The 142807-nt window shown below is 39.6% G+C and overlaps 10 protein-coding genes and 1 long non-coding RNA gene across 13 annotated transcripts; 7 read left to right on the forward strand and 4 right to left on the reverse strand.

Moving 5' to 3' along the window:
• Positions 1 to 12745: 12745 nt before the first annotated feature.
• kbtbd2 (kelch repeat and BTB (POZ) domain containing 2) lies at positions 12746 to 25208 on the forward strand. Its single transcript, XM_026292343.2, has 4 exons — positions 12746 to 12885; positions 16163 to 16621; positions 21346 to 21511; positions 21886 to 25208. Exons 2-4 carry the CDS (start codon positions 16431 to 16433, stop codon positions 23422 to 23424), a joined length of 1896 nt encoding a protein of 631 aa, XP_026148128.1. The 5' UTR covers positions 12746 to 12885; positions 16163 to 16430; the 3' UTR covers positions 23425 to 25208.
• A 676-nt stretch (positions 25209 to 25884) lies between these two features.
• Positions 25885 to 47329, reverse strand: avl9 (AVL9 homolog (S. cerevisiase)). Its single transcript, XM_026292265.1, has 16 exons — positions 47118 to 47329; positions 43783 to 43903; positions 43176 to 43261; positions 42174 to 42245; positions 41018 to 41107; positions 40859 to 40925; positions 40642 to 40682; positions 38015 to 38053; positions 37843 to 37912; positions 36671 to 37161; positions 36296 to 36430; positions 35924 to 36143; positions 35343 to 35460; positions 34346 to 34399; positions 29738 to 29826; positions 25885 to 28858 (listed from the first exon to the last, which is right to left on the reverse strand). Exons 1-16 carry the CDS (start codon positions 47199 to 47201, stop codon positions 28731 to 28733), a joined length of 1905 nt encoding a protein of 634 aa, XP_026148050.1. The 5' UTR covers positions 47202 to 47329; the 3' UTR covers positions 25885 to 28730.
• LOC113121611 (uncharacterized) lies at positions 47247 to 48778 on the forward strand. Its single transcript, XR_003294761.1, has 3 exons — positions 47247 to 47395; positions 47660 to 47760; positions 48712 to 48778. It is a non-coding gene; the product is annotated as an uncharacterized LOC113121611 (long non-coding RNA).
• Positions 48779 to 49875: 1097 nt separating this feature from the next.
• lsm5 (LSM5 homolog, U6 small nuclear RNA and mRNA degradation associated) lies at positions 49876 to 52697 on the forward strand. Its single transcript, XM_026292669.1, has 5 exons — positions 49876 to 49968; positions 51993 to 52088; positions 52201 to 52228; positions 52327 to 52399; positions 52533 to 52697. The coding sequence occupies exons 1-5, from the start codon at positions 49923 to 49925 to the stop codon at positions 52563 to 52565; spliced, it is 276 nt and encodes a 91-aa protein (XP_026148454.1). The 5' UTR covers positions 49876 to 49922; the 3' UTR covers positions 52566 to 52697.
• Positions 52698 to 52747: 50 nt separating this feature from the next.
• On the reverse strand, positions 52748 to 55995 carry psme2 (proteasome activator subunit 2). Of its 2 annotated transcripts, none has more exons than XM_026292667.1 (11): positions 55800 to 55995; positions 55447 to 55479; positions 55298 to 55360; positions 55101 to 55187; positions 54796 to 54844; positions 54600 to 54700; positions 54420 to 54488; positions 54273 to 54340; positions 53980 to 54034; positions 53222 to 53308; positions 52748 to 53136 (listed from the first exon to the last, which is right to left on the reverse strand). In XM_026292667.1, exons 1-11 carry the CDS (start codon positions 55845 to 55847, stop codon positions 53056 to 53058), a joined length of 741 nt encoding a protein of 246 aa, XP_026148452.1. In that variant the 5' UTR covers positions 55848 to 55995; the 3' UTR covers positions 52748 to 53055. The 2 variants fall into 2 exon arrangements, with proteins under 2 accessions (XP_026148452.1, XP_026148453.1); XM_026292668.2 differs by having other exon boundaries at positions 54600 to 54697; positions 55800 to 55994.
• A 636-nt stretch (positions 55996 to 56631) lies between these two features.
• On the forward strand, positions 56632 to 74168 carry LOC113121726 (E3 ubiquitin-protein ligase RNF31). The gene is made up of 24 exons (XM_026292459.1): positions 56632 to 56830; positions 59240 to 59445; positions 59802 to 59948; positions 60226 to 60381; positions 60684 to 60740; positions 61174 to 61306; positions 62061 to 62222; positions 62351 to 62501; positions 62855 to 63006; positions 63182 to 63324; positions 63911 to 64153; positions 64946 to 65263; positions 65594 to 65779; positions 65890 to 66096; positions 67004 to 67177; positions 67478 to 67576; positions 68222 to 68311; positions 68442 to 68556; positions 69320 to 69432; positions 69647 to 69760; positions 70685 to 70733; positions 71087 to 71183; positions 72836 to 73001; positions 73366 to 74168. The coding sequence occupies exons 2-24, from the start codon at positions 59242 to 59244 to the stop codon at positions 73411 to 73413; spliced, it is 3324 nt and encodes a 1107-aa protein (XP_026148244.1). The 5' UTR covers positions 56632 to 56830; positions 59240 to 59241; the 3' UTR covers positions 73414 to 74168.
• A 1885-nt stretch (positions 74169 to 76053) lies between these two features.
• Positions 76054 to 85937, forward strand: irf9 (interferon regulatory factor 9). Its single transcript, XM_026291817.1, has 10 exons — positions 76054 to 76138; positions 76549 to 76617; positions 81627 to 81749; positions 81857 to 82037; positions 82486 to 82616; positions 83034 to 83118; positions 83369 to 83428; positions 83596 to 83985; positions 84287 to 84402; positions 85362 to 85937. The coding sequence occupies exons 2-10, from the start codon at positions 76561 to 76563 to the stop codon at positions 85500 to 85502; spliced, it is 1284 nt and encodes a 427-aa protein (XP_026147602.1). The 5' UTR covers positions 76054 to 76138; positions 76549 to 76560; the 3' UTR covers positions 85503 to 85937.
• Positions 85938 to 86410: 473 nt separating this feature from the next.
• Positions 86411 to 91003, reverse strand: emc9 (ER membrane protein complex subunit 9). Of its 2 annotated transcripts, none has more exons than XM_026291820.2 (6): positions 90846 to 91003; positions 90148 to 90347; positions 88650 to 88722; positions 88428 to 88497; positions 88068 to 88162; positions 86411 to 87490 (listed from the first exon to the last, which is right to left on the reverse strand). In XM_026291820.2, exons 2-6 carry the CDS (start codon positions 90272 to 90274, stop codon positions 87310 to 87312), a joined length of 546 nt encoding a protein of 181 aa, XP_026147605.1. In that variant the 5' UTR covers positions 90275 to 90347; positions 90846 to 91003; the 3' UTR covers positions 86411 to 87309. The 2 variants fall into 2 exon arrangements, with proteins under 2 accessions (XP_026147605.1, XP_026147604.1); XM_026291819.2 differs by having other exon boundaries at positions 88646 to 88722.
• Positions 91004 to 91961: 958 nt separating this feature from the next.
• LOC113121394 (neutral cholesterol ester hydrolase 1-like) lies at positions 91962 to 100112 on the forward strand. The gene is made up of 5 exons (XM_026291818.1): positions 91962 to 92137; positions 93710 to 93932; positions 94236 to 94305; positions 94737 to 94908; positions 96519 to 100112. Exons 1-5 carry the CDS (start codon positions 92003 to 92005, stop codon positions 97137 to 97139), a joined length of 1221 nt encoding a protein of 406 aa, XP_026147603.1. The 5' UTR covers positions 91962 to 92002; the 3' UTR covers positions 97140 to 100112.
• Positions 100113 to 110114: 10002 nt separating this feature from the next.
• On the forward strand, positions 110115 to 120931 carry tnfsf10 (TNF superfamily member 10). Its single transcript, XM_026292333.1, has 6 exons — positions 110115 to 110310; positions 111199 to 111324; positions 116106 to 116151; positions 117779 to 117895; positions 118388 to 118632; positions 119428 to 120931. The coding sequence occupies exons 1-6, from the start codon at positions 110203 to 110205 to the stop codon at positions 119635 to 119637; spliced, it is 852 nt and encodes a 283-aa protein (XP_026148118.1). The 5' UTR covers positions 110115 to 110202; the 3' UTR covers positions 119638 to 120931.
• A 3546-nt stretch (positions 120932 to 124477) lies between these two features.
• LOC113121742 (E3 ubiquitin-protein ligase MSL2-like) lies at positions 124478 to 132863 on the reverse strand. The gene is given in 4 exon segments (XM_026292477.2): positions 124478 to 125624; positions 125626 to 125886; positions 126729 to 128038; positions 131598 to 132863. Coding segments are annotated over 4 exon segments (1821 nt in total). The 5' UTR covers positions 131740 to 132863; the 3' UTR covers positions 124478 to 125516.
• Positions 132864 to 142807: the final 9944 nt, after the last annotated feature.

The following is a 142807-nucleotide window of genomic DNA, read 5'->3' on the forward strand; positions in this document are numbered from 1 at the left end:
AGGACAAAGAAGCAAATGAGAAGGCAAAGCACTGAGTCAAAGTCAGGAGTTGTTGGCCTGTTGCAATACCCTTTGGAAAAAAAAAAGCACATACAGTTCAACGCATGCAATTCTCCGACATGAAACAATGGACACAATCACACTGTATATTCTAGTATTTATCACCCCTCCAGCTAAAAAAGCTATTATTGCTGCACACACATTACATCTCATTTAAAGCAATGTCAGTATAAATGGTTTCATTACCTGGTTTCAAAGCCCTGCTGAACACTACATAAACTCTAATGGTCTGGTCCAATATTTATTAAATACATTTTTGAATTTTTTTTTTCCTTTGGGGAGCAACATTATGTATTATCAGTCAATAATGGGTTTTACAGTTGCCTTCACAGCAAGAAACAAGAACTGCAAGTCTAATAATGACCTTTTTAACTACTAATTCAGTGTAACATTGAAATGCCTTTTTCCACTAAACAAGCCAGTCACCCATTTCAGTATTGTTTGTTTTCACAGTAGACATAATAGAAAAAGGCCCTTTCAGTAGTGAGGCTGTGTTTCAAACTAAGTGTTAATATTAGAAGGCCACATACTCACAAACACAAAGCGAGCAGGTTGATATTTAACAATTTCTCAGGGGGATATTTAGTTTATTTTTGGCTTATTCCACCTGACTTATGGTTCGTCTTAGGCCAGGTACAGGGCAAATAAGACCTAATTAAATGATCCTCTTGCTTTTGTTGCATCATTCACAGAAATGTCAGTTACATTTTAAAACATTTAATCAGATCAGGTCAGCAACTTCTTTGTATAGAAACACAGAAAGTATAAACGCACATTTACTGGGACAATAAATGGAAGAAAATGTAGGTTCCTAACTAATGGAGCAAATAGGTGTTGACTTACTTGGCGACAACTGGATTCACAGTTAAACATTGAACACAAATACTCTGTATGCATGCTACAATATATATACACACACACAATATATTTGGAAAAAATTAAATTAGAAACTATTGAATTGTTATTAAAATGGTACTGAGTGGACAAAAAATGAAAAAAAGGCCACACTCACTTAGTAAAGTTGTTGGGCAATTCATTCTTGATAGATTGTGTAGTTTATGTAGAAATAGTTCCATCTAGTGGCCAATAGTGAACAGTGGTTCCCAATCCTGGTCCTCAATTTAACACAACCCTCTCAAGTGCTTTCCAGCTAAGGGGGAGGAGAGGATCTTTGAAGCCCCCCTGCCCTGCTTGTTTTCTAACTATCCCTGTACTGTCCACTTCTGACTGGCTGAATACACCTGATCCAGGTAATCAACTGTGGTTACAGCAGGGATAAATGGAAAACAAGCAGGGCAGGAGGCCTTGAGAACCAGGCTTAGGAACCACTGCCTCAAACATTTTTTGTTCCTCAAATATTCCAAAAAGAAAAAGCTCAAAAGGAGCATTAAAGCAAGACAAACAGACCAATATTAAAGATGTGTTTATTTCAATATGAATAAATGTGAACATACATGTGATCATTTATTATACTAGGTGGAAACATTTAAAATTAAGTGTATTATAAGTTGGCTTTTTTTTTTTTTTTTTTTAAAAAGTGTTTTTACATTGTGAATTGTGCTCTGGTGCAAATCAGCATCGTGTGTCTTTTCTGTGAGTTCCTGCAGAGACAAAACAAATTACACAATGTTCATTTGTGCAAAACAGCAATTAAGGCTAATTTTACCTCCTTGTATTCATGACATGCCTGTATCTACAGCTATAGTCAGTGACAATTAGATTTAGAAGAATAAAGTTTAAAACTTAAGTAACTACATTCTGTTTATCAGTAAACAGGCCTCACAGGCTAAATCCTAAGTGAAAGTGTAAATGTCAATTTACAAGTTTTTCTATATTAAAACACAAGGTGGAATTAAGGAATTTAAATGTAGAAAAGTGCAACAGGTTAACATGCATGTGGCTCTTAAATAGAGAAAAGATGCATTTATGACATCACAATTCAAAGTTTTCCCCTGAATTCTTCATGCTCTTCAGTGCCTATATTTCTGCACAGTCTATCACATCAGTTCCTTACTTTTCTGTATTTGATAGCTCACCTTTTCCAGTATAAAGCTTGATCAAAATGACTTATGTTAAGCTGATTTCAGTAGGACAGAAGAGAAAGACTAACAAACCTTGTGATTTCTTGTGTTTGTTCAAGTGCTGTGATCTGGTTTCACTGTTCGTGTCATCAGTGTCAGGGTTAGTCATCACTTCTTTCCAAGATTTTTCTGCTGGGTGAGAAAAATGTATGATTAGGAAGAAATAGACAATCTTCCAAGGCCAGAATGCTAACCAGGTTAAAATTTAAAGTGTTCAAGGCCACTACAACATCAGTATGAAGACTCAATTTATTTCATATGATTTGGGTCTGCAGAATTTGATTAGTAAAACAGAATATGATGGCTCCCCCATCAACTATCTTGTAGCATCAACCTATAAAAGGACCTTGAAAATGTATTTTTAATTGATTAACTCATTTGTTGTGACAGCAATGGACAAAACCAAAGTAGTATTTTAACATTGCAACCAACATTTACTTTCATTATCAATATAGCTGGCTTTTTTTTTTTTAGTCATATTATCATATCATATTTAGTCACACTGATTGTGTTTGGTGTCTGTCAAAAAACACAACCTGCTAAACATTCACATTTAAGAAACTGATCCTGTATCAAGATTGATTAATTTCAGCTTGATGGACTAAATATTTAATTATTGATAAATGCATTATATTGTAGGTTAAAGCCCTTTTTTTAAAATATATATATATACAAATCAAAATGAAAATGCTTACCAGTTTGCCACCTCTGTGTCAGGTAGGTCTGGTCTATGTTCCTCCGATTGTCCTTAAAGGAAACAGGCATGGCACAGTTTTCATCCATTTCGTGGATGGCATTGCCGTGTGGACAGTGGCGCAGCCTCTTCCATGAAACAGGTGAGTGCTGCAGCTTATTACACACACAGTTCTTTTCCTTCAGCTTTGGGTACAATGTAGGACACTTCTCCAGGTTCTGCTTAGGGGCCAGGGGCCTCTTGAGGTCTGCAAGTTTGCTGCAATCATCAGCTGTCCATTTTTTCCCCATGTGACAAGAGCTGTTCTCAGAATATTCTTCCTCAGTGTTGGATGCATAAGGACCACAAACATCAGGGTTAGACCCTTGTCTCATCAGTCTCTTGTGAGATTTACAGGCTTCACTTGTTGGTAAGAGTGAATCATTCCACTGTTGGAAGGGAACTGCTTTTCTTTTTAAGCTCAGACCACTAAGTTTTGGACTAGCAGATCTGCAGGTCCTGTGTTTTTCCAGACAGCTGGAGCAAAGCTGCCCCATCTTTGACTCAAAAGGGTTCAACACAGTCTCACTGAACTTTCTGCTAATGCAGCATTCATGGTCAGAGAGGCTTTGCTGATCCACCTTGCCTTTTGGTTTGTACCTGACCTTTGGCTTACCAGCAGTAGATTGTTTGTTAACCTCTAGGTCTAGTTTTCTTCTGGTAGGCCCATCTAACCCACAGTAGCTCAGAGGTTTGCGCTGCTTCCTGGGAGGTTGTGGCATCTTGCTGCAGTAGTAGACATGATCAAAGTCAGCTAGCCTGCTGGTTGAGGGCAGATAGGTAGGCAAGGACTCAAATGAAGTGTCCTGATGGTCCTGGATGTTCATTTCTCTTAGTTGGTTCCTATCTCTCTTAAGAGGGGAATTATCCAACAAAAGAAAATGATGTGGAAGAGCCACCTCTGCTGCATGTGTCAACTTGGTCATAGGAATTTCCTCTGCAACATGCATCATATGGCAGACATTAGCTTCAGATGCCTTCTCATTCCCAGGACCTTCCAATGTGGGGACTCTATCCTTCAGTTCATCCTGTGGCAGAGGTGGCACTTCAATCATAGTGGCAGCCTCCTCTTCTGGAACCTCATTTTCCTCCATCAGCTCATATGCAGAGGACTCAGTCACAGTTTCATCATGACACACTCTGAGGCTGTTTTGAATCTGCAACTCAGGGGATGGAATCAAAGTTTCCTCTGAAACAACAGCAGACTCCATTTTCAGCAGTTCATTTGGGTATTTGGGGTCAGTGGGCAGGTGAAAACCCTGGGAAGTCATACTTTGATGGTCTATAGTCCTCATTTCTGTAAAATCACTAATTGTCAAATCAGAACTGACAGTCACAGGGTCTGTCTGATTACTGGATTCATCCCATGCAGGGCTATTCTCACCTGTGCTAGGTGCTGCAGCTAACAGGGCTTCAGGGCAAGCAGGGATTGTCTGCTCCCACTGATCTGCAGAAATGCACAGTCCCTTGTCCTGCAGCACAGGGCCTTTTAGGATTGAGGTACTCTGGACCACATTTTGAGACACTTCTGCAGTCTCAGAGCACATCTGCAGTACCACCGGTGTGTTGCAGCATTCAATCCTCATCTCCTCAGCCTGAATCACAAAGCTACCATTTGGTGGCATCCCAGTCAAGGAAGAGGCCACCATGTTCTTGAGCCCCAGCAAATGATCCTTCGTCTGCACAGCCAAGGCTGGTGAGACTAACTGACTAGCAGGAACACTGGGGGTATTGCTGTTGCAGTCTGAGAGGACCACAGTGTCAATGTCAATGGAACTTGGGCTGCTGGTTCTCTTGGTGACTGACAGCGGTTCAGTCTGAACCTCTGAGCTGGTCATTTCTCTGGTGGGGCCTTTGTGTTGGAACCTGCGGGAGCTGTGGGTTATGGTCTGGTAGTGATGGGGGTTGAGCATGCACCTGTAGTCCGTCAGATGGAGGTGGCTATGGGGTACAACAAAGCCCGGTGGGAACATATTTGGCCTGTAGTGGGGTATTAGTGGCATGCCATAGCCTTAAAAAAAAAAAAAAAAAAACAGTTAAATGTATCAAAAATCTCTCCCTAAATGGTTAAAATAAATTCACATTTTAAAGACCACATTAAACTGAGCTTCAGCTACCCAAACCAAAAGTATATATTCAGTTTATTGCATTCTCAACACATGAATTACTAAAAGAGCTCTAAAAAGACATGAGACACCATCTTTTTTTTTTTTTCTAAAAGAGACTCACCTAAACCCGGGTAGCCATAGTAGGATACAGGCATGGGGACCGGAACAGGCCATTGCAGACTCTGTATGGGCAGGTATGGCCGTGACGGAGGAACGTAGAAAAAAAGCTTGTGGTGCTGCTGGTGCTGCATCCCAGGACAGAGAGCTCCAGGTGGTCTTGGCCCTGGTTGAGGAGGCCTGGAGAACTGCTGGGCTCTATGCGGAGGTTCAGGACCGTCCGGATGTTGCAAACTAGACGTGGCCGTCTCCATATCTGACAAAGAAACAACAACAAGCGTAAAATAATGATCATGTTTTCTTGTTGGCAAATTTGTTGCAAGACGCGAGATAGTTTCAATGCACTTACACGAAATAAAGATAATCACTAACACAAAACGCAACTTACACAACTTTCCTAGCATGATTTAAATGAGAAGTCAACGCTGTGCCCACAAGTGACTTGTCAAATGCTTTACTGATTGGCTGGATTTGGGTGCCATGTGAGAAAACTCTTGGTAGAGTTTCAGGAGAGCCAATTAAAAATGTTTGTTCCCGGGTGGTTCCCTCCCACCGGGGGCGCGCCTCTGCCTTTCCTCAGGTGAGGACAATAAATCAATAAATGTTGGAAATGAACTGCGCCTGACTCTACCTGCGGAGGTGGGGGATTTAAAGTCACTTTAAACTCTGCGTCTGTTTGTTATAAAGTGACTAAATTCATTTTCAGGTGCTTTATGAGGGAGAAATGTGTGAAATCCTAAAATGTAGAAAGTTACCTGCAGTGTATTTGTTAAAACAGAGTAAGATCATCCAGGTTTTAGAGGCCCCCCCTTTATAGTGATACATGATGTCACAGCTTGGTCAAGGATTTTCATATGTGCATAAGGTGTGGTTTTCTTTTCAGAAAAGGAAAAGGTTTTCTTTTCAGACAACTACATCTGTTATAATAGAAGCTAAGCAATCTGAAGATTGAACACAGCAAATTACAAAGCTTTAACACCAGAACAGGGGGGTCCACAAAATCCAGCACTTATACTTTCTAAGCCGGTATAGGCAGGTTAATGTAGCCTATTGTCATGTCGCTGCCCGATTTATTTTCATTGGAAAAGTACCATCTAACGATGTGGGGCAGGTACTGTCATTTTTTTCGTTACCAGGTGGGGCCCCCGCATCTTCTAGCTATGGCCCTGCACCAGAAAAACATTCCTATCTTTGCTACCAAATTATCAGCTGGGGTCACTGAAAATGCTGTTTGCATGTTGTGAATGCAGTTTCTGATGGAATCAGATGTTTGGAGAAATCCAAAAGAGCGCTGGTGTCTCTGCTGCTGTTCATCAAGATCATTTGGTATCCTGGGTTAAATCAAATGCCCCTGCAATCATTGGTTCAATCAACACCTATGCTTTTTACAGTTTTATACAGAAGCCAGTTTTCTTGTGTACACGACTTCTCCCTTCTACACAGGAGTAGGGCCAAGTGTTTTTTTTTTCCTTCTAAGTCTACTAGAAGACATACTTTTTTCAAAAGCAGAACCCTGACATTCAGTCTCTGCCCAGTGCTAAAAGAAACAAAGGCACATCAGTTAAGTTTGCTTCTGGCTCTATAAAAGTTCTTGTTTTTGATGCAGAATAAACCATAAGTTTTCAACCATTACATCAACACTCAATGTCACAGGAGCAAATTTATAAGGACTAAACGTGGTCACGCTCAGGAGGTAGAATTGTGTTACTTCTGACAGAAACTGTATTTAAGTTGCAGTTGTAGAGTTCATAATCTGTAAGGCTGTGAACAGGTGAACCAAATCCACATATCAGATTTAGGATTAGTTAATAATTTATTCTTAAAAAATTGATTAATTTAATCCAATCTTGCCACCTCGTTTTCAACCAACATACCAATTTTTACCATCATTGCTACCATCTATTAGCGTCTACTGAGAACAGTATACATGCTACCTAGAACCACGGTTTTCAAATCCATAGTCATTTCTTACTGCTGGCATATCAATATATTAAACTAAGTAAGTGGGTACACCAGCCAATTAGCATTATATACACAATGCATTTTTTAAATGCGAGTAAAGTCCTAAAAATGTTCAAATCCAGAAATTGCACTAGGTGAGTTTAACCAGAAGATATTCATCACAGACATTTGAACAATTGCCCCTGTTTCCTCTGAGCAGACATTTATACAGACAGACAAATCTACCAACACACATTGTCAAGTATGTTTAAAAAAAAAAAATGACAACGCTTAAGTAATGACAATATTTTATTAAATTGATCCCAAACAGTGACATACCATTATATACAACACAACCTTTCAGCCATTTGCTTGAAATTCATTAATGTACATAGTGCAAGGCAGTGTCCAGTGTTCTGACAGAAACAACCTCTTGTTTTTTTAATACTTCTAACTAACAACAAAAACTTATGGGATGTATTTTCACCTAATGAAAAAATATCCTGGAACATTTACACCTTAGGGGAGACCTGGAGAAGACAAAAAGAAATATTAAAACATTTTTACAGTCTTAAATTTCAAGGTTTTAAAGAGGATATTAATGCATGAGTCAAATCAATTGTCAGCCATGGTGAAATAATAATGAACCTGCTGCAGAGTATCATGACTCATAGAAAGAGGGTTTGTCTTGTGCAATGTAAATTTCACCTACAGGGCAACTTCGCTCAAATGTCATCTGTGGAAATTAACACCTTGGTTCTCTTCTCTTTGCAGGTCCTTTGAAAATAAACAAGTACATTCAGAGAAATTAATAAGCAAGATAAAAGTAAAAATAAATATTAAACTCTCTCCAAGTGCAATTGTGGCAGCTTATCTCTACCAAATAGATGTGTGTAGATTGAACATATGAGTAGATCAAATCAACAGTGGCTCAACAACAAAAATGAAAATTGATTACAGTAAAATTGTAAGTTTCTATAAATTTTCTTTCACATTAATTGAAACTCCACAAATCCCATTCAGAGACCAACAGTGAATCCCCCACACCCATCATAAGTTCTGGTTTTGCTTGTTTGTTTATGCCATAGACCCCCATTGTTATCCAGAAACTATTAAAAAAAACCTTTAAATGGTGAAGAGCGCCATTCATGGTGTTATCAAGCTACATTAAAAGGGCTGAATTTTAGGCTACACAATGTTAACATTTCAGGTGTTCATTTCATTTCTGAATCATATCCAAATCCGTCCATATTTTACTCTTTAAGGACCAAACATCTAATAACTGTGGCAACTTTGACTTGTTTGACATAAATCCAGCAAAGTACAAGATAACCTACAGATCTGTCCTGGTGATCTCAGGAACCAAACATCATCATTTTTTGATGTAAATACAGTGTGTGTATTTCACTGAGCCATGAATTTACACATTTAGGGACAAACCTGCACTCACCATCAATCCTTTTTATACTACTCACACTGTTTGCACAAACTTATAGGCACTTTTATGGTAATAAGTGTTGAAAATGGCAGTAATGTGGAATCTTTTTTGTCTATTATTACTATTATAATTATTATTAGTAGTAGTAATAGTACTAGGAGCATTAGTACTAGTAGTATGTTGTGTTTTTCCATTTTACTTATTGTATTATTACTTGTTTACATATCACACCTCACATCTTTCAGACAAAGATGTCAAAAAGAGAAATTTCTGACAAACACTTACCCTGACATGTTCTGCACTGCAGCACACTACCAGTCACGCCTCCAGTATCACCAGCTGTTGGAGCCTTCTTAGAAGTATGATGCCCTTCCTTCTGTTCAACTGTATCTAATAGATCTCTGTATTGGCTCCTGTTATACAAAGGATTTGCTACATGTCTCAGTGGGACAGGCTGAGACTTCCTGTGCGTAAAAGGCTCTCGCACAACCACTCTGACAGGCTCCTTGTACTGTCGGCCATACATACATTCCTCCTCGGAGTCGTCAGATTCATCTCTGTGGCTCTTTAAGCTATGGACTTTATATCCATCCCTACGGCAGTTGCACACAAGACTCTTTGAATCCGATTGCCACACTTCTGAAGATTGAGGAGAACCACTGAGAACATCTGTGAGCCGTCTGCCTGTATAAACAGGTGGGTCCTTCAGATCTTCATAGAACATCTCATGGTGGGAGTAAGACGCATGCAGAGATGGATTGAAAGCATTCATCCGCTCTTGAGAAGCAGCCTCCATGGAGAGATGCATGTAGTAGCAGGGAGACTCCAGGAAGGAGATGTGGCCAGAAGCTCCAGCAGCTCTAGGGCCTCCAGGTGCTCCAGGGGATCCAGGTGTGAAAACTCTATCAAAAGGCAGCCTAAAGATCTGGTGACTTGGATCAGATTTGGCATCATCAAAAAATGCTGTCTGATGTTCTGTCTTTGAGATTTTGTTGCTGCTTTTATCTCCGTTAAGGACAAGCAACTTCTCTTCCTGCCCTCCTGACAAACTCCCCTCAGGGCTCAGGCTGTCAGCAATCATCTGCGTGGTCTCACCATCATCCTCAGTTGTAGTGGAGTCAGTGAAGGTCACCGCTGGAGACTCCACATCATCAGATGCAGCACCCTGATCTTCATTTCTCCTCTCTTCTCCTGGAGAAAACATCCTTGATGGAGCAACACCAACACAGAGCTGCTGCTCAGAGCCCTGCAGTTCATTTGCTCGCATTCTATTCATGCTTTGGATGAGCTCCATTATGTCATCACTGGAGTCGCTTTGAGCATCTGAGGTTGGCATTTCTCGACGTCCACGAGGCTGCAAATGACACTGCTGGCGAGGCACGTCGCTCCAAGCAGGAGCGTGCAAGCGAGTTTCAAACATCTGTCTGAAATCCACTGGATACGTCGGTGCGTGCGGTAAAAGATATCCAGGAAACTGCACGTACTGTTGGTGCAGGTAAGGGAACATTAGGGGGCGGCGCACATTATATCCTAGGGGGATGTAAAGATAAATACACAGGTGACATGATTACAAGCAAAATGGTGAAAAAACGTGTAAATAGCTTGATACCTCCAGGAAAACCATAGTAAGGGTATAGACTGTTCAACTGCCAGTGCTGATAGAAGTGGTAAGGTTGAAGTCGTGGTTGGAGGTAGATAAAGGGACTGGGACGCTGAGCTACCTGTTGTCCGTTCCCAGGTATATGTGCCCGTTTGTCTGAACAGGAGGCAGTAGGCGAAATGTCAGGCAGACGTCCATAAAAGGCAAAAGATACAGGCTAACTCTCCGATAATTATTTTTAATTGTAAAAAAATAAAATAAAATAAAAAAACAAAGTCGTCACAGCTCAAATGTTAATTAAACCTGAAAAATGAACATTATTTTAAAAACTGTTTACCGTTCATTTTGACTTCAGCTTTTCTTTAAGGAAAGAAAAACCGCTTCACAGGACCACTTGAAATCCTGAAACCTCTCCGCTAATTACTCATATGAAACACCTGCTGCTTAAATGACAAGAAGACAAACAGATGTCGACTGGAAATAGCGTCAAGGTGAATTCAGGTATAACGAGACATCAGCTAATTTGAGTGTATCAGTACCAAACAGGAAGTTGACCCTAAAAAGTCAGAGTTATTATATGATTAAGCTTGCTTTTAATATATGTAGAGTATAAAATATGAATGACGAATATATTATTTTGAAATTATCTTTATTTCTTTTATATTAGAACATTTTCTTAGTTTGTGTGTAGCAGCATGTTTGAGGTACATTGAGACAAGGATATCAGAATGAAGTGGACCCTACCACCTGTGTAGGGTCCACCCTGGACAGGTCCCCAGTCCATCACAGGGCCACATAGAGACAAACAACCTCACACACTCACACTCACTCCTATGGGCAATTTAGAGTCACCAATCAACCTGACATACATGTTTTTGGACTGTGGGAGGAAACCAGAGTACCTGGAGAAAACCCACACAAGCACAGGGAGAACATGCAAACTCCACACAGAAAGGCCCCTGATGGGTTTCAAACCAGGAACCTTCTTGCTGTGAGGCAACAGTGCTAACCACTATCCACTGTGTTGCCCGTCAGCACATCATAATAGATTAATACATATTGTCAAGTAACCTTAGATATATATTTAATGTTTGGAAACTCAGTTCAAAAGAAATCAGTTTAAAGTTTTAAGTTAAAAGTAAGAGACTATACTATGACACAATGTCCCAAATTACCAAACATGTCACCTAAATAAAAATGGAGAGCCAGGCTTTGTAAAAAACACACTTAATATCTTCACATAAAAAGTAGACTTTTTTAAAAAAAATTATCAAGAAGAACAGTCCCACAATAGAATTACAAAATCTGTCCCAAAAAAAAAAAATAACTGAATTCACTAAGGTTTTACCTGTAATGTGGCCTGTAATGATTCCCTTTTCAAGATCTTGCCACTATGTGGTAAAGAGGGTGTTTTGAATCAGAACTTGAATCCTTTGATGTAGTGGGGGGTGTGATAGTGTACGATGGCTGTGTTGATGAGGTTGTGGGGGATTGACCCGTATGCGTTAGCCAAGTCTAGCTGGACAACTGTTAGGTCACCTCTTCCCACCTTGGCCTCCCGGATTAGCTGGTTTAGGACCCCTGTGTGTTCCAAACACCCAGCAAAGCCTGGAATGGAATTTAGGGTATGCCGCTGACGCTGACCAGGCCTAGTGCACAACTTAACAGATCTCTCTCTACGTTGGTTCTCTAGTGTTGCTGGTCAGTCTCCCAGATCTTGCTTCCTCCAACAGATTCTTTGTGAACCTGTATAGATTCTGGATGAGCTGAGTTCGCTTTGTTGCTTTCTCCTTCCTCAGTTGTCGGGGCTTTCAGCCCTTCTGAGACTACAGAGTTTTTCTTTGAGGTTACTGGTCAGGTCTTTGATACCTGCCTTTTCCTCAGCAGTAGCTCATCTGACGGTATTAATTTCCTTCCTCACCTGCACCATCTGCGCTTATCTCCTGTTTGGCTGTCTTTTGTGTATTCTGTTGCTTTTCCCATCCTCTGTGCCCGACCATTCTCAGGCCATACTGAAGACAATTGTTGTCATGCTGTTGATTTGCCTCTCTGCTGTACCAGCCAAAGTGGTTTCTAGAACTCTGTCCAGATCCTGGTCCAGTTGGCTCCAACTTTCAGCATCACTTGCTGGGGGCCACTTTACCCAGGCATTCAACCTGCAAGTACTAGCATCGGCAAAGTCCCTCCTGTGGCTCAGGGGTGGGGCATCTGCTGATAGGCCTCCTGTATTGTGAGGTGCCTCTTGACTGGAATCCTCCTGCGTCTCACTCAGCATTGTCACTGTGCGTTGACTGTTTCTCCACTCTCTCACATTTGGTCCTCAACTGTTCTATCTTCAATCCCTGAGTGTGTGAGGTTGTTTGCCCCCCCCCCCCGCTCTCGAGACACTCTGGGGGTTATTGCTCCATGTCACAAAGCTCAAATCATCTCAAACTGGTTTCTTAAACATGGCAATGAGTTCACTGTATTCTAATGGCCTCTACAGTCACCAGATCTCAATCCAATAGAGCACCTTTTGGATGTGGTGGAACTGGAGATTTGCATCCTGGATCTTGGGTTTCATGAGGTGCAGTGCTGTTGTGCATCCAGCAGAGGCCACTGTTTCTCTCCCCACCAGGCGAGAGGCTTATTTGTGACGCATGCGCAGTATCATCATTTGGCCTCTGGTCTTTCAGGCGCCTCTGATGTGCTGAAAGGTTGTCCGCTGTTTAAAGTCTGAATTCGGCTCGAGGAGATGTCCTGCAGGTTCTGGCGACGCGAAAAAGCCACCGTGACGGCTTAGTGTGTCGACTATCTCCCCGGTCACCGTAAGTGAGCTTAAATTTGGGATGTTTGTCTGATAGCTCAGATTGGTAGCTAGCTAACGTTAGCTTAACGCTACGTTTGCTTTGCTCTTTTAGCCGAGCTGTGTAAGTGCTAGCAGCATGGTCAGTAATTTCTTTTTGCTCCACTGCTCTGTAGCTGCCATGTCTTTTTTGGAACAGTTTCACGCTTGAGCTGACACTTTTTAGATGCGTAACTTTTCAACATCCGGCTAATATACATCCCAGACAAGTTAGTTTGATAACTACCCCCGGAACTGTGCCACAGAGAGAAGCTAAGTTGCTAACTTGCCGCGGGTAGGCAATCGTCTCCACTTTGAGTTAGCGATATGTAATATAAAGTCAAGGCTAGATCATTAGATGTAGTTATTCGTTTGGTTATTTAAAAACTGGGATGGCCACCTCTTTGAACGTGAAGGCTACAAGGGAAGATGATGGTGTTAACACGACTCAGTATAGCTAACCTCTGGCAGATCCATGTTTTAAAAAAGGCCCGCATGTCTAATATTACTTTGCCAAGTTTTAGATAGCAGACATGGTCGTTTTGGATGCGGTGCTTAATGGTAACTTGCAAACCGTCGGCCAAGTCCAAGTCCAACACCCTTCTTGTGTCAGTCCAGGACAACCCATTAGTTAGCAGGTTTTTCAGGGCAACCGGTCATAAATGGATTAATGTGAGCGGACCAGATGTTTCAGGATGAAGTTAATACACCTACATGCGCAAATCTGAGGTTGTTTATTTATATTCGCATCCATTGACATCCTCTGGGTTACAGAGTAAAAATAAACCCGTGTTAACGCGTTTTTACAGCTGGAAGCAAACAATACACCCGAGGTGTAGGACGAGACGACCACGTTTTAGGTTTTTGTTTCATGCTTCAAACTTCTGCAAACTTTATTCGTTTTTTTGGGTAATTTTTCGCAGTTTTTTTGTAATGATTGTGTTTTTGTACTGTTTATTGTAGAGTATGCTCTTCAGGGAGGGACACCTTACAAATGATACATCTGTATGACAGAGGGATTTCATGCACAGCTAAAGATATAGTAATCTATTAATGTGGTGGCCATACTGGGATTGTAGTCCTCATATATAGACTAATAGTGAGCGAGTTCATCACGTTTACTATAAGGCAGCAATGAGAGGAGTTTGGTTTGTATTTGTTGCTACTGGGAATGTTAAAGTGGAGTAAACAGCAGAGCCATTCAAATGTCATATACATATACAAGATTAAACAAATCTTATAGATTTGAAAATGACTTAGAGTTGTGTTTTGGATTGAAAGATTTTGCCATTTAGCCACAATTTAAGGCTATTTAGTGAACACAACACAGTGACACAGCTGGTTGACTAATACAATTTGCAGCATCTTACTGATAAAATATTTTCATGAATATACAAAGTTTTTTGAGTTGAGTTGATAGCTCAACTTAGTATTGACTGTTACTTTATCTTAAAAGAAGGATTAACCTAACAGATACCTTTTTCTAGTAGACCAGATTAAGTATGTGAAAATATGTTGAGATTGCCTTTTATGAAATTTCTTGGATTAGAACATCCAAAATCAGCACAAAAAGCTTAACACTTTTTCTGGAAGAACATCAAACTGGCCCATACTTGGGAAAACATCTCTGTAAGTGCTGCTTTAGTAAAGCGTCTTAACACTAGGTTGTTAATTCAGCTAGAAGTTGAACCAATCTTAATATCTTTGTCGAATGTCTCATATGTGAGTATATCTGTTTTATTAAATATTAGGAATGTAGCCATGAACAGATGCAAGTTTTTCTGTTGTTGTTGTTGTTTTTGTTTTTTGCTGCATGCCTGCTTCTACTGACCCAGGACCTGGAAAACAAAACAAAACTCGCTCAAAAAGGCAGAAACATGTCAGAGGTCACTGTGTTAAAGATACTAGATAGCCTAAGTTAAAAGCCTGAAAGTGTTTTGGATTTTGTAAAATCAATGAAAGAATTATTTAACAATAACAAAAAGACTGCAGTGCGAAACATTCAGCGTTTGCATCTAGAAATCTGAATTGGGAGTACAGTGAACCTTGCTACTTGTGCTACTTACTTGTGATGATGCATTAAATTACTGGTCACAGTAGAGTTATCTAGCTGTGGTAGTCAGCTTAAGGCCATTAACAGTGCTGGTTTTAACAGGCACTTTCAACAGGCGAGTTAATAACTAAAAACATTAGCTGTTGCATTTAATTTTTAATAAAAGTTTCATTGCACTGTGGTCTTTAGACTGATAATGACTGAAACTGAAGTACACGATAACAAGTCTAAGGTATGTCAGTGAAATAATGCATGCCAGCACTACATAATAATATGAGGCAGCTTGTGGCCACAGTACAAAGGTTTTCTGTGTGTGAGTGCGCATTGTTTACTTTTGCTGAAAAGAGTGGTCATGATGTTTTATGCATTTGCTTTTTGCTGCTAGAAATATATAGCTTTTTTAAAACCTAACCTAACCTAAACACACACTCATATTGGCATTTCCTTGTATTTTTCCCTGCTTGCAAATGATCACTACAGGCTGCTATGGTTGGCATTAGTAGTGGGCCTAATGGCGCTGTGTTAAGGAAACAAGGTTAAAAACCCAGTTTATTTAGGATGTAAGCTGTAGAGGTAAATGATTAGAGCCAGGGGCATGTGTTTTGTTTGTGGTTGAAACATTATATATTTTACTCTTGGGCTATTAATAGTTGACAAGCTTTACTGCAAGGCTTCTTCTAAAGTCAGCTTGTGTATCGTGTTGACTATTTTCATTGCCATAATGTCCATCTAGTAAATAATAATGGCAATAATATGTGTCTAGAATTGTCATATAAACACCATTTTCTCTTCACTGTAGAAAGCCAGAGGCCATAGTAAAAAAGGGAAGAAAGACTTGGGCACTAATTCTTCAAAGTATCTTGGGTCTAAAATGGTCAGATTAGATCAGCTTTATCATATTTATGAGAAATCTGCCTCTGTTTTGATGGTAGAATCTAGTTTAAGATAAAGATAACTAAACTTCACATTCTGTAATAGTTTTTATAAGCAACCCTTGGTAATTCTTTAAATTCAGATGCCTCTCGAAGACCAACAGTCAGGTAATCCCAGTCCTTACAGAATATTTGCTACCCACATCCACTCACACTCACAGCCCAAGACGAAGGAAAATAAAGGGATGAAAAGAGCTCATAGATTTTAGTTAATTTCATAATCCTGATAGGTTATGTGGATTATATCTCATTTTGTTTATCTTTTGTTTTTTCAGACAAGTGCTGATGTAGAAGTCTTGCAACGGTGTGCGACATCAGACAACAGACCCAGTTGGGGAAAGACCTCCTTTCTCACCCCTGGAGTCCCGATGGTGACGCAACCATCTTTTGCCTCAACTCTATCCAAATAAGGAATTCAACACTTCCACTTGGACCTGTGGAGGTGTTGTGCCCCCGTTTACCCTCGTGAATTCTTAAAATTTCATAATTGCTAGTTACCTGGTTGGCTTTGGTCCGGCTCACCGGACCACTGACTCTTCAGATATGGATTGCGATTCATGCGATGAAACCATGTCAGAGTGCAAGTCACCAAACACGAACTATGCTGTTTCCTTGCTGGAGCAGTTAAAGTTGTTTTACGAACAGAAATTGTTGACGGACATTGTGCTACAAGTTGAGGACACAGAGTTCCCATGTCACAAGATGGTCCTGGCTACATGTAGCTCTTATTTCAGGTTAGTATGCCACGCTGTTTGTTTTATGCTGCCGACATGGAATCATTTTTGCTGCATGTTGGGCATTTAGGCTTTTAATGACCTCTGGGTGACCATGTTTTGTGCTAGATCTGTTGTGACAGACGGTCACTACAGTTTCAATAAATAGTGGTTACTCCACACAGATATGGATATGCTCAACAATTTCACTGAATAGTTAGTTGTAAGGTATATACTGAGGATGACAGACAACTATATGGTGTTTCATTCAAAGCAGAGACTTGAGCTGACCCTCTCTGCTATGCGTTTCACCTGTGATATATTTCTACACAGGAAGAATGACACAATCTCTAACCTCTAGTACTACAGACTGGTCTCTCAAACCCCTTGGGAGACCTCATTTGAATAGACAATGTTGCATAATAAAGTGTATGCACTTCAGTGAATATGACAGAACAGCAGCTTTAGCTCTGGGAAGAGTCCATCTGCACATGACAGGAGCTGAGACAGATTTTGAACACACTGTTGTCCCCTCTCTCACCCCCCTTTCTCACCATATCCTGCACATTCACAGTTGCATTCAAAAAGAAAGGACCCAACAACTTAATACCTCCTTTACACCCACTTCTCCTATCTTCTACCATTTTCCCACACATTTGGTACCTGGTGTGAATGCACAGAATATCTCCCCTTAATGGTTTAGAGGGAATGAAGCGCTTCCTGTAAACTGTTATTTCTTTGTTGCTTCTTCTTCCACGGCCTCTGTCCTCTCCCTGCATGCCTCACTTTAGGGAACAGGTTAAGTCCGAGGAGAGCTTGTGTTTTTCTAGGGGAAAGTCTGGTCACGTAGGTCTTGGTGAAAGATGGAAAGCAAAGGGGAAGAAAGAGGGAGAGGTGCAGGGGTTTGCCTGCAGGTTGCGTAATACAGCCTGGCTGGATTAGCCCCTGTTGTGATCAGCACACAGATATATACCCCTAAAACTCCCGTCCTGGAGAGTAAAAGGATTTTGCAAACAGATTAGTATTAAAAAGTGAAGTTGAAATGACTATATATTTCTCAACTGAACTGTTTTGTCTACAATATGTATGGAAGTAATTAAAAATGTCTGTTTACAGCCCAATATGTAAGAATGATATTCAGATATTAGATATACAATTTGTGTGTGCTGTGTACTTTGAAGATGCACAACCAGTTGTAGTAAACACCAGGGCCAGTAGTGTTTAAGACACTTCCAGCTGTGAAACTGTCACCCAGAGAACAAAGTGTTTCTGTAAAGCCTGCACAGCACATGGCAGCGAGTGAAGCTGAGCAATCCATGTGTCGTTTTTGTAGGCATGGTTACATCCGGTGAATATGGTCTGGTGATTCTGGGTCGAGTCCAGGTGGGGAGTTGCAAATAGGGGTTATGAGAGATGGAAGTGATGTGGCTGTGGAAATGGCTACGTTGTGGTTCTCGGCTTCTGCACAAGATGCAAAAAGAGCACAGTTTAACATTATTGTATTTTAATGTGATGTTAACAGGCGAGACTAAATTGTATGCATTGCTTTATAGCTCCTCTGTAGTGACTTCGTGAGGATTCATGCACATCGTTCAGTCTCACGACAGCTCACAGTAGCCACTTCTGTGGCGCTGATGACTTGATAACGTTGTGGAAATGCAGATCAAAAAACAAAACCCAGTACCACCAGTAACCAGGCCTGATAAGTGAGATAACCTGTGTCCATAAGCCCAGCGCATGATTGAAAATATTCTTACATGCCTAATTCTGACCTAATTCTAATTAGACCTAATTCTAGTACCAAGACAACTTCAGCAGTTGTGCTAAATAGCGATGTGGTGGATGGCGAAGCTGATGTGGTTGTGAACTTCCAGCACCATGTGAAGCCAAAGTCACAGTGGCAGTTACAATGTGTTCAACAAAGGAATTATATATGTTAAATATACAATACTGTGCAATGGTTTTAGGGAGTAAAAATGCACAGGGGATGCATTCAATAACAATTATATAAATTTTTTGTTTATAAATTCATACCAAATGCAGGGAAAGGAACAAACCTAAATCTAATCAGTATTGTCAGCACTTCCCTTTGCCCTTAAACCAGCAGCAGTTCTCTTTGGTTCGACCTCACACAGTTTCTCCTGGTACTTTGCGGCGTCTTCTGTCTCTTCATTTAATCCCAGACTGACTCCACACACTGAGATCAGGGCTCTGTGGGGGTCAGACCATCTGCTGCAGGACTCCTGGTTCTTCTTGCCTCTGAAAATAGTTTTTTATAAACACAGTCATTTCTCATCAGCTAATTGAATATCACATTTTCACTAAGCAATTTACTCCAAATAAACCACTGGTTGTTTAATCCTGCTCTTTGAGAACAAAAATAATGTATGTTTTTAAACATAAACAAATGAACTGCAGTTACAGGTACCTAAGCTCCAGCTGGTAACTGTTTTTCCAGCAACATTGGTGATTTGCCAGCTCTCATTTGGAAGCTCTGCTTCTTTCAAAAGAAGATCTTTGAATAGTGCAAATAAGACTGAATGAGGATTTACTCCAATCCACTGTACACTAAATGTTCTCTTATAGCACTGTGTAAAATTTGGCATTCCTTTTAAACTTTATACAAACCCTAGATATTTTAGTAATACAAGGAACGGGAGTAGTAATGTTTCGAAAAACATGGACTCTTTTGGAGTATGTGTATTTTGAACTGTAGAAAAGAAATTCAGAACAGACACTGAGCTAGTTGCAATATTGTCAGCATTGGAGTAGAAATGTTTTGTGAGCAAATAAAAAAAGTCTTGTAATTTAGAATAACTACTTCTGTTTTTTTTTTTTTTTTAAGCTTTGTATATGTTTGTTATAGAAAGGATTTTATCACTTGTACAACTTCATTAATTTCATCTTTGTCGAGCAGGTTTATCACTTTCACTGTGCTGCACAAAAAAATAGTGATGTTGCAGCTACCGTGGATCCAGTTTCACTAGCAAAAGCTGGTTTGGATATGCCAAGTACAGTAATCTGACCTGGTTAATTTTGTTAACACATTTACCGTAACACAGGCCTGACACATTAGGTATGCAGAACATCCATTCTGCATGTATTCCCAACAAGACATTGCCAACACAACTAAAATGTGTTAAAGGAAGTGATAAGTCTACTTTTCATGAACGTTGCTCAACTTTAAAAGTACGTAATCTAATTTCAGCCAATAGGATCACTCAAATCTAATTTGCACCATATGCTGCTTCTCACCACTCTTTGCCCCTCCTGTTCTGTGCAGTTATCCAGCCATAGTGTGTCTTGTTGGATTAAATTCTACAAAATGCAGTTTTTAGTCCAAAGCTAGTATTAGCAGTCCTGGCTCTACAACAGCATTACTGCAGCACAGCGTGAAGTTATGAGTTTGACAGTTTATCAATTTTTGATCCATACGTTATATGTATAGTTATGTTTGAAAAGGATATATTTGCTTAGTATGAGACATGGCTCACACTGTTGTGGTAGTTGGCCTGTGCTATGACTGACCCAACTTTCAATAAAACTACTGTTTCAGAGCACCCTGATAGGTCAGTGGTTCGGGTCTCCTCCCTCTGTCTACATCCATCTCTCATGTTTCCTTTCTGCTTTGCCGCACTTTGGGTACAAAGACAAAAAACTACTGGCTATAAGAAATACTGTCTTGCCCATTTCACCCTGAAATTATTTATGTGGGTAGACTGTGTGAGAACACAAACACAGCCGAACTTTCAACAAACTTTACTCTGTCAGCTCTGTAGTACAAAGTCCGCACGAAGCCTAAGCAAGCACATGTGAGAAAACATGAGTGTATAGTCTAGAGCATGGGTGGGCACTGAGGGTCAAGCCCTGCTTGTTTTCCAACAATCCATGCTCTTCCAATGCTGATTACCTGGGTCGGGTGTGTTCTGCCAATCAGAAGCTGGAAGGTACCAATTCGTTTCCCCACTTCCACCCTCATCTCAGATGGTATCTTCCGGCTCGTGATTGGTTGAACACACCTGATCCAGGTAATCAGCAGTGTGTAGGGCAGGGATAGTTGGAAAACAAGCAGGACGGTGGCCCCTTGAGGAACATGGATTGCCCACCCCTGGTCTAGAGCATTCTCCTTGAGCTAGTGGGCGTGTTGATAATGTTTCTGGCATGCCTGGGCTAGGCTTCTTCTATATGTTGGTGAAGACTCAAGAATCATTTGCTTCACACCACCAGTAGGAACATTAACGTAGTCTTTTTCTGTAAATGGTTGCTATAATGCTATAATGGTGTCACTTCTGCACAACATTCACAAACACCAGCAAAATATTTTGCTTTTTTGATCTGGCATGGTCTCTCTGAATTTTCTCTATTGCATTTGCAGCCTGGAAGTCAGTATCTTTCAATTTGTGATTTTTTTTTTTTTTTTTTTTTTTCTCTCCCCATGTGCAATCTACTTTTAACTTTTACAATGCCTGTTGCTAGTACTGCATTGGCTTAGCATTTGATGAAACAATGTAAACAGGTTACTTGTGGTTCCCATTGTACTGAAAAGTCAAGGCAACAATTGGCATGGCAACAATTTTTTGCCGACTACATTATTTATTGCACCCTTGGTTGTAATATCTTAGTTATTCCTCTTTAAAACATGAGACTTCTTGGTTGTTGACTTAAATGTTTTAAGTTCTTCTTCTTCGTTCAGTAACTACTGTGCTAACTGATGACCCTGCATTATTGCTGCATTGATCCTGCAGGGCGATGTTCACAAGCGGCCTCAGTGAGAGCAAACAGACCCACATCCAACTGAAGAATCTGGACCCAACCAACGTGCAGATCATCATCACTTATGCCTACACTGGCAACCTGTCCATCACCGACAGCAATGTTGAGCCACTCTACGAGACCGCCTGCTTCCTACAGGTCAGTGTTGACATTTACATTGGAAGTCCCAAGTAATTCTAAAAGCAATTTTAATAAATTTGCTGAAAAGACCAAAATTAACAATAAATTGAAACACTGAAAGAGTTCCTTATAAATATGCTATTTTCTCTTGCTTCAGTATTGTTTGATTAAAGGCTACAGTGACCAATTGTTTAGTATTTAGTGAGTATTTTCTACAATAAAAGTATGCTTGTTACCTGTTTGGTTTTTTTTTTTTTTTTTGAAAAGACAGTAGGAAGCAGTTGTACTGGGCAAATTAGTTTGAATCTTTGATTTATGGTGGAAATAAACACTTACTCATTGGTGGTGATGTTTGACTTCTGTAGCCTATGTCTGTTCTCTGTCTCATTCAGGTGGAAGACGTCTTGCTGCAATGCAGAGACTATCTGGTGAAGAAGATCAACACAGAGAACTGTGTTCGCATGTTGAGCTTTGGTGACATGTTCAGCTGTAGTGTGCTAAAGCAGAATGCCAAGCGCATGATTGAACACAGGTTCCCCTTGGTGTACCGGCAGGAGGCGTTCCTTCAGCTCTCCCATGAGCTGCTGATTGATGTACTGAGCAGCGACAACCTTAATGTGGAGAGGGAAGAGACGGTGCGTGAGGCAGCCATGTTGTGGTTGGAATATAACATGGAGGACCGCTCACAGCACCTGTCCTCTGTGCTCAGTCAAATCCGCATCGATGCCCTGTCAGAAGTGACACAGCGTGCCTGGTTCCAAGGTCTGCCGTCTAACGACAAATCTGTTGTCGTGCAAGGCCTCTACAAGTCTATGCCCAAGTTCTTCAAGCCTCGGTTAGGCATGACCAAGGAGGAGATGCTTATCTTCATAGAGACCAAGTTAGAAACAGAGAAGGGCTATGTAAGTTCTGGGTCTTTGCCTAATGTGATGGTGTGTTACAGTCCGCAGGCAGAGAAAGTGTACAAGCTCAGTAGCCCTCCTGGTGACCTGGAGAAAATGGGAATCCTTGTCACCCCGGACAACGATGTGTTCATTGCTGGTGGCCAGGTCCCCCTCAAAAACTGTCACCATGGCAGAACTAACAGGTATCGTACAGCCTTCCGCCCAGTTGATAGCTTGTTCTGGTTTGATGCCCAGCAAAACTCTTGGGTACCCAAAGCCCCCATGCTGTGTGCCCGACTCAAGCCATCGCTAGTCTACTGTGAGGGTTATATCTATGCAATTGGGGGAGACAGCGTTGGAGGAGAGCTGAACAAACGAACAGTAGAGCGCTATGATCGTGAGAAGGACGTGTGGAGCATGATGACCCCCTTACCCTTTGCCTGGAACTGGAGCACCTCAGTGGTTGCACACAACTGCATCTATGTGATGACCAATGATGTTATGTACTGCTATGTCCCCTCTGCCAACACCTGGGTGGAGATGGCCATGCGCAAGACGAACCGCTGCTTAGCCTCTGCAGTTGCCTGCGGTGACCTCATTTTCTACATCGGTGGCCTCCATATGTTCAACAGCCCCTCCTTCCTTCGGCCAGCAGGCAACATGGGTTGCTCTTCCGTAACGGTTGAAATCTATGATATCAACAAGAACGAGTGGCGCCTGGGCGCCAACATCCCTGCGAAGCGATATGCAGACCCATGCGTACGGGCAGTGGTATTGCTGGACACTGTGTGCATTTTAATGCGTGAAACCCATTTGAACGATGATGCAAAGTACGCCATCTATCAGTATGACGTGGAGTTCGACCGCTGGTACCTGTGGCAGCCTGTGTCTGAACGTGTGCTATGGGATCTGGGTAAGGACTTCCGCTGTGTGGTTGGAAAACTGTATCCCTCCTGCCTGGAGGAGTCCCCTTGGAAACCCCCAACCTACCCTGACGTTGATATGTTCCTTCTTAATGGGGAGCTGGTGACCATCCCTCGCTCATAGCTATTAGCCTTGGAAGGGATAGTAACTCCCTTCCAGGAACCTGTAATTCTGAGAATAAACATGAAATGGGGACACATCATATCACTGAAAAACAAAAAAGTTTTACTAACTGTGTTATGAAGGGATCTCTGCATTTTGGAGGCTAGCATTAACTCCAGCTGTTGCTGATGAACAGTGCAACCCAAAACAAGCGTGGAGTAAAAAGATGGCCCTCAAAAACATCAGTAATCTGACTTTTATTTTTTCTTTTGTGACAGATATTATTACAAGTATGTTGTACTGTTTCTACAGTGTGATAATCTAAACACCAACTGATTTTATGAGGAGGATGATCTTTTCAGAAAAACAATAGCAATATTATCAGAATCCCCCTCCCCAACCCAGCTGGTTTCACATAAAGAATCACAGTTCACAACTTCAGTGCATTTCTGTAGGCAGACTGAGTTCCCCACACAACGCTCAAAGGGAATGATGCAACTCTACGCCTTATTCGGGCACTTTTTATTTTTCCTCTGCTTCTCTTCTCTCATAAGGAATACTCCAGAGAAAGTGTACGTTTGCAGTATTAAAACAGTCTTTCTGTTGGCTTTAAACCTCAATTTTGAAAAGTTTGTCACTTGGGCACTTGATCATCAATTTTGTTGTCTAACTAGCTGAGAAAATAAAGATTCCTAATATTCTCAGCTTTTAGATTTTTGGATGTAAGAAGTTGGCTGTTTTTTTTTTTTTCTTGTGTTTGGATTCTGAACAGAAAATCATAGTTTCAACTTGAGTTTTCAAAATTAAAAACAAAAGATCTTAAACTTTAATTTTATATAGATATATATAAAAATGGCTATTTTCTGTACACCTGATAAGTTACTTTTCTGCATATTTTTTATTTGCAGCTCTTCTTGCATGACAATTGATTTTGTATCAAAATCCATTGCATAATCTTTACTAGTTTGTTATACTGCCTTGCTTCTAGGTCTTCATTTGAATTTTTTGAAGCCCCAGGCTGTATCTACTGCCCTTTAAAACCAACACAAGCTTTAAATTAATTTGATTTGATTTTTTTGGGTGGAGTATTCCTTTAAATACAGGATCCATCAGTTGCTTCCAAAGGCCCTGCAGATGACAAGAACCAGGGCTGTGGGTTTTGGGAGAGGGTGGTAAGTGCTGAAGGGCAAATAAATAAACAGTGGAGATAAAGGGCGACTGCAGGCACAGTCGCCATCACCTCTCTCTTCACTAATCAGTCCTTCACCTTGAATCCACTATAGCGCCTTCATAACTTGTCAGTCTGTTTGCACATAGGTCTTCCACTTAACTAGCAGTTTACACCTCACTCTGTCCATCGTCACATGATAGATTGTTTTTCTTATATAAAGGTTTTGTTTTGTTCGAATGTTTAAAAGACACGCTGTTTTAAGTGGGGAAAACTGTTTATTTTGTATCAGTGTCTTTTGATTACCAGACATTACTGTTGTGTGATTGTGGGCCGGTGCCCATTTTCCCCATTTGATTTAATTTTTCTGGAGTGAATACTGAGGATTATTGCTGCTGATTTTCTGAGAGAAGAGGGCTGGCCCGGTGCTGTTGCTATGGAAATCGTCCCATCATCCACTAGCAGTAGTGGAGGGTGATGGACTGGGGAGGGAAGAGGTCTTCCTACCTTCAGAACATGAGCAAACAGTTGGTTCATGACAAACCTTGTAAGCATGTTTGGCTGCATCATTTTCCTTTGGCACTGTATTTTGAATGAACGTTAATTTATTAATAAATATACCAGTAAAGTTCTGAAACCGTTTGGTTTGTTTTCATAAAAATGCTGACAACTTTGAAATGGCTTATAGAATAAGAAGCGTTTCAACTGTTCCACTAAAAAGTCTGCAGTATTTTTAATTATACTTTAATACATTTCAAATACATTAAAAGCATCTGTCAAGAAAATATTCTGTAAATTTGAATCCATAATGCAATTATATATTTTTAATACAAAATGAAAAATATATAAGGTAAAAAAAAACAAACCAAAAAAAAAAAAAAAATCAGCTTTAACAGGTAAAATTTTCTAAAACATACTCCAGAAATAAAATTCAGTGACTTGTTTCATTTTCAGAAACGAGTCAGTGGCTGCAGAAAAAGCATGAAGAAAATAAACCAAAAAAAAGTAAGTATGTGAAGCAAAGACAGAATGATGACACCTGTTACAACTTTAAAACTGGACTGGACAGAGCATGCTCACTGGACCACCTGTAATCCAGCTGTTAAATATTTGCAAGGAGGGAAATGCACCTTGAAATTACAGTTAAACAAGATACAGATTCACGTAAACAGAATATAAGGTCTGCTCTGTGCATAGTGGTCCACAGATTAGGACTTATTCCAGTGTTGTCATGACAAAACATGGATATTTAAAAGAACAAGTTCATATACAAAAAATAAATAAGTTGACTAAACTTTTTTTTTTCGAAAAACACCTTGTCAAACTCACAGCCAGTGGAGAAAGATTTTATCATGCTTACCAGACCACAAAATCCAGCATTAGGTTTAAAAGGACTGATGTACTGTAGTTATTTAACAGCACTCCAAACCATTTGTATTTGATGGCTTCTCAAAATGCAAGAAGTTGCTGTTTTATCTCTTTTATATCACTTCAAATTGAAAATCTTTGGGTTTAGAGCTGTTGATTGGACAATATAAGTAATTCAGAGATGTCTATGGTGACACCCAAAACTAACCAAAAAAACAAAGTTAATTTATAGAACATAACAAAATGTGACTCACATATCATACATCTGTCTGGCTAGTTTAACTCTTCATTTCTTTGTTTTTTGGACTTTTGGCACAACATTTACAACCACAGGCAGAGTTTGTGGTGAGGCATGGAGACATTTATCACTACATCATGTCTAGAATAGCCCTAATAAAAATTCTCCTAGAACACACATATATAAATGTTTTAAGTAATACAATAAATTTAAATATGTAAATGTGAATTCTTACATAGACAGTTTCCTGGTGTACAATGAGCAGTTATTGATTTATTCCTTAAACATCCAATATCAAGCAAATTTGAACAGTTAGCCACCTAAGCCTAACAGCCAGCAGCAGGTGACACAATGTGAAGACAGACATGCAAACAACCAGAAGCAGCTCTGTTTTAGCAAGTCCAGCTAAGCCCACAGCAGAGCGAGTCGCTGAAGAGAACAACCCATACACACTGTATGTACACTTCTTGGCACGCAAACCAAATCTGCTGCTTGTGGACTCTTGTACCGCAGCGTGAAAACATCCCTGAACATCAGTGATAACCTGCACTCTGTCTTTGCAGAGGTGTCACAGCATCATCAATCGGTTTGTCGATTTATGAATCGGGTCAAAAGGTACTCTACAATTACAGAGTGCCTGGCAGAAACAGGCAACGAGGGAGAGAAGTGCTATTCAGCTTTATGGCCTCACAGTCAGAATGTTGTTCATCATGTGTTTCCTTGTACTTGAGGTCAAAACTGCGTGTGATTCCTACGACGCATGTGACTGCAGTCCTCCAACTACACGCTTTCCAAAGCTACGGCTCCTACCAACAACCTGAAAGAACACTTCATAGCTCAGAGACACAGAGCGACATGTGGAGCTCAGTGAAACAGTTCTACCCAAACTACAATGTTGAGCACTACATTCCTGGTCGCTCTGCACACAAAACAAACACCCCCACTATTCTTAGCAGTTTCCTCATTACAACTACTCTGGGTCAATGATAAATGATGGTGAAAGTGGTCCACAGCGCCTGTATCTCCCTGCGCTGGACACCTTCATCACCATCTTCATGGAGCTTGATAAAGCCTCTGCTGTTGTATCTGTTTCACCTGAGCAAAGGACAGCCAGCCGATTCTGGACAGTTGGTACTGACTGCCTGTAGGACTTGCCACCTCTGACAGAAGTTTCTTTGCAAGGATAACTTGCTAACTAAGTCAGACCTGGCTGTGGTTAACGAAGGGAGAAACAAGCTTTTCACTTGCACTTCTTCACATTAAGTACAACAGCAGCAAACCTTGCACCTGCAAACATAGAGGACGCATACTCAGGATGCAAAAAATGGCATTTATTCCTGCACTATGTAGGACACTGTTGTTATAGTAACAATAGCCCACTGTCGCTGGGCGTATTATAATTGTGTGTGTGTGTGTGTGTGTTTCACAGGCACCGCTACAGAATGGGCAAAATGTCGTCCATCCTGTTTGCTAAGACCAACTGGTAGGGTTAGTTATACTCAGTGGCAACAGGACAGACAGCTTGGCAGCTCAGCTGTGTTCAACTAACTATCCCGTCTATGTTAGTTAAAAGCTGCAGAGGCAAATGCTCAGAAGCTTTGCTCTATGATCGAAGAGGACATGTTACTGTGGTGAACGTTACAGGCTTTGCTATGCTCCTAAACCTTAAGAGGTACAATAACTTATTCATGATTTATCAGCTGATTGTTAACAACTGGTTAAGGCAGATAGACAAAATTTACAGGCCTAGTTCATTCACACCTTTAAATTACTGATATTGTCCAACCCACAGTCCAAAACCAAACGATTAAAAAAAAAAAAAAGCAAAAACAAACATGTCTGGTATTTCTCTTGATAGATAACTGAAAATATTTCACAAATGTTGTGTCTGTCCGCTGAAAATATTAAATTATTATTTGATTTTTTTTTTTTTTTAACTGTACACTGTTTCTTTTTAAAGATTTATCACATTTGATTATGGTACTGTGACATATATATTTGCTTTTTTCTGTTTTAATGAAACATAAGCTTCATTTAAGTCACTCAACATGTATGTTTACATAAATTATACCTCACAAATAATACAATTTCTATATCTGGACACACTCTAGAAATACGCAGCAAAGAGTGAACACCTCAATCCAAGGACATCATCTTTAGTGTCTCACAGGAAACCTAGAGAAATTGAAGAAGTAAGGAACAGGTGGTCACACATAAATGCTAATATTTCTGGTTTTGATCAAAAGGGCTGGCAATCTCTGCCTCACAGTGGATATGGACTGTTCAGTTACTATAACAGCAGCACCACCTTCCTGTCCAAAGTAGAAAACCGTTAATGTCATGCTGGGAAAAATCCAGAATCTCTGGATGTGACCTCCAGGTTTTAAGTTTCAGAATGGGAATTACCATTAGATTTTGAAGATGGACAACCAATTACTGCTCACATCCTTCATGAAACCACCTCTTACTCCACTGGACCTCATGCTTCACAGCGATCAGAGAATCAGAGGACAAGGCATCAGAGTCACTGCGGGGGTTTTAAAGCACTGGTTGTCACTGTTTGACATCAGTGGCAGTACCAGGGTAGGCCTGGGCAGTTACAGATGCAGGCTGGGCCAGCGTGGAGAACCAGGAGGACATAGCTGACTTGGCACTGGTCAGTGCTCCACCCACTGACTGACCTGAGGGCAGATATGGAAAACAGTTAGCTTTTACTCAAGAAGCTGGTACTGCAAGTTCAGTCCGTCAGTCCGTCAGTCCGTCAGTCCATCCTCTATACCCCCTTAGTCCTAACCAGGCTCCCAGGGATCTGCTGGAGCCTATCCCAGCTCTCTTTAGGTGGAAGGCAGGGGTCCACCCTGGACAGGTCACTAGTCAGTTTACAGTCCTGTTTTACTATTTGTACTGCTAAGCGATTGTACACAATAATGTACATGATAGTGGCTTGTTTGCCAATTCCAACTTTAGGACAAAATCCAATAAAGCAAAGATCACAACAATGTCTGATGGAAGTTTGATAAACAAAAAGAAAATCTCTGCATAATTACAATACACCTGCCCAGGTGACTTCAGATATTTTGGTTTAGATCTCAGCTTTACATTGTGTGTGTATGTAAATAATGTAGTTCATTGATTTACCCAACCTGTTGTTTGCTTTGTTCTACTTTTTGTGCTTTATTCACTATCTGTGCTTCATTTCTTATTGTTTTATTCCAGCATTAGTTAATCTATTAAAGGTCTCAGCACAAATAACTGAAAACATATGTGGGGGTGTGCCAGGAAGTGCAATGTAGAAACTCAATGCAGCAATGAACCAAAGACTCACTAGAATCTTTGCTCCATTGTTGCTAAAAGTCACTAAAATAATAATAATAATGAAAAAAGCATAAAACTACTGACTTAATAATATGCACTGCTGCTGAGGTGTCATTGAGCACGCTTGATGCCCTTCAGCTTATTTTCCGGATGCTACCCTGAATAACGTCATCATCAAACTGCATGAGAGTGTCAGTATCACCCCTCATATATCACATTTCATTTTAATGTCTGTGCTTTCTTACCCACTGCTTTCCCGGTCTGGACCACATTGCGGCTGGTAGTGATCATGGCATTTCCAATCTTTTTCCCTCGTTCGCTGTTCTGCACTGAGCTGCAGTGGACATGGAGAGAAAATCGAGAAAACAAAAAGGTGAACAACCCAGGAATCGTTCACTCCACTCAGCTGTGGCACTGGAGAATTTTTTTTCCTCAAGTGACAAACAGCAGGAAAGTGCTGTTGCTAAAAATTGCAACAATCTATTCGAGGGGTTTGTATGACAGGAGGGAGGATGAGCAGCAGTCACAGGTGGTGTATCTGATCATCAGAGCTGACCTGAGAGAGGAAATGAGTGGGCTGCATTTCACAACAAATGGACAGCTAAATGCAGCACAACCTGGCTTAAATCTGAAGAACAGTTTGGTGCGATTCCAACATGCAATCTTTCACATGGATCCCCACTGACCTGACATTCAGCAGGAATCTCGCTCCTGCATCATCCGGGCAAACAGCGATGTTAAAAAGACCATGCGGATACATGTCAGCAGCTGCCAAGCACAGACAACTGTCCCTCAAACCCCCTGAGCCTTCACACTCTCTAATGGGCCAATTATTTCATCTGAAAATACACTTGGTGTATCGATGGGAATTTTACTACAGTGCAGCTGCCTAAAGTAGCCTCGCTAGTTACCACTGAGGATCATAGCAGAGCTCTCACACAGTGTATTTAAATCTTACATGTTTAAAATGTTTACAGGTTTTGGTCAAGAAGACAATATGACATTATTATTCCTAAAAAACTGCCAACTCTCTCATGAAAGAAAAGCCTAACAAATAAAGTCCTGCCTTTTTGCTTGACCTGTCAAATAACTTCTTTCCAATATCAGGTTAAAACTGTACAGTGTCTTGAAAATGTATTTGTATATTTAGAGATCAGGCTTGGATTTCCCATAAATACTATATAAAACCATAAAATACTATATAAAAACTATAAAAGACTAAAACACTGTAATACTGTGAAGGAAGGCATAGTACAAATAGCCTACATAGAAACAAATGAATAATAAATGTGTGTTCAAATAGGAGTCAGGAGCAGCAAAACCAAAGAGTAAACACAAATAACAGGAACAACAGGGTGAATACTGGTCCAGAAGCTTTTGCAGGTAAAGAGTCAAGTCTGAACTAAGAATCTGGTTTGTCTGAAACCAGATTCTTAGTTAATGTAAATAAGAGGAGCTGATTGTCATGTGTGTGTATGGTATAATTGGAGTCATTCCTCCACGCCACAGACAGACACTGCGTTTATCCCACTACAGTGTCAACGCTGCATCACTGTGCAGTACGAGCCCAGCAGAGCATGAACTGGCCATATGACTCGCTGAGTCTGTGGCCTCTCGGACTCAGACGGTCCTGCAGTGCTGGTATTTAAGGGACAGCGAGTCGATCCAGCAGACAAGCTATGGTTGCTAGGTGGCCGTTGCTAGGGTCAAAAATCTGGCTGCACATCCACCAGGAATCTGTCCTTGTTGTGCCAACGTCCTTTTATATAGACTTTCACAGTAAAAGACCCACTGTTGTGTGTTCACAGCAGTGCTGAGACACTTAGGGGGACTTTTTTAAATCACGTTGTTCAAAGCCACAATGTGTAGAAGTTTATATTTAATCTGATGGTACATATTTCTGCACTGAAAGAGTTTCTATAAAAAGTGGTACTGTCTCTATGTGTAATATGTGTCATGTTTATAAATTATACTGCAGCAATCTTACTCACAACACAGCTAGATTCAGGGTTTAAATGCTTTGGGTGGAATAAGGGACATTTTGTGGTGTAAAAAGTAAAATTGTCATATTTCATGTTTTTTCAGATACCACTGGCTTATACTGGCTTCACCATAATCCTTTGGCAAAAGAACCTCTTAAGTAGACCTTTAGCTCTGAGAGCGGTTCAGTGGACACACTCACTCGTCATCTCGCTGGCTGACCAAATAAACAGCTCCTTATGTGGCTGTGGTAGGTTCACAATAAAGAAAGATCCTCTAATGATGGTTGCCTGCAGACGTGCAGCCTGTCATGTGTTTCTGTTTTCTGTGAAGTGCTCTGCCACAGGCTGCTCTTTGTGCTACGCTGATGACAAGGAAGCATGTAAAGGCTCCGCTGTGTTTGCCCCCGGTGTTTCCATAATACATATGCAGTACAGCACAGTACAGCACAGCACAGACACAAGTAAATCAAGCACAGGGCCGATTTTCTTTCTGTTTTTTCTTTCGTTTCTTTTTACAGAGTGTACAAATAAAGGGGAGGTGGCAGGGGCAGCAACTGCAGGACAAAGGGTATTCATCTGCATATGAGGTGAAAGTGACTGAGCATGACTTGGACATCCTGACAAGTGGAAAACATCAGCGCCTTCACTGTCTGTCCCACTAACCCCCGTCATCTGACCTCAAGTTGCAAAACAGCTCTATGTTTACCAAAACCGTAGAACAGTGAAAGCTTACTCTTGTCCCTGACTGATGTGAAGCAACAAGGAAAAACTTCTGCTTTTGATTTTTTTAACGTGTTTTAAACTTGTCTTTATTGGCTTATTTAGTAAAGACAGGTAAAAACAGTACCACACAGTAAAGTGCAGTGGTGAATGGGTCTGTCACTGTACCTTAACTAAATTCACCACAGCATAGGAATCAACAGGATCTTGGAGGCTTATAAACCCGACTCAAAACCCTGATCAGCAGGTGAATTTAGTGGTGAATCAACAAGAACAATTATCATTACAAGGTATCAGTAGACAGGATCCGGGACCTTCTGCTTTCTGACCAAGGATGTATTAAAGGTGATCAGACCAAATCAGAAGCCAGAGGTTCACTACAAATATACTTTAAAAAGGTATAAACTGCAGCCAAGTCCATAAAGGAGCCATTAATGTAAGCAAAGCCACTTATTACTTGACTGAAGGTCAACTACAGTGTGTGATGCTTTAAATGAAATAAATGTGCAATAATATCACATTTAAAACAAAAAAAGGTTCAGAATGAGTGCTGCCCAGGAAGAGGAAGAGAAGAACTCACACCTGTTTTAAAGCCATTACAGTTAAGTTGTGCATTTAAAGGGCTTGAGAACATGTCACCAAAATCAATGACAGGCAGACTGCTGAGTTAACTTTCATCTACTGGCACATTTTACATTATATATTGTGCTATCATGGAGTCACACTTCACAGTCTGACAACAGTTTCACAACAACGTTAACAATAGTAGCGTCATATAAGCTAATGTGAAACAGTAAATAAATAAATTACAGACTTATGCACCAGGGCCCAGTTTACATCTGAAAAACACCCACGTTTCACTTCTAGTCCTGGTCAAAGCTCTGGATGCTCTGAGACCAGAGAGTCCAGGTTTAGCACAGCACTCCTGAAATATGCAGATGTTATAATTTTGTTTGCCAGTGTATGTTTGAATCTCAGATTTCAGGGAAACAAAAAGACACACCCTTCAGGAAAGGAATGTGAAAAACTGCCTATTATTGATGAACTTAACACACACACACACGCACACACACGCGCACACACACACACACACCAGTCAGTATATTGAAGTGAAGATATTTATGGGGTATAAAATAAAACATATCTGAGTGAAGGTAGTTTAATTGATTATTTAATAAGTTTCATATCTTAAAGCTCTTAAATCTCATCTGGCACTTTTTAGTCATAATATTTATATATCACAAAATGACATTTTTTCCTATTTGTCACCTAGATAAGTGAAAGTATCACGGTCGAGCAGATCTGTCTGTTCTCACCATAAGGCTGAGCTAGGCACAGACGCACTCATCTCTCTGTCCGTGTGTGTGTGTGTGTGTGTGTGTGTGTGTGTGAGTTGTGGGGGCATTTATCTGACACGTAACATTAGACACGGCGCTCCAGCTGTGGAGGGAGTCACCTTTCATCCACTTTTCCCGGAATGAAATTGAAGCCGAAGCTGAAGAAGTCTCCAGCCCTATTTTTCAGGATGAAACTGTCTCATAATTCATGACTTCAGATGACACGAGATGCTTGCTGCCACTATAAAATCTAACACTGCCCCACCACACTGACCAGTAAACTGCTAAATACCTCCGCAAACACAGCATAAAGTAACACTTTGTCTACTATAAAACAGAGAATTTACAATGTATTCACAGCTGTGTGTCACACTGCGCTATGTATGACAACGTTTGGAAATTTAATTAAGAGGCCGAAAGGAGTTGATGCTGTGGCATCATCATCTATGAGCTAACTGCCTTTTTTAATAGTTATTTAACTCATTTTCATTTGTTGTTGAACTGAAACACCACTGGGAGAAATGTTTATGCTCTTCAACAGGGTTTTTTGGCTAAATTAATACAGAGCATGATGTTAAACATTATTAAAATTTGACCACATTACCACTAGATTCACAAAATATTATATCACTGCAACTTCCAATGGTTTAGCTTTTCTTCTTTTTTCCAATGCAAATCCTCATTGTGACTTTTGATAAATAAGAACACATCAGTCAAAGACAAGTTTCATGAACAATAAACTTATACCTTGTACCATTACTGGCTGGGGATTAAAGAAAATGTAAATGAAACAGAGCAACGAAATAACACTCACTGTGAGAGCCGCAGTTTCACATCAGCAACACTATACTGGCCCTGGAATGGGTGTCTATAAGAAAGAAGAAAAGGAGGAAATGTCCATAAGGACAAATGAGCAACACACATAAGGCTTCTACGGATTTAAGAACTACATTCTTTCATTTCGTGAACAGTTTGGTTTGTCAGAAAAGTCACTGGATGCAAAAGAGGGAAGACTATCTACAATAGTTTTACCTATTTGTTTTAAAGACTTTTACAGATGACATCTGTTTCGTCCACTCTTCATATACTGGAAAGTAATGCTGCAGTCAAGCTGGGTATCTAAGATTGTTCTACCTAGACTATAAACTAGACTCATCCCTATGACAGAAAATGTTCCTAGTGAGCACCTTCAATAAATCTGAAAACATTTGTCGTAATTTAAATTAACTGAATTTGAAGCCATGATTTCAAATATATAGAAATATATATTTTCCGTAATCGAGCAGCCCTAGTGCTGATCCAGCTCCTTTATTATTGGACATTTACTGATACTGAGTCTGATCATCACCAAAGTTTGCTACTTCTGTGTTCATCTCCATGACTGGGGAGAAGTTGCTGACTTCAGAAGTTATCAGCTTTATGTAGGCAACAAATTCATATTTTGAAATGCAGCATTGCATGCTGCTTAATTTCAATTTAATACTAGCACATTATGTGTCCTGCCCTCTTGTGGCCTGATGGGTGTGCAACACCCATAACTCAACATAGTAAATACTCCACTAAGATTCCCTTTATTCCTTGTGAGATTTTTCAATCGGGTGATTATTATTGGTTAAAAAAAAAGCTTAAGATTCACCCATTTAAAGGTTGAAGTTTTGGGATTTTCTCAAAAGCTGTTAATGTTAAACTGCAAGAGCTGATGGGAGAACATGGTTTTCTCTAACTGTTTCATGGAACTACAGTTAATCCAAAAGTGATTGAGATCGGGCTTAAAGCCTGGTGAATTATTTTTGTCCCTCCTGTCCACCTACCCCGGGGTGATGGTGGTCATGGCGGGATGTTTATTACTGTACCACACGCGGTAGTTGTGGCTGATCTTCCATGCTGTGATGAAAGGTGAGCCATAATCAGCCAGCAGCCTCTCATTATCTAAACAGGAAACACAAGAGAAGCTGAGAGCCTGTGAACATGATTCTCTGCATAATTGGATTTACTGTCACTGTCTCTACAATTTTGTGCGTTATCACTGTGTGCATGCATGAAACAACTGTAACTTAGAATATGGCATCAGCAGCTGAAGCACTAAAACTGTATACACATTGTATATGTGAGGTCTTTTAAATAATATGAAGCAAAGCTATTTTGAATTAATGAAGTGTGCTCATTACAGGGTAAAAGCAAACGAGGCTGTACTTAAAAGGCTTTAAGGCTTTAAATACATTTGATCTCTCTTATTGAGTCTTTTAACAACCTGTAGCTAATTCCATTTGACCAAACCAATTAACGGAGAACTAATTAAAATAAGCACATAATAAAGAATTGAAAAAAAATGAAAAAAAATGAATTAAAGGATTAAAAGATAAAAATAAAAGAGCGAGGATGAGGGACCCACCTTGCTGTAACGTAGAGGACAGTAAAGAGTGGAGGTAGAGGGTGAACTGGGCTCTGATCCACTCATCCCCACCCTCCCAGCCTGTCCCATCCAGGAAAACATCATCACGGTTCTCCATCACATGTTTGACTAGATAGTCAGCAAATCGTAGGTCTGCTGTCGTCAGGTTCAGGATCCTCCGGAGCTCTGGGTCGTGGATCTGGATACGAGCTTCTTCCACCTTCGTCATCAAAAACACGTAAGTGTTAAGTAAGTTTACTTTCAAGAACTTAAAATTGTAGCTCTAGGGTTAAACTTAAAGCAGCAATATGCAGATTTGTTTCTATTAAATTAAATATGCATAAAACATTTGGTAAACACAGAAGGACTTACCTCAACAATAGCATCACTGAGGTGCCTCTGCTGCCGGAAGAGGATGTTGGTTGCTCCGGCAACAAAGCCTCGCACTGTTACATCTGACAGAAGGTGATGCTGTTGCAGGGCCATGTAGGGCAGACACAGGTAACCCTGTTAACAGCAAGAGGGAAAGGTCACTGTCTGTTCAACTGTCAGACAGGTGCTTATTTCCCACCAACTACCTGGACCTTAAAATTATTTTTGTATGACTATATTGGTAATTAATGAACTTCAGTTTAACATTTCTAAACTAGTATCTTCCAAATGTTTTATGGAGAAACATGAAAGTGTGCACAGTTAGAAGCTGTCACTGGTTGGGCTTTGATAAAATAATAATTATTATATAGATACCTTTGTGAAGATGGCGAGTGGCAGACCATACTGGTCCTCCTCCAGACCAGACACCAGGCCCTGGGTGACACCTCCCTGACCACTGGCTGCCTGTGGCTGCACTGTGATTGGAGTTCCTGGTTTGGAGTCGAAGGGGTCTGGGAGCTCTGGCCCCATTTGTTTCCCCTCAGCTAACTCTTTAGAACTACTCTCCTCTAACACACTGGGGTCCAGAGTCTCCCAGTCACTCTCTGAGGACTCTGGCGAGGTACAAGTTGGGGGTTTGAGGAAGTGGCTGTCTTCCTCTGCGTTGTTCCCAGAGGACAGAGACTCCAGAGCTGGCTGAATCATGTCCTCCCCCTGTAACTCCGAGGTGGTGTTAGTGATGTCAGTGACAGACACAGAGACAAACTCCTCAGCTCCTGCGACACCCTCCCCCAGACTCAGGTCCTCTGACACACTGCTTTTAGGCCGGTAGTGGGACGAGTCCATCAGTCCATGTTCAATCATGCCTGCACAAATGAGATAAATGAGAATGTCAGTATTGTCATATATTACAACATCTCAGTACTGTTTTTGTTTGTTTTGTTGCAGGGTTTCCAGACCTTAAAGGTGCAATGTGTAAAATGTGAAAGATTTAGCAGCAACTAATACTGAGATTGCAGAATGCAACCTGCTTAGCAGCTCTCACATTCCCCACTCCCATTTTCAGGTATGGTTTGATGTTTGTCCATTCGGTGAAAGTTACTTCAGTGTTTACTGTTGTTTAGTTCTGCTTTTTGCCTCTACAACCTCCTCATGGATAGATGATAGAGGCCAGAGCAGAGATAATCAACCCTGGTCCTCAAGAGCTCCTTGTTTCCCAACTATCCCTGCACACACCTGATCCAGGTAATGAGCAGAGGGTAGACTTTATATATTTCATACCAGTGTACTTCAGTACTTTGAAATTGGTTTAAACCTTTTCAAATGGTTAATATTTTAGTTAGGCCTATTTTGTGTCAATCCAGTCAGTGTTTTGGGTCGTCATTTTCATCAGTTTTTAAAGTTTCAGTCAACGATACAAAACACCTGTGCACCATTGTTACCAAGGTCTTATTTAATGTGCAAGATCACAGATGCTGTTTGACCATGTTTTCTTTCCGTTTTTTTTTTTTGTTTGTTGTTGTTGTTTTTTTTTTAAAGATACTGACCCGGAAACAGTGACAAAACCGTCATCAGAGTTCCTACTAGCTTGTTGACAGGAGACACATAGAACAGGACCTGCAGACATGACCCAGAAAAAAAGGAGGCCTAAGAAATCATAGTTAAAAAGTATCAAACTACACTCAAAGAAAATGAATGTTTTTGACTTTTTAATCATACCTTCTTCTCTAGCAGAATTAGCTTGAAGAGGATGAGAACCTGCGAAGACAAACAGAAGCCTATGTGATAAAACTGAACATTTTGCTGCCCCACAGAGGACCATAATCCAACAGACTATTCGTCGGCTTGGCTGTGGAAAAAGCATTTCTGATAGGATCCCTCTCAGTTAGTCCTGCCTGTGTAAGCCATATGGCTGCCTCTGGCCTTTTGCAGTCCAACATGTCCAACTATAGGACAATAGTGCCAAGCATTTTGAAAAGGTTTGTCTCTCTTCTCACGCACTTCTACTCCATCACCGTCAACCATCCACTTGATGCGTTCCCTTTTGTGGAACATTAAATGGTGCACACAGTGGAACTGGACAGAATGCTGTTGGATATGGGGGGTTTCGTGCCAATAGATCAATGTAGCAACCGCTCAACATGGCCACTGTTAAGTGGCTCTTTCTGCTGCAGACCTTTTCTTGGTGGTGAGGATTTATATAGCTACTCAAATTCTAAAATGAGCATGTCCCGCCACAGAGTAGAGGTTCTCCCTACTGGACAAGGTCAGCTCGACACCCTGCTGCTGGTGGCAGCACTGGACTTCTTTGTTCCAGGGCCTGGGCTGTTTTTAGTCATCATTAACCAATCCCTCCTCAACACTGAGGTGACCCCAATCATTCAGTCCCCACTTCAACAACCCCCTTACCCTCCATGATGATGTCACGGCTGTGTTGCAAGCCGTGCTGAGCAAGTGGACAAATTATCTAGGATTTTCCACCATGTTGTGGCATGGAAAAAGCCTTGGCCTGTGGCCATGCATCAACCTCAGGTCAGTAAAAAAGGCAGTGATCCCCAATAAATATCCACTACATCTTATGGCTATCGTCACATATGCTTTTCTGCCACACATGCATGCCTTTTGGTCTCAGCTCTGCTCCAAGCTGTTTCAAGGAAATCATGAACATCATCTTTGCCAGCATCCCTGGTGCAGTAAATTAGATGAATGACATAATGGTTCATGACCCAACACCGGCCCTGCATGATGAACAGTTGACTGGGTCCACTCTAACCACACCCTCATGCTGAATCAGGATATGTGCATCTTTGTGCTTGCCATCAAGTTTGTTGGTTTCCACCTCACTGTGGATGGTCTCAGTCCACTTCACACTCATAAAGAGTCTGTGCAGCATCTCACTAACTCATCCTGCCCAGTCACGGTCTGACTTTCTTTGGCTGGAGTTCACCCCCTCAAGGAGCAGTTGGCCTCACCGCCAGTACTTACCCATTTAAAAATTTGTAAGACCTTGACTGACAATGTCTCCAAAACAGCATTTGGGTTCTGCTGTATGAGCATCAGCATGACACCAAATGACCCATTGCATTCACTTTCCCCTCTCTCACTGCTGCTGAAAACAAATAGTTTGTGGGGAAGAGGAAGCCACCGGCATGTATCTGAGCTGGCGAGCAGTGGTACAAGCATCTGTTCAGGTGGCACCTCACATTGCAGTGAGACCTGTAATTCCTAATCACATTCTTAACATCCACTGGCTTTCACTTTGAATTCACTGCTGGCCAGAGTGGCTCCAGCAATACAGCTGCTTCCTACAGTTCACCATGCACAGACATAATGTGATGGCTCTTTCTTGTTTTCAGCCAGAGCTATTCCCTAACCTAATGAAGTCAGACCTCATCAAGACGCTTTACGCTCCGGGCCAGTCTCCCTCCGAGACCTGCAGCTCGTATACTCTCCCAGCTACAGGCTCTCATCTGGATGGTCACAGATGAGCTAGCATTAACTATTTTGTTGAAATGAGAACATTGTGGCCCAGGGACTCAACATGATGGTCTCTAGCTACATGACGGCACATATGCTAGTCTGGACTCAAAAAGGTCACATGGGCATTATGAAAGCAATTGCAGAGATTGTAAAACACTGCACTAAATGCCTCCTTTGTGAGAAGACTGGTTGGCCGTTATTGCAACCATCCTAGAAACACACTTAGCAGGATATCTGTGGATATCTGGATATCTGATATCTCCATGACGTTTCTCAGCATCAGCACTTCTTTGTGATTGTGTACATCCTCCACTCTAAATGGCCAGAAGTCACAAAACGACCGTTTATTGAATTTCTTCCCTCCTGTTTGCTCAGTGAGAGATTCCCTGCAACATCACCTTGTATGTTCACCTCAGCTGACTTTGTTACATTCTTGGAAGATGGGACTCATGTTGGCATAGCTGTGTATCAACCACAGGCAAAGGGGTGGTGGAGCAGTTTGCAGCATTTTGTGGCAGTCTGCCTTAAGGTTGTTGTCACAAGAGGATTCATTTGTGTGGTATAACAAAGTCATGTGTGTTTAAAGGAGCTATTATGTATGAGTTACTGGTATATAACAGACACATCATTTTTTGCAATTCACTTAGAATGGGGTGTAGAAATAGCCAAGTGGTTGCAGTGGGTGCCATTGGTGTATGTGTGAGACGTCCATGGTCCAAGCCCAGCCACAGATCTTATTGCAGGTCTCCCACTTTATTTCTTAACCCGCTATTCCTGTCTCTACATGACACTATTGACTGGCTAAAAAGCCCCAAAACATGTTTAGAATTATTCCTTAGAACGATACTGAAATCTGTTTTTTCTACCTTGTGCCGAAAGTGCAGTATAAGATCTCTTGGTGATAACCCTGAGGAGAGAAAATGAAAAGAGCATCAACAAATCAGAAATTTACCGTCAGAGATAAATGCAGGAATAGCCTGGTGCAGTTATAAGCAATTAGACTGCCCCATGCACATCCACAGTAATACCCACAAAGTGTAAGTCCAGTGTTATGGGTTCAAGTAAAGTGAAAGCTTTACCTACCTAAATAAACCTGTGATCCCTCCAGAGCTGAACCCTTCAGAGAGCCGTTCATGTGGTCATACAGTTCCTGCAGGTTCACAGGAGGAAACTGGAGGTAAATTAAGGAAATAGCAGTAGAAGAAAAACAATAGCAGGTTTCCTTGAGGAAAAGATTCTCACCTTTAGAATAGAGATCTGTGAGAAGTCTTTCTCTTCAAAGTAGGCGTGTGTGATGAGCTGTAGTTTTGCTTGGAGCAGACCAAAGAGAGGCTGAAAACCAGAACAAATCAGCAGCGGAGCATATGCATTTGTTTATGTCTGTTTTATTAACAGTATGAGCCAATAAATCATAGACAAGCAGAGCAATTTCTCCTCACTGGGACAAACAACACTCAATAACAGTACTTGTCCAGTTCCTCCAAAACAACCTGTGCTTCTTTTTCCTCTTTTTACCACCAAATGCACAGACAGGATAAGATTTGTCCTTCTCAGCACTGTGCTCAACATTTCTAATGAAAAGTGTAAGGGTTTCCTACCTTCTTGCTGAACAACTAACCTACAGTAACTCCAATGCTGTTTGTTTGTTTGTTTTGTTTTGTTTTGTTTTGTTTTTTTTGCACGATAGAAATGTCACTCCCACTACCCTAATGCAAAATGGCCATCCAGGAATACTGGTGATGTGTCAGGCTTTTAAGAAAGCAGAGCAACAGACCAGTCATCAACAGGTACAGAATCATTGCTAACAAGCAATCTGAGCTTTGGCTCCAGCCAAAGTGAAGTCAGAAATGCAGCAGGTAACGTGAGCTGTTCCGTAATAAAGTCAAGACTAGTGAGAACCTGGTCATATGAGAGTAACAGCACACCAACTATAGGCCTCCTATTAACAGGCCTTTGGAAGGTAAAATAAACCAATCACCACTAAAATGCTCTCAAACCTAAACTCTACCAACCAGTTTTGTTGACTTTTTGAACCACACATTTTTCATTAGCATGCCTTAGAGAATATTTTGTGTGTGCCTTTATTTAATGACAGACTGAACTCCCCTGGGCACAAATGACACGAGTATGGCACAAGTCTGTAGATAAGTGTTCTGCCAAAAATTAATTCAGAGCCTCACTGAATTCATTTCTGTAGATCAGAGGAGAAATAAAATCTTTCTGTTAAAATAAATTTCACTCACATTTTCCTGTTCCCTTTATATGATTATTGTAAGGTCAGGCTAACCTTTCACAGTCAGTGACTTCACTGATCAAATTTTATTCCAGCTAATAAAACTACAGAAAATTACACCGAGTTTTGTGTTAAGATAATGGCGTCATCTTCCGACTGACTCACCACTCGACTGAGGACGCAGACACTCTTCTGAACTGTCTCCCTTGTGACGTCAGCCTGTCGCACCTTCAGGGCCTGAAGAGGTATTTTAAAAAAGTACAAAAGTTATTATGTTTCCAGGTTGTTTGTCTGTCCAATACTCGGGAATGCACCAAGGAATTCCTTGAGAAAATTTCTTTGATATCGGCAGTTGGGCTCAAAGATAAACTAATTAGTACAATCTACAGGTCAAAGGTCACTGTCACCTCACAAAACACATTTATGGCTATAACTCATTCATACACTAATCATGACCAAATTTCACCCAAATGTCAAACAGGATAAAGTGATGACATTTTATATCCAAATCATCAAGGGTCAACACACATTGTTCTGCAAAAATACTTGTCTGGCCATTACTCAGTGTCAGAAACAGAAGTGAGATTGTGAACACTTCTCACAGTTGGCTGGATACTGAACTGGTGCAAACACTGGTCTGTCTTGTTACTTCACAGCAACAGTTCATATGTGTAGCGCTCTCTATTGCCAAGGCTACATGACTTCGTTCTATCTACTGGCTTTAGTGGCAAAGCGATAAACACCCCTCCTCCCAAAAACCTTTTCCCTGTTACCTAGACAACACGTAGTGCTCATTTATGTAACAGAAACAGGAAAAACTGAAATTTTACTGGTAAATGGTCTTATATTTACATAGCACTTTTCTACACTCAAAGGTTTTTCACTAGTTACACTTACACATTCAAACACTAATGTAACTTAAGGTTCAGGGTCTTCAACATGTGGACTAGATGGAGATTGAGCCACTGACCCTTCAATTAGAGAACAACCAGCCCTAGATAGGCGGGACATACAACCACAAGGTAACAGGCCTAAGTCTACTTCACTTAAGGTTTACTTGTTTCTGCACTATGTTATTGCTAGTCGTAGAAAGACAACTACTGAGAGAACAGAGTCAATGCATTACGCTCTGTATTAAATGACAAAAAAATAAATATACAGACTGACCTTGGCTTCTATTTGGCGATAGCAGGACACTCCGTATACACACTTCATGTCTTCACTGAGCGGCGGCAGGTGAAAATACACAGTGTCTGCAATATAGAAAGCTCAGTTACATACACATATATACATAATACATATCAGATACTCATGGTCTTAAACACAGAAGCATTTTCAACTAAAAGAGAAATGTTTCAGATGTGTCGCATCAGGTTAGCTGAGTATAAACGGTGACACGGTGTTACCAAAAGACATGCATTGTGGGGATGTGTGCTGCATATTAACTCACCTCTAAAAAGTAAATTCTCAGCTTTCCAGCAGCTGCTTTGCCTCTAAATAGTGGAAATGTCCCTATATAACTTATCTTTACATCACTGAGGTGTTTTCGACCTCAATGCTGTATGCTGCTTTAGAGGAACAGTGCACACACTATTCAGAGAAAAGTAGCTCTCATGTTCCTAAATATAATAAATAATATAAATATAAGATTCTACTAAAAAACTTCTCATTAATCAAAGATAATACAACAATTATTAGATTTTATATTTAAATTATATGTATTATATATTTTAATAGTATATTTCAAGTAAAGTGCACTTTATTCGTGACATACCTTCCTGGTAGTTGTGCGCCCCATCAGGCAGAGCGAGGAACGGGAGGTACTTCCACTCCTCGGGCAGCCGGTTGCTGTCATGAGGCTCATCTGGCATCAAAGGCGGGTAGGAGAATTCAACCTGAGGTAGAGAAAGAAGAGAAATGCAGTATTTCAGTATTTGAAGTCATATTTCTCTTCATCATTTCAGTTTATGTCTTCATGTAGCCTACTCTGATTTTCTCCTGCAGGTTAGGATTACAACAGATTGTAATCATCCTTGATGTCTGGACATGAATGAGTGTGTGTAAACAAAGGTGTGTGCCATGTGACACGTCCATCACCTGCATGGAGAAACTTTGAGAAAAAGTAAATTAAAAAGAACATAGAGGATTTCAAAAGGTCAGTTTGAGACTCAGAAACTAAAAAAATAGTTCTCTTTTGATGTGAGAAAAGGCGTCTCTGCTGCAGATGTTTCACTTTACAAAATACTGTCAATATGTGGCTTTAGCCTGTGGCCATATCTGCTGTACAAATGTTTGGATTGTTCTTCAGTCAAAACAAGCAGCTTCAACATTTCACATTTTATAATACCTAGTGTAACATTTTTAACCTGAACTTAAAGATATTCAGGTGGCATCTCCCATCATCATCTCCAGGGCTGATTTTCTTTCCCATTTCCACTGAACATTAGCTGCTTTTCCATTACAGGAAATTCCACACCTGTAACCTTTTAGAACCTATAAGGAAATACAGTAACTTCTGCTTTGATTTTCCTCTGTACTGTACAAACTAGAAAGGAACAGATGTGCATAATTATTAGTGGGGCTGATTTTTTTGTCCTCTTTATTGTTCTATGAAATAAAAACATACTTAAAATGCACATGCAGGGAAGTCAATTTCAAAAGTAAAGGTGGTTGCTGCTATTTTGTTTCATTTACTGTTGTTCAAATGTGAGAATGCAGCTGTTTAACCGATCATGGAGCAGTCCTACAAATTTGGAACCTGAATTATTAATACCTCCTGAGTGGTGCCAAAATTAAGCAGAAGATAGAGCAACAGGTACAGCTTAAGACACAATAGCTTATTGCACATGTTTTCTTTTAGCCTTATGTTTCCAGAAACAGACTGTGTGAAGAAAACCGACACTGTCATTCTCTGGCAAAGCCAAACCTCCTGCCAGCGGTGACAGAGGCTCCTACAAGATTAATTGGAATCCTGCTGGTCCTGAACGTCACACACACCCAGCAACCATAGTTCATCTTAAAAGATAAACTCAGCACTGCCCCAGGGTGAGATGCCACCCGTGACTCTGAAGAGGTGACGCTCTTAAGAAAAACAATAAGCTTCATGCACAAGAAACAGATGTACAGAAAGTGAATAAAAGGAGGTGGGTAGAGAAACAAGAGAACACGATCTTCTGATCCATGTGCAGGAGATCACTGACCCCTATCAAATAACCTCCATCACTAGAGGCGATACCTGAAACAAAGACTGAGCACTGTCTGCTGTGTTGAAGCTTCAGCCTCATTTTTGCATCAAACACAGCCTTTCTGTCCCAAGTAGCAGCTGTTTCCAAGGCCACTGAGTGGAGTTAAAACATGCTACAGAAAGACAGTCCCTTTATCTTTTAGCAGAGACAGATGGACAACAGTGACAAAGCACAGTGTTTAGCTTTACAGGTGGCAGCGAAGTTAATGAATTTTAAAGAAGGCCATGTCAAAGTGATGTCAGCAAGGATAGGAAGTTTGCTATGTGGGTGAGTGTCTGTTAGTAATTTCTTAAACACAAACTGAGGCTTTGTTGAAGGGAAACATACAAGGAGTCCTGTGATAACGTTTGTCTGGGCATAAGTTCAGTCTGTAGCTTCCCATGAAGGGCTGTCCTTCTGTCAATGATAATTATATGAACTAATAAAATTAATTTTGTTTAGTAAGGCACAGCTGTGTCAGAGCCACATTTAACATTTTAAGTGTTTTACTTTATTTTGATTAAAAGCTTTTTTTCAAATAATCATGTTTGTTTGACCCAAACAAAGTTATCCAAAAAAAATTCTTTTGTTTCAGCTCCAAAACTCACATACAAAAGCTGCAGAATTTTATACCCAGCCCTTATTATGACACCATAATGAGATGCTTCGTTTTTCCTGCTTTTACAAGCTGTGTTAGTTCAGGGATACATTTTCTAAACTCGCAATACTAGTTAGTGCAGGCGTCTATACATGAGCTTATTCTAGCTTAATGCACACATGTCAGTATCAACATTTACATCAACAGATATGTCTCCATGACTATCAGCCTAAATTTCTTCTGCAGCATAACAGTGACTACAAATATGTAAAAGCAAGGAGTCGTGCAACAGATGTTCTGTCCCCCAGAGAGCCTTGATCTCAACATCAAGAAGTCAGTCTGGGAAAATGATGAGCACAAATAAATGATGAGGAAAAAAAAACAACCCTAAATGCACACAATGACTGTGGAAACTTCCTCAGGAACAAACTACCTCCCAACTTCCTTGAAAAACTGTGTGCCACGAAGAGTCAAGCTAATAATCGCACTAGGGCTGCAAAAAATGATTGTTTTCATCGTGGACTGATTTGTCAATTATTTTCACAATAACCCAATGACACTTCTTTTACAAATACCCAAATCCTGCCTGCACCTTACAATAATTTTTATATTTAGAGTTTCTGACATGCACCAATCTACTGCTAAGTGTTTTGTATACAAATCAAATATATTCTCTTTTAGACTTTGTCCCTAGGGTGCAGTATATTTCAGCTTTAACAATAATATCTAGTCCTTATCAGGACATCGTAATATAATATAAACACACTTTTCTAACCAGGTTAACATTGGAAGCACTCACTATATTTTGCAGAAAGCACAAACCTTGTTCATACCTAAAACTGCATAACAACTATGATCACCCACAAATCATCCTCCTACTGTCACATTCAAACCCCTAAATGAAAAGTATGGTCATATTTGTTCTGTCAGAATCAGTGAGTCAGCTCTGTTTGCATAATGGATTAATAACAAGCGGGACAGCAAAGACAAACATTGTATGCAGGAAGAGTAAAGAGCAAACTGGCAGCTTGTAATAAAAACAATAAAAACTGGAAATATGTCCAAGTTGACAGAAGAGCAGATGTTATATAACTAACCCTGTGAGCCCAGCTGATGTTAACTGCAGGAAAATGACCACCACCCCTGCAGGACTTTGTGCGCAGTATCAGAGCTTTAAGCGAAGCAAAGACGCTGTCAGTCATCTGGATCAATGACTTTCAGCTGGAAATGCGCCTTTATTTTTAGTTAGCAGTTAGCCACATTAGCTTAGAGCAGGGACTCACGTACCTGACAGCCCTTTTTGTGGTGAAATCCAACCACCACGATGTGCAGCACCGGGCCCTTGACTTCGTCCCTGCAGTGAGACTCCATGCCCCCACCCCACCCCGAGTCCAGTGTTGTTTTTATCTAATAAAAAACAGAGTAAAGAGCCGATTTTCCTACTGAGTCGACACTGTGCGCAACCGGAGCGCAACACAATCTCATGTCAGATGATTTTCTCTTCCGCTTCGTTCCGGAGTCACAGACGAACGGAGCGAGAAGCTTCACTGCCACGCACTTCCGTGGTATATAACCAATCGTTATATCATCCACCGTGCAGTCAGGAGATTTTATCCTTGTTTTGATTTACTTATTCTAATAGCCTATTATTTGGTTGCCCTTATGATTATATTTACTACCTGCCTAGTAATCGCGTTTCTCTTTTTAATTTCTTAGCCGATTACGGTGTTTCTGTTGCTATTTCGTATGAACATTATGAGCATTTAGTGTTTTGTATGTTTCATTCTTCAAAAGTATATTTTTCGTGGGTTTTGACGGGTCAAATTTAGCAGGAAGTATGCAGACTACATTACCCAGGAGAGTTGTCAGCGGTTACCATGGTGATGGCGCCAGGACGACAAGACCTCACTTCCACCAAACGACTTTCCCAGTAAGTTGGTGGCTAATATTAGCCTGCTACGTGATTAGCTTTAACGTTTTCCTTTACATGAAATGCATTTCTTTGCATTACCTGCATGGTTTGTTCGGTAGGACACTTATAATCGCCATTATCTGCAAAGAACATCTGAAATGTGGCTTGTTGGCAGGCCAGCTAGCTAATGTTTATCATAGGCCCCCACCTCCACATTCGTTTTAGAATGAGTCTTATACATTTTTAATGAAACACTCAGATTACAGGCAGCCATAAAGTCACTTTAGTGCTACTGATTGTGGCCCACTGAGCTAAAACATGTTAGCATGTGCTCCACATGTTGATAATAAGCTACAGTGTCTGAGCATAGCTGTGCTGGCTGTCAGAGCCATCCTCTAACGTTTACATGTAATGTATGGTATAAACATTAGGAGAATGACTACTACGTCAATAGAAGCAGTATGAGTATTTGATGTTTGTTGTAGTTTTGCTGAGACAAGGTGCCCCCAGTCCATTGCATTTTCATTTTGTTGTCACCATGCTCTTTTTGTGTCAAAGTTCAAATTGAATCTGCCTCTTTTTAAGGCAGGCACAGGAGGTTATAGGGGGTATTGGGTGGGTCTGATTCCCCTAATTAAGATATGGAACCCATGAAAAAACAACAGTTCGTGGGGGTCAAGGCATTTATATATCCTTCTTAACTGTAATTGTAAATATTACAACATTTTTCTCATATTTGTGCTTGGAAGAATCTTGTAATACAATTTTAGACACCCCTATGGTGACATTAAAGAGACCAGATGGAGTACCTTCCAAAGCTATGCTAGAACATGTGGATGCAACACTACAAACAACCCCTAGGGCCACCATCACTGAGACCATGATTTACACTATAGCAACAGGGATCCTTGAGATGCTGGGCTATGAGGTGAACAAAATGAACTGACATAAGCAATATCTTCCATGTAGGAAAAGGCTGGAAACAAATCAAGGCAGCATGGAGAGAAGTGAGCCAAATATCATCTGTTGTTAGAAGCAATGCACATTAAATATACCAAAAAAAAAAAATCATAAGGCAGCAGTGACTGCTATGAGGATACTTTGTAATTTGTATGCATGTATTGTTTTGTTTGTAAAATATTGTCAAACAAATGTAGCAGAGTAATTTCCACCTGAAGTAGCAAACATGTGAAGGTACAGTATACTTGGGGTGGGGAAGTATCTTGGCTTTGATTAAATGCTCTTTGTTAAAGTCAACGAGTTTTGTCATGCATGATAATTTCAACAAACTCCATCATGTGGAACAAAAGTGAACAACGTAACTCAGTCTTCAAACCATTTAACTTTCTGTTACATCTGATAAATTATGCAAGACAAAGTGATCTTTAGCTTCTGCAGATAGTTATAGGCAACCACAGGAACCAATGCAAAAAAAAAAAAAACGAAAAGAAAGGTTTTGGTTATCTGAAATGAGGCAAAAATGTAAACTATGGATAAATTAGAGTGTGAAAGGAAATATAACTTTAGATTTTTTGTTAGTCTTCTTTAAAAGATACAGCAGACACAATCTGGAGAAAGTTAAAAGCTGTCAGTCCCTGAAGGAGTAGCCTACTTTGACACTCACTTAACATGAGGGTGGACATATAAATGAAATTACTTGAAAATGTAATAAAATAATTATTGTTATGAGATGCCTGGGAAATGAGGAGCCAATAAAACGTACTTCAAAAATATTTATGTGTGCTTTATGTGTGAATGGGATATATGGAGATCAGCACAGTCTGGATTGAGCCTAATTCACCACAGTGCTTGTGCATAGCCTACTTCAGTACATGACAGTGCTGGTTAACTACTATGTCAGGAACCAAAAATGCAGAGGATTCACTCATATCTCTAAGAGGTTTGTAGCACAGGACTCAGTTTTTATTTTTTATTTTTTTGTCTTATTTGTGGCTAAAATTCTTATTCATAAATGTAAATGTTACAATTGCAGTATACTTTACAGTTCAAGTTCTGTACTTCTTTGGCATACCAATAAAGAAAATAAACGAATTTAAGTATGATGCTACAATTGATTAATCTAGAAGGAGGAGCAGTTGATTAATTGATTGGTAATGTCTGTTTGCTGGTGCTCTTCTATCGATTGGTTGTGCCTGCTGCGTGGTTTACGTTAATCCAACATGGCGGCCGCTCAGACAACAAATCCGTCACAAATGCTCCCACTGGGTTTGTAAATTTTGACGTTTCTTTAGTTTGCGTGTCGCTGGGATGGTGTGTTTATGTAGAAAGTCTGTGCGGGTGTCGGGAATTTTAGACAGGAGTTTAGACATTGGTGATGTTTTGTTAAGTTAGCTAGTTTACGTTAGCACTATGCTAACTCCTCATGTATTAGCGTATATTAGCTGTGTCTCAATTCAAGGGCTGCATTTGAAGTATTACTTATTGCTTCAGTGTCTCGACAAGGCTGTCCCATTTTTAACTTAGTAAACTAATCTTAGCTGAAGTTTACACTGTTGGCCAAAAGTAGTGTACACAATGAGATACATCGTTTCCTTTCTTTACTCTGTATTTGACTACTCAAAACTGTAATCTGAGATATCTACACCGTATTTATAACTAGTCAAAACTGTAATCTGAGATATCTACACCGTATTTATAACTAGTCAAAACTGTAATCTGAGATATCTACACCGTATTTATAACTAGTCAAAACTGTAATCTGAGATATCTACACCGTATTTATAACTAGTCACTAGTGATGGTCAAATGAGGCTTTATGAAGTTCTGAACCACTGTGTCAAAAATTGGTTCACTACTCGAAGCTTCATTCAATACACTCATGGGTGACATCTACTGGCAACAGTGGTTGTTAAACAGACAAATGAAGCCAAAAATGATGCACCTTTCATGTGTATTATAAGATAAGACATATGTTGAAACAGTTATTGAAATCACCTGACAATCCAGCTGCATTTTATGTCTTTTTTTTTCTTGTATCCCTGAGTAATTCGATCTATGAAATAATTAAAAAACTATAGTTGCCTGTCAAAAGTCGAGTTACAGATAACTTTAATGGACTTTTGTCTAGTCAAAATGTAATTGTAGATAGTAGTTTTCCCCATTCAAGTCAATGACTAGTCACAACTGTAATTTAAGATATCAGCTCTAGTCGTAAATACAGCTGGGAATCCTGTCCACACATACGTACATTTCGGCTCAGCCTAACGTTTGGCCCATGCTTTCTATGTTGGCTATGGATGCTGCGCCTTTGTAAACATTAGCTTTTATAAGATATCAGCTACCAGCTTACTTTACTTATTATCCATCCATACGCTTATTCCTAACTAGGGTCATGGGGATCTGCTGGAGCCTTATTTAAAGATTGATATTTTTTTAAGTAAACTGCTGAACATGTTCCATGTTTTCAGATGTTAGGTCTTGATGGTTTTCTTGGTTTTCATGTCACACACAATGGTAAAATGAATATTCACAAGATGTGAATGTAGCATCTTGGGCTTCCAAAGGCTGTAATTGGCATTTTTATTTATTTATTTGCCTTTTCTGCCATTTTCTAGACAAAATTAATAATAGATTAATCAAGAATAGTTGAACAGAAAAGCAGGAAATCTTCACATTTGAGCTGGAATTGTAAAATGTAAAAATATTTGAATGAACATTACTAATAAGCATCAAACAAAACCTTTGCTTTACTTACTTAATTACTCATCAGTTAATTAGCTATTTAATACATTTGGACATTATTATTGGACTCAGTTTAGCCAGCCAAAAACTTTTTTCATCCGTTGATCCGAAGATTTCTGTCTCAAAAGTCGAATGGTTTTGTCAAAATGTTAGAAAATAATAATTTTTAAAAAATGAAATTTTTATCATATTCCAAAGTGTCTAACCAAAAATTCAGTATCAAATTAACATTCGGAAAGAAAAGCACAAACTATAATCAGAGAAAAGTTGGCTTTTTTAAAATTTAAACAATCAGTTTATTAATTTTGCCTTGTAGGATCAATAGTTATTTTTTATTGAAATAGCAGCCAATTGATTTTATGTTTATTTGTTACATTAATTGACACAAATCACTTAGCTCCAGTAAAAATCTTTAGGGGAAGTTATTCACAATATGCAAAGTGTGCAAACATGTTCAAAATAAAAATCTATACTACCAGTGATGCCTACTGAAGTGTGTGGACAAAAAGAAAACTACAGTGATTTCATGTTTTCTTTTTGCCTTTCAGAGCTTGTGGACAAATGTATCGGTTCACGGATCCACATCGTCATGAAAAACGACAAAGAAATTGTCGGCACCCTGCTGGGTTTTGATGATTTTGTCAGTATCCTTTCAAGCTTGCTGTTTCTTAAAAACACTCATGTTTAATGTAATATACATTTTTAAATAAACACTGTAACAATTGCCCCAGAGTTTATCCTTAACTTTTGACTTAGATATGGTCCTGGATGATGTGACAGAATTGTAAGTTATGTCTTGTTTTTTTTTTATATACATTGTCACGCATTACCAGTACACTTTAGTCATAATGTATGTTTTTTGTTTTGTTTTGTTTTTTTAAGTGAACTCACACCAGAAGGAAGGAGGATAACCAAACTGGACCAGATTTTGCTCAATGGGAATAATGTCACTATGGTATGAAAATATCCTGCATGTTTTGTATCATTAGATTCAATTAGTAGGTTCAAAATTGTCATATGACCTGTTTCTCTGGTTTAATATATTTACAGTATAAATTATATCTATGTATTTTTTTTCCTTTTTGCAGCTCATCCCTGGTGGAGAGGGCCCTGAAGTATAAATTCCAGTGTGCTGCAACAGTTTTGGTTTTGTTTTTTTGACTTATAAACTTTGTGCTTCCTAGTTGATTTTGTTATTGTGAAATGCTCTTATTTAAATCTTTAAAAGAATAAATTAGAGATATCAGGAATCACACACTGTATAAGTTTTTGTCACTATTAAAGGAGAATAACACAATATGAAAAAAAAGGCTTTATTTTTTTAAACTCACAGATATACAGCAAATTAAATTTAGTGCAAAATTCTGGTACACAACTAAAGTAATGAAACCTTGATCCAGTTACTGTTTATTGATGTGGAAGAGTAAAATTCAGAAGTGAAACTTGTTTGAAACCTTAACTTGTTTTATGACTGATTTACTTGTGCATTCAACTTTGACTGAAGAGGGAGTTTAGTGAGTAATGGACCCACCAAACAAACAATACAGCTTTTAAAACTGATCATTAAACAATTTGACCCAGTGATACCTACAAACTCCCTTCCCCTCCGCTTCAGTACATGGAGGGCTTCTCCTCTCCTTTAGGATTGATTACCTTTTCAAGGTTCTTGCAGATGATGTCGTAAAGTTCGGCCTAAAGTAAGGAGGTGGAAATGTACTTTAAATATTCTTATACTACAGGATGGTGGTAAACATTTCTTAGGAGTTAGCTGACTTACGTAGAAGCCGCGGATGTCGAGAACAATCACTCTGATCTCAGAGTAGATGGCCTCGTCCTTCTCATGGACGAGTGAGCGGTAGTCCATCTGGAGGGAAAGAAAGCTGAGTTAAATCAGCACTCCACCAACTAAACCAGAACAATATATATACGGACGGGTGGTGTTAACTTCAAAATAAAACAGGAAATTAACTAACCCAGTGACACTAACGTATTGGCAGAGTTTATTAAAAGTATCAAGTACTTAAAAAACAAACTAGGTTTTGGATTTATATTATTGCTTTATTTTACAATCTGCAGCAATCCATATTCTGTAAAATCATGTATTTGTAGTGTTGCTTTCTTGTGGGACCCAAATATGTCTAAAAAAATGACAGGCTCATTTGTAATAGTGCAATTTTTTTAATTTCTTTATTAAACTTATGATGTAAGAGAATTTTCTCTGCCCATAAACAAACTCTCCTTGAATGTATCAGAAAAACTTTTTTTTAAAAAAAAAATCTATTTTGGAGTAACTTTCAAATTGTAAAGTGACTGAACATGTAATGCCTGTCAGACAAATATAGTGAAACAGACTACAGACTACAAAGATTTGGGATATGGAAAGGATTTCTTTTTCTCTGCTGCTTTAAAGTGATTTGTTCTGTGTAAATCCCACAAGAATATAATCTTCTCATTCCCCTTGATGAAGCCACACGAGTACCTCTTTAAATGTAGTCTATATATTAAAAATAATCAAAGAGCATTTCTAACACTCACCACATGAGTCTCTTTGGAGGCTTTTGCAACAGCATCTCCCCTCTCTGAAAAGTACCTAAGCATTTAAAAAGAGTGGGTTTCAAAACTGTGAGTTAGGAAAGCTACTCATAAATCTGCACCACCATCAACCAAAATGTACATAGAAATTATACACTTTCTGCTTTTAGGAAGCGTTTTAAATACCTGTACTTTGTTTACTAAATCTACAAATATGTCTCAGGTGAATGCATGAATTTCCCACCATCACATTACACAAGACTTAGGCACCCACAAGATATTTATATCCAACCTACTTGTTAATGTTGGTTTGAAAACCATCAACTTTGGTCTTTACTGCAGCAATCCTCTCCAGGATTTTCTCCTGTGGTGAAATAATAATTCATTAGAACCGAAAACAAGTTGGGACAGTATACATGGAGATGATGCACACTGAAAAGTACCTGAATGGCGACCCCAAAGTCATTTCCATCTTCTATTTTTGGAATGAGGTGCTGAATCCAGCAGGACACCTATAGAAACAGAAACATTTGTTTATCAGAGAGGCAAACAAATCCTTTGATTAAAAATGTCCTTTAACATTTATTTTTCTGCAACTCTCAACTTTAAATCAATTCACTTACAGTGAGGATGGTCTCTCGAAGAGCGACAATCTCTGGCTTCACTTTGTCTAGAAGAATCATAATCTTCTCATTCCCCTTGATGAAGCCACATTTTGGAGCTGCTGAACAGAGTAAAAATTAGGATCTTTTTTTACCGTCATACACATTGTGTAAACGTTATCTGTCTGCCTCGTTAAATATGACAAAAACTATTTACGTTTCTTCTTCTTCTTCGCATCGTCCTCATTCTTGTCAGTCTCCATTTCCTGTGAGATCAAATTTGGATAAAAAATTACAAAAATACATTTTAGGACATTTTCTGTTATTTATGGCAAAGCTGGTTTTTTGATTCTTATCTTATTTAATATGACCATAGCTGTTTTACAGTTACCTTATACATAATCACTGTTATGTAGTTAGTTTATGCAAAATATGGACTAAATGTAAGTTGCTATAGACATATGTTGTATTTGAGGGTGGATCGAGAAGTTTGTAGCACATTATGGCTAAAAGGGGACTCACCTCCTCATCGGGGGAAGGAGGGTCTGGTATGGGGATGTCCAGTAGAGCATGGAGTGAGGACATGTCTGAGATACTGAGGGCATCTTCCTGAAAACACAGACAGGCAGCAGGATAAGAGGAAACAACAGAAAACCCAAAGCCTGCAGGTCATTCCACGAGGTTAGTGTGTGTGAGAGTAAACTATCAAACTTGCTGACCCTGAGCAGACCATCCAGTTGAATGATCTTCAGTGGAATGTAATTGGAGAACAAATTCTCTGCCTGGAAAACAGGACAAAGAAAACTTTAAAAGGAACTAATGCTGCAAAACTTAAATGTGCCGCTCACAATAAAAAATGACTACAAACCTCATTATACAGTGACTGGCGGAAGCTGTCGACCTGTAAAACAAAAAATAAAGAGAGAAACCGAATGAAGTGAATGAAAACACGAACATTTTGACCTTAAAATTCAGTTCTAGCTGCTGACTCATGTTGCATTAAATCCTTCGGATTCACTTTCGTTTTCTTTTCACTAGGGGAAAAGGGGGACTTTCTGCTCAACCGAACCAATTTCCCACATATTTGTGTTTTCCACCTGTGAAAGTGAATGCATAAAACTCACTGTAGTGCAAAGTTATTTGAAGAAATCCATATTATCACAGCCGACGTTTGGTGTTTGACCTGTAGGCTATAGCGCATTTACTGCAACATCCACTCACCTTTACCGCACTCGCACTGCTTATTTTCAAGGCTGAGGTCTTTGACATGATTAGGCAGTTTTCCAATGAAAGATAAAGTCTCGGCTTCAAATGAAATCCGAAGTGCAGAGACTCAGGAGAGTAAAAATACGTGTCGTGTCGCTAGTGCGAGTTTTATTTCCTCGTCCAGCTTACTTTCGATTTGATATCTGATGATCCAGTTTGCACCTCCCACTGGTTCATCCACTCAAATGCGGTACTTTCCTGAATTCACACGCTCAAAACAAATTCAATGTAAAAGTGTCGACTAACATTATTAAATCTTTTAAGTTAGTATATTAAGTCTTTAAGTAAAAATATCACAGTATACAAATACTCTGTTACAAGTAAAAGTACATTTTTGGAGTATCAAAAATACAAATTTTCACGTAGAATCTAGTATTTCACAATGTTTATTATATTAGATTATAATTATTGATACAATTATTACGTTTATTATTTTGACGTTGCAGTAAGGTAGTTAACCACTTTAACCAGCTCAACATTAAAGTGATTAATGCAGTAATTAATTGTAACCCAATAATATCCGTTCATGTGAAATGTGCCATTTGCCATAATGACTACTAGGTTTTCATCTTAATACTTTTTCATTTCTACTTCAGTAACATTTTGAATACCGGACTTTTAACTGTATCAGAGTATTTTTACATTACAACGTTTGTACTTTAATGGATTAAAGACCCTGACCTTCGAGTCCTGCCTCGTATGTGATGTAGATAATGGCTCGATAGCGCTTTTAATTTGAAGAAAGCACGTTTTATTTTGAAAAACCAACAGGAAGCAGAGCCGAGGCACAAACAGTCAAACAGGAGTTCCGCATTTAAAGCTAGTTAGTTAGCTTCACAGCTACAGACGACACCGTAAAGTGTCCGTGGATAAAGACTTTAGCTAGTGATCTACGGTACTTTTTTTTATTATTAATGACAACTTAAAGCGTTTCCTCCGGAGACGTCGGAGGACGGAGTGACGTTAGCCGTAAAAAGAAACGGACGGTATGTGTTTGCGAAGCGTTGTGTTTTGTAAAAGTTTCGGTTTCATCTAACCTGAATTTTTACTTTCATCTGGTCTGCCTACTAGCTTAGTCTTCTGAACTTTAACGCCAACAAACTAACACATAACACAGTTGCCTTTTTTAATTAGACGACGTTAAGGTTTCATGTAGAACAAGCAGCTGAGCGTGTTGTCTGCAGTGTTTATGCTGTGGTTAAAGTTCAGGAGTAGAGTAACGTTAGTCTGCTAAAGTTAATGTTACCGTAATAAAGCTATCATTAGCCCGGACTTTCCCGTGTCAATACCATAGCATCATATGACAAATTAAAACCCTGCTTTGTTGCCACTTACTGACCTTTCATATCCGGATTAAATACATAAAAAATAGACATTAGCTCCTCTCCTGTCAAACTGTTCCTCAAGTTCCCTCTTGACGGAGAAAGAGCAAAATATAGAAAATATTTCTCAATTAATTAAAAGGTTATGGAATATCTTATTAAAACAATGTGGCCCAAGTGAGGCTTACATTTTGTTAGGAGTATTAAGAGTTCAATTTACTTTATTCTGAATTTTTTCATGTTTTCAAAAGTCTGCAACAAAAAGGAGGTTGAAATTGCAATCTATTGCAATTTCCAAATTAGAAGTTTGCTTGGCAATGCAAACTGCTCTCAATGAGAGAGTTAATGTGCGGAGTCATTAAGAAAAAGTTGCAAATAGTTTCCCATCCTGCGATCACTTATATTAATGTTCTTTGTTTACAAGATGAATTGTGAGTTGTTTGATTAATTGGATTCCAGATAATAGCACTAAATAAAAATAGAGTAACAAAGGATTAACAAAGCAAATAATAAGGCGCAGTGAAAAGCAGGTCAGTAGCCTCTATAATGATACCCATTTGACCATATCTACGAAGCCTCTGTGAAAATACTATTATAATCACTCATGTTTTAAGTAATTTTACAATTAAGGAGAAATAGGCCAAAAGCTGTTTGAAAGCTAGGTGCTGTTGTGATGAGTGCAGAGGCGGCAAAAGTACTGACATCCTATACATCAGTTCAATTCAATACAATTTAATTTATTTGTATGGCACCAAATCACAATACAGTCAACTCAAGGCACTTTACAAAAAACAACAACAAAAAAACCCCCAACAAATCCCTTATGAGCAGCACTTGGTTGCAGAGGAGAGGAAAAACTCCCTTTAACAGAAGATGAAACCTCCAGCAGAACCAGGCTCAGTTTGGGCGGCCATCTGCCTCGACCGGTTGGGGTGAGTGGATAGAGGAGAGAGAAAAGAACAGCAACAATAAACAACAAATAGACACTGCAGGTTGGTGGGGCCAGTAACTGCACATCAGTGATATACAGCTCCAGGACCAGGGACACCTGCAGAAGGTACAGAGAGAGAGAGAGAGAGGGAGAGAGAACAGAGAGAGAGGGAGAGAGAGAGCACAAGGTTAGTGACATTCAATGGTGGAATATACATGTGAAGGGGGAGGAGGGGAGGAGAGAGGAAGGGAAGGAGGGTTAGGGTTAGGGTTAGGCCATGGTCCTCGGGCAGTCTAGGCCTATAGCAGCATAACTAAGAGACGGTTCAGGGTTACCTGAAGCCAGCCCTAACTATACGCTTTGTCAAAGAGGAAGGTTTTAAGTCTAGCCTTAAAAGTACAGATTAAGTAGAATGTTTTTTGTGTGAAAAAAAGTAAAAGTACTGACTTAACTCCTTTATTCAAGTAAAAGTAAGAAAGTACAGGGTCTGAAATGTACTTAAGTAAAAAGTACTAAAGTAAAAATGTTTTTTTGCCATCAATGATACACGGTACATCTTTTGATAACTCTACAAAACAAAAAAAAAAGTTTGACACAAAACAGCCTGTACAGTGCTGGTACAGGGAACAACACATTCACCATGAATCATTCTTGAAGCCAACAACATTGAACAGTTCTTTTAAATACGGCCATGGATGAGGAATGTCTTGCTTTTCCGAATCTGCAGTACCGTTGTCGGATTCTGCAGTACTCCCTGGATCCCTTTCTTCCTCCATGTCGCACTGCAAGTTTTCCCTCCATCATAACGTACACCCCCTTGATTTCCCTCTGTAGTCATGTCTTTAACATTGTGTCGTCATCTGCGGAAGTTGAAAAAGTAACAAGCCTGTTTTGATAACATAAGGAGTAGAAAGTACAGATATTTGTGTTTAAATGTGGGGAGTAAAAGTAAAAAGTCAAGTAAAGTACAGATACCTGAAAAATCGACTTAAGTACTGTATTTGTACTTCGTTTCTTCCCACCTCTGGAAATAGTCTGTTTAAGTCATTCATACTAGATTTCATTCCTGCAGGATACTGTTTTGTGTCTTGTCCTAACATGTAATAACATAACATGTAATTATCATGTTTCCTCTGCAACAGTAATGAGCAGCAGCCCTCAGTCTGTCGAGATGGATGAGGCCAGGAGAAGAGCCCAGTCTCTTCTCACTTCCTCATGTTCAGCCAAGGAGGTGAAAGCCATGGTTCAGACAATGGTCACCATTGCCCTACCTCTGTCAGAGAAGTACCATCAACTGTCAGCGGAGGCAATGCTGCGGGACAACACATCAGGTCACAACAGACAGGAGGTAAAGTTATCTCTCAAGTGTTCTCGTAGTGCTGCTGATGTTTCATGATTTCCTGACACACAATAACTTAATTTTTGTTCTAATTTAATGTGAAACTAATACCAAAGTATTACTGTGAATATTTCTTGTGTTTTATGAGAGAAATCTACAAGTTAGTGCTAAAGGTTAGGGAGCCCTGGACCATGTACATATTTTTTTATTGAGTTTTTTTTTTTTTTTTTAGAGACAAGAAAAATAAATACAACCCCATTCAGCAAATAGAGAATAAAACAAGCACAACTAGCAAACACTTTTGTAGTAGGTAAGTCATTCTCCTCTTGATTAAGGCTTTTCACCCACTCTTGTCTCCACTTTAGGTTCTGGAGTCAATGAGTAGACTGGTAAAAGCCTTGAGTGTCCTGGAGAAGTATGGCTGCAACCTGACTTACACTGCCAGGCCCAGATACTGGAGGAGCGTGAAGCACAACAATCCTGTCTTCAGAAGCACTGTGGACGCAGTCAAGGTGAGCAGCAACGTGACAGGTTAATATCATTCTGCCTTTAATAGTCTCTTCTTGCAGATTTGAACTTTTCACATTAAATTTTCAATGTACTTTTGCGGCAGTTTTGATTCTGAGTTTGGTGCAAAAAGTAAAGCCTTTTGGTGCAAGTAGGGCACAGTGTCTTACAGAATAACAACAGATTTTAGATGAGTAATGATTAACTTGCTGATATGTGTATTCTAAAGATAAGGTCATCCGACATCTTGACAATGATTTTCACCAAGTTTCTCTTAAACAGGGAGGCAGGAGAATCTTGTATCTCTATGGGTACACCAATCAGCAAATAGATGGTCTCAGTTTTCCTGATGAAGTCAGCGAACCAGATGTTGAAAAAGTTGCTGCAGTGACATTGGAGGTCATGATGTTATGCACAGAGGTGGACATGCTCATTAAGGTTTGTAGTTAACCATCTGGGGCCATGTTCATAAAACTTATAAGAATCCTCTGAGATATCCTAATTTAGGTAAAGAAAAAAGTTTTAGACTTTACTTAGAAAAAGCATAACACAAGTATTTCTGCTTTTTTTACCTTAATCACACACAAATGTTTATTCTATTTGAAAGTAATTGTAATTTTAATTTTAAGGGCTAAGATGCTTTATGTGTAACTATTATCTTTACTCAAAACTGTGCCTGAATTTTAAGGGAAATTTGTTCAACAAATTTACTTTTATTTCTTATATATCTGTTTGTTCAGGGCACACATCCTCACCCAGACTACTTCAGTGACATCATCCCATTTCTCACCCAGCAGGTCTGTGCAAACATTTGCAGTAGTTTTATACTAAATAATGCAAGCTTTTGAACAGTAAAACATTCACATTTTTATTATAGATTACGGTGAAATAAAGTACAAAAAAGTTGTATGCACAGCTAAATATTATGACCCTTTATACAATAGCTTCAAAATTATAAAAATAAATAAAAAATTAGAAATGATTGTAAATATAATTTTATACAGATTAAAGGAAGCTTTAACAAAATTATATTATATGTTATATTGTTATTTTTGCTTCCACAAACATATGTATGTAATTCACTACAAAGTCAAATTTAACGTATGAATCATATCGCTTACAAACAAATGCATAATGTATCAAATAATATAATGTATAAAATAGAAATTCTTTAGAATAGACATTGGAAAAATATAATAGCAATCATGTTTAAAAATGTAAATTCTTCAGGATATGCTGGTAAGTGACTCTGTGATTATTCTGCCTGGAGAGGAGCAGCATGGAAGCAACCTGCAGGTTTTGTCTCCTCCACCTACACCAGATCAAGGCCCTGGGGTCGGACAATCCCTGAAACTAGTAACGGGTGAGCTGCTGTCTCATCAACAGTCTGCTGTAGTAATTTTTCAGAAAAACACCCAGAGATTAATCTATTTTCTGCAGGTATTTTTCATTTTTCAGTGTGTGATATTTACAGTGTACTGATTTTCTGAGTTTCCCTATGATGTCATAAATTTAGCTGGCAGTCTCATTTGGATAGGACTAACGTTATGGGGATGTAGGGGTGGGGAACTAAATATTCAACTGTTCATCTGTAATTTAACTCCAGATGTAATTTTAACCATTGCCAAATTACAGACAATAATGTTTAACAGACTAGGACATTCCAAGGTGGACATCGACGTAGACAAGCCAGCATTTTTGCTCTCATGATGGCATTAGTGGTTTCCAAATATTCCAATATTAACATGTCTTTATCTTCCAGCTAAAAAAAATAGTGTTGATTTTTGAATTTCATTCATTTTAAAAATAAAGTGGAATTATAAGGATAAGCAGGTGAGAATTATATTGAATACAAGGATGTCGTACTGGGCAGTTTTAAGCTACAGGGGGATTAGCCAGGTAGCAGAAAAACAGTAGGTAATTGTTATAATATATGGCCATAGTGAGACTAATAAACCTAGTCCATATGGGGCTTAAATCCACCATTGTATTTTATTGATATATATTCCATTGACATTTGTAAGGTCACTCCTTCAGTAACACTGAATATTGTACATATTGTAGAAGCCTAAATACAGTAAATATCTAATATAAATATATTGTTTCTTTGTCTTTAGGATTTCTTGCAGCAAGCAAGTGTAGTTTGTGTGGTGGCACTTCATCTCTCGTTTGTCCATCTTGTGACAATCGGTCTTTCTGTGATGCGTGTGATGACCTCTTTCATCGCCACCCCTCCAGGGCCAGCCATAAGAGAGACAAACTACAGAAATCCAAACAAGGTATGCTGCATTACAGCAAGCCTCGATACAGGAATACATCAGAGGAGAAGCACAAATAATGAACGTATAGTTTTTATGGGATTTGAAATCAGTGCAGGCTTTTTTCTTTTGTCTTTCTGTTGCTGTAGAGACCTGTGGCATCTGTGGTGTTTCTGCTGTGCATGCTCAATGCTCCACATGTATACAGAGGTTGTGTCTGAACTGTGACAGACTCTTCCACTCTCACCCTGATCGAAAAGGACACAATAGAACTATAATTACACCAGGCAAAACATCCAGGTAAGAACAGGAGCTTGAAACTATTTCCTAGAGGAGCTCAGTTTTTAATTTGGCACCTCTGTTTGAAATTGGCATTTAAAGAGTTAAGTTTTGATCAGAACTGAAGTTGATTAATATATTAATGCAAAAAACATTTATGTGATATATTTTTACAGGTATTTATTTTAGTGGATGTTTTCTTTGCGAACATAATGAACGGTAGTGTTTTCGAACAGTGCACAAGGGTTAAGCGATTTTGTGTATAATGAGATTTTAACTTCTACAGCAGTAATTTGTCCTGCACATGACCAGCATGTCTGTAGATATAAGGAGGGAATAAGAGAATATTTAATTGCATTTCTGCTGTTTTCCAGTCCATCTCTGTTACCATGGGAGTGTGCTCATTGCACCACAGTGAACGAGACACGAGCTGTTCTCTGCTCAACCTGTGAACGGCCTCGACTTGCCACGGCTGCAACCACTGCTCAAGAAAGCCCCCTTTCAGTTCCTACATCACCAAACACAGGTGAGACTTAAAAACTTAAATCAGAATATTAAAAAATGATTTGTACAGCGCTACACACAGCTAAGTTGCAGTGTGATGATGAAATATGGTGTCCAGAATCTTATAAGGAAATAATGTTACTGCATGAAATGGTGAAGCAGTTTTAAAGTTGTTATGTCTCTGTTGAATCTTCTAGAGTGGCAGTGTAAGAGCTGTACAGTCATGAATCAAGGTAGCAGCATCCTTTGTAAGGTGTGCGAGCGTCCTCGTCTGGCCACCCGGCCTCCAGTTACACCGGCGGTCTCCAGCCCAGGGTCTGTCCTTGACTCTGGAACAAAGGTTTGTCTCAAGCCCACTGTTTCTAACCTTCTGTCCCTTTATTTTTCAAGGTTATAAAACCACAGGAGTTTGGTGTTTGTTTGATGTTTGTAGTTAGGTGCTGAAAGTAAATAGTTCTGTATAGTCTAAGCTCGGTCTTGTTGGTTTAATTAAAAAAGCATTTCATTCAACTCTGATAGAGTGTGATGAATATTTTCAGTCTTTCTAAACAAAACAAAATACTGCTCACTGTTTGCAACCCTTCTCGGTAGCATTATCATAATTAGACTTTGCATAGCCAAAACCTCACACTCCAGGTTGGTGACTCCTGATTGAAACTCTTCAACCAAGGCCGAGAAAATAACAACAGTAGAGCTATTTATTTAGTCTTTAGGCTATTTAGTTAGAACCACATATATATATATAAATATATGTGTGTGTGTGTATATATATATATATATATATATATATATATATATTTTATTTTTATTTTTTTGCGTGTGTAATGTCTTCTGTACAATGTGTGTAACTTTTTGTTTGTTTGTTTCTCAATGGACCTGCCAGTTCTGCACATATGTGTGTAACTTTTTGTTTGTTTGTTTCTCAGTGGACCTGCCAGTTCTGCACATATGTAAACACTAAGCCCACTGTGGTGTGTGAAATGTGCAATTTGTCAAGCAAAGATTCTGCTGGAGATTCTCTGCCCCAGTCTCTCAAGCAGAGTCCATCCAGCACCAAGGATCAGTCTCAGCTTGATCGGAAGCCCCAACCAAAGCCAAGAGTCAACCTGGAGCTGAAGAGGCAGAAGATGATGAGGGAAGATGGTATCAACCTCATTCATCAGATAAGAGTAGGTCATCACAGGGACACATTTGAAGCACAATAGCTTTCTTGTTATTAGCACTCAGGCAAATCACATGTGATCAGGGTGGGTGCTTGCATCTGAAATAAACTCCAAAACAGTAATATCTGCAGAGTATGTTGTGATTTTCTATTAACCAACAGCAAAGTTTTCAAGTGTCCCTTGAAATTTTCAAGAACATTAGTTAACCTTTATAAATACCAATTTGCTCAAGCCATTACATATTTAGCATTTCTGAATGACTTAAAGAATATGTGAATTATTAACAAGTAATTTATCAAGCAAAAACTGCAAACCTTGGCATGTTACAGCTTCTCAAATGTGAAGATGTGCTGTTTTTCTCAATTTTGACCATAAATTGAATATACTTGAACTTTAAACATTTTCTAAGTCATAGAATTATCCTTTTGAATGTGTATTTATCAAAAATATAATGAACAGAATTTATGCATTTATTGGCAGTTGTTAAAGCCTGTGAAAAAGTAGGTAGGAAGTTCAGGCATCCATTTCAAAGACTAAAAGGTTAAATGAATAATTCATAGAAATTATTGATAACTAAAACCAAGTGCTTGCTCATAGGGGATTTGTTGGGTTTCTGTTTTTGTATTTTTTTTTTGTAAAGTGCCTTGAGATGATTATATTGTGATTTGGAGTTACACAAATAAATTGAATTGAATTAAAATATTAATTTGCCTGAGAGCTTGTTAAAGTTGTCTAAATAAATGAAGTAACTGCTGTTTTTTTTATTATTGTTATTATTATTATTATGTTCCCTCCTAGGAAGCAGAAAAACGTGGTGTCAGCCCAGAGGAGGTGTATGCAGCCGTCTGTATGTGCGGCGGCAGTAACGTCAACCCCTGTGATTGGCTAACATCAGAGCTGCCTCATCTGCTGGATGAAATCTGCGCAATGGCGGCCTCTGTGCAGCTAAACTACAAAATAGGGGAGCGGGATGGAGAGGAGTCAGAGGAGAGTGGTCATAACACCACAGGTGAAGGTGTGAAGCTGTCGAGGGCTGAGGCCAAGCTGGCCTGGTTGGCATCAGGAGGAGACACTGAGAGATCAGTGAGACAGCTGCTGAGAGATAGAAAGGCCAAGGTAGAGAATGTTTTTCAACATCAGGTGTCTTTCATATTGCCCAATGGTTGTTTTCATCCCAAATGCTGTAGTGTAGTTCTTACAAAGATTTGAGTATACTGGGTAACTGCCACTAGCCACACAAAATTACAAACAAAGTATGAGATTGTGCTTAGTAGGCTGAATTTAAGAGGTTACACATACTGCCAATACCAGTTGTGTGTGTCTGACACTAACTGGTAACGTTTCGCGGGATATGTTCTGTAGACATATCGACACACACATGTATGTCCTTGTTACTGTTCACAGTAATCGGTAATTTCCCTTCCTGTTGTGTATCTCTGTGCTCAGATGAGTGAGCTTCACTCTCTGGGTTTCCGTGATGTGGCCCAGTGTGAGGAGGCCTTGCGGCTGAGCGGAGGTGAAGTGAAAGGTGCTTTGTCTCTGCTTCAACGCCCTCTCCTGGAACACTTCCACCAGCGTATCTGGGCTGAACACCCTGAGCCTCAGATTGATCCAAAGCACCCAGACAAACAGGTTAGTAGCAGCCAAATTACATGTAGGCTTTTATTGTGTGTTGATTGTGTGATTATATATTTAAACTATATTTCATTGCAATTATTGTTGTCCTGGTTTGCTCCCCACAGAGGATGTGCAGGCGACTGCTAGCATTATATGATCTGCCCAGTTGGGGGCGCTGTGAGCTCGTATTGTCTTTGCTCCAGGAGCCAGGTGTCACTTACTCCCTGGAGGATGTAGTACAAGCTGTTAAGGAGTCACATGACAAAGATTTCATCAGGCGTCTCCTCAACAACGAGTGTCCATGCTGTCTGTCCATCTTTCCCCGCAGCAAGGTGAGCACAAGACCATAGATGGTCCAGGATGTCCACTACCAGGGTTTTAGGGGGTCTAGACTGCTAGACTGTAAAGAATCCGAAAATTAAAGCATAAGCCGGACCAAATGAATAACCGAATGAAGGTGATGCAGCATCTGCTCTGAGTGATGCCAAAGGCTAGCGCTGCCAAACGGTTTACACAAACAAAACTTGGTGGTGGGGTATACGTACATTATTTTCATTCCTCTTATTTCTGTATGTTGACTTGATTGACGAAATAAATCTGCCTCACTTGATGTATCCTGAACTGTGATTTACTCTATAAGGCATGGCGTAAGTCTGAGTTTTATTGAAAATGGAAATGGCGTATGACTGTATCCCATTAAGCACTATGAAGGGATCGGCTAGTGTGAACAAGTGGAAAGATAAAAGCAACATACGTGTTTTTGGACTGTGGGAGGAAACCAGAGTACCTGGAGAAAACCCACACAAGCACAGGGAGAACATGCAAACTCCACACAGAAAGGCCCCTGATGGGTTTCAGACCAGGGACCTTCTTACTGTGAGGCAACAGTGCTAACCACTAACCCACCGTGCTGCCCCAAAATGTTAAACTGGCCTTTGAATTATTAAAATTCATCTTCTTATATTGTATACCTTCATATACATTCATACATATTTTTAGTATAGAAAGAAAAACAGATGAAATGAAAAGAACAGAAACTTTGTATAATGAGGAAAAAGGTGAACACACCAGCACGTTATGTATAAGTTATTTAGCATTTCTGAAAAAAACTACCTAAATAATATAATTTATGTATAAATTATGTAATAAATAATTAAAATTTTCTACAGGGGAATTACATAGTTTAACTATCAATGCACGGCTAATAATTTCTATTTTTGTTTCCTCTTTGTGTTTCAGATGCAGTCTCTGACCTCCTGCCAGTGTTCGGTGTGTCACGAGTGCTTTGGGCAGCACTTCACCATTGCTGTGAGAGACAAACACATCAGAGACATGGTGTGTCCTGTGTGTGGAGAGCCTGATATCAACGACCCTGAACAACTGGACAGCTACTTCTCCACACTGGACATACAGGTACATGGAGGAAGAGGAATATGGTTCAATCTTTTTTGTTCAAGTTTATAACAACTTACTCACTTTAAGTCTTAAAACTGTCCCTCTAAAAAAAAAAAAAAAAAAAAAAAAAAAAAACAACCTTCAGAAGGTAACAACTACATTTGTTTCACATATAATGTTACGAAATCCAGTTTAATTGTTCTGTTTTGTTTTTAATTAACAAAATACAGGTGAATAAAATAGCAACATATTAAAAAACATAAAAAGATAAACAAGAGGAATAACCTCTGTTTTTTTTTTTTTGTTTTTTTTTTCTAGCTGCGAGAGTGCCTGGAGTCTCCTGTGTATGACCTGTTTCACAAAAAGCTAACTGAACATGCTCTGATGAAAGATCCAAAGTTCCTGTGGTGCTGTCATGTGAGTTTTTACCAGTATAAAAAAATATATTCTCCCCACTCAACTTATTTCCTCCAAAATCTGCAATTTGCATATGTTGCTTTTCATGGAAAGTCAGAAGACACTGAGAGATAAACTAACTGGGTTAGTTGTGTGGGCTGTGGTAGATTTAACAACAATCTTACCAACATATCCTTTTTTCCTTATCTAGGAAGTTTTCCTGCCATTTGCGCAACATATTTTGTCAAGTTTAGGTTTCTCTCATTTCTCCATGTTAATAAAGCAGTAGATTGAAACAATATGTTTTAAATTATAGCGTTTATGTGGGGTTACGGGGCTATTTATTGAATTGTTTTTATTTACTCATGGTGTTTATAGAAAGAGTAACAGCTCATTATCCTTGTGGTAATGTTTTATGTTTTCTATTATGTTTCTAATTATCAATAAATCTGGTTTATATAGCAGCTATCAGACTGTGGAATATCCTGCTAATAAAGTGTTTTAAAAGCTGGTGCAGGGTAAGAGGCGTTCAGCAGCACATATTTGGTCCAGATGCCTGCCGTTCTTTTATCAGTGGTAGTAAGAAAGAAAAGACTAAATATTCGTTTGAATGTGTTTATATATTTACATAAATAATTGACTTTTCCTCTTTTCTGTCATCCTCAGTGCACCTTTGGGCTTATCAATGATGGAGACCAGCTGAAAGTCACTTGCCCATCTTGCATGAAAAGTTTTTGTGCTCAGTGCAAGAAACCAGTGAGTATTTGTGCCATGTCTTATGACTTTCCAATACATGAAGAAATATTCCACCTTATCTAAAAATAATGAAATGGTCTTACACACTTTTTGCACTTATCCTTGAAACTCATGAACTGTGTGGTCTCAGTGGGAGCCTCAGCACCAGGCCTTGTCCTGTGAGCAGTTCCAGCAGTGGAAGAGGGAGAATGATCCAGAGTATCAGCGGCAGGGCCTGGCCGGCTACCTGAGAGACAACGGCATTAGTGAGGCTCACCACAGTTTTTACCTAAGACCACAACCACATGTTTCATTTCAGTATTTTCTTTCCTCTGTGCTTGAGCTTTGTTTGTTTATACACCTGCCAGTGTCACCACATGCTTTATTTATGTACTTACTTCATTGTTCATTATTGTTAGTGAGCTGACCCATTTACCCAGAATCCAACATTTTTTTTTGTCCTTTAAATTAAGTCAATTATTTTTTGACTTACATACAGGCAACTGTGTTTAAGGCTGTAGTTATATATGCAGTATGAAAGCTGATGCCCTGTTATGGATCACAGTACATACAACAATCGCAGTTAGCTTCATTTCAACCAGTACATTAAAATGTGTTTAGAATCATTAATAACAAACCAATATTACATGTAGAGTGTAAATCATTAACTAAGAGATTAGGTGACTGAAAAATAAATGGCATGTACTCTGATAATCGGTTAATCATTAATCCTTTATAAAGGAAAAAGAAAAATCCAGTTTATGTTTTTAGGGGCACATAATATGCAACTTAAGGATGTTATCTTAAAAAAACAACCCACTGGTTATGATTAATAATAGCATAATTAGGAAACACTGGTTTTCACTGTACTGTAGAGAGAGAAAATAATTTTTCTTCACTTATGTTTCCTTAGTGCATCATCACATATTTCAGTGGAAAAAGCCATGCTGTATATATGGCTTTTAAACTCCCTAATAAAAATAATAAATAAAAAACGTTTAAAATGAATTTGATGTCCTCCTATTGCAGCCTGTCCTCACTGCAGGTTCCAGTATGCTCTGACAAAAGGAGGCTGCATGCACTTCATTTGCTCCCAGTGCAGGTACGAGTTCTGCAGTGGCTGCAACAACCCCTACCACAAGGTGAGATTAAGTCACAACATCAAGAAAAAGGGTCACAGTGTGGGCCACGTTTACTGCAGACATGCATTTCTTTTGTGTCACTATTATATATATATTATATATATATATATATATATATATATAAGCTGAATGTGTGAATATAACATATATATATATTCATCACATATAATGTTATATATGATAACATTATTTTTATGTTGTGTTCGTTTTGCAGACAGGATGTAAGACACCCCAGTGCAGTTACACTGGTCTACATGCCCATCACCCCCGCGACTGTCTCTTCTATTTAAGAGACTGGGAACCTGCCAGACTACAGGCCCTGCTGCAGGTAAGATTGTATTGAGGGTTAGGGTTATTGTTAGGGCTGCAACTAACTATTATTTTCTGTATTAATTTAACGTTAAAAATGGTGGAAAACCCTTCTATAAGTATTAAAAAGTCTTCAATTGTATGTCTTAGGTAGTAATATTAGTTAGATACAATCATTTTGTGTGTAACTTTAACACAAACTGGCTTTAAAAACTATTATATTTCAGACGTGTGATCATATATAAAATTCGTGGGTTTTCAGATACACACGTTTTGGATTGGTTAATCCATCTATACACCTTCTGCTGCTTACTCAGGTCCATGATTTTAATAAATAATTAATTGATAATTGATAAGAATTGTTGTTCTATATTGCTGGTAGGTAATTATAAATGTTGCATATATGTCAACAAATTCATGCACTTGGTAAATATTTGTCATTCCTGCCATGTTATTCCTGCTTCCATGTACAGACAAAGAAAAGCATCACATCATACTTGTAGAGAATGTTTGGCTTTTATGCAGATCAACATAGTTACAGATTATCATTGAATGTTAAGGCTGCTTGATGACAATATATTATTTAATGTAACTTCCACCTGTCTTGGCCCACATGCCGAATTTTTAAACCTTCTTCCTGTAAAACGCTGTGTCACATAACTAGGCAAGATATAATCAAAATGCCTTCTCTATTGGCATAAGCTGTTGGCAACTCTGTTGTTTGAAAACTAGACATACTAGGAGTGATCAAACATGAGATCTGTAGAAAAATGTACATGTTGTTTCATTCTAGTGTGGTGTTTTCTGTGATTTTAATTACATTCTCAGAACACTAGTCATTGTTTTCCTGACCACATAACCTGTGGTGTTGTTCATGAGCTAGAGAACACTTAACCAATGCACACACACTGTTCTTCTCTTACTTTTCTTTCTCTCCTCTCAGGGAAGCGGTGTGGAGTTTAACACAGAACCTCCCAATGGAACTCAATCTGGTAAACTTGTTCATCAACTGAAAACTTGTCTAAAGCTTCCTTTCATCGTGTGCAGAAGGGACAGAAACAGAAAATATGACATTTTAATAATTCTCTTTGTGGTGCCCCAAGGTTAAAGCATGTCTCAGAATAAAAGAACTTACCAGATTACCAGAAATTCTGACAAATGCTAAGTGAACTGTGATCTGGCCAATCAAAGATACACTTAAGTTCAAGTTAGGCTGTTTCTGATGTGATCTCATTACTGCCCTAGACTAACCTTGATCTGGTTGTTGTTGTAGTGGTTGTTGTTTTTAAACAAGACAGAAAGTCTTAAACTTTTCAATTTGCTTATTATCTGATCTCCAAACCAGATGCTTGTGGTGTGATGGAGCAGAAAGATGAAGGAGGTCAACAGATTGATTCACCGTGTGGTATCCAAACACAACCGGGACAAGCTGGACTGTGCGAGTAAGGGTTTGCTGCTGTTGTACGTCTGTGATTAGGCTGGAAATAACACAGATGTAGTGTAGTAAAAACTTTGTGGCTGTTGGGTCAGTGTTATCAGCCATCTTGAAATGAAAATCTCTTTTGTTTTAACATCCTATTAATAGCACCTAGAAACCCTAGTGTTTTTAAAAAAACTCAACAATGCTGTGCAAAACACACACAAGCACCAACAAAGCTATTTTTTTTTCTCTGAAAACAGCTGCCTACTTCAACTCCAAAAGATTCTGCAAAGGCTGTGAGAATAAACCACAACTGCAAAATTATCCAGACATCTAAAATGTCTCCTAATCAGTCTTGCACTCAGCTCTTACCAAATGATAACGCAGCGTTACCTAAATCCTTAACATGTAGATGTTATCATTTAGCACGATGGATAGTGGTTGGCACTGTTGCCTCACAGCAGGAAGGTTCCTGGTCTGAAACCCATCAGGGGCCTTTCTGTGTGGAGTCTGCATGTTCTCCCTGTGCTTGTGTGGGTTTCCTCCAGGTACTCTGGTTTCCTCCCACAGTCCAAAAACATGTATGTCAGGTTGATTGGTGACTCTAAATTGCCCATAGGAGTGAGTGTGAGTGTGTGAGGTTGTTTGTCTCTATGTGGCCCTGTGATGGACTGGTGACCTATAGTGGATGGATGGATGTTATCATTCATTCACACACTCAGCATACCTAAGCATTGTTGCTGACACTGCACCACTCCCTTCGTCAATTTCGGGCTCTGTTTTTTCCTCGGTTGTGAACAAGACCCAGAGATACTTGAACCACATCATTTGCAAAAGCAGAGAAGCAATTCTAAGGTTCCCAAACCAACAAGAAAAAAGCCAAAGGGAGAACCAGAGACAGGATTGGATACAAGGGACAACCCTTGTGAAGACCATCACCCACAGGGAACAAGTTATATCTGTCAGCTGGGCAGCCAACTCCACCTTACTTTTTTTTTTTGCTGAAGACACCTGTAAATGTCAGCCCTAAATGAAGATGGAGATAAAAAGACAGAAGTAAACCTGTCTTGTGGCATGTTTTTGAAACAGAAGTGTGACACACCTCACTGTCTTAAATATATCCAATACGTTAGGTAACTTCAACCTTATTTTTTTTCTTAGTCAGGAAACAGGACTGTTTAGGACTGGGACTTGAAGTAAGATCACGCCATAGTGGGGCTTTGGGGTTTGACTGAAAGAATGAGATTGCGAATATAAGCACTTAAAATTAGTTTCCTCTGTGGTGTGGTTGGCTTTGGCCTTAGAGATCAGATGCAGACTGACAAGAACTTGGAGTAGAGCCACTGCTCCCTCTCATCAAGAGGAGCCAGTTGAGGTGTTTTGGGCAACTGATTAGGATCCCTGTGTGCCTTCCATTGGAGGGTCTTAGTGGTGCGTCTTAACAGTGGGAAGCCCCAGGGTAGACCCAGAGTATTCTGGACAGATGTTATATCATTATGCCTGAGATCCCCCCAACCTCCCAGAGGAGCTGGAAACCACTTGTGGCCAAAAGGACCTCTGGACTGTTCTTGTAGCCACTACGACCCTGGATCAGCAGCAGATAATGGATGAATGGCTAATAAAGACGCTTTCTCAGATGAAACCTTTAACAAATGTATATGTTTGCTGCTGCAGGAAGCACTACAAGGAGTACCTGGTCAGCCTGATAAATGCTCATTCTCTGGACCCAGCTGTACTGTATGAACCCAATGAACTTTCTCGGGCCTGTGAGAGATACCAGGTGGACACGCAAAGAGGGGAGAACGAGGATGAAAACACTTACCCTGCCCGAATGCTCAAGGTGAGATTCTCAGTTTACTTAGGGCCCAGTTTTATGTGTTTGTGGGGTATTGATTTAAACATACATTTAAAAGACTGTGTTAACATCAGACTGTGTTAACATCAGCTTCCAATTTGTAGTTCGAGGTCAGTGACATCAGTTTTTTTTTTTCTGAAGGATGAAAAAATCTAGTTTTAAATATTGTTGTCATCTTCCATGCAGTCAGTTTTTAAAGCATTTTTCCTGGCCATTTCGATGCCACTGTTCTAATTGTTAATGTGTAACGTCTGTTATGTATGTTCTTTGCGTTTGAGTGAGCTAAGAGTAAGACAGCTTCAAGTGTTGTGTCTACAAAGTTTAAGATATCTTCTTTCTTTCCTGACAGAAACTGATGGAGGTTCCTCTTGGAGTCAAGGTTCCTCGAAACAAATAATTCTTTAACAGCGTAGGAGAAAAGAATCTGTCTGAAAAGGCTCCACAAAGTTGTTCATTGTGCAGTTACACTCCAGGGATTCTGGATAGGGCTCTGACTAATCAGTGGCTGATCCAGTTATCTGTAAAAAATTTGGTTTCTGCCCTTTGACGACACATATTTAGTTTTTGTTGTCTTATCTGTCAGTCATTCGTCAGTTATTGTCTGTAGCGTTCAATTATAAATTCATCTCTTTCTGCAATCACAATTTAGAAACTGGTTTGGAAGAAGAGAGTGAAGTCAAGTTTTATTTTTATACCTTTATCACAAATCACGAATTTGTCCTAAGAGGGCAAGGCTGTGCAGAAGGTTTTACAGTCTGTACAGCTTCCTCAGGCAGCCAGTCAGGTAAGAAAAAACAAAGGTGGAGCTAACCTGAGTTTCAGTGAAACAAGAATGGACCTGCAACAAAGCAGTTTTTTCTTACTCTCTAGAAGAAATAATTTTTGTCTTCAAATCATTCTGATATATACTTTTAAAAGAACATTTTGGTGGATTTAAATTGAATGTAGCAGGAATATGGTAGTCTGATTAATTCTCACTTCCCTCTTGAAGTGTATGTTTAAATTTCTATATCAGAGCAATACCACAATATGTAGCAAAATTATATAATTAAATACATTCACTCTAAATGATGATTTTGTTGAAAGGTTTAAATTGTTACTGTATATTACGGATGGATGAGTCTATAAATAAATACAAATATTTAAATTAAATTGATGTTCTTGTGGGTATAAATTATTCTTTGATTACTGATAGTTTTTTCTGAGGGTATTTTTTTTGTTAAATATATTTATGGTTTACACATAAATACTGCAAGGAGAGGTAGAGTTGTTGGTACCCTTCATTAAAAGAAAAACTGAACATTTTTACTGAAAATTAACTAATGAAAATCAGACATTGCTTTAAAAAAAAAGCAAACTAACTAATGAAACTGTTCTGGACAAAAAAGATGGTACCCCTAAAAAAAATTGAAAATACTTTAGGGACCTTAGGGACACATTAAACTAAAGTGTGTCCTGTAATTAGCATCACAGGTGTCAGTCAGTCAGAACATGGACCACAGAAAGCTATGGAGAGAGTTGTCTCAGGAGATTAGGAAGTAAATAATAGACAGATATATAAAGATAAAGGCTATAAGACCATCTCCAAGCAGCTTGATCTTCCTGTGACTGTAGTTGCACATATTATTCAGATGTTTAAGGTCTATGGGACTGTAGTCAACCTCCCTGGATGTGGCTGCAAGAGGAAAATTGAAGAGACACATAATACAAGTGGTAACCAAAGAGCCCAGAACAACTTCCAGAGAGATTAGAGGCGAACTCCAAGGTACATCAGAGTCAAATCACACAATACATCGCTGTTTGAGCCAAAGTGGACTTAATGGAAGACGACTGAGGAGGACTCCATTGTTGAAAGCAAATCACAAAAAAGCAAGATTGTAATTTGCCAAAATACATTTTGACAAGCCACAAAGCTTCTGAAAAGCTGGATGAGACAAAAGAGCTTTTTGGCAAGTCCCATCAGCTCTACATTCACAGATGCAAAAATGAAGCATACAAAGAAAAAAAACACTGTGCCTATTGTGAAACATGGAGGAGGCTCAGTTACGTTCTGGGGCTGCTTTACTACATCTGGCACAGGGTGTCTACAATGAAAGCTCAGTACTATCAAAGTATTCCTGTGCTGCCGAGTGTCAGAAAGCTTGGTCTCAGTCACAGGCCATGCAACAGGATGATGATCCAAAACACACAGCTAATTTTGTCCACATCTGTAACTACATCCGTTTTATTAGGCTACTTGAGACATACTTAAATATTTCTTCCTGTGTGGAGTCTGCATGTTCTCCCTGTGCTTGTGTGGGGTCAGGCAGAGCAAGACATCAATGGACATACTGTTGTCAGGCTTTTCCCTTATTTTGTAGACCACACATTGCATTCTCCAGGTACTCTGGTTTCCTCCCACAGTCCAAAAACATGTATGTCAGGTTGATTGGTGACTCTAAATTGCCCATAGGAGTGAGTGTGAGTGTGTGAGGTTGTTTGTCTCTATGTGGCCCTGTGATGGACTGGTGACCTGTCCAGGGTGGACCCCTGCCTTTCACCCAAAGAGAACTGGGATAGGCTCCAGCAGATCCCCGTGACCCTGGTTAGGACTAAGGGGGTCTAGATAAAAGGAGAATATTGGAAGTATAATGATCTAAAAAGTGAAATGTAAATGTAATTGCGTATGTTTAATTAAAAAACAGTTGGAAAAACAGACTTGGGTTTAACAATTTACAGCTTTAATATAAATGAAATTAAAGTTTAAAGTACTTAAGTAGGCTACATTTGTGAATTATGCTTCAAATTAATCACTAAATAAATTAAAGGTGTTTGAATCCCTTTAATATTTGCATTTACATGAACAGACCAATCTCTAATGTCCTGAATGTGTTATTATATCGTTGCTGTTTGAGCTTATGATATTATTTGATTTAAATGAAGTTAAAATCATTTGTTTTTGCTGTGTATCACTGTTTTGCGTGCTCGTTGTCGCCCCCTAGCGCTCGGTTCACAGAAGGGTTACCTTAAATCACGTGACTTCTGGGAAAAGGAGCGTCTGGTGAAAGAAGCTGAGTCCGGACCGCAGAGTCGGATAGCAGACACTCAGAGCCCGCAGTCAGCGCGGAGGAAACACAACCAAGGTAAACGAAACTTAAACCTGCTTCCTTAATTCAACCCCTTAGCGCCTATAATTAATATATTTATAAATACCGCTGTGTTAGCCCGGGGCAGATGCTACTTGTGATGTTTGACCCTAAACCAGACTCAATTTAAAAATGTTGTTGTCTTTAGAAATTAGGAGTCTGTGTGAGGTCTGTTTGTGTAAATGTCTCCTTCTTAGCTCAGACCGCACACACACGCGGCGTAAATCGATTATTTGCATTACAAGTCAATATTTAAACTTGATGGGTTTTTTATTTTTTATTTTCTTGTTCTTATCTTGTTCCCTAAAATAGCCACCAGTTACATGATCAAAGTGTGATTACAGTATCATAGGAGGGACTTGCATGTGATGTGGTTTTATTCTCTGTGTCTCTGTCGGGGACTTCAGGTCTTAAGAGCCATGGCAGCAGGGAGAATGCGCTCCACTCGCAGGCTTCGCTCCTGGATCGTCGAGCAGGTCAGTGTCTGCATGTGTGAACGTGTGGGAAGCAGAAAAATGTTCAGGGAGGGGGTGAGTGGAAGGGAAACAGAGGAAGGGAGGGGAGGGGAGAGCGAAAGGGAAACAGAGGGAGAGACAAAACAGCTGACATTACATCACATCATTATTCCTATTTATGGGAGTACAATTAAGCCTGCAGGGCTTATATACAGCAGAGACTGAATATTAGAGGCCCTGCGTCTTACTCAGACTGAGAACTAAATGAGATGGTAGCTTTTAAGATAAGTAGTTTTGTGTCACTTTCCAAGCAGAGGTACCAGAGACCACCTGTAATTACGGCTCTTCCTATTATCTGTAAGTAATTACAGCTGAAGGGTTTGGGGTCAGACAGAGCAAGACATCAATGGACATACTGTTGTCAGGCTTTTCCCTTATTTTGTAGACCACACATTGCAACCCTACAGAAGAGTATCTGTTAAAACTGCATTATTACCTACTTGTCTTATTAGTGGTGTAGGGTTCTAGTGTACAGTGTTATCTACTGCACCACATGCAGGCTTAAATGGTGGCGCACAGATAATGGCTACCCTTTGGACTGAAAATGGAATAATTTGAACTGGGGTGAACACCCCAGTGAGTCCTCAGACTCCACCTCAACCAACCAAATGATATAAAACAAATGCTCCTCACATGTTCATTCATAATAAAAATCCAATTCTGTTATATATAAGAACATCACATTGTGATACAAAAGCAACATCAGCAGCTTCCTGCTGTACGAATACAGTATATTCTGCTGATAATAAGAAGTTTGAATCATTTTACTTCCACATGAGTAATTTACATTATTGTATTGATGCTTGTGCTACTGGTGAGCAGGATATAAATATATCTATATATATATAGATATATTTATATATATATATAAATATATATATATATATAAATATAAATGTTTAATGGTTAAGTGAAGCAACTTGTTGAAAATCAGTCCTGAAAAGTTGTGGGCAAATTCAATTCAATTTATGATTAACATAAATCGGTGCTCTTTCACATAAACCTAAATATTTGAGCCATTGTGGGTGTTTTTATTATGTGTGAGGTTATTTGGGCGTTTTGCTGGTGGTTGTCGTCACTGCTATCTAATAAAAGGCATATTTGCATGTGGTTATGGTGCTGAATGGTTGGAGGCACTGTAGTTCTTGCAAGCATAGCAAACACTCCTGCAAGATAATAGTCTAAAACAGGAAGTCTGCACTTCAAGTCATCTCAATCATTCTTTTGTCATGTGAAGCTCAGAAGAGCCTGTGACCACAAACATTTAATGTTTATGAGAGTAAAGGACACTTTGACATTCATTAGCATTCATGCCCATTGATAAATGTGGTCCCTGAACCGTTGATGTTTCTATATCCAAAGTTTGTGGACGAAGAGGATTCAGAGTTGGTGTTGCTGCATAATTAGATGAAGTATCAGTTCTAGCTACAGCGTCATCACAACTGCCAAATATTAATGTCCAGCATCTCCTTTCCCTCAAAGTTTTTCTAATTTTTTAATGGGTGCACAAATTTGAGATGTAGAAAATGGTTGTTGTTTTAATGATGAAGTGGGGCATCGAAGGAAAAATACACAATTAAAATGGCAACTACGGGTAATGAACTTTACAGATTCAGACAGAACTGAAATAAAATCAGCCTCAGGCGTCTAAACTGATGAAAGAAATGCAGGTTCTGATGTAGAGCAGTAAACACGTTACTAATGTCTGCAAGGATTTTAACCATTTAAGCAGTTTTGAAATGAGACATCTGAAATTCATGATCAACCAATAATTCAGCCTCTTACTGAAGAGGAAACCAATTGACAGGAAATATGGTTTAAGACCAAGATGGAGGCCAGCAATGAAAAGGCAGATGGAGGAAATAAGGGTCTCAGTTATCATGACTGCATGTTTAAACTGCTTGTCATTCCTCTCATACTGTGGATGATGTACAATCTAAAGCTACAGTCAAAAGGAAAAGGCTGTAGCCTAAATAAAGTCTTATGCATTTTCAACATCTTCTGTTTTGCAAGTTTAAAAGGCCGCACAGTGAAACCAGCTTGTTTATCTGCTGCTGCTCAAGGAACTAAATACGTAGATAGATATTGAAGAGGAACAGCTGTGGAGGAGGAAGAGAATTAGGAGCTTGACACTGAAATTGCTGCTGCTAACGTTCTGAGTGGAAGTGAGGATGGAATGACTTCGTAACTGGGAAGAGAGACTTGAACAAAAATGGAGCATCCCTCAGACAATCTGAATCTTGGTGTAAATGCAAAACCTTGAATCATCAAAGAAGAACCTCCACCAGCATCAGCTAACCTGTTCCCAGTACAAAAGTCATACATCATGAAGAAGTGCGACTCTAAGATAGAGCAAGTTACAAAGAAGCGTTCTTCATTCAGACTTCAAAACCACATCACAACCACCGACAAAGACAGTAGAATTGAGGAGCTCTTAGTGGCGTAACAGAAATTTATTACAGATGCTATTTGGAGAAACCTGAAATGCCAAGGGAAGACTTAAAGTTTGAGAGATAATGAATTGTAATGCAGCTCTTCAGGACATTCCTGCGAACAGCTGCAGAGTTGCAGAGCAGGATCTCCAGAGGTTGACGAGGATCTTTAAGTGGAATGCAAACTATGAAGAAAAGTAGGTCTGTACATCATTTCTAAACAATGAGCGGTGATGATGGAAAACTTTGGTATATTCCCTATCATGGAACATATCATTTCCAAAAGAAAACTCTGAGAATTGTTTTTGATTGTGGTGCTGAGTTTGAAGGGAAGTCATGAGTTATTAAAATGCCCAAATCTCACTAATGCCCTACTTGGAGTCTTTATGAGGTTCAGAAGGTCGCCTGTCGCCTTAATAACATTCAATCAATGTCCCATCAGATAAATCTGTAATTGTAATTGCCTGAAGGAGATGTTTTGCAAGTTCAACACAGGCTCTTAGTACATTTATGTGGTGCAATATGCTCAAGTTGTGCTAAATATTTCCTTAAGAAGGATGCAATGAAGGATAAGTCTTTTCAGTGGTTTCAGCTGGTGCTGGTCACCCAGAAACTCTTGACAAAAATTAAGGAGATGCAACACACACGGACCTCCTTCTTTTTTCTTCTTTAGTTAGAAAACATTTTAGCTACTGCCTTCATCAGGGGCATCTGTCTAAAATACCCACCAACAAGCAGTGAAAATGGTGCAAAACCTTCTTGATTATCAAAATCAGTAACACAAATTGTTAGGGTCAAATTTCCAATCCAGCAGAGACAAGGTCAGCTGCAAAAAGTGAGAGCTTAGACTGCACTGTCCATAGGAAGTCAGCTATGGAGGAGTATCCAAACACCAGCCAGGGCATCTTGTAAGTCAGACCCCTCATTTCTGTTGCTTTGGGACTGGGAGTTCTTTGCCTTTTCATACCCCTTTCATAGTTATTGCTGAAGGAAATGTCCAAAATAAATACCTGCTGGGTTGAAGATTTTATCTTGTCTTTCTTGGGGAAATGGCTCAAGTGTCTGGAAGACCTGAGAAATATAGTTTTAAGTGAATCCATGTCTGCAGACACACATTTCAGGAGAAACAGTACAAGCTAATTTGCACTTCTAACACACCAGTACCTGTCGATATGGAGCTGTGTCATTGCTGTGTGTGTCATTCAATTCAATTCAGTTTTATTTGTATAGCACCAAATCACAATACAATCATCTCAAGGCACTTTACAAAAACTAAAACTAAAAACCCAACCCAACAACAACCACTTGGTGACAGTGGAGAGGAAAAACTCCCTGTAACAGAAGAAGATAAACCCTCCAGCAGAACCAGGCTCAGTTTGGGCGGCCATCTGCCTCGACCGGTTGGGGTGAGTGGATAGAGCAGAGAGAAAAGAACAGCAACAATAAACAACAAATAGACACTGCAGGCTGGTGGGGCCAGTAACTGCACATCAGAAATATACAGCTCCAGGACCAGGGACACCTGTAGGCACTTAGTTGCATGCCCAGCTGCTCTGCTCCTACTGGGCTATGGCTGCTACTTATACACTAATGCAAATAATCTCTCACAGCCAGTCTCCCACATCACTATCTCACAGATGCTCCTTCACAGATGGGTATCGTCATAACAATACAACCTTGAGAATACAGTGCCCCTTTTGAGTACACAGTGTCTTGTTACACACATCCATCCATCCATCCATCCATCCATCATCTCTACCCGCTTGTCCCTTAACCAGGGTCACAGGGATCTGCTGGAGCTCATTTTTCCATTACAGTCATACCCGAGAATGGTTATAAAAACAAAAAGTAGTGCAAATATCATTAATGCTTCCAAAGGTGAGAGGCGCCCCTGTCAAACAATCTATCATGTCCAGACGAGGAATCACTGCCTTACTGATGGCTGTGTGATTTGATGAAATGTTAAAATACATTATGAATAGCAGAATAGTAGCCATTAGAGATAGTAATTTGTATGCCAGGAGAAAATGCATTTCAAATCCAATTACTTGCAGATTTATTCCAGAAACACTGGATAAAGGAATATCTCCCAGTGCTACAAGAGAGACAGAAGTGGAATAAGCAAAGAAGATGCTTTATCATTGGAGCCCTGGGTGTTTTTTCTGTATTGGAGTGAGGTCATTTAGGCGTTTGGGGCCAACAGTTTAACAATGGTGGTGACGTTCGCTATTAGCTAATAAAATGCACCTTTGCACTTGATAAAGCTATTGTTGAATGGCAGGAGGGACAGTAGTTCTTATAACAACAGCAGACACATGGCAAGATAATAAATTCCAAAATAAAAGCTCTGGGGCTTCGAGCCCACAGCAACAGGTTAGTGTTTTTCAACATGGACAAATCAAGCCTTTCATTTAAAGCCTTGCCAGTTGATAAGCCCAGTTGCTATGGTGCTGTTGTCTTAATGCTCCAAAAACACCCTGAAACCATTCATTGGACAGTTTTTTGGCTATTGCATAGTTTTGTGTTTGGTTGTTGCAGGTCAGCAGTGGGAAATACCCAGGTCTGGTGTGGGACGATGATGCCAAAACCATGTTTCGCATCCCATGGAAACACGCAGGGAAGCAGGACTTCCGCAAGGATGAGGACGCTGCTATCTTCAAGGTCAAGATGTGTTTCTTGGCTCTAGGCTAGCTTACGTATTTCCCAAGGCCTTGCACATCCAAAAACAAAAATCTGCAAAAGTGACACCCAATCTGTGTCTTCCACAGGCGTGGGCTGAGTTCAAAGGAAAGCTGACTGATGGGCGACAAGACAACCCAGCTTCCTGGAAGACCCGTCTGCGCTGTGCCCTCAACAAGAGTCCAGAGTTTAAGGAAGTGATAGAACGAGCTCAGCTGGATATCTCAGAACCCTACAAGGTCTACCGCCTCGTCCCCTTCAGTGAACAGGGTGAGGCTCAGACACACACACACACACACACACACACACACACACACACACACACACACACACTCCGTTTAGATTTACAGATGCCTGACTTTCTTCCAAACAGTGGTGGAAATGAAAATAATCCGTTTCCTTCTGAACTGAAGTTCATCAGAACAGGACTTACTGACATGTTTATTATTCTTCTGTTTCAATTTTCTTTTGTTTTTAATGCACAGGTTGTGGCTTTGAGTTACAGCACTAAATAAATGTAAATTTATGTCACAGTTTTTTATTTGATTCTACTTAAATTGATTGTGTTTTCCTTAAATCATATATTAATGTATGTCCAGGACGCTTTAGCTGGAATAGTTCATTCATTCTTTTTTTTTTTTGTGAATTGAAGTGGTGAATCTCTAGTTTTTGACTAATCAGACTTTAATTCATGGTTTTTTTTTTTTTTTCTGTTTAGGTTTGGTGGTTCCTGAAAAGAAACACAGAGAAAAAGCCACTAGGAGGTCCAAAAGGAGGAGCAGCCATTCAGAGAGCAATGATGGCAGTCACGTCAAGCAGGTTAAAACAGAAGAGGTCACATCCCAGGTGGTAAGTTTGACATCAGTGGATGAAATACAACTCAGAACAGAAGATTTAGACCAAGTTCAGTTAGATTCGTCCAGAAATGTGCCCATTTTTCATTTTTACTTCAATTCAGTTTTATTTGTATATAGCGCCAAATCACAATACAGTCATCTCGAGGCACTTTACAAATACAAAAACCCCAACAAATCCCTTATGAGCAGCACTTGGTGACAGTGGAGAGGAAAAACTCCCTTTAACGGAAGAAAAAACCTCCAGCAGAACCACAGCTTGCAGATCAGAAGAAACACTGAAGAAATAGAGAAAGATTTCTAATATTTTCCGTTGGTTTCTTCAAGTTGAACACAGTCTTAGATCAGGTGGTCTGTTCATGTGTCTCTGTGTGGAAAAAAGACTTACCGCTGTAATCTTTGTGGTTCTCAGTGTTTTGAAGACGTATCGCTGCAGACCAGCATGTCTGTTGACACAGAAGAGCTGGTTCAGCACACCACCACCATACAAAGAGACAGTGAGTTTAACTGCTAACTTAGCCACATAATCTGGGAGATAACCGGGTGAACTGGTACAACTTCTGTTGTAGGCTGTCCATTTTTCTGCTTAGCCTGATTTCTCAGAGGAAGATGACTAATTATCCTGTGTCCCTGCTCCATTGTCTATTTGAGTTTGAGGTCACTATGTAACTTATCATCCCACAGACCCCTGAGTTTTGCCACTGACCTCTAGTTTCACTAATGACTCTCCCTTTTTTTTCTCTGCAGTGGTTGATGAGCTCAGGTTGGATGTGCGGATTGAGGAGAGTGTCCCTGTTCCCGCAGGAGGTAATTAACCTAAAGGCATTTACACCTGAGGAGGTTGTACTGTGTAATGTAACTGTACATGTTAAGTACCATAAATATTACTTTTCACTTATTTTGAATGGATATACTGTATTTTTATTTTATTTTGAAAAGCAAAGATTCCACCCCCTCTTTCTTTCTGTCTCCAGTCCAGGACTCCTTCAGTGTGGCGGTTTATTATTTAGGAAAGGAAGTTCTTAAACGTCAAATACAGGGCACTGATGTCCGGATAATATACTTGCCTTCCTCTCCTATTCCTCCGACGCCGGCCGTCTTGAATAGCAGGTTCCCACGAATTCCACTGCCTGAGCCACCCTCCACGCTGCCAGCTGGCCCAGAGCTACAGGCACTGTTTACCTTGCTCCCCTTCATGGAGAAAGGGGTGGTGTTGACCTCCACACCCCAGGGAGTTTACGGCAAGAGGTTCTGCCAGGGGCGGGTCTTCTGGACAGGGCCGCACACAACCACACCAAGGCTGCACAAAATGGAGAGAAACACAAACCCAGTGCTGCTCTTCAGCAAAGATACGTTCAAACAACGTGAGTATTCAAGTCAGGACTGAGGATCAGGCCTGAAAATGTATGAATAGTTGATCTCTGGGACTCTCAACCTTCACTCACACAATTTGTGGGACTGCATACCTGTGATTTTCTCTTATCAAACAGTTAGTTTAACTCAAGCCCAGGTAAACACAATTGAGCTTAGTGTATGTAAGCATGCCCTAATGGATCACTGGATTTGAAGTTGTTCAGTAGTTCGTGTCAAGGTGGCACATCTAGTCAGATCTGAGGACAGTAAATCGAAAGCCCAGTTAATCATTTTTTATTTCCTCATGAGCAGAACTGGACCACTTCCGTTCAGAGGGCGGCGACCCTCCTCAGTGTGGCATCACTTTGTGCTTTGGTGAAGAGCTGAGTAACAGCGAGGACCCCTCCGAAAAACTCATTATAGTTCAGGTAAATGACCAGCCCGTCTCCCCCTCTTACTCTCAGCATTGTGTAATATAAACTATTGTTTCAGGTCACATGCATCTCTCAGTTCTGCATTTTGTTACACCACATGGATTATCACAAAATCACCTGTGCTGCATCATTTTTCTTCAAAATTTACCATCTGAATGATTTGAAAGATCGAATAGTGTCTTCACAAATGAAACCTATTTCAGTTTGATTTTGTATTTAATGACATAGTACATGTTGATTTATGTTCATAGAAACATAAAAGGCTGCCGTCAAATTTTCCATTCAACTACACCCTAAAGCCACAGTGAAGAAGAAAATTATCCCAGCGTCCTGTGTTAACTCTCCGTCTCTTATATCTGTAGCTGAAATGATCTGGTCAATCAACAGAAACATAATCGAAAAGTTGTTCTGATCATTGATTTAAGAAAGGTATCTGATAGTTGTGGGTGAAATAGACTGGCTTCATTAAATATTGGTCTGTGCTCCTGGGCTAAAATAGTGATTTCATAGCTGCAACAATATTAAAAAATGATGCAAACCATTCTCCTTTGTTATGTTAGCTTTACTTAAAATGTATGAAAAATACAGCATATATTGCAATGTATTCTAAATCTACTTAGTAATTGGTACATTTTCATTTAATTGAAATTATAAATTGTTAGTGTTTCTAGGAAACTGATGTAGACCATTGTATGTTTATGAACAGTTTTTTCATGTACCCACCTCTTTATAATTTAAAATCCAGTATAGCAACCAGGTATTTAATAACAGTGTAAACCAATTCTTTCTTTTTTGCATAGGTCTTTTTATCCCAGTATTTTACAGCCAATCACCATCAAATTAGCTGAAATATGTGGAGCCCAAACCCAAAATGTCAGGGCAAAGAACAAAATTTCAAAAGATGTAAAGATATTCCTAGCATGTAGTGATACCTCCTTTTCTTTCCTCTGCAGATTACTTTACCATGGGCGGAGCAGCAGGTCCAGAATGCTCAGTCTTTCTTAGAGTCCATCAACATCCTCCAGTCTCTGGCAAGTCAGTCTCCGCTTGGTGAAATTACTCTTAATCTGGTCACTGTGCCTTCACCAACATGAGTCAGCCACCTGCAGGACTATCTGAGCACTTTGTGCAGCATTGAACATTGCTTTCTACATTATTTAATCAAACTCTTATAGAATGAGAATATTGTGTCAATAATGTTATCTCTAATTACTGTTAATAAATCATATACATTTTATTTTTTCCAAATTAAAGCTACAGATCGGAGTCCGGGCTCATTTTACAGAACGATGTAAACTGAGAAATAACAGCCTCTTATGACTGGAAATCAAAATGGAAACTTAAAAACTTTACCTTTCATACCCTGAAAATAATGTGTGACTGTAATGTCTCATTAACATTAACTGGTGTACTAAAAGCACTACATGGAAACTGAAAATGTGATGTGTAAAACATTTCCTTGCATTTTAATCCAGTGGTTAACGCGTGGCTCGGGAAGAAGTTAAATCCCATGAAATGAAAGAAAGAAACAAAAGAAAAAACAATCACCTTTTTCTCAAAATGATGTAGATTTTTTCAGACAATCTTCCAAGTCTTTGCTTATTTTATCAGAACTACTGTTATAATTGTGTTTTGACATTTTTTTAAATGAAACAAAAACTTTTTGTTGTGAAGAGTTGTTTGAAATGCAACAGCAGTACACACTGCTTCATTTTATGGGGTCACATATTTACAGTTGGGAGTCGTGGATTTAAGCAACTCAAGATAGTTGTGTATTTACTAAAGCATTATAGGAACCTTGTATTTGATTCCACATTACACCTTTAGATGTCGGATATTAATTGTATCGTAGAATAAACTGAAACACATCGGAGTTTAAGTTGAAGCTGCAGTAACAATAGTTGAGAAGTAGAAGTGTGTAAGAGTGTCTTTATTTTTTATCTGTAGTGTAGTGTTCTTAGTTTTGTTGTTAAACACAGACATGAATGTATTTACCAAGGTGTGTTAATGTTTGTCTCATGTTTAATAGGTAAAAAGTTTTGCACTCTTGATAACACATACAGAAGTCTCCACCTTGCACTGGGTTTGAAGCAGAGCTCAGTCAGGAAAACTAAAGGAAAAATCCATCCCAACATCACATCTGAGACATTAAAGTTACTGTGTCAATACTAAGTTACAACTGTGTGTCGGCTTAACTTCAGCCATTATTATTGATTTAAAGCAAACTCTTTACATTTTAGAGGTTTTAAAAACTGTTTTCCTCGCAGACACTGTTCTGGATTTCAATATAATTCATTACAGTGGCCCTGCAGAAAATACCATCTGCTGAAGCTCAAACTATTTGTGTTTTGTCAAGAGATGTGCGGACATGTTTATACAACCCAGGGGCCCTTTTTACGGCAGTAATTTGGTGTGTTGTCAGGCAGATTTTCATGCCAGAAACACTGTTCCTCTTTTTAACTGCAGTTAATGCAGACAATGGAAAAGTGACATGATTTAATTAGGTACCACTTAATATCTGTCAACTTACTGCTGACAAAAAGTGTCCATTTGGAGCTTCAATGAACTGGTATTTAGTGTATAATCTTTGTATGGTGTTTCTGTCATTATGTCGCCCCCTGTTGCTCATATGATTAAATAAATACTACAGGTACTTAGTGTGTGTTTAAGTTATGGATTTTTCCTTTAAATCAGTAGGTTGTTGACCACAAGGCACACTCTGAAGGGTGCAGAAATTTAGCTGTTCATTTTGTATGTATGCATGTCCTGTCTCATGTCCTTGTAGAAAATAAACACATTACTAAACTCTGTGTTGAATGTGTGCCATTGTTTGGTCATAAAAATCACAGTACATGACAGTAAGGTTGAGTCAGCACATTAAAAAAACTGCTTCTTCTCAGTCTAGATGTTCCCGTTGGCAGGCAAAGCGAGTTCTGCTATCTTGGTGTTTAGTTTCTGATTGGTCCAGTCCTTTGTTATATCGTCCAAGTGGCTGTCAAAATCCACCAACTGCATGTGATCGCCCGACTCCAGCATCTGGCCGGCAATGGCGCGGGTCTCCTCCCACTGTCTCAGCATTATCCTAAGCAGAGCAGAAGGAAAGTCAGATTTGTGTTTTACCTCGCAACGAAGCGAATCAGCTGTTGTGTTAACTATAACACAGTGATAACTGTTGAAACAACTTAGGAGAATATGAATTTTGACCTTTTTTTGTAATGGCGTTGAATGTTAGAAGACAGAGCTGGCTAAATTATAACTTAAATCAGTGTGTAAAAGAAAAAACAAAGTACTTAATTGGGTCTTTCTTACTTTCTGAAACAGAGTTAAGCTTGCATGCAAAACTGGTTATTATAATAATAAATAGAAATCAATCCACTGTCACAACAACGAGTGGATGAGTGAAATATTGATTTTTTTTGTTGATTTTAGAAACACCTTTGACTTTAAAAGCAGATCTTTGACTATATTTTGGCTTTGTATCATATCAAATTTAACTCTATCGTACTGTACCACACCACACTGTGTCGAGGTACTGATCGTATTGTTGCCCATTATTGAGGTACATATCGTATCGTGATGTTCTTAACGATATCCAGCCCTACTGTATCCTGAAATGTTTAAAACACAAAAACACCCCCAGTCCACCAGCTGTCTCTTACATGTGTTTATCTTTGGGCAGCCATCGTGAATCTTTGCGCTCATACATCACAATGGGAGGAACCCGATAGTCTGGAGACATCTTACTGCCATCAAGCTGTGAAGCAAAACAGAACAACAAACACAGGTCTTATAAATGATTAACAGAACATGAATTATTGTTTTTAATTAATCAATTAATAATAAAATATCTAGTTACATCATGTAATCAAAGCCTAAAGTGATCCCTGAAACTGCATTGATCTTGGCATTAACATGTTCCCTGAGTAATCAACTCAATGTTTCCGTTCTAATTTCCCATATGAACCCACGAAGTGAGGATGGTCATGTGTTACATCAGATCTCATTTGTGTTATACCAACCATTAATAAAACTGCACTGTCAAACTGCTCAGCAATTTTATCAGCTATCTTCAGTGCACATGGTGTTGGGCTGTTGGGTTGAAAAAATGGAGAGATTAAATAAAATGTTAGTAAAGGTTATGTTTTAAATCTGTGCTGTGCATTAAATATACACTGAATGTAAAAAAAAACCTTTAATATAGTTGATAACATAAGGGAGATTGGAGTAGTAAACTCACCTACTATCTGATACACAGGCATTGGCTTGATAATATCCCACTATCCTCTGCTGAGTCTGCGAACACCACACATCCACCTGAAACAGAAGAACAGACGACTTTAAAACATAATTTAAATTAAATGCAAATTTGAGTCAAATCTATGAAAATCTTGTCTTAGTCTGCAGCTGCCACCAGGGGACAACCCAACCTCCTTTTTATTAGCTTGCAAGCTGCAGAAGTGAGATTAAATTTACAGATATCTGAGTAAGAAACAGTCACAACTTGGAAAGCTGAAGTTAGAAGACGTTAACTAGTAACAAAAGTTATCAGCATGTTCTCACAGCAAATATTGCATCTGTGGTTCTCTTTCTTGGCATGAAACCATACTGCTGCTCACAAATGCTCACTTCTGACTTCAGCCTAGCCTCCACTACTCTTTCCCATAACTTCATTGTGTGACTCATCAGCTTTATTCCTCTGTAGTTTCCTCAACTCTGCACGTCTCCCTTGTTCTTAAAGATGGGCACCAGTACACTTCTCCTCCATTCCTCAGGCATCCTCTCACTCTCCAAGATCTTGTTAAGCAGCCCTGACATACCTGTGGAGGAACTTCCATTCCTCCACAGGTATGTCTCTTTATCCTCTTCAACGCCTTCCTCACTTCATCCTTACTGATCTTTGCTACTTCCTGCTCCACAACAGTCACCTCTTCTACTCTGTGCTCTCTAACATTTTCCTCATTCATCAACTCTTCAAAGTATTCCTTCCATCTTTCCATCACATTTGTGGCACCTGTCAACACATTTCCATCCCTGTCCTTGATCACCCTAACCTGCTGCACATCCTTCCCATCTGTCTCTCTGCCTCACCAACCTGTACAAATCCACATCTCCCTCCTTAGAGTCCAACCTATCATACAAATAGTAAATATATATTAATGGGAAGTGAAAATAATTACTAGTTACAGGTACAATAGTAGAAATGAACTATGCCCATATATTTTGTTACTGTCTACATAACCAGCCACTTTGGGAGCTAACTGGCTGTTTAAAATCAATGCATCACCTATTAGTGATGGGTCATTTTTCTCTTTGCATCTGGAAATTATTACTGAATGTATGTGAAAATGTAATACTTAAACCATGTGGATTAGAGTGGTTTCTTAAAAAAAAAAAAAACTGGTACTAAATCCATCTCACCGTGGACCTTCCTATACACCTTGTCAGGTATCTGTGCTATGTGAGAGGAGAGGAGTTATTCTCATCTACTGTACTTCACTACAAAAAGACAAGGGACTGAAAACATGGATGAAATGTGTTTTTATTTTTTTTTGCCTATAATATTAGGCGTTAAGCAAGTTTAACCAAATTGTTTTCTCTTTAGAAAGCTGGGCCACTCACATGAGAATAATAGATGACAGGCCAAACCAGCAGCTGGTTACAGCTTCAGACGATTTAACACACATTCAACAGACTTTGACATACTGAATGTTGCACCACATCTGTCAGCAGCTGTCCTACCTGTGTGAGGGCCAGCTGAGTGATGGGAGCCAGAGACAGGTGGGAGTGAAGCAGCGGTACACAGTCCGTCACGCACACAGCGCCACCTGCCGGACTGGACGACAGTAACAGCCCATTGATGCTGCATCTCGGAAACAGACAGGCGTGCAGGTACATCTTCACAAAGGCCCGGCAGGACAGCTCCACCTCGCCCATGATGGCTGAAGAGACACAGGCACTAACAACTTGGCTCAAACATGGAGGGTAAAGTTAACTAATGTACAACAGCAAATATGGCTGCCAATGCTGATTTTCACAAGAAAACTACCAGTCGATTTGCCCAGCACTAAATTACTTTAAAATCAGCACAAAACGTCCAGGCCATCATTGGTGCTATTGAACGCTATGTAAATAAACAGCCAGTCGGTGTTACGACGATTTGTGCTACCTACCGATATGTGCAGGTTAGCGGTTCTGCGCATGGGCATGGTTGCGGTTAGGCAATCTGTCCCAACTGGTTAAATGTTAAGCAAAAATGAAATAAATCATGGTTAAACAAGTAAAGAATATGGTTAGGTTTGGATGGGTAAAGGGTCAGGTCACGTGTATTCTCGCATTTTTCGGCAGGGTAGCACAAATCGCCAGAACACCGGCTGTTGTTACACAGGGTGCTAGCATTAGCATAGGCGCTAGTCAAACACAGCAGAGTCCAGTCTTACCTGAAGAGAAATATAACGACAGACTGACGATGTAGGTTGAGGGGGAGGCAAACGCTAATTCCGAGATTTTCAATCCACACGGTTCATCTACGTTTTAAGACTGCAAAATGAGAGGAGTTTGACTGAATACTAAACAGGCACAGTCTGAATGACTGCCTGGTCCTGCCTACATGGGCAGGCTGCTCGCTGATTGGCTGGGACGTCAACGTTCTATGATCTGATTGGTGCAACAAGATGGCTTTTTTTTTTTCCAGCTTTCTCAGCTGCTTCATGACTCAGGTCATGATGCTTGTAGTCCTGTGTAGCGGAGAGGGTGTAGGGTCAGATACAGGAAGGCATTGCAGTCCCAAAAATGGTAATAAATAGGATCTTATCTCGTGATTATGATTTATTATCGCGCAATTACGAGATGCTGATCTCTTATTATGACTTACTACCTCATAATTATGAAATCTTTTCGCGTAATTGTGAAAATGGATCTAGTAGTTCTGAACTCATCAGGTTTTTACCTTTTTTTTTAATATGAAAGTAATTCAGTGATATGTGTGCGCAGCAAAAATAAACTGTTAGTAGCTAATTTGGTGTAACATGTTGGGAGTCCCTGCACTCAAATCCTCAAACTTTATCATCAGTGAAGTAAAGCAGGACTACATGCAGGGAAGGGGAACTTCTTTTCGCTTAACTTTATTATGTGTTGTTTAATTCTTTGTAAGTTGATATATAACGGTTATATGTGAATAACTGGTAAATATCCAGTTTAAATAATAAACACATAAAACACTTACAGGTGTATTTAATAATATAGCTCCAATATAAAAACTCTTTTGAATAGTCTTTCACATGAGCGATATGGTCCGTGAGTAAACAACAATTTTGAAAAAAGAAAAAAATAGCCTACTATTTACGTTACCGTCCATATGTAAAAGGACTACAGTTCCCTTGAGCAGCAAGATTACGCAATTCAAAAACTACTTCCTAAAACGACATTTCACAATAAGACAATAAACGTGACAAACACCCTGAGAAGATCGTCCCAGCCCCCATTCCAGGCTTTTAATTTGAAATAAGGTCTAATTTCTCCGTGTTTCGTCGCCCACTGGCGGAGGATAGTCCGCACCGATCGGTGCACGGGATTCAGGTAAGTGTAGTCCGCCGTGATGAGGCTCCGTTTAGCCGGGGCCGTGCTGCTGTCGGCGGCCGCCTACTACATCTACCTCCCGTTACCGAGCGGCGTGAGCGAACCGTGGAAACTGATGCTGCTGGACGCGTTGTTCCGGAGCTTCATGCAGGCGGTGAGGGCTGATTTATGCAGGTTAATGAGAATAAAGAAAAACACAAGTAATCAAAGTATTTGAAAAATACAGCAGGAATGGGGTACAGCAAATTGTCAGGTTATTTATTAGACAGAGCGAGGATTAGAAAACACAGTTAAGGTAATAAAACCTTACCTGAGCCTGGAAAGAGCAGTGGGGACATAAGTAGCAGATAAGCATAAGTATCTAGAACAGCATAGTGTGATGTGGCGAAGTAGATATATGGGATAGTATACTAGTAGTACTTCTGTAATGTACTATAATTTAATACCATAGTATAGCATACTACACTGTCATGGAGGATGGGCTCAGCAAAAAATGGGCATTTAAGCATTGTCTTGTTTTTTCATTTGACTTGATGGGTCCAATAAATGACTTTTTTAACCACAGTCCTACCTGTTACTCAACCGTTGTTTTTACCTGATATGATCAGTTTGGCTGCTCATACTGAATGCTGTGCTGTAGCCTAGTCTGGTCCATTCTGCTTTACTGCACTCAACTGTACTGTACTACAGCCCACTATACTGCACTACAATGTACTACAGTACTATATGTTACACTGTACTGTGTTGTACTGTAATCAACTCCATATGTCCCTATTGTATCATACTGTATTGTGGCCTAATGCACAATTTATACTATATAGTACTACACTATGCTATCCATTAGTATATACTTTATTGGATACTGTAATGTACTATAATACAAAATACAACAAAGAACCCCTCTATAGTACCTTAGCTTTAGTATAGTATAGTATTACACATAATATTAGACATATAGAAACCTACATACACACTATCATACCCAAGGGTTAAATTGAGATTTGCAAGGTGGGGCAGCCCTTGTCCTACGAACAACGACATGACGACGAAAACACCACTGTAGGAGCATGTGGTTAATAAGTTACAACTTGATAATACAGATTCAATATTTCGTCTCATAACGGCTGATATACTCCCAGTTAAACGCTCAGCGATGCAGCCTGCTCGTCTGTAAATGCTGCTCTGTGCTGTAGGGTGAGGAGTTGTTAGTATGTTAGGTACACCAGACTAAAACTAAATCCAACTGTCTTAAAAACTATGCTATCTAACAGTACACAGCAGCACAGACTCCAGCCTCCCAAATGTTCTGTGTTTTACAGAGAGCTGTTTCTGTTATTTTGTCCACCCATGTTAAATGGGAATCAACAGCTCAGTGTCCTAGTTTGCATGTATTGATTAGATTTAACTGAAATTGCAGTGGCAGTTCATGAACCCAAGACAATGCAGTGCAGCAGGTTTTTACAAACAAGTTTTCACACCCTGATGAGCCTGAGTCTGTGTTCTTTGTTATTCGAATATTTTTCCCTACACAAGGCCAAAGAGAGGCTTCAGACAAAGATCTCACTTATTTACAAATGGCTTGTAAATTTAAGTACGAAAGTCCCATGCTGTATGGGCAATGTATTATTTTTTAGGTTTGGAGTGCAATGCAGAGATCAAAAATATGGCCTTTCGTTTAAAAACATCTGTCCTTCTAATAGAATAATCATGTGTGCTTTATTTCCAGAGTGATGTGGCTCATGCATTGGGTTTGTGCCATCGTGTCCACCTGTTGAACCAGGTTGTTTCCTGGGTAGAGGTAATTGAAGCGCAATCCTGCTCTGCTGTGCACGTGACTGACTCCATGCTGGGTGGTGTACCCACCCGAGTCTTTCAGCCAAAAGAGGGGAAGAAGCTCAAAAGAGGAGTCATTTATTTCCATGGTGGAGGATGGGCCCTGGGCAGCGGACGTGAGTTGATTAAATTTGAAATGCTGCAGAAAATAGGTTGACTTTTGCTTTTTTTTTTTTTTTTCAGAAATAATGTTTAATTGGCTTCAATCAATATATTGTATTTAACCAAAAATATGAACTAGATAGGTTGTCATATCTCAAAGGTTCACTGGTTCAATTCAAATGAAACTAAATCTTAGCTCATATATAAATTGTGTAGTTTTATTAGAAAGAGTTAGAGACAACAATAGACTGAATTCAGTTCAATCACTGTAAACAACAAATATGGAGGATGAAAGTCATATGACTTCTGCTTTACAGGTATGCGGTCCTATGATCGCCTTTGTCGGAAAATGGCGGAGGATCTCGATGCTGTCATCATGTCTGTTGAGTAAGTTTTATTTACCCCGTCGTATTACAACAAACTTCCTCATCATTTACCCAAAAAACAAGTATAACAATGGGCAATATAAAGATAATTTAATTCAGAAAAGGCAAGTTTGTTAGTTTACCAGCATTCATATCTTCAATGTTCAGTTTTTATTTTTAAATTTGTTATAAAACTTTATTACAAACTCTCTTCATTTCTGACCTTGGAAATACAATATTGACACACCGGTGGAGTTTATAAACTGTTTCAGGATATAAATTGGATCATTGGGAGCATAATATAAAATAAATCCCTCTACAATAAATTTAAGGTTTGAAAAAAAAAATCAAATTTTGAGCCTGAAACACCAACTTGCTGTGTCTTTTGCATTATGTTTTGAAATGTTATTTAATACAATAATAATGTTGTATCGCTATGATGCCCTGTTATAGTTACCGTCTTGCTCCAGAGGCAGTATTCCCAGATCAATACTATGATGCATTGGCAGCATCACAGGCCTTCCTGTCCCGGGAGGTTTTAGAGCGCTACAGCATCGATCCAGAAAGAGTGTGTGTGTCTGGAGACAGTGCTGGTGGAAACCTGGCAGCAGCCGTGGCACAGGAGGTAAACAAAACAAACACATACAGTACTGTGCCAATATTATGGGCACTAAAACCAAACAGGGATTGCTTTTAATATAAGTCACAGAAATCATTTTTCACTTATCAAATAACTTCATACAAAGAGCAGTAAATCAGTATTTCCAGCACTTTGCCCTTAAACAGCAGCAGTTCTCTGGGTTGACCTGCACAGTTTCTCCTGGTACTTTGGAGTTTTTCCTCTTCACTGTCACCAAGTGCTGCTCATAAGGGATTTGTTGGGTTTTGTTTTTGTTTTTTGTAAAGTGCCTTCAGATGGTTGTGTTGTGGTTTGGTGCTATACAAGTAAAATTGAATTGAATTAGATTGAAATGAACTGAATTGGAGAAGCTGCAGTTCTTCTGTGGATTCAGGCTGTCCCAGTGTCTTCTGCTTCTTCATGTGATCACAAACTGACTCCACACTGCCCAGATCTGGGCTCTGTGGAGGTCAGACCATCTGCTGCAGCACTCCTGCTTCTTCTTGCCTCTGAAAATAGTTCTTCATGAACTCTAGTGGGGTCTTCATGGACCTCTTGTCCTCCACAATGAACCTGGGACCAATCAGGCAACTGGTGTTGGTGTTTGATAAAAATCTAAAACATCTAAAGTGCCTAAACCTTCTGCACAGTACTGTACATCACTGTATATATGGGAAATACTGGTAGTATCCATGGCTCACATATAGGGAAAATGTAGAGGTGCTCAGTTCTAGTTTGGCGATTCATTCTTGTGCATTTACAACAGATCTTGTTAGTCTGTTGAGTTGTTTGTGTGTGTCTTAAAGGTGCAACGTGTAAAATGTGAGAGATTTAGCAGCATCTAGTAGTGAGGTTGCAGAATGAAACCTTCTGAGCAAATGTCAGTGGCCATATCAAAGCAGTTACAGTGTCATCGTTCTGGCAACTCAAAAACTTAGATAAGATAAGAAACATTATGTGTAAACAGTACTTTTATTTCTTGTACTGCTACTATAGTACACTCCTGACCGTTAGACATGTGCAGCTCAGTCATAATGCTGATCCTGTAATACTTAGAGAGAACACATTACTCCAATTCTCAGACCCCTGCACTGGTTTCCATTTAAAAATAGAGTTGGATTTAGGGCTTTATTAATTGTCTACTAGTCTCTGAATGGTCTGGGCCCAAAATATATCAGGGACATGTTTGCTGAACAGAAGCCTGGTAGGAGCTTTAGAGACTGGTCAGCTGGTAGTGCCCAGGGCTCAAAGTAAACATGGTGCAATGACTTTTACCCTGTACACTGCTCGGTGCTGGTAGTAGCTCCCACAGGATTTGCTCTTGTAGAGCTTTTTAAACTAGTCTAAAGGCTGTTTTATAATGCTTTTATTCTTTACAGCTGATTCTAACCATATCAAACTTGTCTTAAAGTTGTGTTTTATTTTTATTTCAAATTTTGTCTTTTGTCTTTATCTTTTTTTAATTTTCTTAACTTTAGCTTTAAGGCACGATGTGTAGAATTCAAAGTGTGTTTAACCCTTAACCCTGTGGCTCACAGCTGACTACTGAAGTTGATATTTACCCTGAGAAATCCATATCAGTTGAATAGTAATATAAAACCTGACTGTGTCCACAGCTCAGCTCAGATGATACTCTGACAGTGAAGTTCAAGACCCAGGCATTGATCTACCCAGTGCTGCAGGCTCTCGACTTCTACACCTCATCTTACCAACAGAACCAGGCGGTGCCGATCCTTTACAGGCCTGTTATGGCTCGTTACTGGCTACAGTACCTTGGCGCTGACTCCTCCCTGGAGCCTCTGCTGCTTGCTAACAACCACAGCTCCCTGGACCAGCCAACCATCAGTGCTAAGACCCGTTCCAAGGTGGACTGGACCACTCTACTCCCAGGTAATCACAAGAAGCACTTCAAAGCAGTCATTAAAGAAACTGGATCACCTGGGGTGATGCGTGAGGTTCCAGCATTGATGGATGTGAGGGCAGCACCACTTCTGGCAGAGCAGGGGGTTCTGGCTAGGACGCCTAAAGCATATGTTATGACATGTGAGTTTGATGTGCTGAGGGATGATGGCTTGATGTATGCCAAGCACCTGCAGGACGCTGGTGTCATGGTGACCATTGATCACTATGAGGATGGTTTTCATGGCTGCATGGTGTTTGCATTCCTGCCAATGATGTTTAGTGTAGGACAGAGGAGCATGAACAACTACATCCTCTGGCTGGACCAGAATCTGTAGACGGACAAACTGCCCTTTTTCACCACGATCTTTAGAGTCTGTTTGGAGCGGCTGAGGTGGACTAGAGCATAAATATCAACTTCAGTAGTAGCTTGAGTTCTCCTTGTTGGACCTAACGCGAGAAGAAGCATCTTTTATTGTCACAAATCGAATCCATGTGAGGTCAAAATGACACCTGCCTCCATCAGCAGCATCATTCCCTGAACAAGACACCAGGTGACACAAAGTATCAGCTGCTTTGTAAATGAGCATCTGGATGGAAACACAACTAACAAGTCAAATTTCAGGACTCATGCTGATGCTTTTCAGCGAAAGCGTTATTGCTCACATATTTCCTGGAGGAAAGTACATACAAGTAAATATATAATGGGACAAATCAGTGCAACACTAAAATATTTCTCTGAAGAATTGTGACACTCGTCGTTGTCACCTTGTGAATCTGTTGTTGATCCTGCTACATTTCTTGACCACTTATGTCCTTAATTGTGGATCTGTAGTGATAATTTCTGAGGTCACGCACCATCAGTCTGGGGTAGCCATAATGTGCAACTCATGCATCAGGCTAAATGCAAATCCATATCAGAAAATATCAGAAAATCACTTGAGCTGTCGAGCCAAAAAGCATTTTCACTTAACCCTAAAAACAAAACAAGTTACTTCCAATCAGATATAACCAAAGAACGTGACAATGTCATGCCTGTGTCAGTGTGACCTCTTGGAGAATGACAGTATATCTTAGGCTAGTTATTTTCAAGAGAAACAAAATCCAGGGATTCATAAATCCTCCCTGTTGCGTTTCTATTGATTCAATTGTAAGCTCATGCTGGAGGCTGTTGTTTGAGCTGCTATTGAACTGCTATTATACAGACTTACAAAAAGCTTCTTCCAAAATAATTCTAAGAAACATTTAACAAAACTGAACGTTACTGGATTTATGGAGGAGGATTTATTAGACTGATTTAATTTTAGCTGTACTGTAACTAATCATATAGTTTAATCATCTTCTGACTTGTTAAGTTTTAAAGCTCAAGGTCACTCAGCAATTATCATCTGCTTTTATTCTTTTACGACACAGAAACACTGCAACCGCCTGCTAACACACACAGAACCAGCCACTCAAGGCTATGCTGTGTGTGTGTGTGTGTGTGTGTGTGTGTTTGGTAGAAGTATGCCAGAGTTCACAGCAGCTCACTGGATTGTGCAATATAGTATGTTTGAAAACATCTCTCACTGTCTGAGTTCTCTCTGTGATGACCACTGTACTGTAGGGCCAGTGCAATGATGAAGATACCTGTGAAATGTATGTGAGAATTACACCCATCGATTTATTCCTAACATGGATTCCTGTGAGCCATGCAAATTATATATGAACATGTTTTGTACACTTGTTAGTGAAGACCTAATAATGTTTACAAAAATAAGACGTTTGTAAAGCAGAATTGCGTATTTGGTTAAGAGAGAATAACCTTTTGAAGTTTTTGAGTGTTGTAATTTCAAAGCCATGTGTGAAATTACAGCATTACAAAGTTTATATAAATAAAGTTTTAAGGGTTGTTCCAGCTAAGCAAATACAGAAGTGGCCCCAGATGTTTCCCTGTAAACTCTAGTGATGCTTATGTAGAGAATGGGATCGCAATAATTATTGCCCCTCCTGGACAAAAGGAGCCGCAGGTAATAACGCACCTACACCTGTAGAGGGCGCAGCGCTGCAGTGGCCATATTGAAGGATCCCAGCTTTTAACAGATTTTTTTTTTTTTCTGATAGGGACTGCCACTAGAGCCAAAGGCAAGAGAGTGTATTTAGTCATAATAGGCTAACCTAAATGTGGAAAAACATTGTCTTATATATATGTTTATATGTGTACCATGAAGCTTCTGCACATGATCTGTTTAAATCTTCAGAAAAAAGTAAAAATCTATGAAGTAATGAGTATACTCATTAATAATCATATTAACTGTATATGATTCTCATATGAATATGAAGTAAAATATTGTCCAAATGTTTTATTTTGAGATGGACTGGTGTTAAGTTTGGTAGTATAGGCAGTAAACAAACATAATAAATGGTTCCTAGCACACTAGTTGTACAAAGCTATATAAACATTTAAAAGTGGTTGTACTGGTCAGCAATTATAACCTATATTATGAAAACATGTTATGTATTACTGTAACTGTGTTTTAGTACCATATACTGTCATTTTCTTTTTGAACTCATCTGAGTCCACAGGAGGAGTTACAGTTGTAAACCTTGATATCTGCTTAAAAATATATTATGGTATGTTGTAAACCATTTATTATTCATTTTTACCACTGCTTTAAAATGTTTCAAATGTTACCAATCACATTGAACTATGTTGAGTCATGTTGAGTAATGTACCATATGATTTTCATCAGTTGTTATGAAATTACAGATGTGTACATTTTTTCCTCATAGACTTCTTCTAAAGTTCAGATCAATTAAATAATCATTTATTGTAACTCTGATTATGTGTCAAATGGATAATTAATGATTTAGGTGCAAATGATTTTCAGATGTTAAATGTGAAATGACGACACGTCACACACTGTGTACAGTATTTCACATGTGAACATTTTGTGTGGTCAATTGACATACAGGCATATGTGGTTTCATTACACGACTTGTTTTTGTTTTCTGCTGCAAAATCAAACATGACAATCCCTGTTAGGGTTGTTTTTATGCAACGTCCAATCACTTGACCTCCAAAATGGCACCAGATGTGTTTGGTTGTTTGATTCAAAGATGTTTAGGGTGAGATTTTAAATTTGAACCCCTACAGTGTATGCTACTGTATCTGCACACGATGTGTAATATTCACGTGATTTTGTGATTTATTTATGAAAAATATTATGATGGTAGAGAGAAATATATAAAGAGCATGTTTTTGCTATTGTTTAGTAACTCACCATTCACACAAATTCATTTTCTAAGAAATAAATACCCCATATAACCAGTGTGTAGTTGTGCTATTTTGTGAAAAATAAAATGCAGTTCTGTTCTTTCATGTTTTTTGTCATAGTAAAAATCTTAGAATCTAGAACCTGTTTTTAGTTATTACTTGTACTTGAGTTAATACATTTTCATGTTATCCTTAAGCTATGTTATTTGTTCATAAACAGTAAAAATATCACAGATAGTACTAGACATTAATAATACACAAAGTAGCCTATAATTACTAATTATTGTAGTGTTAGGTAAATTCTTTTAACAAATAGACTCAGAGGACGAACTTTGGTAAAATTATATAGAAGTTTTACCTGCAAGGAGTCACAGTCACACAGCACCTTGGTACAGCATGAGGGTCACTGGCCCTTAGCTGGGCAGCACATCATTTTAATGCTATGATACAAACAGTCATGTGATAAAGGAAGAAAGAGGAGGCGGTTTCCCATGAAACTGCAAAACATCTGGGTTTCGATACTAAGTGTCTTATCAGAAAGTGAAGGTCAGAACAGACTGACCTTAGGAAGAGACAAGAGGTAACAGGCCCTACTCAAAAGTGTTTTTGACTTACATTAAAGTAAAGCAGATTAACAAACTTGAGGGTAACATTTTAATTTCTCTAACATGTAGAAAAGTAAAAATATAATATTTTTTAAAGACAAAATGAGTATTTAAAGAGTATTCATGGTTTACTAAGATCAATAGTTACAATAGGCATTAAAAGTGTAGCAATACTTTGTTTGCTTATTTTAGAATAAAAAACAAAAGCCAAGAGATGGCGCCAAATACTCCTCCTGGACATCCGCCTCCAATCAGTAGATCAGCTGCTTTACATATGTGTAGATATTGTTTATCACATGAATAATTGCTCTTTTATAACTTGTTGTATTTTTTTATCTCAAAGTATGAACACCAAAATACTTAATGTATTCTCTGAGACTGATTTACACATCAATAGTTTTTTAATCCATGGATTCAGCCTCTGAGCATGCTCTCTTTGATTAATGTCTCTGATCAGACATTGTGTTATATTAGAGAGTAATTAAAACAAGTCCAGGGTGTCAGGGCTGCCAAGCTTTCTACATCTGTGGACCTGGTAAAGAACTGGTTCTTATTTCAGCTCAGTCTCCTCACCTCTTCCTGGATATCATGGGGACTTTGGCTTTCTGAGTCTGCCCTTCACTTCTTTCCTCATTCTCACGCACTTGTTCTTCAAGTCAAAGCCTGCAAATGCAGAAACCAAACCCATCGGACGATTGCGTGACAGAATGAATCATGCCTGCCAGGTCATGTGATTAGAAATGGCAGCAGGAACATGCTTCTCCTGACAGACAGGTCTGTGTGTGTCTCTCTTACTGTGTGTTGGTATCTGTGTGTGCGTGTATTTGTGTTTGCGTGCCAGACCTGCATCTGGAGCGCCACAGGGCATGCACAGTGTTTGTCTGCTTAGATCTAACAGAGTTAATTGGTGTGCGATTGCCCATTAGGACTTTATTCACCCAAACTGCTGGTGTGTGTGTGGGAGGCCACTCTAACATTGTGTTAGTCCCCAGAGAGTAAATTACTGGATTGTACAGTGATGACATGGTTTAGGGTTAAGGTTAGAGTAAGTTTCCAGGAAATGAATGGATGTTTTACTCTGTTACCATTATTGTGAAGACATTTTCCTCACAACTTCAAATGTTTTTTGTTTTTTTTTTGTGAGGATTAAGACTTGGTTTTAAAGTTCAGGGTTAAAGTTAGGGTTAGGAACCTAGTCGTGATGGTTAAGTGAGACACGATGTGTGTGTGTGTGTGTGTGTGTGTGTGGATGGTGGATTGGTGAAGCAAGGTGTAGTCCTGCAGCCTGCTGCCAAAAAAGGCCACATGTGTGTGCAAGTTCTGCATGGATTTTCATTGAGCCTTTGTTTTTCCATACTCAATCCCTTTCAGAGTCAGAGCGGAGCAGAGGTCTAATCCAGAAAAAAACAATAAGTTGTAACAGATCGACAGGTCCTGTCAGGCCAATTTTTCAGGCCAGCATAGGTTGATATAGTTTGCTAAAGTAAATTAGTAATTGTCATAGAAAGCACACTATATCTAAAGATGGCAGCTTGAATTGCAGCTTGATTTATACCCATCGACATTCAGCCTTATTTACTGCTGGTGTAAGTGATACTGCAACTCAGAGGATGGTTGTTAATTTGATCAAGTAAAGTTTGATCACTGTTTGAGATGAAAAAGGCCACACAGAAAAAACAAAGACTTTATGAACATTATGTTTCTTATTGTCTGTAGCATGGACACGCTAATGTCTACACATTACATTACCTATAGAAAGATATGTTTCCAGATGTGTTACCAAAAATCTTTGGCCAAATTTGAAAAGTCACAATAAACTAGAAAGTGTTTCCTTTCCAATGGTACCAAGCACATCAATATAAACCTTAAATGTAAGTTAATTAATTTGGGTATGAAAAAGGAGGGTAGGTAACTATTGACTAGTGTGACCATCTATCTTTACATTTGGATAAAGCAACCTCTGTGAATACAGAGCCGAGGAGAGGGAAATTAAGATTCATGAGAGATTATTATTTGCTTTCCCTTTCCTATTAATGCTCATTTCCTGTTATGTCCATGACTTTTTCCTAGTCTTAACCCAGTGGTTTTTGTGCCTAAACCTGACTTTAAATCTATTAATCAGATCAGAAAATGCTCACTTCATATAGAAATGGATCAAGAGGATAATTTGCTGCAAGAGGAAAACTGAACGCTCAATGAAAAAAGGAGAAGCTGTGAAGATACAACATTGTCCAGTTGCGCCATATGTTGCTTTCTGAATGAAAGTGAGCTTGAAGGCTAAAAATGCCAGCATAAATAGACCTTGGACTTTGGACTGATGAAACAAAATGAGAAAAATGAGATTTTTTTTTTTTTTTTTTTTTTTTTGGAATGTCACATCTGCTTTGTGTTCACATGAAAAAAATGAAGCTTTCAAAGAAAAGGACACCATCCCCACAGAGGAGGTTCAGAGATGTTATGGGGTTGCTTTTTCCTGCATCTGGCAGACAGGAAGGCTTGAAAATGCACACCCTAAAATGAAATCAGATGATTATCAAAGCATTATGGAAGGAAAGATACTGCCCAATGTCAGATAACACTGTCTTAGTGGCATCCAGGTCATGGCTCATCCAGCATGATAATGACCCCAGGTTTACAACTAATGGCATCAAATGGAAAAAACACAGACACTGATAGAAAACGTATGGGCAGAATGATGATGTATTAACAGTTACACATCCTGAACTACAAACCTTTTATCCAAACAACTTTTATATGCCTGTAATGTAAAAAGAAGAGCATTACTGTGTGCATATATGCCAAGAACATAATTAAAGTGCCACCTGTAGTGAACTGTGTCCAACGTACTTGAAGGCTACATGAAAGTGACAGAGTGTTTAATGGGAAGAAACAAACTGAGGGGTCACTAGGAGCCTGTTAGCTCATATTTTGCCCCAGGGGCCTCGTCTTAGTTGAATCCATGCCTGCCTCTGGGTCTCATTTGCAGAAATTTCCATGCAGCTCAGATGGGAATTAAAAAAAAAAACACACACACACACACACACACAACTGTATGTAGATTTTCACCCCACACACTGTTTAAAAAAACAAAAAACATCAGGTATAAGCATGGCATGTATGAAAAAAAACAAGACGCTCTCGGCTACAGCATGAAAGTGTATTTAGTGCATGTATTTCTGTATGTGACCTTGTGGAGGCCTGGCTTCCTCCTCGCCCTCTGGTTTGCTTGTTAATCACCGGGTGCCGAGATGATCATTTCTAAGTAAAACAGAGCTGCTGAGAGTGAAAACAATCCAGTGAGAATGTGAGAGGAAAGTTGGAGCAGCGGGGAATTCATGAGGGAGAATGTTATCGCTGCGCCTAAAGGTCATATTGTTCACTTGTTCCTGACAGGCAGAGAGAGAGAGAGAGAGAAAAGGGAGTGTAAAGCAATTTGGGAGGAGAAGGAGGGACTGAGTGAGGGACTGAGGGGGGTCAAGCTGCAGAAAAAGAGAGGGACAGGGAGGGGGAGTGAGGGAGGACAGAGAAGGATTGGTAGGGAGGAAGAGAAAACCACAATGTAGGCCCCAAATTGCACAAGGACACAGGCCGTATGTTGTACACACGAAAAGACACAAAACCACATACCCACACACACACACACACACACACACAAACTTATTGTACATTGCCAAAAGTATATGGACGCAATTACAATGAGCATTCGTGAACAAAATCTGCTCTTTTCACCAGATGTTGCACCTGACGGCAACGAACAGTTGTGAAGGTTGGTATTAATATTACTGCATTAATGTACATGTTGAACTTCCCACCAAGCAGGAAAGTTCAACATGTACATTAATGCAGTAATATTAATAGCAAATATACACCATACATAGTAGTGTCAACATTCAGAGCCACCATTTCTCTCTTTCTTTAATTAGTACTTTAATGTTGAAACTTTAAATACTGTAACAACAAGTATTAATGACTAAAAAAGCAACAATTGAAAACTGGAATAAATGGAAGTGTCATTAGATTTTGATTGAATTGTTCAAACAAACCAAGAACCAAGCCCCACTCTGCGCCTTAAAATCCTGAACCCTTCTTGGATAGAAAGAGGATACTTGTCTTCTGCACAGTGACTTAAAGAATAAACCTTCCCTAACGCACATAAAAGCTGTTGATGTAAAGGACATAATGAATTTTTAAATAGTCCTGTTAATGTTACGTTCAAGTGCTTCATGTTGTTATACAGACATGCAGGTTTATTGTGAGAGTTTCCTTTGCTGGATTTAACAGGCCTTAACCAAACTGTAAAGAACACACATGCTTATTAGACAATTCAGCACCTTAAAATTTATGACCAGTGCCAGAACAGGAAGCAGCGTGGTCTTTATGTAGCAAGGCGGTAATATAGATGCGGAGGCCCGGACGTGATAGATGGGTCCTTAAGCACTCTCAGGAGTTTATGCCCCTAACTTTAACCAGGTCCTTTCACACAAGCCTCTCACAAGTCCAGAGATAGTATAAAAAAAGACATAAACAGACACACACACACACACACACACACACACACACAGACTTGAACAGTTTTATCTGGAGAGTGTCCCTCTCTCTCTTCCTCTCTCTCTCTGGGGAGTGGTGGCCTCCTTGATTGCCTGCTCTCCTCTGAACTCTTGATTCCTGAAAAGAAATGATGCAGTGAGCGAGCAGTCTCAACCTTAGCTCCTTCACACACATACACATACACATACATGTGAGAAAAGGGGATTTACACACATGTGGTAAGACAGAAACTATCAAATCCAGAACAGCTCAGAAATGCACACACATACATAAAAAATAAAAATCTGACAAAACCATGTGGAGCCACAAAAAGTTTGGAAAGTCCCCAAAAGTCTTCTATTTGCTCACTGGTCAGCTCTCTTGGCCGACTTTGGTTGTCCCAATTCTCTCTTCCAGCAGTGTGTGTGTGTGTGTGTGTGTGTGTGTGTGTCTGTGTGTGTTTGGGTCAGATGTCAGTGATATTGTTCTGCTCTGAGTATAATGGGATGGATAAAATTAATACAGTATGTGTGTGTCTAGTATTACTCAAGATGTGTGGGCCCAAACCTGCTTTTACACACTCACAGTGTGGGCGCTCAGCCCGTCTGCTCCCCACCATGTAAATCACTGAATTTTAGGGTTTGGTTGAAGGTTGGGGTTAGGTAAGTAGTGGTTATGGTTAAAGGATAAGTATGCTGATTTCATATTTTTGATTACTTTCCACAAATCCCGTACGGAGAGTAAAACCAACAACGACTTTCATGTAGGCTACTCCCTGCAATGTTTGCAAACCCTGATATAACTGACTTGTCTTTGCTGTAGACCTGCATTGTTGTCAAATTGGAAACACACAAATGACTCACACCATTTTTGAAGAAAGATGTTCCCCACATATATTGTAAAGGAATAAGACTTCACCCAGTGCAGCACTGTGGCTTATTGGTGTGTTTTTAATAGTTTTTCACATCACTGGATTTACATTCCGGGAGTTCATGAATTTTATTGTTGGCTTCAGTCTCTGAACAGAATTTGTAGAAAATAACCAAAAACAGAAGATCACCGACCTTACTCTTCAAGGTTAGTGCAAGTCTCCATGAATTGACTGTCCATAAATGTAAGTCCCCATGAGAAATGAAATCAAATGTGTATGTGTGTGGTTATACACTGTAAGGACCCAGTTTGGGTTTTTATACCATGTAACTGAGGACATTTTGGGAAAGTGGGGACACTTTCTCATATCCCTTTAAAGGCCTGTTTGAGAGTTTAGACTTGGTTTTAGGTTTTATGTTAAAATCAGATTCAAGTTAGGGTTGAGGTAAGCGTTGCAGCTTAGTATGTAGCTGTGACGTTTGAGGTTAGGGTGAAGGACTAGACTGCTGGAGGAACCTGTGTGTCAGACACTCAGAGAAAACATGAGATATATTAGGTTTCGCAGGTTTTGCTTTTCTAAATAATCTGTGTAATGATAACACAGGTTACACAAACATTAGAATTAAGTCAACCATTTTGCAACAATTTCAGCTTCTTGGCTAACTCTCCTCAAGCTTTGCACACTTGGATTTGGGTGGTTTATTCTTTTCTTCATGACAGATGGGAAACATCTGTAAACTACCATCTTCAGGTCTAGACAGATGCATTGTGGGGTTTCAGTCTGGGCTTTAATAAGATCGCACGAGGACAATCGGAGACTTTTCCTGAATCCACTCCTGTATCATGGTGGCTGCTTGTTTCTGGTCAATGTGGTGGTGAAGCGTTAACCGTCACCCTCAGGTCACATATACTCTGGAGCAAGTTGTCTTAAGGGTTTCTCTGTATTTGACAGCATTAGTGCTTCATTCAGTTCTGACTAGTCTGCTGCTGTGTCATGATGATCCCATGATGATAGTCAAAAGACGAGCAGTGCTTATTCAGCAGACATAGGGCCTGAAGTTATGCTGAAAGAGTTAATTTTTTTTTTTGTCTCATCAGACCAGAAAATCTTTTTCCTCATGTTGTCAGAGTCCCTGACTGAGGCCCCTCTTGCCCGTTTACTCGGTTTAGCCAGACGGCCGGCTCTAGGAAGAGTCCTGAACCTTCATTTCACAGTCAGTGAGGCCACTGTTCTCCTGGGAACACTCAAAATTTAGAAATGCTTTTATACATTTGCCCTGCTCTATGCCTTGCCACACTTTTATTGCACATGTCTAAACAGAGATCCCTGGACTTGGTTTTTGTTCTGAAATGCAGTATGAATTGTGGGACGTTATTAAGTACACTGGTGTGTGTCTTTCTAAATTATGTCCAGTCTGCTCAGTTTGCCACTGTGGACCCCAATCAAGCTCCAGGCAAGAATATTTAAAGCATCATGTGCTGTACATTGTAGCATAGGACTGGAAGTAGAGCCGCCCCCCTCCAACACTGTGTCTGCTTATTCATGCCATTAAAGGAAATTTCATTTTGAGAAAGAGACAACAAATTAAAAAGAAAGACAGACAACCAGAAAGAAAGACGGACGGACACAAAGAGTTAGGCAGAGATGAAGGAACAGAGCAGAAGGGAGTTAAAGCAAAGTTTGGAAGGCGAATGAAAAAGGGAGGCGGTGAGTTTTGTGGGGGAGTCGGTCAGCTCTCCTCTTTGTATCCTATCAAAACTTGGCTGCTGCTCAAAAACATACTCACTTTAAGTGTGTCTGAGCCCGTATTAATCACCGTTCCTGTTCTTCTTGTGCAGACTTAATTCACATTTCTGGACGAAGCTCATTCTGAGAGGGAGAGCGTTTATTTTTCTGTTAGGACTTGTTTATTGATTAGGCTACAATTGGAGTTAGACATGCAGTGGCATTGTTATGGTTAGGGTGAATGTTAGTTAATGAGGTGTTGTGAAACATTCAAGTCTGAAGGACAGAATTTTTGTATCTCTGTCTGGTGTGTAGGGAAGACGTGGTCAGGGAAGATCTCAACTCTCACATGTCCTTGGTGCTTTGTATCACACGCACATGGTTTACTGAGTATCACCCCCAGCAAGCCCTGCAGGAGTAGTGGTAGAGCGGAGTGAAACCTAAGCATCTCCCGGGGGATGGCGAGGCGTAGGAGCCAGATTGAGGCCAGATGTTGCAGATGCAGGAATGAGCCAAGAGGACCAGGATCCATTTATAGGCTCAGCCTGCCTCACTGCACAACAATACCCTGATAATAACATAACCAGAGCTTTTCATTACACTGACCGCTGTGCTTACCGTCACGGGGGAAAGACATTACTGCTCACACTGTACACTGGAACTTCCTAATTCAAGTCTTGAACCATTTCTGTGCTTGTAAAATCCTTTGTAAAGCAGTTGCATGTGCTCAGAGAGTAAATAAGGCAGATTTTTAAAAGTTGCTGTAAAATGCTGACATTTTTATAAGATACAGGGGTTTCACTGGAAAGCCGACATGCATTTAGGATGCACAGTATGTAGAGGTACTCCCAGTCTCTAAATATTATTAATATTATTAATATTTGTGGAGATATGGAGTGTCAGTAACAGTAAATTTAAGATTTGGGGTATTGTTTTCAGAATGTAGTGTTGCTTTGTTTTGTTTTGCTTATACATTAACAGTGAAAAAAAACTTTTATAGTTTAACGAGGTCTCACATTCTGTTACTGTTTCACTCACCGGCAACTTTATCAGATACACCTGCTCAATTGCTTGTTACCACAAATAACTAATCAGCCAATCACATGGCAGCAACTCAGTGCATTTAGGCATGTGGACGTGGTCAAGACGACTTAATAAAGTGGCCGGTGAGTGTACATGACTAATTGATCATTGGCCATCATCTTATCAGCGGCTAAAAATATTTGCAGCATAATTAATATGACAGGACTTGACATCTCCAGTCGCTTTATAAACTCAGAGACACTTTTTCCTGTCCATTTGTGTGTTTACATTTATTTTTCTTACACACTTCACCTCAAACAGAAACATGATGGATCTACGATACAGGATACAATGTTAGCTGCAGTGGTGGAAAGAAATGCCAGGAACCCAGTTACTTATATAACCTGTTTACTCTTGTACACAAGGTCTGGGATATACAGTGCATTCAAAAAGTATTCAGTTTTGTTATGTTGCAGCCTGATACTACAGTTGTTTAAATTCATTCTTTTCCTGATTATTCTACACTCAACACATAAGGACAAAGTGGAAAGAGAATTTTAGAAAAAAGGAAAAACTGAAATATCACATTTACTTAAGTATTCTGAGACTTTGCAACAACACAAACTAGCTCATTAGCCTCACTAAGAGGGGTGACCAGGAACCTGCTGGTCACTCTCACTGAGCTCCAGAGATCCTGTGTGGAGATGGGTCAAAGTTCAACCATCACTGCAGCCCTACATCAGTCTGGGCTTTATTGTGGCAAGACAGAAGCCAAACATTCTTAAAGTTCTATTTTCACTTCGTCATTGTGTGTAGATTCATGAGGGAAAAAACAGCCGTAGCATCAGGCTGCAACAAAACTGAAAACAGTGAAGGTGGTTTGAAAACTTTCTGAATGCGCCGTAAGTCAGGCAGGTCAAATGGTTTCCATGTTAATAGAGACTAATGTTAATATGTGAATTCATATAATATAGATTGAATATATGTGATTCAAAGTTCAGTTTAAACTCTGCAGCATTATAATAATAAATGCAGCTGCTGAGTTTCTCCACATGAGCTTATCTGTAATCGTGTCCTGATGTAAGCGGTGTTTTTCTCACAGTAAAGCTCGGAGCAGAGATCTACAGCAACGATACGAGTCTTCACAATAAACTATAGAAGGATATCTGTGTTTTTTCAGAGCACAAATCAAACAATAATCTTTCCAGGAGAAATTCAAAGAGGGAAAAAGCTCTTGTTCTCCATACCGGCCCCGCCTCCTCCTCCACCTCCTGTGTGCAGGGGATGGGGAGGGTAAAAGTTAAGGAGTCAGCTCTCTGCCATTGTTCTTGTTCTAGAAGTTCAGGAACGGGTCGGGACGGCGCTGGTCGGGTACCGGACGACCGTCTGTCGTTATGACGGGCTCCGGTCCGAAGCTCGGTGTCCTGCTGTTGCTGGCAGTTCTGCTGCAGACTGTGATCGTCACCATCACCGTGCTGCACTTCACCGCGGCTCTGAACTCGGTAAGAGACAGTTTGGATTGACAAACACGGGACGCGCGGAAGCTTTTACGCATCGCCATGGCAGTGCGCACCGCGAAGTGCTCGCTAACTTGTTCAGGCTTTTTGATGCAGCCACTTGCGCGCTAATCCTGCTGCGGACCATGAACACTTACGTTGCAGTTATTACAGGCTGTTGACTCCACGCGTTATTAGGTGTTGTCAGCCTTTGGAGAACTGCATTGAACTCATTTATATGCGCTCTGGTTCTGTTGCAGACGCCGTGCACTCCTAATTTACTTTTTGCACAGTGCAATGCAGGCAACATATGTTGTTTCCCCACTAAAATAAGTCCACGGCGCAATTTTATGCACCTTTTCTGTGTATATGCATTTACAATAGAAACAGAGTACAAGGAAGTGAATAGCTCTATAGGCACAAGAGGTAGGCTGGAGCTATTTTTATGATTAGCTGTGATTATCAGGAAGAGATTTTACAGAGCTGCGTGTGTGTGTGTGTGTGTGTGTGTTGGACTCACTCTGCTTGTTTTGGTGAAGCCAGCCTGCTTTGGTTGTCTGGATTGAGTCCAGCTGAAATCAGTCAGTGTTTACAGGAATTAATCATTAATCCACATGACATGCAGCAGCAGCAATATATGAAGAAATGAAACATACGCTGGGAAATAATGTTGACTCGTGCTCCCTGTGAGCTTTAAGACAGTGATTTTAAAATGTAAAAGGTTTTTTATGCCTATTTTGTTCTTTTGAAAAAGAAGAATATAAATTAGAATTTTAGTTTTTACTAACACAAAAAAAGAAACCACAAAGAAAAGTCAGGCAGACCTCTGTCAAGACATTAAAAGTGATGATCAGTCTAAGTCCTTGATGTTGTTCTGGACATTTCTTGACGCAGATGAAGGAGACGTTTGCCAGGAGCAGTGTTTCTTGTCTCACAGGCACTGACCTGCAGAGCATCACGGCCGTACGGGGAGATCCATGTTGGCAGGTCACTCAGCAGCTTCACCTGCTCATTGAGAAGGTAAAGTGAAAAAAGCAACAGCATGTTTGAAATCCCAAACTCTGATTGTAATTTTCAATTTCAAGGAATATCAAGTATGAAATCACTGCCCAGACTGCACAACATAACATACAAGTATTTGTTAATCAGTATTAGTGGTGTGGTGATTATTTGGGCAGCTGCTGAGTTATCTGTCTTTCTGAGCTTAGTCTTCTCCCAGCCTGCGCTGTATCAAAAACTCCCCACCCACTGGAGTTTGGAGACATTACTAATTCCCCCACACTTCAGCTGCAAAGGCCAAAAAAGCAACTGATAAAGCAGTTTTATTGTTATTATTGTCTCTGTCTCACACTTTTTACAACTGTGCACTTTATCTTGTTGGTTACATTCAAGCCTCAAGGAAAAAGGGTTGTTGTTGCTGTTAGACAAAGAAATCAGAAACATGGGAGATTCAGTTAATTTGATAATTCATTATTGTAATGAATCAATTATTAATTAATTAATTAAGCTTGTCTTAGCTGAACGTACAGCTGAATGTCGTCTGTGGTATTTTGTAGGCACAATGTTGAATGGATTAGATAGTTGCAGCTAAGGTAGAAATTCTTATTAAATTTTTTTTTATTAAACTTCAGGGAACTACAGGGATTTAACACTTTAACACTTACAGCAATACCCAAGTAAATGAAAGGCGTACATTTGAGATATTTCAGGACCTGTTGTGTGTACGTGTTAGGATTTTGTTTGTTTCATACAGTTTTTATAAACAGATCAAAGTCAGTACAGCATTAAAGATATCATAGTCTGTATTCCACACATACTTCTTTATTTATCAAAACCTGCCAAGCCTACATTACCCATAATCCAACTTGACAGTTCAGTTAAAGAATCAAGTGTGTCTCCTTCTAAGTAACGTCTGATTTAGCCTGGAGATGAGGAGTGGGCCACAGAACCTCACGTCTTTCTCCAGACATATTTTACACTTGTCTCAAATCATCACTGGAAGCTCAAATTTGACTCAAATTTGAATCTGCCACTACAAATTGTCCCAAACAAACACACTGTAAACTGCTCAAAACAAATGAAGGGAAATCTTCACTAAGTTGTGCAATTTGTTCAGAACAAAATGACAATGACATTTAATGGGGACCAAAATCATCAGCCCATGGAGGGCTGTATTCAAAATCACACTGATAAAGTGGAAAATTAAAAATCACAGTCTGATCCAAGCTGCGGTAATTTGGTCATGGTGGCGTCGGATGTATAGTGTCCCATAGGGGCTTGATTGGGTTTACCTCCAAGGAATGTGCGGGCCAGTCAATGGCATCAGTGCTTTCATCATGCAAGAACCGCCTACACACTCTGACCCACATGAGGCCTGGCGTTGTCTTGCACCACAAGGAATTTCAGTGACCCAACCCCAAACCAGTCATGCTTGATGATGTTACACATACCATAACGTTTACCGTGGTGTCTCTGGACTGTTTCCCAACTCTCACATGCGCTTACTGTGAACCTGCTCTCATCTGTGAAGAGAACGGGGCAGCAGTGGTCCCATTCCTCTTTGGAGGGTTGTCTTGCGTTTGCCTCTCCATTGCACCTGCTGTCACTTTTATTTGCCCCAAAGCAGGTGAATTACAGATTCACAGAGGTGACACATTGATATGCCTGAAGTTTAACTAATGATTAAGGGTTCCCTGAATTTTTTTGGGCAGTTTATATATTTGTAAGGCGTTTTTAAAGATTTATTTCTTCATTTGGAGCCAATAGGCAGGAGCTGAGAGCCACAGACGGGGAAGCCAAAGTAGTGAGAGACTAACAAATTGTTGGTTTTAGTCTATTTATGTGATTTATTGATGCTTAAAATAAAGACACAAATTCCAGCCTTAAACTAAATACCAAAAGATGTGCGAGGCACCAAAGTGACATGAGCACACTATGTCCTTATAAGCCTAGTGAACTGATCACTGTTATCATTGCTGTCATTATCGGGGACTTCCTCTTCTGCAGATCTCAGCTCTGAACATTAGCGGGAGAAGAAAAATGCTGAAAAGCTCCAAATCACTGTCTGCAGATGCACAATGAGCTCCTTCATAGCTGGAGATGTGATGTGATCCTGTGTGGTTTAATCAGCAGAGGAATGCATTCACCTGCCCTGCTCTCTCTCTCTCTCTTTCTTACACACACAAACACACACACACAAGTTATTATTTTTCTTTACTTGCTATTTGTGCTTATTGGTTATGTTTGTTCCCTCCTCCTGATCCTCCTCCTCCACTGACTTTGTTGCTGTCTTAAATAACTCAAATTTTTGAGTTATCAACAGCCTGATCACATTTAGTTCCGAATATAAACATAATGTGGGGACATTTTGAGCCAGTACGGTGAGTAAATGTATATTTAAAACCCTTTCCACCCTGGTGTCCCTAGTGCAGTATCCACACTGTATCTGTTATTAAAATGCAACCTGCGGCAGCCATTTTGAGCTGCGCACATTTGCATCTCCAAAGCTTCTAAATGGTTAAAATTGACAGCATGGCATTATTGGGCTTCAGATACACTGCATCACATTTAGCTTACAATTTTTACAACAGTTTCAGCAGCATCAGTGTCATTATTGTAAAGTTGTTTTCATGCATGTGAAAATGTGAATTCTTGCAGGAGCTTTTTTAAATCTCACTCTGGCCTCCCAGATGTTGCTTATCCATAAAACCCAAGGTTGTTCCTTTCGGCCTCACAGCTGGAGTACTTTTTTTTTTATGACGTTTTACTTACATTGTTGTCCCAGTGCCAGTTATGAAAACGCAAGTTCAGTGTGACTGTGTTGTTGTGCAGTCACAATAAAAGCACCGTATTATATTTGCCACATGTGTCTCATGAACATATTTTAGGTGATTGGTTTGCTTCACATCCAGATACCGTAGTCACAATTCAGTGGTCTAATTTAACAATTATAAAGCCAAAGGATGTGTTATAAACATATTCTGCTTAATAACACAGGGAAAGTAATTTGAGTAGTGAAAAGGACAAAAGGCCTAAAAATATCACACGTCATCCTGATCCAGTTTCCCCTATGCACTAACAGGTTTCTTTGGCTGTGTAAGATACATGGCTCTGGGAATGGCAATGTCAGTCTTAATTGGTCTTCCCAACAGTTTTTGTGACAGTGAAATATTCCAACATCTACTTGGATGGATTTAAATCAATTCTGTTTAGACTTTAGAGGCAGCAGTTGAGGCTGAGGAAACCGCATCCAGCACCTGGTCAGTTAGCACAGCACAGCCCTCCAGGGATGTGTGCTCCTAATGTCCGTGGTCTCTTGGTCTCCTTTAGTGGTGGTTTCTTTGCAGCAGTTTGAACATGGTGTGGGCTCTGATGTGGGCTTTAATCTGAGGTGCGGTACGTCAGTGATTTCCGAGGCTGATGACTAATGAGTGTATCCACTGCAGGGTGGAAGTACCTCTTGGTTTTCAAAAGTGTGGCTGCTAAACAGTCGCTACTTTGAGGAATTCAAAAAAACATATTTTGCTATGTTTCATTTATTTATTTATTGTCTACCACATAATTCCACCTATATTGTGTTTCATAGTTGTGATGTGGAGAGACATGGCTGAAAGGTGGTTAGTGCTGTCACCTAGGAAAGGGTTTGAATCCCACTGGACCTCAGGGTCGTTCTTTGTTTGCATGTTTGCATGTTCTCCCCACGCATGGGTTTTCTCCAGGTAGTCCAGCTTCCTCCCACAGTCCAAAGACATGCAGATTAGTTTAATTGGTGACATCAAATTGCTTGTGAGTCTGAATGTTTGTGTGTCGCCCACCTCTTGCCAGTGTCAGCTCGGATCATCTCTCCATGACTCTGGATAGCAGGAATGAATGGCAGATGATGAATAGCTAGTTCTGATGTCTTCACTGTTCATCTACATTACAGAAAAAACAGAAAAACCAGTGTTTGTCTATACCTTTGACTGGTACTGTGGAAAAACAGCTTTTCAAACTTTAGAATATCATCTTGTCTCTTTTCCTGGAATCTTTCAGGGCACAATCAATTCCTCATTTTCCAGTTTCTTTTTCATTTCTGGAAACAAACTAAACTCACATCATATAACACTCACAAATACATCCAAAATCCAGTTTGACAGAGAAAATCATTATCATCAGTTTGGCAGCACTTGTGTCTTGTGGAGCCAATTACTTGGGTAAAAGAACATAAAATACAAGGGAAGAGGAGACGGGTTGTTAGGGAAGGATGCCATGAACATTAACCTCCTATTACCTGGTGTCCACATACGTGGACGTCATATTTTTTGTTATCTGCACTGTAAAACTTCATTTTGTGTCATTTTCTGTCTTTCACGAAGGTTAAGTGTGATCCAACTGTTCCCACAGACAAAAAGGACATTCCTGTTGTGGAGTAGTAGTTTTGGAGCATTACAAAAAAAACAAAAACAAAAGCAATAACAAGACATAAACACATTATTTATTGGGTACATCTAACCCCAAATAGCTAGAAGAAATCTAAAATGCAAGCCAAACCAAAGCTCGGGTCTTAGGAGGTTAAGGATCCTTTTTTATTCACTGGGGCAAACCTGCTGATCCTGATGTCAACAAACTTTTGGGGCTAAAATAAAACAACGGTTGATACAACTACTGTACTTCATTTGGTATGAATAGCTAATGTTGTGTATGTTTTTTGATCTTGAAGTTTTTTGAGAAACTGTTTGGATGGGGTTACTGTGAGTACCAATGCATCAAAAAATTAATTTGTGTGCTCTCTGATAAGTGGTTTTCATTGTTTTCCCCTGCAGTCTCTGTCTCAGCGTTACCATAGACAGATTTCATCAGCAGTAAGAGGTAAGAAAACCCGACGACAACATAAGGACTTATCTCTGATATACGATACCCTCCAAAAATTTGGACATGCCTTGAATTTTTCAGGTTTCACAGTGTAGTCTTCCTTTCATTCAGGTTTATTGCTGTACAATTTTATTTTGTAAAGCTAAAACATCATTTCTTAACAGAGCAAAATACATGGACATGAAGTTTCATGTGATTACAGACCTGGGACTGCTCCAAGTGACTTTCAATAGCTGTTTTGAAGTCATGGAAAAAAACATCTAAAATATCAACTGGCTAACAATATTATTGTCCATGTGTTATTCTGCCACAGTTCTATCCTTAGCAACTAGCAGCAAAGTCTCATAGCTCGTGAATTTTTCACTCTTTTGGAAATAGTTTGACAACTATTGTCCTATTTCGCTTAACTTATTGTGGGGAGAAGCATCCACAGAAGAGATGACCTCCTTTTACTACAATGGAGCAAATCTGGAGTATATCACCCTATTCCAGCTGAGCTGACGAAGTCTCTCCGTGGATGCGGAGCTGGTGCTAGACTAAAGGCTAGGAGATGGAGATACAAGATGAACCCAGGGGAATGTCAACTCTCTACTGAGCAAAAGTGATGAGCTGGAGGCACTGGTTAAGACCCAGAGAGCTTGTCGTGATTGTAGCCTGATCATCAAATCAAACATTGAAGACTCCTGTGTGGATGTGCCTGACTTCACCCAGGTACATGCAGACAGAGATGCTGAGGCAAGTGAAGAGACAAAAGATAGAGGACTGACTAATGTAAACAAGAGATGGTGTAACCCTGGTCATACGACTGCCAAGGAAAGGATATGTTGTCAGGACATTGAGCTCACAGTCTGGAAGTGGACACCTGAGGCAACTGTGACTCTAAGGGACTGCTTTGAATGCACAGATTGGAGTCTGAGTCCACAGCTGTGGAGGGTCCCGGCTCTGTGGAAAACATCTTGTTTTCTTCTTTTACCTAAAGTATAGTGTCCTGCTGACCTAAATGACTGGTGTCTCTCACATCACATATCATGAATGGTCTTGGGGGGGGGGGCTGGGGAACTGCATATCTGGTAAAGTTCTAAGCAGCACAGGGGTTCCACATGGGACTGTTTTGACTCCATTCCTGTACACACTGTACACAGCAGACTTGATATGCAGTTCCAAGTGTTACCACATTTAGAGGTATTCAGATGATGCTGGGATTGTTACATATATCAGGAATGCACAAGAAGAGCAGTAGAGGGATTTGATAAAAGCAAAGATACCTGTAAAAAGTCACAGCAAGAATGTTCAGCATTTGCAAAACTGTAATTAAAGGCAAAGGTGGATATTTTCAGGATTAAAATTGAAAATTGAAATTGTTTTGTCTTATAGTACTGTACCTTAATAAACGTGAATGAAACCAAACCTACATTGTAAAACGTGATAGATTTTGAGGTGCATTCAGACTTTTGGAGGAGGATAGTATATATCAGTACCTGGTACTACTGAGGAGGCAACTATAGCATCTTTTCAGTGCAGATCAGGGTCAAAGAGTTAAACTTTCTTTCTGTAAAAAAAACAAACAAACAAAAAGCAAAAGTTGATTTTGCTCAACTTATATTTTTATATCTCTGCATCTTAGATGAAGTGTCTCGAGTGCTGCCTTCACTTGTGATGGAGGACAGAGTTTCAAATCGCCCCAAAGTGGCAGCCCATGTCACTGGAAGCTTCGTGCCCAAACTGGATCGAGAGGAAGGAGGTGAGTCCTACAGAAATTGATTCTAGCCTCAAACATAATGTGAAATAAATATTTTTGTCTGTTGTTTTAAAGTAATTTATGATATAAATTGTGGGAACTGTTACTAACAGAGCAAAATTCATGTTTTAAACAGTTTAGAAGAGAGCTATATTTTAATTTTAGTGATATTGCCAACTTACTGCCTGTGTCCATGAGTCAACATTAACCATCATGCATTGGTGTCAACTGAACCTTTGTATTGAAGAATAAATCTTGGGAAAAGGATGTTGCTACAAAACTGTGGAACCCTCTTCTGCCAGGAAAATAAAAAAATTTAACCGAAGAATCATAAAAGGGGTTTTTTTGCTAGAAATGATCATAATCTCTTACATTTAATTTCTTTTTATCTGTAAATACATCATCATTTTGACCCCAAAACGAACAAATTTAACTTAAATACACTCACCTTCTGCGTTGCAGTGGTTTTAATCTGAATGTTTTTGTTTTCCATAGCTCCAGTGTCTGCTGGCCGTCGAGTTCAGGGCCAGAAGATCTCATGGTGGGAGGGGCAGAAGGGGCTGGCCTTCCTGCATGATGTCCAGCTGGTGGACGGGGAGCTGGTGGTGATGAAACCTGGGCTCTATTACGTCTATGCCCAGACTTACTTCAGACACACTCATTCCCTGGAGGAGGAGGGTGAGGATAGTGAAGAGGCAGAGGACAGAGGGAAGCCCCTGCTCCAGTATGTCTATAAAAAGGTAAAGATCTTCTTTGCTTTCAGCAGTATCAGGACAAACACCCACATAAAAGAAAAAAGAACATTACTAAAAATAGCTGTATTATGTAATCAAATCCAGGTGGATGCACTACATTTGTCAGTAGTGAGAAAATATAAAATATGAGAGGATAATACTGTGGTTAAATGTTATGCATCTTGACCACCAGGCTGCATCTGGAAATATTTAATCTTGTAGTTTCTGCTGCACTGAAATAAATGAAAACAATCCACTGACGATTAACACTGGGAGAGTATATCACTATGATTGTGTCCTTTGTGCCTGATCGATCAAATGTTGGGACCATGTTATGAGTCTGGACTGTTGGTATGCATTATATCACAAAATACCAACCTTGCAACAACAATCATTTTCTTCTTTTTATAATTAATAACACATCTGAATAGGACCCATTGTGCAAACACAACTTTGTTAACCTGGACTTCTTGATGAAGACACTTAGTATCCAAACCAGGATGTCTTGCGGTGGGAAATTGCCTCCTCTTCCTGTTCACATGACATTATTTGTATAAAAATGATGCGCTTGGCTGCTACCAGCCAGTGACTCTTGTGCTGTCCCAAGGTGCTGTAGGACTGTTAGTCCTTGCAAGTAAAACTCTTATATAATCAACTGAAGTTTGTTCTGAGTCTTATTTGTTAAAGAATCTCCGTAACATCATTGTTCCAAATAAAACATCTTACAGCACATAAAGACCTTAGATTATCCTCTGAAGATCAAACCTTTTTCCTCTCACTCACTTCTCCTCCTGCCACCAGGTGAGTTCCTATCCAGTTCCCATCCTGCTGATGAAGACCAGTCGAACCTCCTGCTGGTCTCGGGGCTCCCAGTTCTCTCTGCACTCTGCCCACCAAGGAGGGCTGTTCCCGCTCAACACCGGTGACCGCCTGTTTGTCACTGTGACAAATGCCTCTGCTGTAGACATGGACGAGAAGAGCAGCTTCTTTGGTGCTTTCCTTATCAGCTAAAGAATCAAGCGCAGGACTTGGGACCATGGTTTGATCTGGAGTCACCTCTAGATTTACAGACACCGTCATATTTTATAAAGTTTGTGTTGCTTTTAGACTTTTCCTTATAATGAATCCATAAAGTGACAGTGATCACTTTGTGACAAATTAAGAAAAGGGTTTGGGGAAGATTCTCATTTATCCAGTGCTAAAAGTAGAATACAACACTTACTTGAGGTTTTTGAAGATGTTTCAGTTCTCATCCAAGAAGCATTTTACTATACACAATACAAAACACTGCTTATGCGGATGAAGGGAGATGATACAAGATTGACATTGATATAAAGGAAGCGAGTATATATGAAAACTTCAGTAAGTGAAGTAACTCCTGCACAGTCACTCCAAAGCACAAAATATATTAAAAAAGACAATTCTCATTTCTCGCAGTCAGATCATTGACAAGTCAAGATACATGAAGAGCCAATTGGGATAGAAATGTCTTTTTGAATAAATTCTGTGGCTTGGAGTGAGTGGACAGACTTTACTACTCTCATCAATGCTGCTCTTAAAAAAGGATTGGATGTCGTTGTGGTGAAGATAAATGTCACTCAGTATGGGAGGCTAAAAACACCTGTCTTTGAATGCAGTGCAACAGATACAGACACTGTTTCTGGGACAAACAGTTTTCATTTTCAGAATTAATCTCAGCTGATGAATCACAGTAAGTTTCAGAGGTCTGAGCCAATTAGAGAAGATTATGTTTCGTAACTGTGCTGAGAACAGCTGAAAAGAAACTGGACAAAATAGATTCACAACCTAAACTTTTAGAAGTCTAGATTCTCAATGGGGAGCTTCAGAGTGCTAGGCTAAGTAGTAGCTGTTTAGTGCTTTGGGTACTTTGCACATGTTACACCTGTAATTAATTTTAAGAATGAAAACTGTGGTCTGTCTTTTAGAAAAAATGGAACATTTGTGATTATTTCAGTCCAACTACATAAAAACTCAACTGCAGGCAAATCTCTGGATGTGCATTTGTATAAAGATGTAAATATTGTGCTATAACTTGTGTTTTCTTTTTATTTTTCTAATTGGCTTGGTTGCAAATTCTGGATCTGGTGCTCTTTATGAAACCATCACTGCCGTTTTCCTGATAAGCTGAGAGACTAAGATGCTGATTGTGAGCTCCTGCTTCAATTGCTGGTCTTTCTGACACAGGAGATTTATTGCCAATGTTGACAACCATTGTGAAAGATAAAAGATGTAACTTCACCACCTTTTCCTTCTTGAGTTTTGCAATAAAGCTTAAAACACTGCAGCCCTTCTTTTTGTTGGCAACAGCTTCACAGTCTTTCCCTCTCCTGGTAGTCTTCCAGCACGTTGCCTCCTCCATTGTCTATGGTTTCCAAATGATGCATTAAACACTCTCTTAATGGTTGGTGTTTTGGGGGCACTTGTGTCATCTTGGATTAAATACAGATGCGACACGTTAAATAATCATTCACATTCTCCAAACAGCAAAAATGTGTGATTTTTTTTTTTTTTTTGTGGTTCTGCTCTTTCATGTATTGTTTTAGTGATCATTGCATAAAATCCACTGATGCCCAATGACATATAAACCATGTATGATGTAACCAGAGCTGAATGTGTGTGAGAACATGACTGATTGAGCTTCATGATTCATGGTTTATGAAACTGTGATTTCAGCAACCTCTTGTGGCATTTATCAGCTGCTGGAGTTGAAAATACAATCACAAATACCATCACCTGTTAAAGCTCCACACTTGAGATTTATCACCATGAAAGATAAGCAACCTCCATAACCTGATGAAGCCAGTAAAATGCTTTTTTTTTTTTATTCTCAATATATCAGTCATTTCAAAGGCTAACTGTGTGAAACCTGGCCAAGATTTGTTTCTTATTATTTTTTAAATTCCATAACTCCCTCTATTGCAGGGTGTATAGAATAGTAGATTTGCATATATGCCTACACTCTTTACCCTCGTGACCGATTTGGTCCCATTGACTATGCTGTAATCCTGACATATTATAATACTTTTCCTATGGATACCTAATAAATCTAAACCTCTGCCTTCAAAATACAAGAAAAACAGGTTTTAGGTGTGATGACCCCCCCCAGGCCACCGGGGGCAGTGGAGTCTTCATCAAATAAAATTTCAATGGAGGCCTGGTTGTCTTTGCAAAATGCATGGCAATAAAAAAGCTGAACACCACAAATATGGTCTTGGTGTGTTTGGATCGATATAAAAGAGTGGTGTGAACATGCTTGAAAATATACTTTGTGTGTGTGTGTGTGTGTGTGTGTGTGTGTGTGCGTGAACTTTAAGTCATCTAAGGGCGAATGGGCTCTGTTTATGTCTTTTCTTGATAAAGAGAGATCCTCCTCTCTCCTATTGGACATGGTATAGCGTGTTTATGCACGTGCATCTCTGAAGTCTGAAGGAATAGTTTGCAGCCTTGTCTGGCTGGTCATTTCTCCAGGGGACAGCCATGAAACCAGAGGAGGTTCTTGCAAAGGGGCTGTGGACCACCTAGACCAAGTAAGCTCAATTATACGTCAGTTATTTGCCAATTTATTTATTGTTACTCATTATGTATGATTGTCTGATATAGCCATAGATTATTTACTTAATTTTATTGTACTAGGTATTTATCGAAATAATAAGAAGGATGTGTATAAATGTATGCATGTCACCTGATCATTTTTTTGTCAGCAGACACACACGTGGCCCATGAGCCTGCTCTACCACATGATGAACATATCATGCTATAATGCCTATGTCCTGTTCACCTCTGTGGACCCCAGCTGGAACAGGGCCTATTGCTTTAGGTGGCGACTTGGAGCAGGTTGGCAGAGCTCTCATCACTTGCCCAGGAGACTGACTGCAGCCAGCTTGGTCCTACAACCCTAGGGCCAGGTCCATGGTCAGGAGGGGGAAGAGGAAAATGAAGAGGCACAGCCAGTCCTCCAGAAAGAGAGCGCAGTGTGTATACTGGGCCTGGAAAAATCAGTGTTATCAATTATTGAGTTAGTCAAGGCTGCAATAACCTCATCCCAAATATTCCATTGAAAAAAATCAGGGGTTCTTATGACAAAAAGGGCCAAAAAACATAAAAATATATTTAAAAAATAACAAACTTTATATCGCTCTTGCGTGAATGTGCCTGACTTCACCCTAGTTTCAGGCCTCAAGTTGAAAAGATTTGATGCGGTGAAAGTGAAAAAAAAAATTATAAATAAGATTTTGATTACACTTTTATGAAAGAGACCATTTTGGTACACGAGGGTAAAAGGTGTAACTTAATTTTTAAGCTGCCTCAAGGATTACATTTAATAAGTAAAAAAGTAGACCGGGCCACCGTTGCGAAGTGCATTATATTTGGCCTTCATATGCCATAACAGGAAACATCCACCTGCGTTCAGTCTTTGACAGCTGGAGCGTAAAACTGCAACACTAAATTAGCATCGTCATAAAACATATATATATATATATATATGTCAAACCTAATGTGAATTTAAATAAGGAAACATTATTTAGCTGTAAACTTGTGAAATAAAGACAATAAAGGATGCCTGAGTTTTCCCCTCCCCCATTTTCTTATTGCCCAGCCCAAAATGTATATGTTACCATTATCAATATAAAATTGTAGAAAATGCAGTATTTCTCCAGGTGAACAAAAACATTTACTTTAGACTTATGACAATTAGTTTGTTAAAACAAATTAAGCTGCAAGTATTTTGGAAATGTTTGATGAATAAATGAATAATTTGGAAATGTTTGATGTCCTGTAAAAATGATAGTAAGTTTAACAGTGTCACAATGGACAGGAAATCCAGCCGGTGGCCACCTGACTTAGTACTGCTAAGGTGGTCTGCTACTGGACATTTATAGGAGGTTTCTGCCCCCTGCGGGTGCTTATTGAGTACTACAACATGAGGCTCCATGCTGCCCAGTAGTGTCAGCTTTCAGCAGTGCATCAACAGCCAACAACACTAGGTGACTCCTGCAGAAAGATGAGGCGTTATACTAACACAGGGGTCACCAACCCTGGTCCACTGTCCTACTGGTTTTCCAACTATCTCTGCCCTTCCAGTTTCTGACTGGCTGAACAAACCTGATCCAGCTAATCAGTAGTGTATAAGGCAGGAATATCTGGAAAACAAGCAGGGTTGGTGACCTCTGTACTAACATACTTCCACTACACATGCAAATAATAACACAACAAAATGCAAGGTTTTGATTTTCTTTCTTTTTTGTGGAAATATGTTACAACTATATTACAGGTATTTAAATGCCCCAAGGGTGAACAAAAACAGTTTGAAACATTTAAAAGAAGACATCAACTTAATTGGGTCATAAAAAATCCAGAATGGGCTGACAGACTTGGTAGGCAGTGAACAGAATTGAGGCCCAATATGTTAAGAGACATCCCACAAATACTGCAAATGCTGTTGAATCTATTCATGAAAACCAACCCAAAAAAAAAAAAAAATCAGAGCAAATGGAACAAAAAAGGAAAACCATTGTGCTCTCCTTACTGAGACGTCTGTGGTACTTAGGTAGCAGCATGTGTATAGCTTCCAGAAACCAAATACTTGCAAAACGCAGCATCCAGCTTCTGCAATCAACAAGAGTTTTTAACACAAGTAAGAAGAGATCAGAAATATGGTGATTCAATGTCGTCTGTGACCAGTGTGAAAAAGTGCTAAAAACTAGAACACACAGATGAACAGGCAGGAACCATATTCATAAGATTTAAAAGAAAACAAGTTAAAGTTGTTTCTTCCTTCTTCAGCCACACTGAACAAAAAAAATCTCCATATTACCACTTTGGCATTATGTTTGTGTGTCTGCAGCTCATAGCGTATTTCAACACACAAAATCAAAACTGACGTTTATTGATTTTTTTTTTTTTTACTTGTGTAAAATTATTCTGGTTGAATACAGGTCAGCCTATGCTCCAACTTCCATTGGTTTTAAAAGTAACTTAGAAAATATCATCATAGATGTGTTCTTAAATGAAAACCGATGTGTAAAAAATAAATTCTGTTTAATAAATTACATCAGACTCTGATGATGACACTGTTGATGTCTCTGTTCCTGCTGATAAGATTCGCCTCCAAACCAAACCTTTCACTTAACACATACACACTCACATGTGCGCACGCACGCACGCGCACGTACACACACACACACACACACACACACACACACACACACACACACACACACACACACACACACACACACACACACACACACACACAGGTGTATGACCATGGTCAAAACTCCCTCTCTTAGCTACACAACATGCTCCATGTATTTTACCCATAGTAGAGAGGAAAAACAAAAATGAAACTATCCCCACGGAGATTAAATCTCTGCACATACAGTAACGCTACATCTCTCTACACCTTTCTTTCTTCTTCTCTCACACTCAGCTGGCAGTTTTTTAGGTACACCAGTCTAAAACCATTACAGTCCAATACAACAGTGCTGCAAAAAAAAACACCTCCCCCGTATAAATGGAGTGATTGAAATATTAAAAACAGCTGTGAATATAATGCAATACAACTAATTAGAAAATTATTACATAGTTGTATTAAGACATCTGTAAAACAGTTTTAACAGGTACTGAACTTTAATGTTACTTCCATAAAGGGGGATATTTTATTGCAGAGCGGTTGTATTAGACATTAGCTTTACCTTGGTGTTCCTAATGAAGTACCAACTGTGTATATATGCAAAACCATCAGCATGGTGCAGTTTAGGGTGATGGATGGAGGGGCAACTCCTCAGCTTCATCTGGAGACCCTTCCTAACGCCTGTCTCTGTAGCTGCCTCGTTCTGGCTCCGCCACTTCAGCTCCCCAGTGTGACCCTATGTATAACACATAATGGGCGGGGCTGGGAATGTGTGTGACGACCGACCAGTGGAGGGGGCGGTACTTGAACAGTCAAACCGCACCTCCAGTGAATCGTCAAAGCCCCTTTTTCTCACGCCTCGCCCCTGACAGAAAGGTGGTTGGGATAGGTGCACCTGTAGCTGTGGTGACATTGAGGAGGGTGCTGCCAGGTGAGCTGGTGGTTGGGCTGCGGAGGGCTGCCGCAGCAATACTGGTAAGGTTGATGCCCAGCGTGAGCCTGGTCTGTTCGAGAGCTTTCTCTGGCACAGCAAAAGCCTCTAGTTTCTTCTCTCCATTGGCCATGTAGGAGTTCTGGCAGCCACGACAGATACAGTCCAGGCAGGCCTGGAAAAAAAAAAAAAAAGAATCAATAAAAACATGATTTAACAAATATAACAACAACATATCAATTCATCCAGCGGATATAAAGAAGATGCCAAAACAGAATGGTTAATAAGTCTGTTCAATCACTTCAACCAATAATCATCCACTACATTACAAAATGTTTTCAAAGGGGATATACTGCAGCGTCTTGCCGTGTCTTGAACATTTTTCACATCATATAGGGGCAGTCGTGGCCTAATGGATAGGGAGTCGGACTTGTAACCTGAAAATTACAGGTTTGAGTCTCAGGTCTGGCAGGAATTGTCGGTGGGACGGAGTGAATAGCCAGCGCTCTGTCCACCTTCAATACGACAATTGAGGTGAGACCCTTGAGCAAGGCACCAGACCCCCCACTGCTCCCTGGGCGCCGGTGTGTGTTCACTTTGGGTGGTAATGGAATTTCCCCATTGTGGGACTAATAAGGATAATAACTTAACTTACAAAAGATTTTAAAGAAAGAAGCATGTTTAACCCAATAGTATAGTCAATTTTCGCTTGTTTGAGTTAAACACGTATTTATTTTTACACAGCAATCTAGGTCAGCTCAAGTCATAATAAATGTTGGCTTCTTCAAACGTTGGTGATTAAATGACTAAGTTCAATCAGCAACTTAGGCTGCTGCTAGTTAATGACTAGTTTGTTTTGCAGTGGGAAGTTAGTGAAATGTAGTAAGATTCCAGGTGGAAATTCAGGTTGTTATATACAATATGTATTTGGAGAAAGACAGAGTAAAAGACAAGTTCTGGTGGTAACAGCAGAATCAACAACACTGAGTAATGCAGCAGCGTCATCATTGATCTCACCTTGCGGTTCGAGTAGCAGGGGCAGCGCTGCCCCCTACAGGTCAGTACAGAGGGGTTCTGCGTGGACCGGCCGCACTTGCAGCCCTTCTTCCTCACAGGCTTCTTATATAGTGGCTTGGAGGGGCTGGGTGCATGTGTCAAAGGATGCACATGGGGGTGAGAGGGCACCCGGTCACGAGGCTGTAGACGAGGCTTGGGTGCACCTTGCCTGACCTTGGTACAAGCCTTCCTGTTGGCCGTGTGGTGCTCCAGAGTTCTTTTCAGCACCTTGTTGGAGACAGTCTTGCCCACTTTTGCGGGCCCACCATTGGGCACTGGGGCCAGGTGGGAGGTGGTGTTGACACAGTGGGGAGACCCTCGTAAAAGACTTGAGATTGGGAGTGGCTGCACCTTCTCAGTGTCACTTTCGGAGTGGGAACGCTTACGGTGACACCGAGGGGGAGCATGAGGGATGACCGTGGAGGGTTGAGTAGGAAGCTGCAGAGAAGGCTGCCGGTGAGGTTGGAAGGGGTGAGGGCTGTTGTCTCGGGAAACGGATGCGATGAGGCGGGATGAGTTGGGGCCAGATGTACAGTGAGACCGACTGAGATTGGACTGAAGTAAAGAGAGGGAACACTCTGGTTGGAGGTCGGTCTCAAGGTCAGGGTCTATGTCAGTTGCCAGAGTCCTCAGCACTTCTTCAACACTCAACAACAATGGCCCCTCACCATGTTTCAAATCATCCCCGAAAGGCCCAATGTCACAAATCCCTGACTCTCCGCTAGCTGTAACACACACACACACCGGAACCTCCTCCAAAAAGTTCTCCTTCTTTACAACACCTCCATCTGTTTCTATGGAAATGGATGTAACTGTGTCTGGGCTGACCAGGCCATTACAATTGTGCAGTCCGTTAATGCTCACGGGGGTTGCCTCCTCCCTCTTGAGCTCCTTTGTCAGAGGAGCTTCATTGGGCTGCACCATCTCAGAGGTGGAAGCTGTTTGTGATAGTCCAACTGAGTCAGAAATGTCCTCCTCCTCTTGCTCACTCTCAGCCAACATGAGACCATCACTGAGGATGGCCTGGAGGTCCGAAGACTCGCTAGCAGCGCTGGCTATGTGCGGGGCAAGCGGTGACTGGGTGATATAGTGACAGAGCTTCTTGTAAGAGTGGACGAGGAGGGACAGACACCTGCTTTCCTCAAAGCGTGAATAGTCCTTACACCAACTACAATATGGCTTCAACTGCATCCTTTGACCCTTACAGCCTCGACAGACGTAATGCTGGCATGCTGAGTTGATGGAAGCAATGGGATCCTGCAGCAGATTACCTGAAGATAAGGAGAGAGAGGGCAGACACATGAATACATCGCACATATTTCACAGGAATGAAGCGACCCAGCACACACTGGTGACTAATGATGGTTTCATAGGATCTAGAAATAGCAATAATAAAAGTATCCAAGCAGATCCATGTTGCTAATAAATTATGTTCAAGTTGTTTAGTATTTACAATTACCTCCTCATTTGCTGTGCTTTAACAGATTCTTAAACTGACATGTATTTATAAACCTGATTGGTGCATGGCAACTTGCCAGACTGGACGATAGCAGCTCATTGATAGGATCATCCTTAGCAACGCTGGTCGCTAGAGAGTGCAGCTGCAAATGGGAAAACAGAATGAAGCTCCATTCATAAGAACCAACCGACCTTACACACTGCACTGCCTGCCTGATAATTTCCACTTCAATGAACAAAGTGTGTATTTAAGGCAATGTGTGCACTGCAATCATATTGGTGTATTGGTCCATTGCTTATACAGGTGGAGGATGTTACGTAAGTGTTGATAACCTTACACTTGATAGAAAGAAAAAAATCTCTGAAATAAGGAAGAAATGACAAGTATATGGTAGCCACTATTCTCTATTTAATAGAACAGACAAGTTACATAAATGTAATATATTTTCAAAATCAAATTAGATAAAAAAGGTACTTGGATAGCATAACAAAGATAACAAAGGTGCTTTAGAAATTATTACGACAGGGAAATAAGAAAAGGAAAACCAAAACATAAATTCATAAAAACAAGACGCAACAAAAATCAAATCCTTGAGCACCCAAACTTATGTCAACTCTACTAGAGACTAGAACTGGGGTGGGCAACGCTGGTCCTCGAGGGCCACAGTCCTGTTTGTTTTCCAACTATCCCTGCACTACCCACTGCTGATTACGTGGATCAGGTGTGTTCAGCCAATCACAAGCTGGAACATACCATCTCAGATGAGGGTGGAAGAATAAATTGGTACCTTTCAAGCTCAACACACCTGACCCAGATAATTCAGCATAGGTAAGGAGGGATAGTTGGAAAACAAGCAGGATTGTGGCCCTCAGTGCCCACCTCTGGATTAGAAGATAGGCCTTTTAAATTGGATTCTAAAGGTGATAATTTAGTAATAAAGCAAATATTGCCAGGAAGACAGGTCAATTTTTTAGGACCAGCTGTGGCCACTTTTCCAATATTGTGCTGGCCTACTCACTAGTGTGCAGGTCCATGATGAACAAGGTGAAAGGTTGGGTGGAGCCATGCAGAGCATAGTGAACCCGGGAAAGAAACAGCTGGGGGGAGCAGAGTCACATGATTGTAAAATATTGCGGTAGCACTAGCTTGATCTTGCACATTTACGAAGTTCCATATTGTTGATGTAATGAAACTCATACACTTCACAACTGGTAGCTTGTCCCACTCTGACAATAGGTCCAGCTCATTCCAGTTTGATTGGTGCGCTTTCCCAACTGTGAGTTTCTGCTTTTGCCACAAGATTAGGACTCACTGCAGGGCACTTCAGAACAGTTCAATGTTTTCTTCTTATCCATTTTCCTTTGGGATGTTCTTGATCTTTCTCCTGTTGGAGCCATGATCTCCAACTGAGATGAAGCTCTCTGACACTGGGGAGTAATTTTCTCTCCAGAATGTCTCGACAGTCTACGGACTTCATTTATGGCTGCACAGACTCATTTCAATTTTAATTCATTTCAATGTATTTTTGTAGTGGCATATCACAATAAAAATAATTTATTTACATTTTACACAACCCAACAAATTCCTTAATAACAAGCACCTGGTGACTGTGAAGAGGGAAAACTCCCTTTAGGAAAAAACCTCCAACAGAACCAGGCTCAGTTTGGGTGGACATCTGCCTCGATCGGTTGGGGTGAGTGGATAGAGGAGAGAAAAGAACAGCAACAATAAACAACAAATAAACACTGTTCTGGTTGGTGGGGCCAGAATAGTGGGTGGTGTGCACATCAGCAACATACATTTCCAGGACATATAATGTTTCAATGAGAAGTAAGGGTGGTATATTCTCCTCTGTCCCTTGCAGTCACAGCAGCACAAATACCAATACGCATTTACTCACACCATAGCTAAGAAACATGTAATAAAATATAAACACTTCATATATAAAACATTAATCCAAATGTTCACTGGCAACTCACAGAAAAGGTGAATCATAGTGTTTTTTGTGTTCCCACAAAACATTATATTCACAGTACTACAGAGAAAGACTTACTGCATGCATGAGCAGTGAAAACCCTGCATTAAATATTCTGGGGAAAAAAAGTTGAAGTTTAATTACAACCAACACAGATGGACAAACCAAAGAAAACTGATACTGTAAACACCCATGTTCCCTGTTATAAGAACAGTATCCCCTCTTTTTCTCCAACTCCTTCAAATTTTGTCAAAATATTCTTTTTTTTTTTTTTTTTTTTTTTCAATGTGTTCAGGGATAACAATGGTGAGAAAGATATTAAGTACATAACATCCAGAATGTGGAAGGGTTGTTATACAACACCATAAAGACAGAAACGCCCTGATGCAGCCAAATAAAACACAGAGGGGGTGTGTCATGATGGGCGGAGTTGTGAATGATGATACGTTCATTGCGTTTAGGGACACTAGCTTTCCATTAAGTAAACAGGACTTGAATTTAGATGGACTTAAGTGAATGCAGAACATGTTACACAATATTTTGATACAGTAGCAAGCAAAAAAATTGAAGGCAAGAAATCTTAATGAAGGCCTTTATGTAAAACAAAAAGCAAGTAAGAAAAAAAACTGAAGGGATTTAACATCTGTATATAAAAGTCCGCATAAAGTTTGAATATACTACAGTCCACATTTGTGAATCCTATTTTAAAACATCAAGCTCTCAACAACTCAGTTTTATATTCAAGGCTTTGCTGATCAAACTTGGAAAAATTATACAGAGCATATCAGGTCATGTAAAAACGTGGTAACCAGTAGCTGGCCAGTTACAGCGAAGTCCAGTAACAATCACTCAAAAACATCTGGCCAATGAAGACACAGTCCTGCGACTAATAAAGCCACCATGCAAAAATATCTCATTATAAATGTGACAGTCTATTCAAACTATGTTAACATGAACAAGCCAAATCCCCAAGTAAAAGCAGCCCATTCTGGGCTAGTATTATTATTATTGTTGTTATGCATTGTACAGAAAGCATTTTAGTTTACTTTAAATTAGTTGCGAATTGTAATTTATATGTAATATAATTGACTGACAGCACATTTTAAAGCAAGTGAAATACAATAGAAGAGTGTAAGTACAAAGCAGAATTAAATATTAACAGACACGTAAATTCCAAAATCCATTTTCTGCCACTGGTAATCACTTCAGTGCTTGGTGTTAATGCGGATTCCGATTTTTCCAACGGCACATGAAAGCAGCATTATTTAAAGGCTCGCTCCCGCTGAGAGCTCAGCTGACAACAGCGCAGGCTGCCGAAAACCTCTCCCCATAACTCACTTTTACACGGACACATGACCACAATACAGTTTAAATAAACAATGTGACACACACTTACCGCAGACTACGCAGGACAGGGACTGGCGGAAGAACGGCAGCAGCCTGCAGAGCTCCGCCAGGGCCCGGGGGTCTCGGGGGTCGCACTGCAGCACGGAACGACTTGCGGACACGTAGAGAGAAGTCGCATTCACCGGGTTCATCTCAACTGCCAGGCCCGGGACTCCAGTCCGGTCCGTTAAAATATAGCAATGCCTTAAAAGTCACACAATAAAACCAGCACAGTGGCCAGAGGCGGCCCCGTAACTCCCGTGTTGTATGAGGTAAAATGACTGTTTTTGTCAGGGGAGTCTGGTCTGCAAATCCAACATGTATAACAGTCCGCAGTCACAGAGCAATCCGGGTCACTCATCCCCAGTCACATCCAATCCATCCTCGAAGTGTCCCGGGTGTGAAAGCACTGCTGTTTTTGATGGAGGAGATTATAGGTGCAGTCACACGGGTGGGAGCCACACATAAAACATCTGTTCATCCGAGTCGCTTTGTTTCCACACGACTTATGGTAAAACAAAGCATCGTGTGGATCCTCGCTCCGCCAGTGGCCTCTGACGTTACTTACAGCGACTTAGCTAGCAGCAGCTCCGAAATCCAAACGCGGGATTTCGCGACAAACCGCTTCGGTTTGCGTCGGCTTCCCTGTGTATTTCATAGTCCACATGCACGCCCGTCCCCAGTTTTCACGTTGGTCCAGAGCTCGTACCACACAAAACATTGAATATCCCACAGCGATACATCCGTGGCTCCTGTGGGTCGCTCGGCAGTGCAGCCCCCGTCGGCCCGCTGGGGTTGTGTTATTGTTCTCAGAGACTCTCGGCAAAACAAAAACAAGATACTCCGGTTTAAAACTGCTCCCTCTGGTTCAGGACCCCGACAGTCGCACGTCGAGACGTTATGAAGCTGTTTTGACAGTAGCAGTGGATACCGAAGCAAAAACAACGTTTAAGCTCCGACACTTCTCTTGCTGCAGAGGACAACAGGCGAGCGGAAGCACCGGGCTCTGGTGACAGTGCTAGCCGCCTGGGCTGGACCGAGGAGCCGGCTACAGCTGCAGGCCGCGTCGCAGTTCTCGATATTAGCGGGGCTCTCTGGCGCTCACTGCTCGCCTCGATGGGGATGTGTCAGCAAAATGGGGTTTCAGTCAAAAGTATGTCCTCCTGCAGCTTTCGGGGTAGCTCCAAAGTGCGAGTGAAGTCAATTAAGTCCTTATTTCTGTGCCTTGCTACCATTAGCCGCTATTCTCACACCTCCCACCGCTTTCCAACACGTAAACAAGGGGGCGCTGTTTCCAACATCTCGCGAGAACACATAGAGCGGGTATTTAAAACTGGCGTGGACGGTGGAAAGTGATTTTGGTCGTTGAACAAATGAATTGTCCTTAAAAATGCAGCATATATATAATTACACTGGTCTGAAGTTTAGAGAAAAACTAATTAGGACTAAATGAGCCATGAGAGTCAAAAGTGGAGCTCTTGATGAAAGAATAAAGAAAAAACAATAATGATATCACAAGTGTCATAATAAAGAAACATGGTTTGTTGACAATTGGAACAAAAATTTATGCTGTTTGCTGTAATCTCTGAATGTACTGTAAAATTAAAAGCATAAAACAAAGATTTGGAGATAAAAAAGAAATTAAGTCTTCTTGTCTAACTAAATGTAATGTAAATGTTTGACCCACCCAGCAGTCTAACACTCTTAAATGTGCCATGTATAAAATGTGAAAGATTTAGCATTGGACAGTATTTTGCTCTATTAGTACAAATTAGTTGTTGATGCTACTACATTTTTCACCTTTTACACATTGCACCTTTAAATTCTACAAAAAAACTCTTTAAAGTAATCTTTAATCTTGCACAAGTATTAGGATTTTTTTAAACAGTCTGATTATGTTTGTGATAAACACTATTTGACTTGATGATAAATTGCAAGTCACAATAAAACTACTTTATTTGTACTGTCACACAATAACTTCCCCATTAGGAATACTAGTGCACACTCATTTATTAATGCAACATATGACAAATCCCTGTCACTTTTTTCCTTAGCTGATGACTCTTCAATGTGAGATTAGGATGAAAGTTTATTTGTGTTTCACGCTGGTTAACAATATTTATATTTAATGACTCATAAAGCAATAAACATCAAGCTCTTGTCGTGAAAAAACAAAACCACTATAGTGTTTGTATCAATAAAGACAATGACAGCAGCAGGCCAACAACAAAACGAAATACTAAGGACATTTTCAGCTAGTTTTACTCTACATAATATTACTTTTTAAAAAATATCTTCTAATAAATTTTGTTTATATAAAAGCATTTTTTTAGTGTAAATTTTGTGAGAATCAGGGACAGCAACCCCCAAGCATCAGGCATGATAATAGTAAAACACAGTACTACTTCCTGCTGTGGTGCCATTGTCCAAATAATGCTTCAGAGGGTGTAGTAACACAGTCTTTGTATGTAGGAGCTGTCTGCATCCATTTTCAAGGCTCCATTTACCTCTGCAGCTCTGCTGAAAAGGTGGAAAATACCCCATTACTCCATCTCTGACAATTTTCTATAATGATCTTTTTGTGGGGGCAGCACAGTGACTTAGTGATTAGCACTGTTGCCTCACAGGACGAAGGTTCGCAACCCGTCACATGCCTTTCTGTGTGGAGTTTGCATGTTCTCCCTGTGCTTGTGTGGGTTTTCTCCAGGTACTCTGGTTTCCTCCCACAGTCCAAAAACATGTATGTCAGGTTGATTGGTGACTCTAAATTGCCCATAGGAGTGAGTGTGAGTGTGTGAGGTTGTTTGTCTCTATGTGGCCCTGTGATGGACTGGGGACCTGTCCAGGGTGGACCCCTGCCTTTCACCCAGAGAGAGCTGGGATAGGCTCCAGCAGATCCCTGGGACCCTGGTTAGGACTAAGTGGGTATAGATGATGGATGGACCTTTTTGTGTAACTGTGGTGTTGGTGTAACTATATGTGAGTGTCTGTGCGCTCTGTGAATCAGGGTAAACTGATAAAGTCAATTTCAGGTTTAATTTGTGATTATGCAACGTTTTAAGGTTTATACTATAAAATATCCTTAATTTCTGATCAGGTGTTCTGGGTGAAAGATTGTGAGAAACTGAAGCCAGGGAGAATTTTTTTTTCTGTAGTTGATTATAAATGTAGAGCATGGGTCAGAAGGTCATTTGTTGCAATGTAATGTAACAAAGTAATATCTATTTCTTTCTTCATTTATATCAGTGTTTACCTGGCACTTGTACATTCCTTACACATTATTGATAAATTCAGATGTTGATAAGAACATGTTACTCAGTTGCAATTACTCTAGATACTTACAACCTAATATAGAATTGAATAATAGCATTCATCATTCACAATATCTAATAAATAATCTGTTTTATACACCATGTTTCTGTATATCACCATTTCAATCTGAAAAAAAGATAAAAATATAAAAACAACTACAATAAAATGCTGCAGATGGTTGATTTCTTCATTCTGCTGCGTAAACTATATTAACAAGTCCAGATTTTACAAATCTGAATTATTGTAATAATATTATTAATAGTAATAATTTATTAATCAATCTATTAATTTGATTTAACATTACTTTTGTGTTAACCTGTTTTTTTATGCAGTTGCTGTGGCCATAGATTATGTTATCAAGCTGTTTGTATGTCTGTCTGTCTGATTCTTGTAAATGAGAACTGTCAGAGATGCCTTTAGGAAATGTCTTCAGAGTTAAGGGTCTCATAGTCAGTGGGTTTGTAGTTTGTAAACTGTCCACTTGGCTGGTTGATGGAGGCATAAAACAGCAATTTATTTCTAATATCTTACTATGACATGTTAAAAAGAAAAATGGGAAGGCAGGACTCATCATGTGTGTCTTTGGAATTTTTTTTAAACATAAAAATAGCTGCAGACCCACAGCCATGCAAAGATACACTGTAGAAGGTGACACACTTATGTGATGACTGTGATGACACTGATACTAAATGCACCTGCTGTGCCTTTATCTCCTTTTTTGTTATTCATTTGTTTCTTGCTTTTTATTGTGAAATTACTCATCACACATGGAAACTACTAAACAGCTGGGACTTGGCACTTTTAGTTTTGTGCTGTGCTGAGGATATAAATACCTCACATTTTCAGCTACTGTTTTTCTCAGTCATATGTGGCAGTAAGTTGAGTATCTTTACTTTCTGAACTTCATGGGGATGTAAGAAACTGTTATTTTCACATATTTAAAAAAAAATGTTATAGACTAAAGGATTACCCATGAGACAAAATAATGAATATTATGCACTACGAAAGTTACACCATTACAAATCATGCAAAATTTGTTCCATGTTAAAAAATCTCAACTGGTTGAAACAAATTAAAGACCAAAAACTGTGGTCTTGGAAAATGGTACTAAGCAATGATGATGACACTGATTCAAACAAGAACAATGTCCAGTTCTCTCTGGTGTTGTCCCCTCTTCTTCCTCAAATGTGCTTCTCATGCCAAAAGGAGGGACAAATAAAACTTGAAGCCGTGTAACTATGGAAACTTCACAAACATTTGAATTCGTGCTTAGATGTAAAATAACAGCATCAACATTTTGGCACCGGTGAAGAAAGAAACCACATCATGAGATACTGTCCAAACAAATGGCAGTGTGTGTCTTTGCTTTGTTTCAAAGATATTCATTCATAGAAAGATATTGGCAACACGCCGAAGATTGTATTTCTGCTCATGTGTTTATCTTAATGACCCTGAATCATCTCTCATGCTGCTATAGGCCTAGACTGTCTGAGCTCCTCTCCTCTCCTCTCCTCTCCTCTCCTCTCCTCTCCTCTCCTCTCCTCTCCTCTCCTCTCCTCTCCTCTCCTCTCCTCTCCTCTCCTCTCCTCTCCTCTCCTCTCCTCTCCCCTCACATGTATATGTCACCATTGAATGTCACTTTGTGCCTTCTCTGTCCTGTAGTTTGTACTTTGTATCTCTGTCCTCTGAACTGAACTGAATTGATTTTTTAATCAGTTTGTCTTTATGTGCAAAATACAAAACTATTTATTTGAACATTAGGTTGATTGTTGATTCTCTGGCCTGTCCATAGTCAAAGTATTTCTGAGGTCCAAATTACTCCCACTTAATGAAGATGTAAGTTGTTTTTGCCACTATACAGTAATGACAAATAACATAAATCCACAGTAACATAATTTCAAAGGCACTAAAGGTTAATATTTCTGAAGCATCTTCTTCTTTTCCTTTCGGCTGCTCCCTTCAGTTGTCGCCACAGCAAATCATCGCCACAGCAAATCCTCCTCCTCCATTCAACCCTATCCTCTATATCCTCCTCACCCACACCAACTATCCTCATGTCCTCCTTCACTACATATTTCTGAAGCAGCTACATTCCTAATATGTGAGTAATTCCTCTTTTAGGGTTTTCGGCAGCCTCTCATGCCGTAATGACTGTTTCAGAGCTATTATAGTAGCAGGGGTGCTAAAAATAGTTGGCCAGTCTGAAAGGGTTATTCATAGTGTGTCTCTGAGCAAGTCTGGGTGATTCCCCTTCTGCTTCTGACACATAATACAAATTCAACTTAAGTTGACCTAATATACTGCCAATTGTGTTAATAAGCAGCTACAGTGTCACAGTGAGGTCATTAAAGACCCATTCGAAATTATTTGTCAACATACTTGTAGATAGATTCCACACTATAGTCTATAGCACAGACTATACACAGTGAACAAAGTAGTATAAAGACTGTCTGTTACACATTATATGTGTACATGTATGTCCATCCATCCATCTTCTATACCCCCTTAGTCCTAACCAGGGTCCCAGGGATCTGCTGGAGCCTATCCCAGCTCTCTTTGGGTGAAAGGCAGGGGTCCACCCTGGACAGGTCCCCAGTTCATCACAGGGCCACATAGAGACAAACAACCTCACACACTCACACTCACTCCTATGGGCAATTTAGAGTCACCAATCAACCTGACATACATGTTTTTGGACTGTGGGAGGAAACCAGAGTACCTGGAGAAAACCCACACAAACACAGGGAGAACATGCAAACTCCACACAGAAAGGCCCCTGATGGGTTTCAAACCAGGAACCTTCTTGCTGTGAGGCAACAGTGCTAACCACTAAGAAATATCTGAACTGCTTAAACTTAAAAGTGAAAGAAAACCATGTTAGTTACTTCCACATTTATTCCTAGAATTCAGTTTATACCTGGAACGAAATCACCAGCAACCAGATCATATATGACATGATAACAAATTCCAATAACCTCTGAGTCTTTGTCTCCTGTCTTGACATCACTGCAGCATAGTTATTTCCATTCCAAAAACACTGCTTATGACAATAATGGTTCCTCTTTTTGCGTGAAGCTCCGGTATTTAAGATCATCGCCATCCAGTCCACTTAACATTAGACTCTGGCAAGTCGAGCAGTTATTAAGTGAAGAAGGAAAGATTTTACAGCAGTAATCCAGAATCAGGTTTTGGTGCTGTGCAGGATTTGAAGATGTGGACACCTCTCTCTACAGGCCATTCGATTTTTCTGGTCACACTTGCTGCTTTCATGCTCTGTTCTGTCTCACAAGGTAAGACTCATGTTATCTCAGGCAGTATGTGAAATGTGTGCAGGGGACAGATTTTGTCTTTTGAAATTTCTGTCCAACTTGGAAAAGAGGAACACACCACTACAGAGTCATAAGGAAATTCATGGGCAATTATTAATTAGTAATTATCTGTTAAATGATTTGGTAATTTTTTCAAGAAAAAGTGCCAAAGATTTTGTTATGTGTCTTCCAGATTTTGACATTAATAGGTTAATGAAACAAAATGTGGGTGAAAACAATGAAAATAATAATTAATCTCACACCCTGACTAAGGTCAGTTTCAGGATGCAAATCAAAATAAAAAAAATCTATTTGACATAATGAAAATATCCAGGATTGTAATGAATAGCAATGAATTATTAGCCTTGATTAATAATGATTTTATAAAATTGTAGCCAGTGGTGAGTGCAATGCTGGATTTTTGCAGAATTCACCAACTTAAATTTAAAACATTTTAAGGGTCTTCAAAACGCATGTAATTCATGATCAAACTGCAGTGAAGTTATGAAAAGATGTAAAACTCAGTGGAGATGATAATAATAGAGCAAAATAATTTATGAAGGGCATTATTTTCATTTTTCAGTACTTTTCAGGTGTATATAAGCTAAAAATGATTTGTTGTAAAATAATGAATCCTTAAAAACAACCTTGATAAGCAGCCACAAGTTTTAGATGATAACCAATCAAAAACATTGTATAAGTAGTTTTATACTTTACTTTTCTGCCTGATACAGATCTCTGTAATGAAAATTAAGACTTTTTTATCTTTTAAGGTGTTTTTTCAAATACTAAATATGAAGGTTTTTTAAAGACTTCTGAAGACCTGCACGCACCAAACCAAAAATAAAATATACTGTAATATTAAAATATCCACTGCTTAATAATGCTGAATAATAACAGTATATTTATTTTTCAATCTCCCATCTCTCTCTGCGTGTCTGTGTGTGTGTTGGTCTGGTGGTGCAGTGGACTCCTATGTTCCATTTATAGATTTACCTTGCTGTCTTAGCGTCACCTCCAGGAAGATTCCACGAATCAAAGAGTGCTATGAACAGAAACCACGAGAGGGCTGTAACCATCATGCCTTCCTGTAAGCACAGCACAGTTTCAAATTCATGTCACAGACATCTCAGTGTCCACATCCTTGTTTTCATGAAGTTTGATTTTATATATCCAGAAAAAACAGTATTATGGCTAATTTGTCTCCACAGGGGAACCTGTGAAATGATAAATGTTTGTACGACTCCTGAAGATAATAAAATGACTATGTCTAATTGTATTGTGTTTCTGTTTCACTGTTTCTAGGATTAAAAATTCGAAGAAACACTGGTGCATAAATCCAAATTCTCAGTGGCTCAAAGACAAGATAGAGAAGGTGAGAATTAAAACCATTAAAACATCATCCTCATCATCATGTTCAACAAACCAGAAGAAGTCTGGATTCATGTACTAAATACCAGAGATATGATATTTTGGCTGTCAAAAGACCTATTTGCAGTGAATCTAAACCTGCAAAAACTATCCTGGTGCAGATTTAGGACACTAGTAGAGGATCAGACCTGTGCAGAAAATTTTCTCATCACATGCTTATGCTAATTGGCAAAGCTTCAACCACATGTGGTTAGTTAGATTTAGGTGCTGAAACTACACGGCTATGATTGTGACAACATCAGAGAACTTGCTGAGACGTGAGTCCACTATATGTACTATATGTAGCAGACCCACAGGTCACCTCGTAACCCCTGGGTTTTTAATAAACAAGTGTTTTAAATAGAAACCATCCTAAAAATGTAAACAGTATAAAATACCCACAGTTCTCAAGTGTGAAGCTGGTGGAAGATGAAGACCACTAGGCTACTAGAAGAAACAACAAATAAACAGATTAGGCATCTACAACAAACTGATATAAGTATTTCCTGAATATCTGATTTTTGTTTTTAACCTTTTCTTTCTTCTTCTCTACACTATAGGGAGAAATACACTGCCTTCCTGTTGTGTCATGATCTAACCTCCCAAGGGCTGCAGCATGATGGCACTGAGCTAATTTTTCTGCTAATTTACTATTTATTACTTTTACATAAATATCTATTTAAAATGGTTATTTTTGTATTTAATTTTATACAGGTTAAAATATTCTGTAATATTACATAGTAAAGCTGTTGTTTACAATAAGGGCAGAGTTGTTCTCTTTGAGGTTAGAACGAAATTAAATCATATTGAATGCATTCAAATGCAACAGACTACTTTTTTATTTGCATATGTATTATCTGGTTTTGTCTAAGTGTATAGTAGGGATTACATCAATCTGTATTTCAATACTTAACCAGTTACATTTGTGGGTAACATTATAATTTGAGATCTTATTAAATGTGGTAAAGTAACAAGCTTGTTGTAAAAGTATGTTGAAAAACAAATATGTGTGTTTCAATAGAAACGAAAAGTGGCACTTTAAGACGCATCAGTTTATGAAATGTCACCAACAACCATTACTAACGACTCTATAACCGGTGCTAACTTTGATAACACAATCACAAGATTCAGGGAAACAAGAAATATTGTTAAACTGCATTCATCGGGGTAATAATGACCATATTTGCACTTATTTAAAAAATGCATTTTGAGCAATCTGGTCACAAGTGGACAGCACTAAAACAACCACCAAGACTGATTGTGAACTGACCACTTAAACCACTTGCTGGGGTGGGGAAACATGTGACCATTTAAAGGCTGTCACTAACTAGTTGCAAAATTGTTCCCAGATAAAAGGAAGATTGTAGAAAAATACATGTTTCTTGTCTTGTACTGTGAGAGCAATGGTTATTCACTACATGAAGTCTATTCAGCATGGAAACAGGATCTATAAATAATTGTGTGATTTGTCAGCGTGGGTTATTTTTAGCACGGAAAACATTTGTGTGTGCATACATGTATTTTGTGTTATTTAATGATGCACTAAAACCTTGAATACACTATTTCTTGTCACGCTGCTTTAATTTCAGAGGAATTAATATTACACTGAACACAACAGTTCGTGCAGCAGGTCCAACATTTTGTTGAAACTGAAAATCTGTCCTATGGGCAGAAATTTTTAATTTGTTTTATCTGAAAATCTTCAAGTGAACCTTTTAAATGACTAAACAAAACTAGTTCTGCTTTTTGGCAGAATGCAGTAAATGATGCATGACATTTCCAGTATCTTTGTTTTTCATCATGAGTGTTGGACACGATGTGACTGGTCCATAAGCATTTACAGCTACTTGGTTGATGTAATTATCATATTCAATATTTTTATTTGCTACATGCATCCAATCACAAAAGGCAGCCAACTCAATCTGTAGCACCAAAGCACTGCCCGGCATCATGTTACCTTACACAAAGATTATTCAGGTGAGGTGACTGCTGTAAAACATACTGATTCTAAATTTGAAGGAACGAGAGCCAGTGAAACTCCAGACATGGTGGATCTTGACTTAAGACTGTTTGGTCAAACGGTTTAAATTCATGAATCAACCATGAAGCTCTAGATCAGTTAGGAACTGAAACAAATTTAGTTGTGTCTATATAACTGAAATTATGACTGTACATTACAATATACAATTTTTTAAAGCTGTATACTTTTTATAGTGTATATTATGTCTAAAATAATCACACCCCATCAGATGTCCCTCATATAACCATGAATACTCTCCTCAAAGTCATGTCAGTCAGTATAGTGTACAATATATAATGTGAATATAATGAAAATCTCCAAACTGAGAATCTCCACAGACATAATTACATACAGTAGCCTTCAATATATTACTACTTCATAAGTAAACTATTACTGCAGTATGATGTGGTCCAAAGCATCAATACCAGTAATGTCTGCATGTAGTTGTCCTTCTAGAGAACCCAGGGTCATCATGTTCTGGTGACACAACAGATATTACGCAACAGGAAAGAGGAAGAGATGGTCTCGGTCCCTCCCAAACTGTGATATTCAAAAACGTATATGCTTCACATTAGAAGCTGCGTTTAAGTTACCCTGGTGAAAGTCACTAAAAAAGAAATTAAAGAGTTGTGCAATAATGGCTTGAAACTGTTCCTGCAATGTTATGAAACTGCAACACATGACTCCACGGACAACCGCATAGCCCTAACAAATACAATGTAGATATTAGGCTCAGGCAACTTGAGAAGTATTTACTCTAGGGTAGAAGTTAAACCCAGTTTTAACACCACCATTTTTATGCACAAACTCAAAAGTAATGTCCCATCCATTACATTTTTCCTTATCTGATGTGAAAATCTAAGGAAACAGTGCCCCCTGATGGCAAATTTAAGATTTGTGGTATTAGTTTGCATAAATAAAATCTGACATAATTTGACCATCATCTATACCTGCTTATTCCTAATTAGGCTCCTAATTAGAGCTTTTTGCTGCAACAGTGCAAACCACTCATCCACCGTGCTGCCCAACATAACGTACCCATAATACAAAATTTTGATAACTTCTTCACTTAAACTTGCTAAATGTAGTTATCTGAAAACCACTGTCTCTCCACAGTCTATTTCCCTTGAGCACATGAGCATTCAAACTATGTCTCTCTTCGTGTCCCTG

The sequence above is a fragment of the Mastacembelus armatus genome, chromosome 20 (genome assembly GCF_900324485.2).
Source record: "Mastacembelus armatus chromosome 20, fMasArm1.2, whole genome shotgun sequence".
NCBI lineage: Eukaryota > Metazoa > Chordata > Actinopteri > Synbranchiformes > Mastacembelidae > Mastacembelus > Mastacembelus armatus.

Coding starts and splice junctions, on each gene's coding strand:
- kbtbd2 (XM_026292343.2), top strand. CDS start 16,431: ATGGATTGCGATTCATGCGATGAAACCATGTCAGAGTGCAAGTCACCA. Junction 16,622..21,345: donor ACATGTAGCTCTTATTTCAG/GTTAGTATGCCA, acceptor TTGATCCTGCAG/GGCGATGTTCACAAGCGGCC. Junction 21,512..21,885: donor AGACCGCCTGCTTCCTACAG/GTCAGTGTTGAC, acceptor TGTCTCATTCAG/GTGGAAGACGTCTTGCTGCA.
- avl9 (XM_026292265.1), bottom strand. CDS start 47,201: ATGGAGTCTCACTGCAGGGACGAAGTCAAGGGCCCGGTGCTGCACATC. Junction 43,262..43,782: donor GGCGCACAACTACCAGGAAG/GTATGTCACGAA, acceptor TCTATATTGCAG/ACACTGTGTATTTTCACCTG. Junction 28,859..29,737: donor CCAGACCGGGAAAGCAGTGG/GTAAGAAAGCAC, acceptor ATCTGCCCTCAG/GTCAGTCAGTGGGTGGAGCA.
- lsm5 (XM_026292669.1), top strand. CDS start 49,923: ATGGCGGCCGCTCAGACAACAAATCCGTCACAAATGCTCCCACTGG. Junction 49,969..51,992: donor GTCACAAATGCTCCCACTGG/GTTTGTAAATTT, acceptor TTTGCCTTTCAG/AGCTTGTGGACAAATGTATC. Junction 52,089..52,200: donor GGGTTTTGATGATTTTGTCA/GTATCCTTTCAA, acceptor CTTTTGACTTAG/ATATGGTCCTGGATGATGTG.
- psme2 (XM_026292667.1), bottom strand. CDS start 55,847: ATGTCAAAGACCTCAGCCTTGAAAATAAGCAGTGCGAGTGCGGTAAAG. Junction 55,188..55,297: donor AACTGGATGGTCTGCTCAGG/GTCAGCAAGTTT, acceptor CTGTGTTTTCAG/GAAGATGCCCTCAGTATCTC. Junction 53,309..53,979: donor CCTCCAAAGAGACTCATGTG/GTGAGTGTTAGA, acceptor CTTTCCCTCCAG/ATGGACTACCGCTCACTCGT.
- LOC113121726 (XM_026292459.1), top strand. CDS start 59,242: ATGAGCAGCAGCCCTCAGTCTGTCGAGATGGATGAGGCCAGGAGAAGA. Junction 67,178..67,477: donor TCTCCACACTGGACATACAG/GTACATGGAGGA, acceptor TTTTTTTTCTAG/CTGCGAGAGTGCCTGGAGTC. Junction 69,761..70,684: donor GACTACAGGCCCTGCTGCAG/GTAAGATTGTAT, acceptor CTCTCCTCTCAG/GGAAGCGGTGTGGAGTTTAA.
- irf9 (XM_026291817.1), top strand. CDS start 76,561: ATGGCAGCAGGGAGAATGCGCTCCACTCGCAGGCTTCGCTCCTGGATC. Junction 76,618..81,626: donor GCTCCTGGATCGTCGAGCAG/GTCAGTGTCTGC, acceptor TGGTTGTTGCAG/GTCAGCAGTGGGAAATACCC. Junction 82,617..83,033: donor AAGAGGTCACATCCCAGGTG/GTAAGTTTGACA, acceptor TGTGGTTCTCAG/TGTTTTGAAGACGTATCGCT.
- emc9 (XM_026291819.2), bottom strand. CDS start 90,342: ATGGGCGAGGTGGAGCTGTCCTGCCGGGCCTTTGTGAAGATGTACCTG. Junction 88,498..88,645: donor GCCTGTGTATCAGATAGTAG/GTGAGTTTACTA, acceptor TCAACCCAACAG/CCCAACACCATGTGCACTGA. Junction 87,491..88,067: donor CTGCCCAAAGATAAACACAT/GTAAGAGACAGC, acceptor TGCTCTGCTTAG/GATAATGCTGAGACAGTGGG.
- LOC113121394 (XM_026291818.1), top strand. CDS start 92,003: ATGAGGCTCCGTTTAGCCGGGGCCGTGCTGCTGTCGGCGGCCGCCTAC. Junction 94,306..94,736: donor GCTGTCATCATGTCTGTTGA/GTAAGTTTTATT, acceptor GCCCTGTTATAG/TTACCGTCTTGCTCCAGAGG. Junction 94,909..96,518: donor CAGCAGCCGTGGCACAGGAG/GTAAACAAAACA, acceptor CTGTGTCCACAG/CTCAGCTCAGATGATACTCT.
- tnfsf10 (XM_026292333.1), top strand. CDS start 110,203: ATGACGGGCTCCGGTCCGAAGCTCGGTGTCCTGCTGTTGCTGGCAGTT. Junction 111,325..116,105: donor TTCACCTGCTCATTGAGAAG/GTAAAGTGAAAA, acceptor TTTCCCCTGCAG/TCTCTGTCTCAGCGTTACCA. Junction 116,152..117,778: donor GATTTCATCAGCAGTAAGAG/GTAAGAAAACCC, acceptor TCTGCATCTTAG/ATGAAGTGTCTCGAGTGCTG.